Raw genomic sequence first — 144179 nt, 5'->3', positions numbered from 1 at the left:
CTGTTAAGTATGAAGTTATTTCAGTAGGTGAAGAACATTTTCTCCTTCAGCACCATAGAATTGTCCTCATTTGAAAGCATGGTGAGGTGAGAATTTTTCCTTTTCATGTTATCCAATACAATAAGTCACCGCCCCTAAAGCTTTGTGTATGACATGACACATCAAAATCAAACATCCAAATTAATTATTAATGGCTAAGTTAATTGCCGCTAGGATATGATTGAATGTAAATTGTGATTGTTATGATTAATTGATCTTGATTTATGAGTTGTAATTGTTGTTGAGTAATATAAATGCATATGTGTGAATTAAATTTGAGTACGAGGGTGTGGTTTTGCTTGTTATAATGAAAATTGATGTGGATATTGGGTTAGAGGCCGTGATGAGGTGAGAAATTTTTCACGTGGTAAGTTTTTTTTAAATTTGCTTAAATTTTAATATAATTTTTTATCTTATATGATTTTTTTAGAGATTAACTAAGATTGAATTTTAAATTTTTCGATTATAGAAGTTCTAATACCATATTATAATATTATTTTTTTTAAGTTTAAACTAATAAAAAAACGCATATAAATAATTATATCTCTAATGACAAATCACAAACACGTACTCACACTACGACAATTCCAGTAGATAGCGTCAAAAATTTTGCAGCGGTTTTGCAAATGACATATTGCGGCAGTTAGGGACAAGGCTGCAATCAAGATTGTATTTAGCGACGGTTTTCTTAAACCGCCGCCAAATGAGCGATTGGACTGCAATCAGGCCGGCATTTAGTGGCAGTTTTCTTTGAACCGCTGCTATATTTCAATCAGGTTTGTATTTCGCAGCGTCTTTTTGAAAACCGCCATTATATGTCCGCCGGGTGATTTATTGTTTTAAATTTTGCGGCGGTTTTGTTTAAACCGCCGCAAAATGGGTATTACCATATATTGCAATGTTTTCCTTAGTAATAAACCATCTGGGTATAATCTAGTTAAGTAAAGACTATTATGTTAAGCTACATATGTTTAAAGCATTGTTACTTATTTTAAAAGAAATTATATATTCAAATCAATAAATTATATATTATTGTCAGCCACTTTCTAATTTGGAATAAAAGATCCCCTACGGTTTCAATTTGGATTTTTTTATTATTAGTTGATTACCAGACTTCATACATTTGTTTATCATATACCACTTTTAAATATACTTTAACATATGATAAATAATATAACACTTATTTGATTCATCTCTATCATTATATATAATGTGTATTTCAAATAAGTTACTTGATAAAGATTTAATTCTACTATAAAAATAACAAAATATAAAGACCTTAATTTAATAGAAATATAGTAAAATTCTTGCCCACGAAATAAAAAATATAGCCGCTATTAGAAAAAATAATTACAAAAGACAAGAAACTCCAAATGTGTTGTCTTTCGTGTATTTCATTTCAACTTTAGACCGTTTTATCATCGTCTCCATATCTGTTTTGGTTGAAAATGATTACTGAATAAATATTGAGCGAAGAAAATATTTACAAGATTTTTATAATTTGCAAAAATTATTCTACCATATAATAATTAATAACATAATTTTATAATAAATAATACTATTAATATTACAATATTCTTATAATATAATAATGTTAAAGGTTATAAATTAATATAAGGATATTTTAATTTTAATATTGTATAGTTAATTATTATAATAAATTATAATTATTGTAATATTTATAATTTTAAAACTAACGACATTAATAGTTATAATATTTATAATAAACATTATAAAATAAATTAAGATTATTACAATATTATGTTTACTAATAAGGATATTAGTTATAAATATTTATAAGGATATTAATATCCTATAAATATTTATAACTATTATAAATTATAGCTATTATAAGCAATTATTATAATAATTTGATTAATAATTAGTATAATTTATTCAATATATAATTATTATATTTATAGATTTTATGATTTTCATATATTTATAAGTATTATAAATATATTAATAGCTATTTATAGCATAATAAATATCATTAATCTATAATTATTAATTATTTATAGGTATAACGTAATAGAGATTACTAATTACGTAGATTACTTATAAGGATATATTATTAATTTTATGAAATCTTAAAATTAATTTTTATCATTGATTTTAGCATAGTTGTAAGAACCGAACCGGTGATCGAACCAGTCAGGTTATTGGTTTACTGGTTTATTGGTTCAACCGATAAATCGCTGGTTGAACCGGTAAAACCGATTTCACGTAAATAAAAAATATAAAATACTAAAAATAGTCATAAACTTAATAAATTCAAAATACATATCTTTAGTTCTACACCAATATTTTAAAAACAACCAAGTTTTAAAGTTAAATATAACTAATACAAAGATAAACATGAAATTAGTTAGTACTAGTACATTAGTATCTTAATTAAACACAATAAGAATAAACATGGAATTGGTGTCTCACTGGCAGTGAGTCTTTATCTATTATTATATAATTTATTAAAAAAAGTCACAAAAAAATAATTTATTAAAAAAATGATATTAATAGATATCATATAATCATGAAAAAAATAAACTGTGAATAATAAAAAATTTTTATTTATCTTTTTAATTTAAATATATTTAATAAAATTTATAGTTAAATAAAATATAATTGATTTAAAATTAAGTGATTTTATAATTAAAATAAATTGAATATAAATAAAATAAAAGATTGCTATATGTATTATAATTTGTCCATAAATTTTCAAAAGACATTGCAGCTGGGTGGTGGAATCATTCTCTTTGCATTTTAAGCTCAAGGGTTCGAAACCTGTGGTGCGCCGATGCGTCATAAGTTTCCCTTCAACTGCCACCTACGCAGTTTGGTTCGGTCCGATTTTCACCGAATTTGACTGGTTTTCACCGGTTTATTCCGGTTTTGACCGGTTCGTACCGGTTCTTTGCCTTGAACGGTCCTAAACTTGGACCGGACCGATATGAAGTCCGGTTCACCGATTTTCCAGTCGAACCGGCCGGTCTGGTCCGGTTTTGACAACTATGGATTTTAGTTCATCCGGTTTGAAAAAATTTCTTAAAACGGCGCTCTTTTGATTTTTATTAAAAAAACAAAAAAACTCCTAAACCTAATGGACTACCCACAAGCCCCCCAACTCCTCCCAAGCCCCAACTCATCTCTCCTATTATCTGAAAATTGAAATAACAAAGAAACAAACTTTAGCAGTCACTGTCCTCTCTTATCCCCGTACCGTAACCACCGCCCACTGCAACCACTGCCACCTCCATAGTCCTGCAGCACCGCCTCATTTAATCATCTCCCAGCGCTCTCTTTGTATTCATCGGCGTCGTCTGGTCATTGGAGGCAGGGTTGAAGATTCGTCGCCGTCGCCATTGTGGAGCTATCTTTTCTCGTCGTCGTCGTTGAGTTCGCTCTTCTCCTCATCGTCACCGCCGAGCTCTCTCCTCTCCTCGCCCTCACCGGCGAGCTATCTCTTCTCCTCGCCGTCATCGCCGAGGTTTCACTTCTTCTCACCGTCGTCGTCGAGGTCTCACTTCTACTCGCTGTTGCGGTGGAGCTCTCTCTTTGTCGCCGTCAAGTTTGCTCTCTGTCTCTCTGTCCTTTCCTCTAGTTAGCTTTAACACTGCTTCTTGAGTTTGGTTTTTCTTGTTTTGTTGATCTGTTTTTAACAATTCTGAATTACTGATTGAGTTGCTGGGGGTGCTAGGGGTGGTTCACTGATATTGAGTTACTGGGGGTGGTTCACTGTTATTGAGTTGCCGAGATTTTGTTAATATCTGACTATTCTGAGTTGTTGAGATTGCCTTAATAATATTGTTGAGTGTTTTTCTTATGTCTCTCTGTCCCTTCCTCTGGTCATCTAGTCGGCATTAAGCATTTTTTGTTGATTTTGATTTTGATTTCTTACTTGTTTTGTTATGTTGATTTGTTGTTAATAATACTATTTGAGTTGCTGGGTTAAGGTACTGATTCTGAATTGTATCAGATTTTGTGAATTTGGTTAAATTTTATATGCTATTGCGAACATGTTTTTTAGTTGTATATTTATTTTGGTTAAAAATTTAATTTTTCAAAGGTCGTTTATTTTGATTTAGACTGAAATTAAAAAAAGTATAAAAAGAGGGTTCAAATAGTACATACATGAGACATAGACAAACAATGTGACTTACCTGGTTGAAGATCCATATAACTAGCTATTGGTGTGATAATTAAGGAGTTCAACAAACTGAAAAACAAAAATCGAGTTTCATTGTGAGAAATCAAAACAATTTAATGTGAAACAGTTCAAAGTAGCAAATAAAAAAATATTTAGAGAGAAACCCAAAAAGAGGAGAACCAGATAGGTGAGTGGAGCTTCAGAAATAATCTGTGCTGAACTTGTGTAAACTGATTTATTGCTTATCACTAAAAGTTTATTTAATTGAAGAACCACGTTTATATACCTTTGTGAATCATAGATTTTTATAACTGATTATTTCAACAAACATTAGAAATTAATAACAATATTCTCTATTTTTTTGTTAACCTAACAGTTTAAGTCCATTTAAATTATGGAGGTAGTTCAGTTTAAATTTTTAAAGAAGCAGTAGTTAACTTGCTTAAGTTAATCCCGTAACTTTGTAAATTTAGGGCGAGAATAAAGGAACAAGGGTACATTGCATAATACACATTTAATGTGATTTGGAAATACTAAAACAAAATATTTGAAATGATTAACGTTAAATCCATTGATCAAATATTGTTATGATCTAATCCTATTTCTAAGCATTTTTTGTTTTCTCCATACAGTCCAACATTTCTATAACTCTCAAACTCTCACATAAGTTGTACGCCATTCTCATCAGGTGAGAGACTTCTCCATCTCAAACCAATTGCGTGAAGTCAGTTCACTTTTTCTTCGAGAGCTTTTTTCGTTGCTGGTTAAATATAAGAGTGTCTTTCCAAAGTTAAGGTACTTTTTTGTTCTTCTTTTGTTTACCTTATTTTAATTTTCTTTTACATATCATTCAGCAGTAAGTACTGTATAGTATCCAAAATACTCTAAAATAGCTCCATGAACCTCTCTTGTTACATTTCTGAATTATTAAACATTTTTTTAAGATAAAAAATTTATTTTTTTAAAATCCTTAACTTGTAATATTCTCGTTCACTGCCTTTTGAGTATATTATTACTTGTAATATACTTATTTTTTTAATTCTTTGTGTTTCTATCTCCTCCAAGTTCCAACTTGCTTTTTCTCTTTATTTGTTTCATGTTCACACTTAATTATAATTAGATATAGATAAAATGTAAATTTAGCTACATCCAATCTACAGATTTTGTAAAATCAACTAACAAAATAGTGAATGAGTAATTATTAAAGAAAAATTTCTAAAAAAATACACGTTGACTGATTTTGATTGAAAAAAAAATTCTTAATTTTTTTCTATTTTTATTGTGTATAAAAAGGAGTGGACTCTTCTATATATATATATATATATATATATATATATATATATATATATATATATATATATATGGTTTACTATGGAATGAAAAGAGCATGTTGACAAAGATAGATATGACTGTATGTTAGTGATTTTTATTGGATCAATCCCCAAAATGTTCAATGAAAGATCACAGACGAGTTTATTAGATAAAATCTGTTAGGTATTATATTTTCAACATGTTACATAATAACATATAGCTTACAAAGGAAAAATGAAATGCACAGCTTCACCACCAAAGCTTTCCACAATCACCAAAAAGTAAATTAAGTAAAGTTTAAAATAAAAGCTAGATTTATTTTTATTCGTTAATTACATAACAGTTTCACTTTTTATATCCTTTCATTTTGAGTTAAATTTATCCGTTAGATGATATTTAGAAAAAAAATTAGACATTATGCAATTAAATTTGAAAATCATATAAAAAGTAAAATTAAATGTAGTGAGGCAGCTAGTTCAAGGAGATGGGACAATCATATATTCATAGTCATCAAATAAATCCTTTCATTAAAAACGTGTGTTAAGTAGATTTCTTATGTAGTTGTCCTTCTCTTCTTTCATTATTTTAGACTAATCATTATGTTCTGATTGCGTATTTTCGTTTCTATGCTTCTAGAAGTATGATAACTGATAAGTGTAACTCCCATTATTTTTTTATTTTGGTTCGAAAATTCTATTGAATCTCGTGCTACAACTTTAGATTAAAAAGGGAAGCATTGCAAATTTCCTGTATGTCACATGTGCTTGGGTTTATTGTCTAAACAAAAGTATTTATGTATCTTCTTTCTTTAAAATAAATGAAGGATCGAAACATCATTTTGGATACCAAAAGAAAAAAAAACAAGAGGCCTGGTTCGAAAACCCAACAGAGTTTCACTTATTCTCCCTCACCCGCCGCTGTTCTTCCCTTTCTACTGCCAGCCGTCGTGTGTTTTTCTTCCCTACGCTGTCCCTTCACAGGTTTGTATTCTTCCATTTTTTGTTCCTGTCTTTGTTATTTTATACTTTTCATTATTCTTTTCCCCCATTTCTCTGCTTTTATTTGCTTTTGTTCCATTGCTTCTGTATTTTTTCTTTGGTTGCTTCTATTAATTTTAGTCGCTTCACTATGAACTATTGCTTTCATCGTCCGTTCCTTCTAATGCTTTAATAAGTTTCCTTCTGTTGCTTATTTAGTTCTGTTATTTCATTAGTTGTTGCTGCTGCTATGCCATGGGTTGAGTTATGAAACACTTGATATGATATGTTAATTCTTGTTGAAGTTATGTTATCAGCTAATTATTTTGGTATGGTTGCTGCTGATACTGTCAAAATGATGTTATTACTGTGAGTTTGACATTGGTTGATGGTTTTGGATTTTTTGTGCATTCTTGATATATTTTCTTTTCTCTTTTTTTTTTATCGCCAAATAGAAGCAAATTAAGTAGGGAGTAGGGAAGAGTTTCAGTGCAGGATTCATTAGGAAACCCACCTCAATATAACAACTCATCTTTCTATTTGTTATAATATTATAATTATAATATACTACTATTATTTGTTTATATATTCCAATGATAAATATCTAATGTAGTATAACCGTTGCAGTTTGTCAACCTTGATTCTTGGCTTTTGATAATAAATAATCTCTCACTTATTGAAGTGTTTTTACTTACCAGGTCAAGAATTAATTTGATATACATGTGCTTTTATGACATATTCAAATTTATTTGTAGATAGTCATTAATCGTATTAAATAATAAGACTTCAACTAAAGTTAAAACTAATTAATGTTTTTATGTTAAACTAATTTAATTAGACTTAATTGATTAAAAAGTTAGATTATTTTAAAAAAAAGTAATTCTAGTATTCTATCCACCTATGACGTATCATGTAATGTGCTTTATAGTGTTCCATATAGATTTCATAATTTTTTAGTACCTAATTGCGAATATTGAGAGGCAGGATGGATTCTCTAAACACCTTTCACAAAATGACTCGCTAGCACAAGTTCTCGGAAAGGAGCACCCAGGACGAGTTCGTACCCTAGGTGCTAGACCATATCTCACCCAAATCTTTGGTAACGCTGTTGGACAATCGTCGGGCTCTGCAGAGTCCAATGCAGAGGACAAGAGGAGGATTGCAGAATTGACGACTAAGCTAGAAGAAGAGCGGGCGAAGAGACAGTCAATACAAAAGGTCTTGGGATATCTAGTCCAACAGTAAGGAGACAATTTGCCATCTGAGATTGTTGCAGAGCTGGCTTTTTTGAGCGGTACACAGGACTCGTCATGCGCAGGGCCATCTTCATCTGGCAATCACGACCCGCAATTAAAATTTTGAATTTCAATTAATGTTCTTAGATACTTTTACATTTAAGTTGGTTTAGTACTTTATGCTTATTTTATTCAACTTAAGCATTCTTACTTTATTTTGGATGATGTTATGACAATTTTGTTATATATGTTATGTTCTCATATCTTTAATTTGGTTTGTTATGTTAATTGAGCTGTTTTACTTGGTTTCAATTTTTTTAAATTAATTGAAAAGTAAAAAAATTAAAGTTTAATAAACATATTTTGTTAAAATAGGCAAAATAATAGAAAATCTAAAATTTTAATGGAATATTTGAATTTAGCGGCGGTTTCAAAACCGCCGCAAAACAATAATATGTTGTCTCCCTCATCGACATTTAGCGGCGGTTGCGGTGGTTACAAACCGCCGCAAATTGGAAAATAGCAATTTTCCTCCACATGCTGCGGTGTTTATCCGCCGCAAAATCTAAATTGCATTTTGCGGCGGTTATTTCAGCGGTTGAATAAAACTGCCGCTATCCGTTTTACCGCGCCCTATCTTCCAGCGTTTCATTATACCGCCGCGAAATGTTTTGCAGCGGTTCAAAACTGCCGCTAAACGGTTCCAGGAATTGCCGCTAAATGCCGCTTTTGTTGTAGTGTCATGAGCATAGTTGTCGCTCTATTAAATTGGGAACTCTTCTTTTTTGGATTTTTTTATTATTTTTGTTTTTGTTCTGTTATTTTAAAGAGAGAAAAGGGAAGTGAAAGAGAAGGAAAATATTTATGATGAGGATAAAATCTAATTTAATTTAGAAAGAAAAAAATATTTTATTAACAAAATCTAAATTTATTAACCAAATAATCGCTAATACTATAAAATTGATTATTATCTCATTAGAATTTTATGTCTCTTGATGAATCCCATTACAGTAATGTTTTCAAGACTAAACCACCTTACGATACTCATCACCATGGTGCTCATGGTCCACAGAGTATTGAAAAGTATAATAATTCTGCGTTCAACAACATTCATTTAATTGTTGCGACTTGCGACTCTTCTCTCTATTTCCCTAGTCTCCTAGAATATCTTCAAATTATGATATATACATAAATTTCGTTTAAATCTTGATTATCTAACATTTTTGTTGTTGTTTTTCTATAATAAATCTTATTTTTTCACTAATTAATTTTAGTTTACACAGTTAGTTCTCTGGTCGAACCAAACACAAAAAATAATTTTTACTATCCTAATTTTTTGAATTTTAAAATTAAAAATATAAAAAATTAATTTAAATTGAGTTATATTATAGTTGATTTTTTAAAATTTTTAATTAAAAAGCAAAATAGGTAGATCAGATTTCACTATTTCAGTCTATTCATATATTTCTAGAACTAGAATATAACAATTATATCCATTTTTGTAATTCTTATATATTCCCGTAAAATCATTTTCATATCCCATCTATTTTAGGAAAAATACATATAACGACTTGTCCTCCTTTCAACCAATAAAAACAAAATGGTTTTATAATTTGAACGAAACAAGCACTATCTATCCGGCAGCTATAGTGATGAATTGTTGGGTATATCATTTATATCACTAATCATACCATAGTCCCATCATCAACAAAATTATTCCACAATCATGGTAACTAACTACAATGTAGATCATGATAAAATCAAAACCACTAACTCCGGAAGCAAAAAAAAGTAAAAAATTAATGATATCATAATTCAATTCAAAACTGTTAGAAAAAATTTAGAGAATCGGTACTTTTATGAAAATCTGGCCAGCACTTAACCAATTAAAAAAAAGTGAGTAATCGCACACTATTAAATATAATCTCACATTATTAAAAATACTAATAATAACTAATTGATAGATATAAATCACAAAACCTACTAGCCCTTATGATTTCTCAAACTGTTATTTGACCAAGTTAACGTACACGGTTTGGCTGTTGACCGCGACAACCACCTATCATGACAGAAGTTGCTGGATCAACCACATCTTCTCCTCTTCCACAGACAGCACCATGGATTAGCCAAGTTACTTTTGTTTTTTCCTTCTTATTCTTCTTCTTATTCATCCCCATCATTAAACTAGTTGATGATGAAGTGTTGTTCTTGTTTGACTCTATAATAATATGACTATCAATTTGCCTTGAAATGCTTTGCACTTCATATGCATCAAGGAGTAGTGAGTTCTTCTTCTTTCTATGACCCTTATTATTGTTTGCTTCTTCTTCTTCTTTATGATGATTATCGTTGAGTTCCATTCTTTTCATTGCTTCTAGCTTGTACCTTGAAGGAGGCCTAGTCGATGTTCTTTGATGAGTAGTTCTTGTTGTTGTGGTGACATCAAACTCATTCATCAAACCCTTATTATTATTCCCTTCTGATCCTGAACCACGTTGGTACCATGCCCATGCAGCCGCCTTCACAAGATCCAAATCATAATCTTTTTTATTATTATTATTATTACCCTTCTTCTTGTTGTTCTTCTTTCTTCTCTCCAAGAAAGAGTTCAAGAACAAGATCTTTGAAGAAGCCATGATAATAATAATAAGAGATAGATAGAGCTTCTTCTTAATTAGCTTCTCCTTTGTTTGAGGTGAGTAATGTGTGGGGCAACTAAGTTCCACGCAATGCAATAAAGTATGTTTCTTTCTTTCGTTCATTAAGTGTTGTGTGAGTAGTTGAAATATTCATGTGTGTCAAGGAAGCAATGTGTGACTTTTTTTGTGTGTGTGTGGTTGGCTGTGTTCTTACAATTTAATTTGTGACATGGATTGGGTCCACGTGGACCTATTAACTTGTTGGCTAATATATGATACATGTATTTTTGTGACTTGTCTACACCATAAGATGATTATTCCCATCATGTAGAGCCAGTCATTTTCATATGAGTGTGTAGCAACTTTGTGATAGTCTCTTTTTTTTTTTTTTTTCATTTTGATGAAGGACATGGAAGGGTCATGTATGAACCTAGCTATCTATGCAATAAACCAGTTTTGTGTGAAGAGTATATTATTTCTATTTTTAAAAGACATGTGTTATTTGTGTATGTTTATTCAATTTTATAAATTAAATCAACACAAATTTATTTAATACAAGTATTTTTATCCGTAATAACATTACGAGAATATAAATCTTTTAAAATTACGTCAGTTTTGTTCCCACATTATAGATTATAGCACAAATATTTATAAAATTAAATTACTTTTACAAAAATATTATAGGAGACAAAAGTGTCCGTGGACTAAGAAGACTAGGATCTCCGTAAATTAAAAAAGTAAAAAAATAAAATTTTTAGTTATTATTTTTATGTGAAAGAGTTTCATTTTTTTACTAATAATTAATTTTAACATTCTTTATCTAAATTCAGAAAAAATTTAACGTGTATCCTCTTACATTTGATTAGGTGTTAAATCTGTTGTCCAAATAAAAATAATTAATTTTTATACTTTCTATATAAAAATAATTTTTTTCTCTCTATGTATATAAAAATATAATTAGATATTAGCATAAAAAATATATATTGACAGTTATAAGATTAACTCAATTTTTTTTAAAATAACTTAATCTTGATTCTAAATTTTAATCACCGTATTAGTATTGTTACAGTGGGTAACCGAATATTAATGGGTTGGACTTGTGAGGTTAGCCCAAACGTTAGGAAGAGGTGGTCTCTGACTTGGTTTACGCATGGGAGTCATCGTTCAACTTGTGTATATGATAGAATGGGGGTGGTACCTGCAAAGACACTCCGATGCCTAAGTCAGCAAAGGGTATTACAGATTTTTTAGAGTATTGGAATTTAGAGATACCTGAGAGATGTTAGTGTATTTATAGTGGTGAACCAATAACTACCGTTGAAGTAATTCCACCTTTTAAGGAGGATAACCGTTGATTTATCTTAGGGTAGTTAAGATATGACTCCTGGAAGTGGGTTGAGAGATTTTAGGCAGTTACTTATTTGAATAAGTGTTATCTGCCAGCAATCCTTCGATCCCGACTTCTTAGAGTGGAGTCTATATTCGATCCGACCTCTATATAAGGAGGTCGGTTGGTAGTGAAGGTCCACCCCAACTCCTGGGGTTTTATGAAGATTTATCAGCTTGTTAATCGAGAGTTAGATTTTTCGACTTCTTTAAAGATCTTTTTCTACCTTTCCATATGACCAAGCCCTTTAGTGGGCAAAATAATAAGCAACAGTGAATTTCTTTTCGGGTCATTCAAGGTCGGAAAGTTTTTTCTATCTTTGACGATTCTTTCCATGATTTTAAAAATTTTCTTTTTAAATCCAAGCTGTAGAGGTCACCGTCCCTTTTTTCTTGATGAGAACTCCAACCCCTGCTTTTCTCTCTATTGGTTAGAGGCCTCTCCTGTAGAAAAATATGGTCGGGAGGATTTGGATGAGATAGAAGATGCTGTTGTGGGGTTTTTCCGAGATGCTTGGGGGAGAGCCCCCAATTTGGATACCAAAAAATTTCTCTTGGGTTCTCCGAGTTTCGTGCGGACCCAGATAGGTTGTCTTTTGTTGAATTCTGTAGTTTTCTGACTTGTGGTGCTTTTTCCGACTTATAGACTAATTCTTTGTTTTTTTCTTTTCAGAGATGGTGAAGAGTGGTTCCAGCACCTCCTACCAGAAGGTTCAGGATGCCAAGAGAAGGTCTCGGTCTCGGGTTGATGCCGTGAGGGCTGCCGGCGCTCTTTTTCCTCCTCCTCCTCCTCCTCCTCCTCCTCCTTCTCGTGATCTGGGGACTTTCTCTCGTCCTATTATGGTAACTATTGCCTCTGCTTCTTCTCTTCCTTCTCCAGCCTGACCTTCCCCTGAACCTGAGAAGAAGAAGTGCAAGACCTCTGGGTCTAGGTCTTCTTCTGAAGATTCCAATTTTGATGGTCCCAAATTCGTTTGGAATCACATCTTTCCCTATACTCAAATTAGTATGGATGATGCTTCCTTTCGAAGAAAGTGAGAAAATCAATCAAAGAAGTTCATACTCCAGTGAATTGGAGAACTTTCCGTCCTCACACATGGAAGAAGAGGAAAATGCAAAAACAAAGGAGGAAGATGCACCAATAAAGGAGGTTGTAAGGGATGAAAACAATTATGGGAATCTACACTCCAATGAAGTAGAGACTGGCATGGATAGTGAGTTTATTGAACCACCAATTCAAGAAGTTCTTGATGAAGGGTACACTTTAACTATCACACAACACCCAAATCTTGAAATCAAAGAAGTGAAGGCAATCAAGGAAAGAACTGAAAAGGGGATTGTGACCAAAAAATAGAAGAAAATATCTATGAAAATAAAAAGGTCAGCAAGAAACAATCCAACCCCTACCCCAAAAAGTAAGGTGAATCAAGCTAATCACAATAAAAGAAAGCTTGTTCGGAGGAATTTATATCAGGGGCACTAATTTTCACCTCTCCCCCATTGAAGACATTTCTTTTAACCAACTGGAAGAAGAGGAAAAAAATTCAATAATCAACCGTCAAGCTAGTGACGCTAAAGTAGCGCTTGTCGGGAGGCAACCCGATAATTTTGTATCCTTAGTTATTTTCGTAGTAGTGGTTTTCTTATTTATTTGATTTTTATTGAGTTTCTACTATTTTCCTTTCATTTTTACGTGAGTTTTATCTGATCATGCAGCTATTTTAGAAGCAGGAACTGAACATTTCAAAAAAAAAGAGAAGAGACGAAGAAGGCCTAAAGTTGCGCGGGAGGGGAGCAGGAAGTGTGCTTTGTGCACAAATTGGCTCACGTGTACGCGTCCATGACACGTGCGTGTCATTTGTGATTTTGGTACTCCACGCGTACGCGTAAAGCACGTGCACGCGTGGATGAGAAAAATCGGCGTAAAAGGTATTTGGCCAAAAAGTTATGCTGGTGTGGGGCTGGAACTATGCAGGGCGCACAAGCCCCACCACGTGGACGCATCCCTGACGCGTTTGCGTCGTTTTCCCACCCTGGCCTTCCACGCGTACGCGTCGCTTGAAGTTCGTGCGATCCACGCATACGCGTGCCTCACGCGTACGCGTCGCATGCGACGCCCAATTAAACCACCTCAGCGCCTGATTTCAAATCGTCCACCTCCCAAATCCTAATTCTCTCTTGTTCTTTTATCATTTTATTCTTCTTTTATCATACTAATTAATTTTCTTTCCCTCTCTGTTTTCAGTTCTTCTTTACTTGAGGACAAGCAAACCTTTAAGTTTGGTGTTGATGCTTCGCTTATGGCTTTTCTGTTTAGCACCAAAGGGAGATGAATGTGCTTCATGAAGGAATGAGATGACCACTAGCATAATTGAGATGGTTGAGTTCCTTTCATTCTATTTCTCTTCCGTTCTTATTTTGTTGTCTTCTGTTTTCTGTTGCTTTGATTGCTTGCATGATCTTGAGTACTTTTAGCAAAAAAAAATTGTCTCATGTATTGCTCACTAAAGCTTGAATTCAAAAGAAAAAGAAGTGATGTATTGCATGAGAAATTGAGTTATATTTAAGAGTAGTCTTATTTACTTAAATGTGGTGGTATTATTTGTGATTTTGAATGCATGACATGAACAATGCATATTTGAATTTGAATCAAAGGATGTTGATGTATAAGGAACATGAATTTAGAGAATTATTATGACTTCTCTGAAATAAGTAAAAGTTTAATCCTTGAAGCAAAAGAAACAGCAAAAGAAAAAAAATATATAATAACAAAAGCAAGGTCCAAGGCTTTGAGTATCAATGACTAGGGAGGTCAGACTTAATTAAAAGCTCAAAGAGTTGTTTTCCTAGTCATATGCTTGTGGTGTGATTGTGTCAAGTAATCCTTGAGACAGAACACTTAGGGTCGAGACCAAATGCATTTAACAGAGTATGCCAAAGGCTTTGAGCACCACTGTCTGGGAGTAACTAAAAGAAAAATCAAAACTTAAAGGAAGTTCCCAAGTTAAGTGCTTGTGGTGTTTCTGTGTCAAGTAACCCTTGAGACAAAATATTTAAAGTCACGGCTAGGCTCAAGGTGCAAAGCACCAAAGAATAATAAATTAAAGAAAATTATGCTGTGTTCAAGGATTAAACTGAAGTTTAAAGATCAGAGAATTCATAATATGAACCGGATTCTAATTCCGAATGACACTGACATTCCTCTAATTCAAAGGAGAGTGAGATGCCAAAACTGTTCAAGATTACAATGAATAAACCCCATTTTAAGAATAGACTTGAGCTTAATCAAACTCTCATTCTCATGCAAATTCACATCCTTAGCCTGTATTATTTTGGTTGCTTGAGGACAAGCAACAATTCAAGTTTGGTGTTGTGATGCGTGAGCATTTTTCCTATCTTTTCCTAGGAAATTTGCATTTAAATTGTTAAGTTTAATCAAGAATTAATTGCTTTTTAGCCACTATGGATGCTACTTTGAGTTTTCTACAATTCTGTTTATTTTAGGTAGCATTTGGCTAGATTTGATGGAGTTTCTGCAGCACAAGAATTAAAGGAGATGACAGCGAGAAGCGACGCGCACGCGTACCTGACATGTGCGCGTGATTTGGAGCTTTCCATGGAGATGCGTGCGCGTGCCTGACGCATACGTGTACTTGACGCTTACGCGTCACATGCGAAGAAGACCAGCGACGCCTACGCGTGACATGCGCCACATGCAAAAAATGCAGAAAAATGCTGGAGGCAATTTCTGGGCTATTTTTGACCCAGTTTTCAGCCCAGGAAATACAGATTAGAGGCTACAGAATGGAGGACTCAAGGGAACACTTCCTGTTACTTCCCAAGTTAGGCGTGGGTTCTACAAAGCAAGTGGTCCCCATCCATCACTTGAAGACTTGCTGATTGCTATAAATTAATTCTAATTTAAATTTAAATAATATAGGAAAAGATATTAGTTTAGATATTAGATTTTAAATTAATGAGGATTAGATATAAAAGATAGAAGGATTCTATACCAATTAACATTCCGTACTTTAGAGTTTACCTGAATCCTAGTTTTCTTCTTTGAGTCATGAGCAACTAAACCTCCATTATTAAGGTTAGGAGCTCTGTCTATTGTATGGATTGACATCATTACTTCTATATTTTAATTCATGTTTTGATTTATATTTCAAGAATTATTTTCGTTCTTTATTCTATGAATTTGGGTGGAACGGAAGTATGACTCATGTTCTAATTGAGTTCTTGTATAACTTGGAAAAGCTCTTTACTTGAACAACAGTTTGAAAACATATTCTCCTGAATTTATAATTGTTTGTATTTAATGGGATAGTGACATGTAATCCCCTTATATATGGATAATTAAGATTCTTGTGGCATATAAACTGGAATTTGATCATCACCCTTTAATTGAAATTAATTGACCAAGGAATTGGCAGTTAATGAATTTTAGAGGAGACTAGGAAGGTCTAAGGAATTACAGTCTAGTCACATATAGTTTGCCATGAATTAAATCTTGCATGATTAAAATAGTTAGTAAGAAAAGTCAATCTAAAAAATAGATAACTCTGAAGCCTTAAATATTTTCTCCCATATTTTATTCCCAACTTATTCACCTGCTGTATTCAAACTCTTAATTTACTGTTTAATGCTCTTTGAACATCCAACACAATTTTCTGTTTGCCTAACTAAGTTGTTTAACCAACCATTGTTGCTTGATCCATCAATCCTCGTGGGATCGACCCTCACTCACCTGAGGTATTACTTGGTACGACCTGGTGCACTTGCCAGTTAGTTTGTGGGTTATAAATCCCGTACCAGAGGCCTGGAGGATTTTTAAGGAGCAGGTCGGAGTTATCGCTCCTAACCTGGACCTTTCCCCTCTTAATCCTGATAAGATTGTTGTGAATGGGGCTATTGTTTCTCCTCCCCGACCTGAGACGGATTCTGAGTTGAAGACTCGTGGTTAAAGACTTATAGAATCTCCTCCTCGTGAGGATCAACAAGAGGGATCTCAGCCGACATCTTCAGATGCTCTGACCCCTGCTGCTGTAGAGACTGCTCCGTCCTCCCCTGCTGATCTGACCTCCCTTCCTGCTGGTGATGCCAATCCTTCCTCTATATGATTTGAGCTATTTGAGGCCCGACTTGTGGGCCCCTTTTTTGAACAATTTTATTCTTTTTGTTGCTTGTGGTGGTTTCCGGACTCTTCTGGCCTTTTACGGCCGTTAACAAAAAATGCGCTTAATTTTTGCCACTTTTTGGATAAGGGCTTTGAGATATATTTGGTGCGTGCATGCTTTCTGCAATTTTTTCTTTTGTTAGGTTTTTTTTTATAGAAAACCCCTTTGATCTTTCTGTTTTGGAAAAAACCTTTTATTTTGGCAGGCTGTGTTTTGTCTAGGTTATTTGGATTTTTCAAAGACTCGAGACAGCTTCTGCCTTTATTTTTGATGGATTTCCTTTATCTCTTTTTCGTATTCCTCATAAATTCAAATTTTCTTATTTGAATTGTTCACAACTTAGGTTATTTTCACGATGCATTTCAATTCTTCTCGACTTTTTTCGACTTGTTGGTTGTAACATTTCCGAGTTATCATGATCTACTTTTATAACCTCTTTACACCGACTTGTACCTTGTCGTTTCATCCTGACGACCACTTAGGTCAGTCATGGAATTTTTACGTCTTGTCGAGCTTAAGTCGGCGCGTTTCATAGGAAAATGATAATAACTAATGGAATTTACAAAGAGATGTAGAAAAAGATCTTTATTTATTGATGAAGGTACTTTTTGCTACTAAGGGGTTAAAAATTATTGCCCCTTAGTCTCCACTTTGATGCCTCATTAAAACCCCCTTCAGGAAAACCCTTCTTTTTGGGAAAAAACCATGAAGTCAGAAAAAAAAGTACACCAGGGAGTGAAGTTCTCTTTTAACTATAGTACCTTTTCATATTACAAATATGCCACGACCTTGGTAGCTCGGTACCGTTCAAGTCAGTTACCTTATAGTACCCCTTTCCTAAGACTTCACCTATCTTATATGGTCCTTTCCAATTAGCCGTGAGCTTTCCTTCCTCTGACTTGTTGACTCCAATGTCGTTTCTAATTAAAACCAAGTCCTCTGGGACGAAGCTTCTTCGAATGACTTTCTTGTTGTACCTGTTTGTCATTCTTTGCTTTAACGTTGCTTCTCTTATCTGGGCTTGTTCTCGGACTTCAGGGAGTAGCTCGAGCTCTTCTTTGTGCCCCTATATAGTGCCAACTTTGTCGTAGAAGTTCACCCTTGGACTTTGCCCATTGATTTCTACTGGTATCATGGCTTCTATGCCATAAGCAAGTCGGAAGGGTGTTTCTCCTGTGGCAGACTGAGGTGTAGTCCGGTAAGCCCATAATACTTGAGGGAGTTCTTCCGACCATGCTCCCTTTGCATCTTGCAACCTTTTCTTCAACCCATCCAGTATGACTTTATTAGCTTCCTCAGCTTGCCCGTTTGCTTGCGGGTGCTCTACCGAGGTGAACTGATGCTTAATCTTCATACTGGCTACTAGGTTTTTGAAGGTGGAGTCGGTAAACTGAGTTTCATTATCAGTGGTAATGGAGTGGGGGACTCCATACCTTGTGATAATGTTCTTGTAGAGGAACTTCTGACTTCTCTGGGTGGTGATGGTGGCCAATGGTTCTGCTTCGATCCAATTTCGTGAAGTAGTCTACTCCCACTATTAGGTATTTTACTTGTCCAGGCGCTTGGGGAAAGGGTCCCAATAGGTCCAATCCCCATTTTGCAAAAGGCCATGGAGAAGTTATGCTAATGAGCTCCTCGGGGGGAGCGACGTGAAAGTTTGCATGCATCTGGCATGGCTGACACTTCTTCACAAACTCGATCGCATCTTTCTACAAGGTCGGCTAGTAGAACCCAGCTCAAATGACTTTCCTAGCCAATGACCTTGCTCCGAGATTATTTTCGCAAACACCATTGTGGACCTCCTCCAGTACTTCCGTCGTCCTTGGGGTCGGGACGCACCTCAACAGTGGTGTGGATATTCCTCTTTTATAGAGGATATTTTTTACCAGGGTGTAGTTCTGTGATTTCCTCCGAATTTTCTTGGCCTCTTTTTCGTCTTTGGGTAGGATGTCAATTTTCATGTATTTGACTAGTGGATTCATCCACCCGAGGTCTAATATAGATACTTCAAGAATGTCTTGTCTGCCCTCTGTTTTTGTAACTGAAGGTTCTTGGAGAGTTTTTTGGATCAGGCTTCTATTATTCCCTCTTGGCTTGGTACTTGCTAGTTTGGAGAGGGCGTCTGCTCTGCTGTTGAGATCTCGAGTTATGTGTTTGACCTCGGTCTCTGCAAAATGCCTAAGATACTTCAAGATTTTTAGCCTGATGCTCTCCATTTAGTTGGGAGGTCACCACCTGAAAGTTGGTGAACACTACTACTTTGGTCGCTTCGATTTCCTCGGCCAGTTTTAACCCTGCCATCAGGGTTTCATACTCTGCCTGATTATTAGAAGCTAGAATTTTAAATTTGAGGGAGACTTCTACTTGAGTTTCCTCTTGGTTGACTAATATTATGCCTGCACCACTTCTGACTTTGTTGGAGGATCTATCCATATATAGTTCCCATGCAATGGAGGCTTCCTCTTGATCTCATGCATATTCTGCCACGAAGTCGGTGAGGTATTAGGCTTTAATTGCTGTCCGAGTTTCGTACTTAAGGTCGAAATTGGATAGCTCTATGGCCCACTGAACCATTCTACCCACAATATCCGTTTTCTGAAGGATTTGCTTCATGGGCTGGTTCGTTCGAACTCTTATTGTGTGTGCTTGAAAATAAGGGCGTAACCTTCGAAAAGCTACGATTAATGCATACGCAAACTTCTCAAGTTTTTGGTACCTCAATTCAGGGCCTTGTAGAACTTTGCTAGTGAAGTATATAGAATGCTGCCCGACCTTGTTTTCCTGTATTAGAGCTTATGCTACAGCTTTGTCAGCTACAGACAAATACAGGACGAGTTCTTTCCCAACTTTAGGTCGGGTTAGAATGAGAGGTTGACTTAAAAACCTTTTGAATTCCTGGAATGCTTCTTCGCACTCAGGAGTCCATTCAAACTGGTATCCTTTTCTTAGCAGAGAAAAGAGTGGTAGGGATCTTAATGCCAATCCTGCCAAGAACCTGGAGAGAGCTACAAGTCGGTCATTCAACTGCTGTACCTCTCTTAAGCAAGTCAGGCTTTTCATTTCTAGGACTGCTTTGTACTTGTCGGGGTTAGCTTCAATTCCCCTTTGTGTTAGCATAAATCCCAAAAAATTTCCAGCCTCCACCGCGAAGGTGCACTTTGCGGGATTCAGTCTCATCCTATGCATCCTAATGGTGATGAAGACTTGCGAGAGGTCAGTCAAGAGATCGAGCTCATCCTTGGTTTTTACTAGCATGTCGTCTATATAGACTTCCATTAGACTCCCAAGGTGAGGTGCAAACACCTTATTCATCAACCTTTGATACGTGGCTTCCTGCATTTTTTAACCCAAAAGGCATGACCACATAGCAATAGTTTTCCCTTGGTGTGATGAAAGGTGTCTTTTCTTGATCCGGCTTGTACATCGGAATTTGATTATATCCCGAGTATGCGTCCATGAACGACAAGTGTTGATACCCCGAGCTGGAGTCTACTAAGGTATCAATGTTTGGAAGTGGATATGGGTCTTTGAGACACGCCTTGTTCAGGTTGGTGTAATCGACACACATTTGTTCCGTGGGTTACCTGAAACTGTAGGTCGATTTTGGACGAGATCTTCTGTGTTGGTCGGAGCCGACGTGTCCGGCAGGTGTACCGTGGCCGGAGATGGTGTGTCCGACTTGTTGGACTTGGTGGTGGTGCTGATCCTTCGTCCCCAGAGGGTGGGGGTACCTGCAAGGGACTCCGATGCTTAAGTTAGCAAGGGTATTAAGCAGGTATTGAGTAGAATCAGAGTATGAGTTATACCTGGGTGCTCCAGGGTATTTATAATAGTGAGAAGTGACCTTTCTAGATAAGATAAGTTAGTTATCTTATCTTATCTTATCTTTGGGTGAGGTCAGCTTATCTTCAACGGAACCGCCTTTATCTCTGTAGGCTGGGATTGCCTCTGGATTTGGGTCGTGTCCCTCTATTTGGGCCCTTTATTGGGCTTTCTTGTCGACTTGGCCGAGCTCTTTGAGAAGAGGTCGGGTTGTCCTGACCTGAAGAGGTTGGTCGCTTTGTCTTGTAGAACATCCCGGGTCGGACAGCTCGACCCAGGGTATGAACAGTGCCCCTGCTTGAGCTCGGTTCTTCCTTTGGAGGTCGAGTCTTTGACTTCGGTCCTTTAAGTGAAGTCGAACTCAAGAATTTTGTCGATTTCTTTTCTTTGTAGAGTCTTTTTTGAATGTAGAATATTTTCCTCTAAAAGCGCGCGCTCTTGTATAAGCGCTTTTTTGGGAACGCAAGCGGTTTTAACATCCGCATTTAATTGGCATTTAATTGCCCCATTCTCTCTTGGCTTTTATTTTGAATCTCTCAATCAAAAAACGGTTTCTCTTCTTCACTTCTTCTCCGTAACTCCTCCCTTTACTCTCTCATTTTTCTGTTTCTCTCATCTGCTCTCTGTCTTTCGCTTGCTCCTCTACTTTTCTTGTGTTTGTGGCGTGGCTTGGCGTTCTTCTGGGCAGCCTTTATCCCTTCGCTTCCACTCTTCCTCGAAGCTTCTTTCGTTTCCAGGTTAGTCTCATTTTGCATTTTGTTTTTGGCTTTTGCGATGAAGTTTTCCTTTTGATCTTCTTTTTGGAGAAAGTTTGGATTTTTCTGTTTTTATCGTGCTTGACTTTGTTGCATGCTCTGGAATTTTCTTTGTTTTTGGTGTGTACTTTTGCTGCTTGAATCTTTTTCTTTTGCATGTTGCCGCCGTTTCTGTTTGTGCCTTGGCTTGATGATTTTTGCTTGATTTTGAAAAGTTTGTGCCTTTGCTATTTTTCCATTGGCCTTTTTGGTGTTCTGATAAACTGTAGCAGTAGTGTTGGTAAACTGTAGGAGCAAATGCTTTTCCTGATAAACTGTAGAAGGGTGGATTTTTTGCGTTTTTTGCTCCCTTTGCTTTCTGTTCCGGACTTTATTCTGATGAGTGCCGAGATGTGGATTGTAGAAATGATTTTGAGGACCCTACTTGTTTACTGCCTCCAAGGGATGCTCCAAGACTTCTTCTCTTGAGTCTTGGGGTTTTTCCCTTTTTAGTTTATCCGTCTGTTTGAGACGTTTTTGACCCATGTCTGAGATGTTTTTAAGTAATCCACTCTTCTTTTCTTTTTGTAGGATTTAGTTAGCCTCATGTCTTCCCGAAATAACGTTGTAGAGATGCCTTCCCAGGTTCCTGCGGGTATGGCCGATTGGGTGGACTCCATGGTTCTCCTGTGTGTCTCGCTGGCTGATTCTGAGTTTTGTGCTCAGCTTAGGCAGTTTTATAGTGTCTGTAGCAATTCTGGTGATGAGAAGAACTATGAACTTGTCCCTCCTTCTTCTGATGAGAGAGTCTATTTTTCAACTCAGGTTGTTGATGGTCGCCCTTTCTTTTATGTTTATGACTTTTTCTTTGGTCCGCTGGGTATTACCCTTCCTTTTACGCAATTTGAAACCGACCTGTTATGGTCTTGTAATATTGCCCCCTCTCAACTTCACCCTAATTCCTGGGGTTTTATAAAGATTTTTCAATTGTTGTGCAATGGTTTAGGTATCCCTGCTTCCCAATCTCTCTTTTTCTATTTGTTTGTCTTGACTAAGCCCGGAGTGGTAAAAAAGAAGGCAGCTTGGGTCTCTTTTCACTCTACCCAAGGAAAGAAGGTATTTTCTATGTTTGACGAGTCTTTTCGTGATTTTAAAAACTACTTTTTCAAGGTCCGAGATGTTGAAGGAGCTCGGCCCTTTTTCCTGGACGAAAATGATGAGCCTGCCTTTCCCCTGGAATGGCAAAAAGATGTGAGAGTCTCCAGGTATTCTTGGGACATGTTGGATGAGGCTGAGCGGGCCTTTGTGACTATTTTGGAAGAGCGCTGGGGTCAGCCTCCCCATCTTGATACAAAGAAATTTCTAACCAATCCTTCTCTTCTTCAAACTGAACTGGGTATCTTGTATTTTCCTTGCTATCTGTTTATGTTTACTTGTAGCTGTATTTCCGACTTGTTCGATTTGTAGCTTGACTTCTGTTTTATTTGCAGAGGCAATGAAGAATAATGAATCCATGAAAGCTTTTAAGAGGGCGCAGAAGGCGACTGCTGCTAGGAATATTGCCGCCAAGGCGGCTGGGGAGGGGTCCTCCCAAGTGCGCGAGAAACCGTCAGTGCCGAGTTCCCCCTTAGTGAAGAAAGCGATTCCGACACCTCGGGTCTGCTTGGTAGATCCTCATCCTGCTTCTGCCGTTCCATCTGCTGCCCCTCCAAATAAGAAACAAAAGACGGTTGAGCCCTTCGACCTTAATGCCCCTGACTTCAATGCCATCGAGTTCATAGATCAACAAATTGGGCCCTATGGCACTCTTTCGATGGACGATGTGTCCATCCTCCGTCATTTGGAATTTATGGCCCGGAATCACGTGCAGATGGCGTTTATGGCGGCCACCATACACCGGACTGCTCAAAGTCTCCCTCTTCATGCTACCAAGGCATTTATGGAGGAGGAAAAGCAAGAGTTTGACCGGATGAAGGGGCTGAAGAAGGAGCTCGAATTAAAGGTGACCAAGTTAGAGAAGGATCTAGAGAATGAGAAGGCGAGTTCCCTTTCATTGGCAGCTTCTTTGAGGTTGGCCGAGGACACAACCCTGATGCATAAAGATAGTTATGTTACAACTTATCGGGAGTGATGCGTCTGAGGGGGGAGTTGGACAGTGCTCGGGAGGATTATTCTGAGCTCCAAGGTCATCTTGTCGGCAGCGTGACTGCTGCTTACGAGAACTTGAAGGAGCAAGTTCGTGTCATTGCTCCCGAGGCCGATCTCACCCTTTTCAGTTTAGACAATGTTGTCAGAGATGGCAAGATTGTTCCTGATGACGAGGGTGATGATGATGCTGATCCTCCTCTTGTGTCCTCTGCCAAAATGTTGACTACCTCTGCTCCTCCGGTTGCACCTGATTCGGATTGCCAAGTTCTGAACCGGGAGGATGGAACTATAGATGCCGTGCCTATTCAGACTCGTCCTCCTTCTCCCTGTCCTGATACTGCCGAGGATGTTCCTGATGCTTGCTGATCTTTTTCTGGATTCTTATGTTAGTTGGCCCGGCTTGTGGGCTCTTAAAACTTTTTATTTATTTGCTGACGTTTTCTGGTTGTTTTGTCTGGCAACCTTATTTTAAAAAACAAAAGTAGTTTGTTATCCTTTTTTGATGGCCTCCGAGGCTTTAAAACTTTGTAGATCATATCAAGGTTTTTGATATTTTCTTCTGTTTTCTGAGAATGTTGGACCTTGCAGTTTGACCTTTTTGGATTGCCTCGTGCTTATCGTTTGTAGCTTGGATCCTCATTAATTGTGTGGATCCGACTTGTTTTCTCGTTTTTGTAAGTATTTTTGGTTTTTTTCCAACTGATTTCTTTGCGTTGATTCCCTTTATTTCTGTAATCCTCTTTTCTGGACCTTCGTCAGGTCTCTTTCAGGGATTACTTTTATAACTTTTCAGTAGCAGGAGTCCGACTTCGTTATGTCGGTCTCCTTTAAGTTATAGCGTAATCCTCTTTCTTGGATCTTTATTTGATCTCTTTCAGGGAATACTTGTATAACTTTTCAATGGTAGGAGTTCGATTTCATTATGTCGGTCTCCTTTAAGTTATTTTTCGTAGTCCTCTTTCTTGGATCTTTTGTCAGATCTCTTTCAGGGACTACTTTGATAACTTTTCAGTGGTAGGAGTCCGACTTCGTTATGTCGGTCTCCTTTAAGTTATTTTTCGTAGTCCTCTTTCTTGGATCTTTTGTCAGATCTCTTTCAGGGACTACTTTGATAACTTTTTATTTTGGGCAAACTTTATTATGTCGGGCCCTTCTAAGTTAAAGTAATCCTCTTTAATAGGGTTGGCCAGACCTCTTTCCAGGGTTACTTATAACTTGGGTTGACTTGGTCCGACTTCCGCACGTCGGCCAGTCTTTAAGTTATTATTTTAGCTATCCGTAAGACCTCGTCAGGTTCTTTTTTTTTGGATTGCTTTCGATAACTTCTTACATTATTCTGTGTTCATCTTTGCCGATTTGTAGAAAATGGTTGGTATCTTTAGATCGTCCTTTGGGTGAATCGCGTTTTCACCTTTATCGGACGATTATCTTTATTGTGGTCGGGCAGTGAATTTGTTTTTCACTTTCTACCGACCTGTTGCTTTATAATCGGACGATGAATACTTCAGATTAATGCGTCTTGGACTCTTGTAGAATATCTAAAATATATTTTATTTGAAGGAAAATGCGAATATATACATGTGGGATTTTTCTGGTCTAGGTCTCGACCTGGTGCCTTATTAAAAAACCTTTTCAGGAAAAAGAGTGCATCCATTTAGTGAGACCTTTTACCTTTTCTAACTGTAGTACCTTCGTAGGTTGCAGGCATGCCATGATCAGGGAAGCTCTCGTCCATCAAGCTCGGACAGTCTGTAGTAGCCCTTCCCAAGTACTTCTATGACTCGATAGGGTCCTTTCTAGTTCGCTGCCAGCTTCCCTTCTCCGGGTCGAGTTGTTCCAATGTCATTTTGGATTAGGATGAGATCATTCTCTGCGAAACTTCTCGGCACTACCTTTTGATTATATCTGGAAGTCATTCGTCACTTTAGAGCTTCTTCCCTGATCCGAGTTCTTTCTTGGATTTCGGGTAACAAGTCGAGCTCTTCTCTCTGAAGTTGGGAGTTTGCTTGTTCATTGTAGTGGACTACTCGGGGAGATCCTTCTTTGATTTCTATTGGAATCATTGCCTCCGCTCCGTATGCTAGTCGGAATGGTGATTCGTTTGTAGTAGAATGGGGGGTTGTTCGATATGCCCATAGGACTTGTGGAAGTTCCTCGGCCCAGGCTCCTTTTGCTTTTTGTAGCCTCCGCTTTAGTCCGGCCAATATGACTTTGTTGGCTGCTTTGGCTTGTCCATTGGCTTGGGGATGTTTGACAGAGGTGAACTGGTGTTTTATGTTCAGGTCGGCCACCAGTTTTCTAAAGCCTGCATCTGTAAATTGGGTACCGTTGTCCGTGGTGATGGAGTATGGTATTTCGAACCTCGTAATAATGTTCCTATATAGGAATTTTCGACTTCTTTGAGCGGTGGCGTTGGCTAGGGGTTCTGCCTCGATCCATTTTGTGAAATAGTCTACTCCTACTATGAGGAATTTTACTTGTCCCGATCCCTGTGGGAAGGGTCCGAGAAGGTCGAGTCCCTATTTCGCAAATGGCCAGGGTGAGGTCACACTGATGAGCTTTTCTGGTGGGGCAATGTGAAAGTTGGCATGCTTCTGGCGTGGTGGGCATGTCCTCACAAATTCTATAGCCTCCTTTTGTAGAGTTGGCCAATAGAATCCCGCTCGGAGTATCTTTTTGGTGAGAGCTTGCTCTCCGAGATGATTACCACAAATGCCGCTATGTACTTCCTCCAAGACTTCCTTTGTGTTAGAAGTCGGTACGCATTTTAGTAAAGGTGTTGATATCCCTCTTTTGTATAGTGTGTTGTTTATGATAGTGTAGTACTGTGCTTCCCTTTTCAGCCTCTTTGCCTCTTTTTCATCTGTAGGGAGTGCTTCTGTTTTGAGGTAATTTATTATGGGGGTCATCCATCCTTGATCCCGACCTATTATGGCTAGGATTTTTTCTTCTTCTGCTATTGACGGGTTCTGTAGTATCTCCTGGATGAGGCTTCTGTTGTTGCCCCCTGGTTTGGTGCTGGCTAATTTTGAAAGGGCGTCAGCTCGGGCATTTTGCTCACGAGGTATGTGGTAAATTCTATATTCCTCGAGTTGTCCGAGCTGTTCTTTGGTTTTATCCAAATATTTTTTCATGGTCAGATCTTTGGCTTGGTAGCTTCCTATTATTTGTGAGGTTATGACTTGTGAGTCACTGTATATGTTGAGTTTTCGAGCTCCAACCTCCCTAGCAAGCTTCAAACCAGCTAATAGTGCTTCGTATTCTACCTGGTTGTTTGAGGCCGGGAATCCGAATTTAAGGGAGAGCTCAAGTTGAGTTCCTTGGTTGCTTTCGATTATCACACCCGCACCGCTTCCTGTTTTATTCGAGGATCCGTCTACGTATATATTCCACTCTATGGGGATTTTCGAGGTGTCTGTGAATTCTGCGATGAAGTCGGCCAGGTGTTGTGATTTGATGGCTGTCTGTGCCTCGTATTGGAGGTCGAACTCAGACAACTCGATTGCCCATTGTAGGATTCTTCCTGCTAGATCTATTTTCTGCAATATCCCTTTTATGGGTTGGTTGGTCCAAACTTTAATGGTATGCGCTTGGAAATATGGGTGAAGCCGCCGTGATGTGAGGATCAGAGCGTAGGCAAACTTTTCTATTTTCTGATAGTTCAGCTCAGATCCCTGTAGCGCTTTGCTAATGAAGTAGACGGGTTTTTGCCCATGTTCGTCTTCTCTAACTAGTGCTGAGGCTATTGCTCGGCTCTCTACTGCGAGATATAATATGAGCGGTTCTCCTTCTCGTAGCCGAGATAGGATAGGTGGCTGTCCTAAGAACTCTTTGAAGTCTCGGAAGGCTTGCTCACATTCCATCATCCATTCAAACTGTTTTCCCTTTCTTAAAGTAGCATAGAAGGGAAAAGATCTTATCGCGGCTCCTGCTAAGAATCGGGATAGAGCAGCCAGCCTTCCGTTGAGTTGTTGTACTTCTTTGACACAAGTTGGGCTCTTCATGTTGAGTATGGCTTGACACTTGTCTGGATTTACTTTAATCCCCCTTTGTGTGAGCATGAAGCCCAAGAATTTGCCTGCTTCTACTGCGAAGGTGCATTTTGCGGGATTGAGCCGCATGTCGTGTATCCTGATAGTGTAAAACACTTGAGCCAGGTCGGATAATAATGTATCTTCACTTTGTGTCTTTCTCAACATGTCGTCTACATAAACTTCCATGGTTTTCCCGATGTGACCTGAGAAAACTGTATTCATTAGCCTTTGATAAGTAGCTCCTGCGTTCTTGAGACCGAAAGGCATCATGATGTAACAGTAGTTTGCTTTTGGCGTTAGGAACGAGGTCTTTTCTTGATCTGGCGGATACATGGGGATTTGGTTGTACCCTGAATACGTGTCCATGAACAAGAGATATTTATATCCTGATGAAGCATCTACTAGAGCGTCGATGCTTTGGAGTGGGTAAGGGTCTTTTGGGCAGGCTTTGTTGAGGTCGGTGTAGTCGGTGCACATTCGCCACTTCCCATTTGACTTTTTCACCAAGACGAAGTTTGCTAGCCATAGTGGGTATTTGACTTCCCTTATGAATCCTGCCTCTAGTAGCGCCTGTACTTGTTCTTCCACAGCTTGAGCTCATTCTGGTCCGAGTTTTCTTCGTCTTTGTTGTACCGGCCAGGATCCCGGGTAGACTGCCAATTTGTGGCTCATTAGTTCGGGATCAATGCCTGGCATGTCGGCAGCTTTCCATGCAAAGAGATTAACATTATCTCGTAGGAATCATATTAGTGATTCCTTTGTGTCTCCTTTCAGGATCGTGCCAATATTGGTTGTTTTATCCGAAGTGTCTCCGATCTGGACTCTTTCTACTTCTCCTTCGGGTCGTGGTCGGAATTCTTCTCGCCTCTGAACTCCACCGAGCTCGATTGTGTGGAACTCTCCTCTTTCACCTCAGAGGTTTAGGCTTTTGTTATAACAGCGACGTGCCATCTTTTGATCTGCCTTTATTGTAGCTATCCCTTCCGCAGTTGGGAATTTCATACATAGATGTGGAGTTGAAACTATTGCCCCGAGTTGATTTAACGTTGTCCGACCTATTAAGGTATTGTAGGCTAAGCTTACGTAGACCACGATGTAGTCTATCTTGAGTGTTCTGGATTGGTTCCCTTTTCCAAAGGTTGTATGCAGCGATACGTATCCCAGCGGTTGAACTGGGGCATCTCCTAGTTCGAACAGACTGTTCGGGTACGCTCTTAGCTCTTTTTCTTCTAGACCGAGTTTGTCGAAGGCCGTTTTGAATAAAATGTTGGCAGAGCTTCCCTGGTCAATTAGTGTACGGTGAAGGTTGGCGTTTGCCAGTATGATCGTAATGACCATGGGGTCGTCATGTCCCGAGATGATTCCGGATGCGTCTTCCTTGGTAAATGTTATTGCTGGGATATCTGGGGCTTTCTTTTTTCCTTCGACGTGGTACACCTCTTTGAGGTGTCGCTTGTGAGATGATTTGGAGATTCCTCCTCCAGTAAATCCGCCGTGTATTACGTGAACGTGTCTTTCCGGTGTGCGGGGTGATCGTTCAGATCGTCCAACATCCTCATCCCTTCTTCTTTTTCTTGGTTCGTCATCCTGATTAGCCAAAAACTGATTTAGTTTTCCTTCTCTTACTAGTTTTTCTATGACGTTTTTCAAGTCAAAGCATTCATTGGTGGAATGCCCTCGAAGCCGGTGATATTCACAGTATTCATTCCGATTTCCTCCTCCTCTTTTGCCTTTAAGTGGCCGAGCTGGAGGGATTTTCTCTGTATGGCAGACTTCTTTGTAAACATCTACCAAGGATACCCTAAGAGGAGTATAGTTATGATATTTTTTGATTTTCTCTCCGGGGCGATCCTCTTTTTTCTTGGATTCTTTATCTCGGTAGGCAGAACCAAACCTTGAGGCTTCGCTAAGTCGAGAATTTTTCTCCATGTTGATGTATTTCCGTGCCCGTTCTTGTACTTTGTCTAAGGATGTCGGGTATCTCTTTGATATAGATTGGCTAAATGGTCCTTCTCGTAGGCCATTTATGAGGCCCATAATGGCAGCTTCTGTTGGAAGACTTTGTATGTCCATGCATGTTTTGTTGAATCTTTCCATGTAGTTGCGAAGGCTCTCCCGATCTCCTTGCTTGATCCCTAGTAGGCGAGGTGCGTGTTTGGCTTTGACCTTTTGTATGGAGAATCGGGCCAGGAACTTCTTGGCCAGGTCGTCGAAACTCGAGATGGATTTTGGAGGTAGGTTGTCGAACCATTTAATGGCTGTCTTGGTGAGAGTTGTTGGAAAGGCTTAGCAGCGAACTGCATCTAAGGCATCAGTGAGGTACATTCTACTTCTGAAGTTGTTGAGATGATGGTTGGGGTCCGATGTGCCGTCATATAGAGTCATATCTGGAAGCTTGAAATCTTTTGGAATTTTGGTCTTCATGATTTCTCTGGTGAATGGATCTTGATCTTTCTAGGAGCTATCCTCTGTGGATGGTCGAGTAGCTTTAGTTTTAAGATCAGCTTCGAGTTTTGTAAGCTTATCTTCTAATTCTCGGCGCCGCCTTATCTCCCGGCGTAGATCTTCTTCTTTTTCACGTCGATGTTGCGCTTCTTTCTCAAGCTGCTCCAATCGATTTTGAAGTGCTTCCATTACTCCTGGATTTGATGAATTTTTGTCTCCGTTGGTTTCTGGAGTTTCTTTGAGTATTGTGTCCGCGTTTTTATGCGGCGTTCTGTCTTCCAAACCTGAATCGTGGTTGTTGTCATGGTTATCCGCCATGTTAATGGGGTGACTTCCAGGTCCCCGACAACGGCGCCAATGTTCCGTGGGTTACCTGAAACTGTAGGTCGATCTCGGACGAGATCTTCTGTGTTGGTCAGAGCCGACGTGTCCGGCAGGTGTACCGCGGCCGGAGATGGTGTGTCCGACTTGTTGGACTTGGTGGTGGTGCTGATCCTTCGTCTCTGGAGGGTGGGGGGTACCTGCAAGGGACTCCGATGCTTAAGTTAGCAAGGGTATTAAGCAGGTATTGAGTAGAATCAGAGTATGAGTTATACATGGGTGCTCCAGGGTATTTATAATAGTGAGAAGTGACCTTTCTAGATAAGATAAGTTAGTTATCTTATCTTATCTTATCTTTGGGTGAGGTCAGCTTATCTTCAACGGAACCGCCTTTATCTCTGTAGGCTGGGATTGCCTCTGGATTTGGGTCGTGTCCCTCTATTTGGGCCCTTTATTGGGCTTTCTTGTCGACTTGGCCGAGCTCTTTGAGAAGAGGTCGGGTTGTCCTGACCTGAAGAGGTCGGTCGCTTTGTCTTGTAGAACATCCCGGGTCAGACAGCTTGACCCAGGGTATGAACAGGTATCAATGTTTGGAAGTGGATATGGGTCTTTGAGACACGCCTTGTTCAGGTTGGTGTAATCGACACACATCCTCCACTTGCCGTTTTGCTTTTTGACTAGTACCACATTTGCTAGCTGACGTGGCAGAAATTGACAGATTAAGAATTATTAAGAAAAATGGCGTTGCAAGTACAGCTCTTAACCAGCAAAAATTCACTTGTCAATTTAGAAAAGAGTTGTCACAAAATTAGAATTAAAATACTGGGAGTATGAGTCCCAGGTCGTCTCCCAACGAGTTGCAGAGAGATGTGCTATTTTATTAATCAGAGGTTTTCCAAAATGGTTTTGAGTTTGATAAACAGGAAATTAAATCAGAGAATTTATGTAATTTAAATAAAATTCTTGACCGGGAGAAGATTAATCGAAAGTTCTATCCTTGTTGGGATTTTCTCAAAATCAATTAATAATTAGTAGTTGTTTCTACTTAGTTAACCCTCAACAAATGAAAGAAAGTCAAGTTAAAAGTCAACTTCTATTCACAAATCCTAATCCTCTCCCTTGGGAAGGATTAGAGTTAGTGACTAACAAGCTAACCAACAACGAACCAATTATAATTGAACTCTTGAGTATTCCAACTCAAGGTTCTCCTTTTAATCAACTCCCAATCAAGTTGGAAAACTACTCCATTATCATAAATGTAGACTTCTCAAGGAATTGTAGGGAAGTATGATTTATTATTGGTTATGAAAAATAGTATTTTTGGGTTTTTAAAAGGTTTGAACAAGAGAAATAAATTGTAGGAAATAAATTAATAATGAGAAAACTCTTGGCAAGGTATGAAAACTGGAAGTCCTATCCTAGTTATCCTTATCAATGGTGATGAGAATTATATTTTTGCTCCCACTAAGTCAACCTCTAACTATGAAGGTAAGTCAAGTGGATAAATCAATTTAACACCTAAAGTCCTAGTCAACTCCTGATGAAAGACTAGAGTTATAGAAATCTAAATCAATCAGCAAGGATATCAATTATCAATCACGATGAGTTTGACAACTCAAGAGTTACCAATTAATCAACTAAATCCAAGAATGTAGAAAGCTAAATAAAAATCATATATCTGAAAATACCTCAAATTGCATTAGTTAAGAAAATCCTAACATGAAAAGTTCATAAGCCAATTTGACAATATAAATCAAATAAAAGCATTAGAGTATCTAAGAATGGAAGAGAAATACAAGTTAAAGGAACATTGAACCTGTAATTTGAAGAAATAAATCCTAAATCCTTTTAGAGGAATCCTAATCATAATCTTAAGAGAGAGGAGAGAGCCTCTCTCTCTAAAACTACATCTAAATTATGAAAAGTGAATTATGAGTCCTCCTTCATTGCAGATATGGCCGTTCTACTATGGTGCATCCTTACAGACCAGCCTCTAAACCTACCAAGACACATCCGAAATGCCATGGGACACGTACAAATTGCAGGCAACCTACCTTTTCCCGCCTTGGTCTCAGATCTTGTCTCAGCAACCGGAGTCTCCTACAGAGCTGGAGACACCAAAGCCATGCTTCCACGGAATGATCAGTACGTCTCTAATGGGAAATCTCTCAGGCCACCAACAGCCACTACCAGCCAGTCCGCAGAACAAGCTGCAGACATTCCTCCTTCTACACCACAAGCACCTTCAACAAGTTAGCTGCTCCATCAAATACTGAAGAGGTTGGACTGGCAAGAACAGAAGGCAAAGCTACGAGAGTGCCGCAACTAGCGCCGATTCAAATACCTCAAGGAACTACTCACAGGCAACCACAGACCTGACAAGGACCCAGACACTCTGGACTCCACTTCCTTTACCAGCACAGGGAGCCATGACGGTCCCAACTGTGGAGATACTGCTACCAGCCCACCTTTGTTCCTGACAGATGGCACCGAGGATGATGCAAAGCCTTAAGTGTGGGGAGGTCGGTCAGTACCTGACTTTCGGAGGTAATTTCTCTTCCCTAACACCAATTTCTTTTTTTTAGAATAGGATAGATTACATAGTAATAGGTTAATTGCATGCATGTTCTACTTGATTGAAAAGATAATAAGTTTCTTTTAAGACCCTATTTTTGAAAATTTTCACTAATTTAAAACAAAACCTTTTTGTTAAATTTGTTTGAAGTTGTAATTGGAACATGGTTTTTGAGCTAAAGAACACACAACCTGTGAGACTTTGAGCCTAAATACATGGTTACATTATTTAACCATAAATATTTTTTCTTGTGTGTTTTCTTCTCTATGATTGTAATCTGAATTTTGTTTTATCCTATATGTCCAATGTTAATGTGTTATATGCATGCATATGATTGAGGCCATTATTTGTTTAGCTCACTTATCCCAAATAAGCCTACCCTTTTAATTACCTTTGTTAGCCACTTTGAGCCGTTTTAATCCCATTTGTTCTACATTTTACCACATTACTAGCCTTAAGCAGAAAAATAATTAAATATCCCAATTGAATCTTTGGTTAGCTTAAGATAGAAATTGTGTGTTAATCGAGTTTGGGAAGATTGCGGGAACAACGGTTAATAAAGGAATGTGTCATAATGAAATAATGGGAATTTGGGTACCTACTCATGTGAAACTATAAAAGAAAATTAAAAATCTATATGCATTGATAAGCTAAAAAAACCGCACGCGACAGCGTCACCGATGCGTCTGCGTCATAGGTGCGTTGGGAAGAAAATAAAATGAACAGAGAGTCACGCGAAAGTGTTGTTGGAAGCGTGCCTCTGGCACAATTCGACCCACGCGACTGTGTGGATGACGCAATCACGTCATTAGTAACATGGCCTCCCCACGCGTCCGCGTCAACCACGCGAACGCGTGGCCCTGTAATTCGACGTAAAAAGGGTGTATGGCAGTAAGTTGAGCTGGAGTTGGGCTGGACTCGTGCTAGAAGCACAAGCCCTACCACGCAAACACGTGCTCTACGCGTCCGCGTCGGTTTCAAAGTCTGGCCCTTCACGCGATCGCGCAGCCTCGCGCTCGCACAACTCTCTGTGTGAAAACTCATTTTGCCAAATTTTAGGGTGACGCGTTCGCGTGGTGGACGCGATCACGTGAAGGGCCAGACTTTGAAACCGATGCGGACGCGTCGCGTCTGCGTCGTAGGGCTTGTGCTTCTAGCACAAGTCCAGCCCAACTCTAGCTCAACTTACTGCCATACAACCTGTTTACGTCGAATTGCAGGGCCACGCGTTCGCGTGGTTGACGTGGACGCATGGGGAGGCCATGTTATTAATGACGCGATTGCATCATCCACGCAGTTGTGTGGGTCAAATTGTGCCAGAGGCATGCCTCCAGCCACACTTTCGTGTGACTCTCTGTTCATTTTATTTTCTTCCCAACGCACCTATGACGCGGACGCGTCGGCGACGCTGTCGCGTGCGTTTTTTTTATAATTATGCAATATGCAAATGCAGATGCAAACTATAGGCACTAGTACTGAGAAGAGTTATTTAAAAAGGAAATTAAGGAGAGGGGAAGGAATGATCATACCATGGTGGGTTGTTTCCTACCCAGCACTTTGCTTTAACGTCCTTAAGTTGGACGCTCCACTAGCTCAGTCTTCTGCTGTGGGTGGATCTTCCAAGAGGAAGATCTCTAGCTCCTGGTTTTTCGCCATCTTTTTGCCATGAAATAACTTTAAGCGATATCCATTGACCTTTATAAGTTTAGAGCTTGAAGGATGGCTCAAGTGAAAGACCCCGTATGGCTCCACCCTCTCTACTCGAGAGGGACCGTCCCATCTGGACCTCAGCTTGCCTGGCATGAGCCGCATTCTGGAGTTGTAAAGGAGGACTAAGTCCCCAAGTTGGAGCTATCTTCTCTTGATGTTCTTATCATGCACATCTTTCACCTTCTCTTTATACAGTTTGGAGTTTTCATAAGCTTCTAGGCGAAGGTTCTCTAATTCTTGCAGTTGCAACTTCCGTTCAGCTCTGGCTTTCTCATAGTCCATGTTGCGTTCTTTTACCGCCCAGAAGGCTTTGTGTTCTAACTCAACTGGGAGATGACAGGCCTTTCCATAAACTAAGCAGAAAGGACTCATCCCAATTGGTGTCTTATATGCTGTCCGATATGCCTAGAGCACATCTTGGAGCCTGGTGCTCCAGTCCTTTCTATGAGGCTTGACTATCTTTTGCAGTATGCGCTTTATCTCTTTGTTAGACACCTCTGCTTGCCCATTAGTCTGGGGGTGATAGGCTGTTGATACTTTATGAATTATCCCATGCATCTTCAGTAATCCTGTTAGTCTTTTGTTATAAAAGTGAGTGCCTTGATCGCTCACGATTGCTCGTGGTGATTCAAAGCGACAAATAATATGGTTTCTAACAAAGGAAACAACAATGTTAGCATCATCAGTACGGGTCGAAATTGCTTCCACCCATTTAGAAATATAATCTACAGCTAACAGTATATAGAGGTGACCATTAGAATTTGGAAATGGACCCATGAAGTCAATGCCCCAAACATAAAAAATTTCACAGAAAAGCATAATTTGTTGAGGCATTTCGTCCATCTGGGATATATTACCAAATCTTTGCAGGGAGAACAAGATTTACAAAGGTTAGCAGCATCTTTAAAAAGAGTAGGCCACTAGAATCCACAATCTAAAACTTTTCTAGCTGTTTGTTGAGGGCTAAAATATCCTCCACTCTCAGATGAGTGGCAAGCCTCTAAAATGAACTAGAATTTTGATTGAGGTACACACCGTCTAATTACCTGGTCAGCACCACACCTCCATAGATATGGATCATCCCATACAAAGTATTTGGACTCGCTTTTCAGCTTGTCTCTCTGATGCTTAGTAAAATCAGGAGAAAAAGTGTGACTAACTAGATAATTAGCTAGAGGTGCATACCAGGGAACTACATCAGATACTGCCTGTAAGCTATCAAATAGAAAATTATCATTGATAGAAATTGAGTCATCTTTAATGTGCTCAAGGCGACTCAAGTGGTTTGCCACAAAATTTTGGTTACCACTCCTATATTTAATTTTCAAATCAAATTATTGCAGCAGTAGCATCCAACGTATTAGCCTTGGTTTAGACTTCTTTTTAGCTAATAAATATTTTAGAGCTGCATGGTCTGAGTACACTACTACCTTAGTACCAAGTAAATAGGCTCGGAATTTATCCAGAGCAAAAATAATAGCTAGAAGCTCTTTTTCAGTAGTAGTGTAATTAGATTGAGCAGCATCTAAAGTCTTAGATTCATAAGTAATTACAAAAGGATCGTTACCTTCATGCTGAGCTAGTGCTGCTCCTACTGTATGATTGGAGGCATCACACATGATTTCAAATGGTTGACCCCAGTCTAGTCCCCTCACAATCGGAGCTTGAGTCAGGGCGGTCTTCAGCTTATCAAATGCTTGTTTGCAATCTTCACTGAACTCGAACTCAATATCTTTCTGCAGTAGTCTGGATAAGGGTAGTGCTACCTTACTGAAGTCCTTAATGAACTCCTGTAAAAACCTGCATGGCCAAAGAACGAACGAACTTCCCTCACAGAGGAGGGGTAAGGTAAACTAGAAATAACATCCACCTTTGCTGGGTCTATAGAGATACTAGTATCAGAAACAACATGTCCTAGAATAATTCCTTATTTCACCATAAAATGACATTTTTCAAAATTTAAAACAAGGTTTGAACTAACACACCTATCCAATACTCTAGATAAACTATACAAAGGCTAAATGTATCATCATATATGCTAAAGTCATCCATAAAAACTTCCATACAGGTCTTAATGACATAAGAGAAAAGACTCATCATACACCTTTGGAAAGTAGCTGGTGCAAACACCTTATTCATCAGCCTTTGATACGTGACTCCTGCATTTTTTAACCCAAAAGGCATGACCACATAGCAATAGTTTGCCCTTGGCGTGATGAAAAGTGTCTTTTCTTGATCTGGCTTGTACATCGGAATTTGATTATATCCCGAGTATGCGTCCATGAACGACAAGTATTGATACCCCGAGCTGGAGTCTACTAAGGTATCAATGTTTGGAAGTGGATATGGGTCTTTGAGACACGCCTTGTTTAGGTCGGTGTAACCGACACACATCCTCCATTTGCCATTTTGCTTTTCGACCAATACCACATTTGCTAGCTGACGTGGCGGAAATTGATAGATTAAGAATTATTAAAAAAAATGGCGTTGCAAGTACAGCTCTTAACCAGCAAAAATTCACTTGTCAATTTAGAAAAGAGTTGTCACAAAATTAGAATTAAAATACTGGGAGTATGAGTCCCAGGTCGTCTCCCAACGAGTTACAGAGTGATGTGCTATTTTATTAATCAGAGGTTTTCCAAAATGGTTTTGAGTTTGATAAACAGGAAATTAAATCAGAGAATTTATGTAATTTAAATAAAATTCTTGATCGGGAGAAGATTAATCAGAAGTTCTATCCTTGTTGGAATTTTCTCAAAATCAATTAATAATTAGTAGTTGTTTCTACTTAGTTAACCCTCAACGAATGAAGGAAAGTCAAGTTAAAAGTTAACTTCTATTCACAAGTCCTAATCCTCTCCCTTGGGAAGGATTAGAGTTAGTGACTAACAAGCCAACCAACAACGAACCAATTACAATTGAACTCTTGAGTATTCCAACTCAAGGTTCTCCTTTTAATCAACTCCCAGTCAAGTTAGGAAACTACTCCATTATCATAAATGTAGACTTCATAAAATAAAGAGGAGACATAAAAAGAGACATGATAAACAATAATCAAAGAGATTAATTAAAAAATAAAAATAGTCTTTGTATTAATAAATTCTAAAAATAATCCAATTGTAACTCTGGACAAATTAAGGATATGAAAGAGTAAGTAAAAAGTAGGTAAACAAACTAGAATGACCAGTTCCGGAGGTAGACTCTTCTCAATAGCCAAAGCCAAAATCTTCAAATTCTAAATTATGAGTATAAAGAAAAACCTAGAGGAAGAGTAAAATCAGATCTAAAAAAACTAGAAATTATGCGGAATGAGAATTGTCTTTTGTCTCTGGATGTTCCCTGGCTCTAATCTGTGTTTCTGGGCCGAAAACTGGGTTAAAACGCGGCCCAGAATCTATGCCAGCGACTTCTGTAATTCTACAGATCGCGCACGTCACGCAACCGCGTCGTCAACGCGTTTGCGTCACTCAGCGTTTTCTGTGCCACGCGTGCGCATCGTCCACGCATTCACGTCACTCGTGCAGCTTCCAATCCACGCGTTCGCGTCAGGCACGCGTTCGCGTCGCTGTGATTTTTTTCATTTCGCGCGGACGCGTGAGTCATGCGCCCACATCACTTCTCACTGGTCATCTCAATTTCTTGTGTTCCTTCCATTTATGCAAACTTCCTTTCTATTCTCTAAGCCATTCCTGCCCTATGAAGCCTGAAACACTTAACACACAGATCACGGCATCGAATGGTATAAAGGAGAATAAGAATATACAATTAAAGGATCTTTAGGAAGCAAGTTTTCAATCATAGAACAATTTTAGGAAGGAATTGTAAATACATGCAAATCATATGAATAAGTGGGTGAAGACTTGATAAAATCACTCAATTAAACACAATATAAATCATAAAATAATAGTTTATCACTAGCCACGCCGGATATTTGATCTCTTTGATGAAGCAAGCTTCTAGGAGGGCTTGTACTTGCTCTTCCACCACTTGGGCCCGTTTAGGTCCGAGCTTCCGTCTTTTTTGTTGAACCGATCGCGATCCGGGATACACTGACAGTTTATGTGACATGAGTTCGGGATCTATCCCTGGCATGTCGGAGGCTTTCCAGGCAAAGAGGTCATTATTCTCTTGTAGGAGCCTCATAAGCTTCTGCTTCAGATCTTCTTTCAGGTTGGCTCCTATATTGGTATTTTTTCCTTCCTCTTCTCCGACCTGTACCTCTTCAGTTTTTCTGCCGGGTTCTGGTCGCAACTCTTCTTTAGCTCTGACTCCTCCGAGCACAATTGTGTGCACTTCCTTGACCTTTCCTCTCAGGTTTAGGCTTTCATTGTAACACTTTCTTGCCAATTTCTGGTCTCCTCTGATGGTTGTAATTCCCTCTGGTGTTGGGATTTCATGCAAAGGTGGGGGTGGACACCACTACTTTGATCCGATTTAGGGTTGTTCTGCCAATTAGAGCATTGTAGGCTGAAACCACATCAACGACTATGAAATTGATGCTTAGAGTTTTGGACTTTGCCCCTTTTCCATAAGTTGTGTGTAGGGGTATGAATCCTAGTTGCTTTATTGGTGTATCCCCCACCCCATATAGGGTATCGGGGTAAGCTCTTAACTCCTTTTCATCCAGTCCCAACTTATCAAACGCCGGCTTGAACAGGATATCGGCCGAGCTCCCCTGATCCACTAGAGTTCTGTGTAGATGGACATTGGCAAGGATCATGGTTATTACCACTGGATCGTCATGTCCAGGAATAATGCCTTGCCCATCTTCTTTAGTGAAAGAGATGGCTGGGAGGTCGGGAGCTTCGCCACCGACCTGATAGACTTCCTTCAGGTGCCTTTTGTGAGATGACTTTGTGAGACCACCTCCAGCAAACCCTCCTGAGATCATGTGTATATGTCTTTCCGAATTCTGTGGTGGCGGGTCTCTTCGGTCTTCGTCATCTCGCTTTCTCTTGCCATGATGGTCCGACCTTTCCATGAGAAATCTGTCAAGCCAACCTTCTCTGACTAGCTTTTCTATCACATTCTTTATGTCATAACAATCATTTGTTGAGAGACCATATAGCTTATGGTACTCACAGTAGTCGCTACGACTTCTCTCCTTTTTGTTTTTGATGGGCCTAGGGAAAGGTAGTATTTCGGTGTGACAAATTTCCCTATAGACATCAACTAGGGAAACGCGTAGAGGTGTATAGGAGTGATATCTCCTGGGCCTTTCAGGGCCAACTGTCTCTTTTTTTGGGCTCTTTCTCCTTCTCTTTTAATGAGTGAGAGTGCCCAGGTCACCAACTTGGCTCTCTCAGCCTGGCATTTTCTTCCATGTTGATGTACTTCTCGGCTCTCTCCTGTACATCTCTCAAAGAAGTCGGGTGCCTTTTTGAGATGGACTGGGAGAAGAGACCTTCTCGGAGTCCATTTACTAGGCCCATAATCACTGCTTCCGTGGGCAGGTCTTGAATCTCTAAGCACGCATTGTTGAACCTCTCCATGTAGTCTCTCAGAGGTTCTCCGATCTCCTGTTTTACTCCTAGGAGACTTGGTGCATGCTTTACCTTGTCCTTTTGGATAGAGAATCACACAAGGAACTTACACGAGAGGTCGTCGAAGCTAGTGACCGACCTTGGGGGAGGCTATCGAACTATTTCATTTCTGCTTTCGTCAGGGTTGTCGGAAAAGCCTTGCAGCGAGTGGCATCAGAAGCGTTGGCTAAATACATCCGAATTTTAAAATTGCTTAGATGATGCTTTGGGTCAGTAGTGCCATCCTAGAGATCCATGTCAGGGTTTTTGAAGTTCCTTGGAACTTTTGCCCTCATTATGTCCTTGCTGAACGGATCTTCTCCTCCCAATGGAGAGTCTTCTTGGTCACTGCGAGAGTTTCGACCTTTGAAAGCGAACTCTAGTCTTACAAGCTTTTCCTCAAACTCCTTTCATCGTTTGATCTCGTTCCTCAAATTTCTCTCTGCCTCTCGCTGTCATTTCAGGTCTTGTTCCAACTGCTCCAAGCACCCCTGGTGACCGTGGAATGTAAGACCCAAGACTTTTAAAAAGTTCTATTTTGAATCAGTCTCAAATTATATATTTATTTATGGTTTTAATTTCAGAAATTATTTTTATTGAAAATAATTAAAGGCAATTAATTAGACTTGAAATAAATTAAGGTTTTTATCCAAACTCTATACCTATAGATTATTTTCCTATTTATGATTTAAAGTTCTGGAAATTCAAAAAAAAAATAATGAGGTTTGGCTATTTAAATTATAAAATTGGTAGTTATGAAATAATAAGAATTTTATATGATTTGATTTTAGATAATTTAATTTATATCATTTAATACTTTAAGTTAAAGATAAAGAGAAATTAATTACATTATCATGAATTTTCAATTAGAGTAATTTATTGAAAATCAATTAGTATTTTTATATCACAAATAATATTTTTAAAATAATTTTAAAGATCAAATTAGATTTCAATTTAATATTCTATATCCTAATTTGATTAAATTAAACACAAAATCCTAATTCTCTTGTACCCAACCCTAGCCGCCACTAACATTTCTCCTTATCACAGACACACGGTAGAAAAAAAAGAAAAAAAAAGAAACAAAAGAAAGGGAAGAACGAAGTGGGGGCAGGGAAATCAGGGAAGAAAAAAGAAAGAAAGGGAAAGAATAGAAAGGGGGAAAACAGGGGAAGCTTGAAGAAAGAAAGACAGGGAAGGGAGAAAGAGGTATCGAGGAAGGAAGGAGAGGGGGAGAAGAGTGAGGCGGCGCGGTGGATGTCACTGCCACCGTCGCCGTTGCTACTGACAGAGGAGAGAGGAGATCTGAGAGAGGAGAGTGCCGCAAAGGAAGCCGCCGCGCCGTTCAAGACCGCCGTCGCGTCGTGTCGCTGTTTGCGCCAGCGCCGAGGAGACCGCGCGGGGAGGAGAGAGAGCGAGATCTGAGGTCGAGCTGAGGTCCAACCACCGCGTCGGAGACCTTTTCGTGTCACCAGCGTCGCAATCACCGTGAAATCCGTCGCCGCCGCTGCTGTACCCGCGTCGTCATCGTTCTCATCATGGAGTCGGTTGCCGTCACTTATGGCGGAGCCAGAGAGAGAGAGAGCGAGCTCGGGAGCCGAAGAGAGAAAGGAGAGACCCGCGCCAGCCACCACCACTTCTGCCGCTCGAAACCTTGCTGCCCCCGCTGGTGACCGCACTGTTGTCGTCCGCCGCCGCTGCTTGTTATTCTGAGCTACTGCACCGTTGTTACCGCCGTTCTGGTCACCGGGTGTGGCGTGGGTGATCACCGGAACCACCATCGGAGTTACCGTTATTTCAATTTAGCCGTTCGTCCTTGTTTGGGTAAGCGATGCATTCCAAAACCTTTAAATTAGCATTTCTGTTTTAAGTTGTTTGAGGATCTGAGGTCTTGGGTGTCATAGGATTGAGTTACGGGTCTTGATAGCTGAGTCTTATGGCTGTTGCATACAGCATCAAGGTGCTACGTCGTCACCGGAGCTGCTGTTGCCCCGTTTTCTCGATTATTCGTAAGCCCAGTAAGTCGTTCCTTGTTCCAAACTCTTTTAGTTACTTTTCTGTTATAGATTATTAAGTATTACGCGACATTAACGTTTTAGGATTGAGCTAAGGCTGTGTTTAGAGGTTGTGACTGCTGCGGGGACGGTCGGTATTGATGCTGTTGCTGTGGGATAAGAATAGAAATGCAGTTTGTTGCGTAGTTGAATCGCGAACGAGGTAGGGGTTTTTCTTAAATTCTATTTTATATTACAGAGTTGTTATAAATAGATATTGACGCAAGGAGATATACTTTTGTGATTATATTTGTCTTGTGAATGTGATGGTTTGTTAGACTGAATTATTGGTTGCTCGATTGCTTGAGTGAAGTACGGTTGTTGATAAGAAATGGGTTTGAAAAGTTATTTACTTAATTATTATGAAAAGTGGTTTTTCTTGGTTTGGAGTTAAAGCGGTTTGATTTTGAGTCGGTTTGATTTTATAAATGATTTAATACTTGAACTGGTTTGATTTTAAAAAGAGTTTTATTATTGGAATTGGTCTGATTTGAGAATAATTTGATATTGGAGCTGGTTCAACTATGGAAAATGTTTGGAATTTGGAAATGGTTGAGAAAATGTTTGAGAAATGTTTGGGTGGGACCCGAAAAGGGTGGCAGTGTCCAAGTTTTAGAGGAGATGCTGCCGAAATTTTATAAAATTGAAAGTCTTGCCCGAAGTGATGATTTAAAAAGATTTAGTTTTTGAACGTTATATGTTTTAAAGATTGATTTATTTAGAAAATAAAGAATTAAGTTTTGATTGAGATTGTTGATTAATGGAAAGAAGGATGATGAGGATTGATTTGAAATATGATTTTTGAATGAATTTGGAAATGGGATATGGATTGATGAATGATGATGATATTGAGAATGGCTTAAATGTTGATGAATGATGAATGAATTATTTATATGGCTTATGAATTTGAAATATCTGAGATACGAGGTTCCCTGGATTAAGTGCCGTGGCTTGCCACCACGTGTACCAGGTTGAAAACTCGATACTCTGTTGACCCTACGACGTAAGTGTGACCGGGCACTATATAAATTCCCGGGAATGATACCCCCATTGAGTAATATTGATTATTTGAGAAAAAGCTATGCATAGACTCTTGGGGATGCACGTCGGGGGACAGTCTAAGTACAATTCAGACTTGTCGGGTTGGCTGGATAACCGACAGATGAGCCTCATCAGCCATAGGACAGGCATGCATCATATGCATTTGTATGCTTTGTTTGGGTTTGAACTTATTTTGGTTTGCCTAATTGCTAAACTGTTCTTAACTGCTACTTGAACTATTTGCTGTAACTGCTACCTACTTGTGCTTTCCTTGCCTGTCTTGCTTGTGTTTGTTCTGGCGTGCTACATTTGAGATTGAACTTGGATGCTGAATTAATGATTGTGTTGTTTGATTGCGTGGTTGGTTTCTAATTGAGATTTGCTTATAAGAAAGGAAAGATTTTGGATTTCTGAAAATATTAAACATTGTTTATTTGAAAAGGTTTTGAACGATTAGCTATTGGATTTTAAAAAGGATTCATAAAGCAATGATAATCACTGAATTTGAAAACAGTTTCTTATTAAATATCTTCTTATAACAACTTTGAAACTCCGTGGTGAGACCGTGTGGTTAGGTTCTCACCCCCTACAGCTTTACCTTTTCAGGAACCGGATGAAGAATCATTAAGAAGAGATATACTGTGTTTGGTTTATAAGATGTTGTATTAATTAGATTATTTTCTTCCCTCGTCTTTGTTATTACGAGTTTGTAAGAGGGATAGGAATTGTATGTTTTATATGTAAATTATATTATGAGTTATTATGTAAGGAGTCTTGTATATGAATCTATGCCTGTTTGTATTTTTTTTCTTAAGATAAAGTGTTTAGTTTCGGTTTTTTTCTAAGAAAGCTGCGATACAGTGTTGAGTCACAGGCTCCTATTTTAGTATTTAGTATGTAAAGTAGTCGTAATACTTCTTGCTATCAGAATAGTGCAGCCGGAAGCGTGACTTCTGATAGTGAGGGTGTTACATGGAACAATCTCATGAAGTCAGCTGCATGGGGTTGTCCCTCCTTTCCTGATTCACGTCCTTCGGATGAGTTTTCCTTCGGGTCCTTCACCCCTTGATGAGAGACTATGGCTCTATCGTCGTTACCAACGTCTTGATTCTCTTGCTCAGAATCAGACGTTGTGTTTCCATCCTCATTCAAGTCGTCTGCCATCACTGGTTGATCTCTCGGCTCCCCGGTAACGGCGCCAATGTTACGGTGGGTAACCGAATATTAATGGGCTGGACTTGTGAGGTTAGCCCAAACGTCAGGAGGAGGTGGTCTCCGACTTGGTTTACGTATGGGAGCCGCCGTCCAACTTGTGTGTATGATAGAATGGGGGATGGTACTAGCAAAGACACTCCGATGCCTAAGTCAGCAAAGGGTTTTACAGGTTTTTTAGAGTATTAGAACTTAGAGATACTTGAGGGATGTTAGTGTATTTATAGTGATGAACCAATAACCACCGTTGGAGTAGTTCCATCTTTTAAGGAGGATAACCGTCTCTTTATCTTAGGGTAGTTGAGATATGGCTCCTGGAAGTGGGTTGAGAGATTTTAGGGGCAGTTACTTATTTGAATAAGTGTTATCTGCCAACTATCCTTCGATCCCGACTTCTTAGAGTGGAGTCTGTATTCGATCCGACTTCTTATAAGGAGGTCGGCTGGTAGCGAAGGCCAATTTTTGGATTGGACCTTTTTGGTTTATTTGGTCATGGGCCCTAGCGTTGGGTCAGGGTATTAACAAGTATTATCTCCAAATTATATATAATAAATATTTAAAAAAAGAAGTAAAAATATAGATTACAAAAATAAGCAGTAAAAATTTAAAACTAAAAAATATATGTATATAATAATAATATTTTTTATTTGAATTATATTATTTTATTAATTTTATTTTTTGTAAAACAAAAAGATAGCGAAAAATAGAAAATAAGAGAGAGAGAGAGAGAGAGAAAGATAAAGAAGAAGAATGAGAGAGAAAATTTGTTAATTTAAAAAAAATATTTTAATTGTAATAAAAAATATTTAATGATATATTTTGATTTATTAAATTATTAATATAAAATATAAAATATAAAATATATATAGAGTGAAAATAGTAAAAAAAATAAAAAAAAAAGAGGTAGATAAGAGAATGTAAGAAGAAAGTTTATTTATTAATTTTGAATAGAAATATCTTCTCTCAATTTTAATAAAAAATATATATGATATATTTTGATTATTAAATTAATTAGTAATAATATATAATATATAATATAAATATATTTTAATTTTAATTTTTTACTTTTAATTTTAATTTAATTTAAATATAATTAGAGAATATCATATTGTAGATTTTGATTATTAAATTTATAATTGATCATTATATATATATATATATATATATATATATATATATATATATATATATATATAAGAGATAGAGTGGATAAAGGAATGAAATAAATAAAGAAAAGGAGAAGGAAAACTAGAAAAATTTAAAAATAAAAAAAAAAGATTTAATTTTAATTATAATAAAAAAAATTAATATTGTGATATATTTTGATCGTAAAATTAGTAATAGATAATAGATAGATAATAGGCAATAGATTTGATAGATGAAAGCTCTTTTGCTTTTACGGTGAGATCAGGCTTGTTGTATGTTTGAATAGTTTGATCATCAAAAAGGGTGGCATTTACGTTGGTCTTTCCTAATGTTTGTCTAACACAGTTGTATTTTTTTTTTTTTTTTGCAAAAACACCCTTAGTCAATTATTATAACATCAGTACTATATCTCTTATTTATTACAAGAATAACCCAATATTAATCATTTACCATCATATCCCTATTTTTTATTGGGCCAATTAAAATTATATTAATGACTAATTTAACAAAACACCAGAAAATCTGAAATCTCTTAGGGTTCATATGGAGCACGCACCTGATAATGGAGGCAGCAATGGTGGTTTCGACAGTGGCACAAGAGAAGTGCGACCACGGTAAGTCCTCTCTATTGCATGAATATTGTATTTTATCACATAGTTTCTTCTTCCTTCCGTATTAATGGTTCCCTGTTCATTTTTTCATAAATTTAAATCCGTTTATTGTACATAGTTGTCGATATTTTCTGCTTGGACATTGATGTTTCTTTTTCCTTTTATTTTTTTTAATCGATATTGAGTTTGATAGCATAAGGAAAATTATTTTCTACATTTTCAACGCTTTCTTCTATTTTACTTGTTTTAGAATTTAATAAGTTAAAAAAAATATAGAATTAGAACAGTGCTATTATTTTCATGTTAGTGGTCTCTGCACTTTGATTTATTAGAATACAATTTTTTTATGTTTTTCCGGTTGCAATTAATTGCTAAGTAGAATCTTGAAGTGGATGATAAAAGAGTTAGATGATAGAAGAGTTAGATGATACAGAGGAATTTCAAGGAATGTATCAAGATGAAATTGAGCAGGAAGCTGTGAATTCTGAGGATTTAGGGGAGCATGAATTTCAAAAAATATTTTATGGGAACGATTTTTCACATGAGGTGGATGAATTATATCGAATAGAAGATATTGAAAATATTGCCATGGTTAATTTTCTGAACATAGGTGCTCATGAGATGGAATGCTTTCATTTTCCTAATCTTCAGATAGCATTTGATTTCTATAACCATTATGCGAAATCTGTTGGTTTTGGTGCTAGAAAAAGTAAGACTTGGAAAAATAGCAAAGGAGAATATGTGAAGCAATTGTTTGTGTGCTCTCGTGAGGGATTTAGACCAGAGAAATATTATAATATGGAAAACAGAAAAAGGGAGCCAAAATCTGAGACTCATTGTGGTTGTCTGGCTAGGTTTGTAGTTCGTTTTGTGGCTTACACTGGAAGATGGCATGTGGCTTTGTTTGTTGAATCGCACAATCATGATTGCCTTGATCCTAGGTTAGTTGGTTTCCTTCCTACACAAGAAAAATGGCAGAAGCTGATGCTAGTCAAATGAACAACATGAAGGATGCAGGCATTAGCACACTCCATATATATGCTATGTTAGCTAATCAAGCAGGTGGTTATGAAAATGTTAATTATACCTTAAGGAATATGTATAATGAGATTGCTAGGCGAAGGCGTCATGTCCTGGGTGATGCTAGAGCGGCATTGCGATACCTCAAAAACCAGAAAGCTGAAGATACAAGCCTCTATTATGAGCACATAGTTGATGCTAAAGGGGTATTGCGAGCTCTATTTTGGTGTGATGGAAGAAGCCAATTAGATTATGAAGTATTTGGAGATGTGCTTGCCTTTGATGCGACATACAAGAAGAACAAGTACTTGTGTCCGGTAGTAGTGTTTTTCGGTGTGAATCATCACAACCAAACAGTGGTATTTGGAAGTGCTCTAGTTACCGATGAGAGTAAGGAGGTCTACGTGTGGTTATTACAGCAACTATTGGCAGCCATGAAGGGAAAAGCACCTGTATCTGTGATTACAAATGGTGCTCCATCAATGAGATTTGCAATTGAGACGGTATTTCCAAATGCCCATCATAGATTATGTGCTTGGCACCTCATTCGGAACGCCACAAGTAATGTTGGAAACCCAAAATTTACATCTATGCTCAAGAAGTGCATGCTTGGAGATTATGAGATTAGTGTGTTTGAGCAGAAGTGGTTTGGAATGGTTGAGGAGTTTGGTGTAGCTGAAAAGAATTGGATTATTGACATGTACAAGAAAAGGCATATATGGGTCACTGCACATATTCGAGGCAAGTTTTTTGCAGGATTTAGGACAACTTCTCGATGCGAAGGTTTGCACTCTATTACTGCAAAATATGTTAAATCTCAATACAATTTGGTTGATTTCATAAAGCATTTTAAGCGGTGTCTTACCTACCTAAGATATAAGGAGGTTGAAGCTGACTATGTTTCCATATCTGGTCTTCCGGTACTTAAAACAGCATTAGAACCTCTGGAAAGGTCTGCATCAAATTTCTATACACGAGAGTTATTTTTTATATTTCGACCCATGCTTGTTAGGGCTGCAAGAATGAAGGTTGTGCAAGATGTGTCATTTGATTCATTTGTACTTTATACAATATCTAAATATGGAAGTCTAAATAGTTCATGGGAGGTGTCTGTGGATAATGAAAGGACGAAGTTTAATTGTTCATGCTTAAGGATGGATTCTTTTAGAATTCCGTGTGAGCATATAGTTTGTGTGCTGGTGTTTCTTAACATCCTTGAGCGCCAAAGTCTCTTGTGTTGACAAGATGGTCGAAGAATGCCAAGACAAGCACTTTCGATTCAAGTGGCGTTACTTGGGAGTCTATAATATTGAGTCAATATGGATGCTTGATGGATTGGTGTCGGCAGCTGTCCTATGTCGCTAGTCGAAGACAGGAGAGATTCCACCTTGTTCGAGATACTGTTATGAGCCTAATCGAAGATTTCAAGATTGAAGATGAACAAGAAAAGCAAGTTGGTGCGCAAGCTGATGATTCAGATGGTATTTTTCCTAAGAATCCACAAAGTTGTAGGTCTAAGTGTCGTCCAAGTGAGAAGATCAAACGAAAACCACAACGATGTAGTATTTGTCGCATGGAAGGGCACAATAAAAAATCTTGTCCATTGGCAAAGAACATTCAGCAGCAGACCAATGCAACTTTTTATGGCATAAATAGGAACCATGTTGAGAAAGATTTAGATGCAGATGCAGAAATGGTAATATTTGGTTTAATGATTTGCGTACCACAACATATTAATTATATAATTTTCATTAATAAGAGTGGAGATTGATCAATATTTTATTTGATATTGCAAAAATTTTGGGCATCTGATCTTGAAGAAGATTATAAAGAACAAGAGTTTTGGGCAGGAGATTCTGATGCAAGTGTCGACATGGAACTTAGTGAAGAGTTCTCGATTTAGTATTATATAAATTATTATTATGTGATATTTGAATAAAACTTGAGTAATTTATTATGTGATATTTGAATAAAACTTGAGTAATTGAATTTTGTGTATGAATTTTCATGATGAACTTGGTCTTATTTGCTTAATTGCTATGAAAAAGGTGAGATTTGAGACAAGATTGGTATATTTACAATAATGAGTACATTTTGAGTTATGGCTTACAAGAGACGGTTTTGTGATCTTGTAATTGTAAGATGCAGAACTCAGCAAGAAGAGTCTTATTATGATTAGTTAAAGCATAAAAGATTGTAAAAGAAGTGCAGTTGGGTTAATTGTGAAGAAGGCTCAATACGGACATCACTCTCTGTTCTTCTTAACTTTTGTATGAATTTTATTGAAGAATATGTGCATGAAAGGCATCCTTTCTATGGTATGATAGTGTGGTTATGTATTTGTTGAGACATGTGTCTGAACGCTGGAATAAAAAAAATCATGTGTGAATCTTTAACTAATTTTTTTCAATTTAGAATGGCAAAAAACACATGATGAATATAAGTGAGCATAACGTTACAACAAACTCACACACATGTAAATTCACACACATGTTCCAACAAACTCCTAAAATAAAAATAGTAAAATATTATTGATCTTTGTATTTATTACGAATATAATAATGTAACAAAGTTTTTAGACCAGACAAACTTTCTCTTTTAAAATAATAATCCAACAAATAAATTATAAATGTCACTAATCTCGTTCACAATTGAAGATTAAAGCAAATTTTGAAAATAATAACTAAATATGCAAAAATGTTGCTCTCCATGCTGTTCACGCTAAAGCGTAGCCCAGAACTCATTGCTCTTCTTCTGAAACTCATATTTGTGGTCATTGAACATCCCCAACAAAAGATCCACCACAACGGATGTACGGATATATTGCTCATTTAGCTGCAAATATGGATTAATTAGTTAAATAATATGCTCTGCATGCATATAATTAATCAATATGTCTTTGGCTAACTTACAATGCCCGACACTGTAGGATTAAACTTCTCTCTCATAGACAACCATTGAAGAACCCAGAGACCAGAGTCGCGACTAAAAGTTCAGTGGCAATATTAAATAGTTAGTGTCAATAAAAGATCGCTTTAATTAAAGATGAATATAAAAGATTCATTCCAATTATGTGTACCTTTGAGGATATTTGTGGCAGCGTTTTCCAAGGTAGGAGAAGAGCAACAGAAGACAGCAGAAGAAGCTCGAGAGAATCTGAAGAGGCTTGAGGTTGGACTTGAGGGAAAACGCTTCTTTGGAGGTGATAATATTGGCTTTGCAGACATAGCTATGGCTGGCTTCCATACTGGATTGGAATAGCTAAGGAAGTTGTGGCCATCAACTTTATTGATGCAGAGTCAATGCCTAACCTTAACTCATGGTTCCATGCTTTTATTGACATTCCAATTATCAAAGAACTCATGCCTCCTCGGCATAAATTGCTCCATCACACCAAGGCATCACATATATAGAAAATTCTTTACTTTAATCAGAAGTATAAATTCAACACAACACACTAAATTTATGAATATTGTAAATTTTTTTTTCTACTTTAATCTCAAGTATAAATTCAACTCATATATGTAAAAAATATTTTACTCTACTATAAAATATAAAACTACGTTAACACATTTATTCTAACAAGTTTGGCTAACTCATAAGTTTAATTTAATGGAACTGCCTCCGTGAACTCCTTTGAACTAAACTCATTAATAGTTTAAGAAATTGGATCCATATATTAGTAAGTGGAATTTGAATAAATACTGATTTAACCGGTTGGCTCATAACTTGACTTAATGTATATATACATGTGTATTACTTATTTGAGCTAATATATGCTATCTTCATCATATTTGAGCCATTTTGTAAGTTTAAACCAACTCTATATTTTTTTATAAGCTAAATTTAAAAACAATCAAGGATATTTCTAGGACTTTTTATGAAGACATGAATTAACTATTAAAATCAACCCAGTTACCATATAAGAAAACACCCTTCACTCATAAATAAGGAGATTTGATTCTTCTCATTAATAAACTCTTTAGAAAGAACTCTGACAGTTTTCTTATTATACAAGCACATGTTATATTTATCACAACTATCTCCAGAGGCATTCAAATTTTTAATACAAATTTTCTCACTCAATTCTAGTAAAACCAATTCTAGTAAAATCACTTTTTCTTTATTGTTGTCCTAACCATAGTGCTAACATTATTTTCTATGTGGTATGAACATATTTTGAGTTATAAATAGCCTTCCTAGGATTCTATTTGCTTTATTTTTTACATTAGTTTCACAATCATTTTCTTCGTAAGCATACAAACAAAATCTAATCTATGAGTGAATACAAGTTATTCGATGCATAAAATAGGACAATATATACCATACTTGAGATTAAGTTGTGTAAAAATTGACATCATACATATTTACCCTATTAAATAAGTTCAATTAATATCATGAAGTAACTCTTTTTAAAGAGATATGAGTATTTTCATGAATGTATTTTTAACACCAATTAGCTATTAAAAAAAAAATCATCAACAATCCTTCACTCACTCCCTCTAATTAACAAAGTTCAATTATGTCCTGCTCAACCATAAGTTTCAACAACATTAAGAAAAATGCAAGATTATTGACTGACCTTTTTTGTTCCATGGCTAGATTTATTCTATTAGCTTATAGTTGGTCTCATGCATGTCTTTTCATTGATTTTTTGTGTGGCACACCATCAATTTCAGATTTCTAAGCATCTTATAAACCCAAACAGCCACAGCTATAGATCTGTTGATGAAGAAGGTTAAAAAATTAAAGAAATTACGATAAAATATTTTATGTTATTCTAAAAAATATAAAAATAAAAACGTTGAAAGAAAAAAAGAAAAAAGAAAAAATGAAAACCTTATTTGGGGAAGTAAGGAACGATTCTGATGCTTGACAAATGGTTGGAAGTCATGGGTCTCCTTTGAGACCATTCTCTTCAGCAAACATTTTTTTCCCTTTTGTTTCATGTTTTTTCTTTTTTGATTTTCCTGTCTCAAGTGTGAAATGTGTGTCTTTGTGTATGTATGTGAGGCAGTTTCGATGAAAAATACCTCCTCCTCAGAAAATACCACACGACGTCGATGACTATACAGACGAGAAGAACATCACAAATTTTAGTGGCGGGGTGAGCAGGGGTGCAGAATAATCTCGATCCAGGATCTGACACTTGCATGCATTCATGGGTAGTCTCGATCCAGACCCTAGTAGTTGCTGTTAGTGTTGGGGTTCATTGCAGTAGTGAAGAAGGGATCATTGCAATGGTGAATAAGAAGAAGAAGAAGAAAACCAGAAGAGGAAAACAAATAATAAGAGGAAGACAAATCCAGATCCTGGTAGTTGCTGTTAGTGCCGGTGGGTTCATTGCAGTGGAGAAGAAGGGTTCATTGCAATGGTGAATAAGAAAAAGAAGAAGAAAATCAGAAGAAGAAGAAGAGACCCTTTTGTAAAAAAAATAATAAGAGAAAGATGAAAAGGTTTATTTGTAAAATGTTAAATATTAGGGGGTATTTAATAAAATTAAATATATAAATTTGTATTTAATTTACACCATTAGATATAATATTAAAATAATCTAATAGTTTAAATTAAAAATTAGACTACAAGACCAACGTTAGTCCCAAAGATAGTTGGGACCAACAAATCAGCCACCATCAAGAAGGTATGAACATGTTTTTTCGTTCATAAGTTTCAAATATACTTTTAACAATTTAAACAAATAAGTTTTTGATATTAATGCTTATAAAAAATTAAGCATTATGCTTTGGATGATTGTGATGGTTTATTTATAGCCGTCACAAAATCATACCTAGAAAAAATAAAAAAATATCTATTTTATAATATATAAATGTTAAAATATAAAACCCCCTCTTCAAAATAAGAAAATTACACAACATTTCTTATCAAAATATAATATGCAACAATTTTCATGTATAGAGTTAAATAGATCTTCGCGGGTTTTTTATGAATAGAAGATATGTAATAAACATTCACATTACATAATTTTATTTTTATTTTTACTTTTACTTAAAGTTTATAATTTTATATCATTATAAAAATAGATTTTTTAGAAATATAATGTAATACTCTATTATACAGAATTTTACGTTTAAGTCTTAAAGTAAAAGTGGTAAAGTATTACGACCTCTAAAAATAAAATACGTACATAAATATAGCTGAAAGAATTTATATCTAGGAGCCTTGAAAAATAAGCTAAATAAAAGCCCAAAAAAAACAAAAGAAAATCATGTCACACTCACATAGATACGAATAAGCCAGACAAACGAGATCGTAAGGATAGATAGCACATATATATAAAGATCGGAATTTCAAAGATACAGCTATCAAATTCCAAACTCAACATGTGAAATTAAGGCCGATCAGGAGTATGTAATTATATATATTTATACAACGCAAAATATAACTCAAACTATAGAATAAACACGTGTTTCTCTAAGTCAACTTCTAGAAGGGACAAAATACAAAATATACATGCGGAGATTCTATATACATATATACATAGCTTTAAAACAAAATATAACAACCAAAAGACAGTTCTTCGCTTGTAAAGAATTTCTCCAGACGCTCAATGATGTGCTTCTCGACCTGCATCTGAAAAATAACATAAATATGTATGAAATGAGAACCGGGGATTTTCAACATGGTAAAGCTGCCCGCATAGTAATATAAAAGGTCTCGAAAAAGTAAGAGGTATTCCTAGAATTTCGACACTTGAATTTCAACTTAATGATCCAACTAAACCAGAAATTAAGTTATCTAATAAGGTATTCAAGTTCTAAATCTAACTTTAACCTAATACTTCACTTTCTGTCTTTCCCAATCCTCCGAATTATCGGTGGAACAACCCCCTTCACACCTCCACCAAGAGGGGTCTCTCAGAAAACATACACATACAATTCAAGTAAGGAAAACACAAATAGAGGTGCAATTACAGCAAGTAGAATAAGTAGTAGATAAGTAGAGTTAAGCAATTAGGCAAACCAAAATAACACACACTCAAGTAAGACATACAAATGCACATGATGTATGCCTATCCTATAGCTAATGAGTCTCATATGTCAGTTATACAGCCAACCCGACATGTCCTAGTAACTAACCATTGGACAGTCTTTCTGTGTGCGCATCCCCAAGTTAAAAAATAATATCCATGGAGTCAAACTCCAAGCCCAATAATATAATATTCTATAGAGTCAAATTCCAAGCTTAATAATATAATTCCATGAAAAAATCCCAAGCTCAAATATATATATATATATATATATATATATATATATATATATATATATATATATACATGTCCATAGAGAAACCCGGAAAGTTAAAGTATTCGGTCACATCTTATGACAAATAGTCAACAATTACTCTCAAAATATACAAGGCACATAATAATCTCTTTTCTGAAATCCGGAAAGTTAAAGTATTTGGTCACATCTTACGACAAATAGTCAACAATTACTCTCAAAATATACAAGGCACATAATAATCTCTTTTCTTTTTAAAATAACACTTTAAATCAAATCTTCAATTTTTATACAAATTTCGCCAACATCTCCTCTAAAACTCAAACTTCTGCCACCCTTCAAGGGTCCCAACCACCAAACCAAACACTTCTAAGTCATTTAAATCATTTCCAATATCAAATTATTTCAAAATCAAACTAATTATAATATTAATTTTTTTTCCAAAATCACCCAACTCCAATAACAAATTGCTTACAAAATCAAACCACACATCTCTCAACCAAACCATTCAATTCAATTTCACAAACTCACCATCAATCCTTAATACATCAACAATCTTCATTATTTTTTTATACTTATCCAAGACATAATCCAACACATACAAATTCATTTGTCCTTTGTACACATATCATGTACCATATACACAATCCATCAATAATTCATTCAATTCATTCCTATATTAAGGTCTTCTAACCTAAATTTTCACGTGACATTAAACATTAACTACGAGAAACCAATTAAAATCATACCTTGGCCGATTCCTCCTTAAACTCGGAACACTTCAAAAACTTCTCTTTTCACAAGTTCTAAACTTCCCAACGCCAATTCCTCAGGTTTAATCACCCAAATTTCGTTCCAAAGCACCAAATTGAACTCCAAATCAACAAGAACACAATCTAATTCACACAATATCACTATAGTCATCATAGGGTTCACTAATTCGATGATTCATAAAGGTTCAACAGTTTCTTACCTTACCCACGGATCAACTGGACAAAATCCAGTGATTTTCCATTGCCAGAGTTCACCTAAATCATAAAAATTACTCAATTTTTTAATACCCAAACTCAAAAATATTGAAATTGAAGAGGGAAAGAACTGGATGAGAAATGCAATCTTGTTTACCCCTTTGTTCGAATAGAATTGAAAAGAACTCCGAACAAATACGTAACCATTGACGGCTCGTCAATCGGAGATCTAGATTAAAAATTATGGACGATTGAATTTTCAAAGACGTTAAGTTTAGATTTTTAACATTACTCTTCTTCCCTTCAGCGTAAAAATGAAAGAAAAGGGGACAAGAGGCTGAGCTCTTATGTTTGTTTGGTGGGACTTGGGTCCAGTTTGAATCCGGTTCGGTTTATTGGTCCAGTTTTGAGTTAAAATCTTTAAAATTAGTATCAAAATTCGTATTTTTACTCCTTTAAATAAAAAATTTAATTTTTTAATTTTTTTAATAATAATTAATTTATTAGCTAATTATTTATTTATTTCATGGAGTTTACATCCTACCCACCTAATTAAGAATTTTGTCCCCAAAATTCAGATCTAGTTACCTGAAAATAGGTAAGGATAGTCTTCTCTCATTTCTGACTTAAGTTCCTAGGTGTGTTCCTCGATTCCAGCTAGACTCTAAGCAATCTTTACTAACAAAACTCCTTTTCCGCATAGCTTAACACTAGTATTGTCAATTCTAACCGGAGTTATTTGACGCGCTAGATCCTCTCTCAGTTACACTGGTTCAGGTTTTAAAATGTAATTGGCATCAGAAGCATACTTTTGAAACTACGAGACGTAAAATACGTTGTATCGGTTTGAAAGATGTGGGGGTAGATTTACCCGATACGTCACCGACCTAATTCTCTTCAAAATCTGAAACGGTCCTTTTTTTTCCTGCTAACTCAGGTCCCATTACACTTCGGCTTCAATCTTGACTGCTCATCGGTTCTAGTTTGTTGAAGTAATCTTCACGAATATAGGACTTCCTTCTTAAAATTTGAAAGGTTTTCTCTTCAATTTCGCATAACTCTTTTGTCGACTTTTTGTAATGAGAATCTTAACTGGAATTTGCTTGATCTTTGTTCCGTTGTCTCAGCTATCATTTCGGGACCTAAGATACTTGATTCTCTGGGTTCACACTAACACAGAAGCGATTAACACCTTGTGCAACCTTACTATCTTCCTAACATACAGTCTTCAATGCTCTGTCTTCATCTTCTGACACGTCAGGCACTTGGTCGCAAGTGATGTTGCGCCACCTTCCACTCTATGCCACCAAAATATCTGCTTTAATTCGTGGTGCATCTTAGTAACTTTAGGATGAATTCGAAAATCAGCTTTTGAGAACTTCAGGCCACAGTTTACGCCTCCACTTACAACATTTGGCATGCAAATCATTTCATTGTACCTCCAACTCCTTCTTTGTCCCTCTCGATCTTCTTTTTTATTTTCTTGTTCAACAGACTTCAACATCCTTAGTAACTTCTTACTATCGTGATGCGTTCTCCAAACTTCAGCCTCATCATTTTTTATAATTGCCATTAATTCAGTCCAACTCCTCCTGCCTATATCTCAACACCAAATTTTTCAAACATAACTTGGACATAATTCATACTTTCTAATTTTCTAAATAATATTAAGGACAATTATATACAAATTAAAGAGATTAAATCTAAGTAAGTAAATTATTTTAAACCAATCACCTAACAATTGGGTAAAACTTTTTATTTACAAACCCCCAAAAAATCAATTAACAATTTTATGACATACACAACAAAGACTTTAACTAATAATACATCTCCATAATTCTTCTCATTCATGTACACCTTATCATGTATTTTGTTGAAGATGTAAATTTTAGTAGCCTAGTATATTATCGATAGATGTACCCAATAGAAAAATTAGTTTTATATAAACCCATTTACAATATGCGGTTCGATCAAATTTTTATACTAATCGTATCATTTAAATTTATTTAAAAAGTATGTGGGTTGTTTGAAGTAATATGTGTACAACAGGACATAAGCAGAAAACTCAGTTGTGGAGGAAAAATTAAATCTTTGTGTAATTAATAAGTTTAATAATTTTAATGATGTATGTAGTTTGCTCATTATATTATGATCTGTATTTTCGTATTTTAATTAAATTTTTACTAATTTATTGGTTTTAATAAAAAAAAAGCAGTTTCTCATTTCTTTATATGATTTTTTTAAGTTAGTTTACAATGAGTTATTAATTTTGTTATTGTTGTTGTTCTTAATACCGTTGTTATGATAATTATGATCTAATCTCTAATAATTATTATCAATTTTAATATTGTTATGACTACTAAACATAAAATGATGGTATAACAGAACAAATGAAAATAAAAGATTTTTCATCATGTTGTGCAAGTATAATATTTCGTTAAAAAAATGGCTATGATCTTTTTATTATTCATTTTATTGAAATATGCAATTTCTATTACGAGAAACATATAGTTTTATAAAGTGAATATTAGGTTTGGTTGGAGGCTATATCAGGACGTGTATGTTTCAACCAATACTTAGTAATGACAAATGAATCTACTATGCAAGTTTGTGTTGATATATACTAACAAATTTACTGCAATAATATTTATTAGGTTAACATTTAAATTTGCAGCAACTTTATGAGTGGAGATTAATGTAAAAAAAAAAGTGGGTATGTTTCTGTGACATGTATATCTAACTCTAAAAACATACTTGTTAAATTGAAAATAAAAAAATATTTAATATAAAAAAACTATCATAAAAAAAGTTTTAGACCATAAACTATATCCTTTATTAGGTAGACGTGCTTTACAAACAATTGAGTTAAATATTACATTACAAGAATAAATAAAGTTTATAGGATTATACATTATTGAGATATTTTCAGATAAATTTGTATAAACTCCTAATAAAAGAGATGGTATGTATGTTGCTATTGTCCGTGTTAGAATTGACATTTTCAGGCAGTTTGATTTCGATAAGGTTCTCAAAGAAGACAATAAAATTTTATGACCAACAAAATTACTCAATATATATTCTGGTTTAATTTAATATTATATATATATATAATATTTTTTAAATAATATTGGCTAATTTTAATATTATTAAACAATTCTTTAAAAGCAATAAATTTATAAATAATATAATAATTTTGTTATAAAATTATTAAATTAAATTTTGGTTTAGTATTTTTCGAGGTAGCTTGTAAAATTTAATTTTTAAAAGATAATCTTGTTTTTTAAAAGTTATAATATTTATGTTTATCAAATTAAATTAAAAATAATTTTTAATAAATACAAGTAACAATAATTAAGTTTGATAAATAAATTTTAAAATTTAAAAGTACTATAATAAACATAAATATAAAAATTAAATTTAAAAATTAATATATGATATCTATATTAGATATATTATATTTTTTAATTTTGATATATAAGCACAAATTAATTTAAAAAAATTTTCATATATGCTTTTAGAAATATCCATTTTTTTTTCTAATTGCAAACACTAAATACAAGAACATAATTTTTTTAATGTACTAAACATACAATGAATAATTTGTGTTTTTTAAAAACACAGATACTTCTTCAAAATATTTTACTAAATAAAGCCTAACTTGGCAAAAATATTTGAAAACGCAATTAGTAGCTTATAAAATATAAATTCTTGTCCTGTCACTAGGCTTGTGGTGTTCATTCTTGTCCTGTCACTAGAAGCCTATAATATATATGCTGTGTAGAAAGCCTATAATATATAAGCCAAGTCTCTGGTGGCTATGGCTATGGTAACTAGTAGTGGCTAAGGTTACACTTTTAATTTAAAAGTGTAACCTTTCATAAAGAAAAGCGTCACCTAATGGAAAAAAGTAAATTAGAAGATTTAAGAGAAGAAATAATTAAGTTATCAAAATTAATAGATAAAAAATTAATGATTTTAACTAATGTCAACTGTAATGACACCGAATTCTTAAAATCAATACAAAATGATTTTTCTCAAAATCTTTATTTTACTATAAGTTTTATTGAAGGACTTCAAAAACCTGAAAAAACTTATTTTTCACATGGAATTTCTAAAAAATGTTACCATGGAAATGATTCCCCACATCTATATCATACTTTTAACCCACAATTAAATTCTATAGTAGATATGCTTGAAGAAATATTAACATCCATAAAATTTCAAAAAAATAAGGAAAAAGAGAATCCCAAGGAAGAAAAATTCCAAAACATAATTAACATAACAGATTTAAAAGTAAAACCACCACTAAAATTATGAATATTGAAGAAAAATTAGAAGAAGTTACAATGCTTTTTAAACAATTAAAAATGGCTCAAGAAAATAATATTATGGAACATGGATTTCAAATAGAGGAAGAATTAGTAAATTCTGAAAATATAGAAAATGAAGAACACATTCTAGATTATTCAAGTGACGAAGAACCAGCTATTCCAATACAAGTAAAAAATGAAGCTGGAACATCTAAGGATAATCAATCTCAATTTAAATGGGAAACAGGTTTTGATAATTATGCTTTTAAAAAAGGGTTTATAAATAAAGATTCAAAATATGCAAAAATACCATCAAAATACGTTCCTAAAATCCAAGAAATGGAAGGAGAAAGAATGCTCGATTTAGACTGCAAAAAGAACGAAAAAGAAATTTTCGAAAACTGGTTGAATTCCTTCTTATTAGAAGCCTTTACTAATCCAAAACTTGGTGAATTGTCTGAAAGGGACATTTGGAATTACATAGGGTTTCACACTAAAGGAACTATAAGAGATTATATGACATCAATAGAAAACCAAATAACAGAAGAATTAGAAACAAAAACAACAGCTTATGATAAGATATTATATATAATGATGATTCTATATAAAGACTTTTTTGGAAAAAATATTATAGATCATAGACAAGAAGTCTATAATAAAGAATATCAAGAAGCAAAAAACCATTTAGCTAATATTCAGATATATGATTTATGTAATGTGGAGTCCTATATATGTGAATATAGAATACATTATTACAAACTAAAAGAAGAAGATAAAAATCATTATCTTAGTATGTACATAACAAAACTTCCATATCCTGCTAATGAATTTATAATGGAAAGATTTATAAGAGAAATAAATAGAGGAACAATTGAAAATAATTTTGGTGGAGCAACCTCTGCTATAAGAGAGGAAATAAAAGAACGTTGTATGCAAGAAGCAACTCAAAAAAGATTTACAAATATAATCAGAATTTGCTGTCAGGATAATGAGGAGATACCTCAAAAATATGGTCTTAATAAAAATCTTCAAAGAAAAAGAAAATATTAATTTAGAAGAAGAAAATACTATCCAAACTGGAGAAAAAAGAGATATTTTAGAAAAGAAAATAACAATAGAAACAAAAGACAAAGAAATAACTATTGCCCAAATAAAAAAGAAAATTGTAAATGTTGGTATTGCCAAGAAGAAGGACACTACGCAAATGAATGCCCGAAAAAGAAGGATAAAAAGGATCTTACTAAACAAATAGAAATTGCTAAATCTTGTTTCATGGAACCATTAGAAGAATCTGATGATAACTTAGACTATATTTTTGAATATGTCTCGGAAACAGACTCAGAGACTGAGTAATAATGCTACATTTATTACTATAAAAATAACAGAAAAGTTTATAAATGCTTTCATAGATTCTGGGGCAACACAATGCTTTGCTAGTTCAAGTATAAAACTTGATTGGAAAAAATTAAAGAAACCATTAAAAGTTAGAATAGCTGACAAATCAATACATAAAATTGACCAAAAAGCAGATATGGTTGAAATTTTTATTCAAAATTATAGGTTCATTGTTCCATCTATATATATGTTAGATTCTGGAATGGATTTTATCATAGGAAATAACTTTTTAAAGCTATATCATCCATTCATTCAAGAATTAACATATATAGTTTTAAAAGCTCCACACGATTCTTTAATAAATCAAAAATCAAAACGTATAAAAATACCAACTACTACTATAGATAAGATCTTAAAGTTTAAAATATTTTCTATATTAGAAACATGTTATTTAAATCTATACTTTCAGATAAATATTCCAAAAAAATAATCTTGAAATAAAGATAGAAGAACTCTTGGATGAAATTTGTGCTGAAAATCCTTTAGATATTAAAAATACAAATAACGAATTAGTAAGCATTAAATTAAAAGATCCCACAAAAGAGATAAATGTTCCAAATAAAATTCCTTATTCCGCGAGAGATAGAGAAGAGTTCTCATTAGAATGTAAAGATCTTTTGGAAAAAGGAATTATAAGATTAAGTAAAAGTCCTCATGCGGCTCCAGCTTTTTACGTTGAAAACAATAATGAAATTAAAAGGGGAAAACGAAGAATGGTAATAAACTATAAGAAAATGAATGAAGCAACTATTGGTGATGCTCATAAACTTCCAAGAAAAGATTCTATTTTAGAAAAAATCAAAGGAGCAACCTGGTTTTCATCTCTTGATGCAAAATCAGGATATTGGCAACTTCGTTTAGACGAAGAAACAAAGAAATTAACTGCTTTTACTTGCCCGACAAAGGAATCTACAAGTGTGTCGCTTTATGAATGGAATGTATTACCATTCGGATTAAAGCAAGCCCCAGGTATTTATCAAAGATTTATGGAAGAAAATCTAAAAGAGTTAAATGAATTTGTTCTAGTATACATTGATGATATACTAATTTTTACAAAACAGGATAAAGAAGATCATCTTCAAAAATTATTAATAGTTTTAGAAAGATGCAAGGAAAAAGGATTAGTTCTTAGTAAAAAGAAAGTAAGAATAGCAAAACAAGAAATAGAGTTCCTTGGATTAATTCTATCTATTCAAGGAAAGCTAAAACTTCAACCAAATGTTCTAGAAAAGGTAAATTTATTTCCTAATAAAATAGAAGATAGAAAACAATTACAAAGATTTTTAGGATGTATAAATTATATTTTTGATCAGGGATTTTTAAAGAATATAACAGAATACACTAAAAGCCTATTTCCAAAAATAAGTACTAAAAAAGTATGGAAATGGGATGAAAAAGATAGCATACAAATTCAAAGAATTAAAGAATTATGTGAAAAACTTCCAGAACTTTATATTCCAGAAGAAAATGACTACTTAATAGTAGAAACAGATGCTTCAGACATAACCTGGTCAGGATGTCTAAAAGCTAAGAAAGCTATAAAAAGTTTGGAACAAGAAAAAGAATCACTAGATTCTAAATATTCCCCAAAGGAATTACTTTGCAGGTATATTTCAGGGACTTTTACTCCAACAGAACAGAGATATACTACTCATGAAAGGGAAACTCTAGCAGCAATTAAATCTCTTAAGAAATGGAAAATTGATTTACTACCCAAAGAATTTACATTAAGGACAGATTCAAGTTATTTAACAGGTTTCATACGATATAATTTAAAAGTTGATTATAATCATGGACGATTGGTAAGATGGCAATTATTTTTATTACAATATCCAATAAAAATTGAATATATTAAGGGTGACAAAAATGTTATTGCAGATACATTAACAAGAGAATGGAGTTCGTCTACAACGCATTAAATCAAGAAATTCAAAAATACGAACAAGAACTCGAAAAATGCAAGCATTGTCAGCAAATAAGGACACAGATCCAATCCCTCAAGAAGGCCATCGAAGTAATGAAATCAACACAACAACCAAAACCATCAGAGTTCAGCCAGCTAAGCGTGGTGGACAAATCAGGTGAGGAAAAAATTTCAGAAAATAAAACAATTGCTGAAATTATCAAAAAATCCACCCAAGATAAAAAATATTATGTAATTTATAATGGCCCCATGAAAGGAGTATATGATGCCTGGGAAAAAGCAGCACCATTTACACAGCAATCAAGGATAATTCATAAAGGAGGGTTTTTAACACTGGAAGAGGCAAAGGAATCTTTTAGAGAATATGAAACTCTTCATCCAGAGCAAACCCTAAAAAGAGCAGATAAAGCTCCAATTCAAACCCAGAGAACAGGGATAATAAGAAACATTCCTACAAGGGCTGAAATCAAGGAAAAGAAAAGGGTTTGTAGATCAAATCTCAGAGAAACCCTTAACATAGTCTTGAATTGGACTGCAGAAAAAAGGGCGATCTTGGGATATTATCCTATTGCCAAAGAACAGCTAACAAAGCTGGTTATATTTCCAGAGGCTTCCCCATCTGACACCTATCAGTTTTTCCAGTATGGATTAATTGATACAATTTTAATTTTTAATGATTTGAAAATTATTAGTGAGTTTCCTGCAGGATTTATTGATGCAGTAAAAAGATTTAAAAATATGATTGACAACGTAAATCCAAGGGATATATCCCTAAAATTTACGAATAGTCAACCTATTTTTAATGAAGAAGAAGAATGCTTGGTTCCAGCACATCAAGTGATCTTCATGTCCGTCTTCCCAGGAAATTTTCAACCAATTGATCAAGTTCAAGATTTAACAATCTACAATCATGAAGGAAGACTAGCCAGCACACTAGCAAGGGTCTTCGAAAGAACTCAAAAGATAACAAGGGAATCTCACACAAGAATCAATTATAAAAGCAGAAATACTTTGCTTGTGTCCAGTAAAAGGAATGAAATTGAAGAAAGAGAGATGAGACTCTTAGTAGAATTTGAATCAGCATTCTACAACTTATCTGGACTCTTAGAAAAGCTCCCCGAAGGGATAAAGAGGAATCTCTGCTATTTGATAAAAGACAGAGAAGACCACAAGTGCCAGCTATGTGTCTCAGAGTTATCTGAAGAAAGCAATAATAAAACGGAATCAACCCACATGATAAAGGAAGAAGACAACACATCTGAAGGTCACATGATGAAAGAGGAGGACAGCACATCTGAAGCATCTCTCAACATTATTACATAGTGACGTAAGCGCTTAGGTCATAGAGCACCAACAATGTAGCTGGTGCAAGATAATAAACAATGACGTAAGCAATGACGTCATAAGAAGGGTAAGGACCATCAGACCCAACCATTATAAATAGGTTGCTTAGGCAATTGTAGAAGGCATCAAACAATAGAAAGCAGAAGGTTAAGAGTACTCATATGCTAGGAGAGCAAGGAGGAAGCGGCTGAGGCGATTCTATAGTTTGAAGAAGAATTCCCTTAGGAAAAACCAATTCTAAACTCCCATCTGGAGTTAGTATCTACAATCTCCCCTCTGGAGATAAATACATCTTATGTAAAATATTCTAAATAAAGGAAGTTTTTCTCCGGAAAGGTACGCCTTTATCTTAATCTCATAGTTATGAATTATTTAGAAAGTCTAGAATTAACAGAAGAATCTGATTATTATAGACTATCTGCCTTATTAGATAATGAAAAACAAGCTGTTCTAAAAACAGAATTAAATCTCAAATCAAATGAAAATTTTAATAAACAAAATCTTTTAAAAGAAGTTTTTAATAGAAAAAATATAATATACTATGGAAAAATTCAACTTGAAGCCCCTATAAAGATAAAATCTGCTAATGGAGAACTTGAAATAGCTCTGATAAATGATGAAGAATTGAGTAAACAGATTGAGAAAATTAAGGATCAACAAAAAAGATCTAAAATTGGATGGATTCATATTAGTACTATACAAGTCTTAATCAAATCCACATACATGAAAGGAATTAATTCACCAATAAGCTTAGCAATCTGTGACAAAAGAATTACTGATGACCCAATAGATCAAATAATTGGAATTGTTCATGGAAACTTGGCAAACGTAAATGTTAAATTCAATGCCCATCTTGGATATGCTATACCTTTATCAACTGAAAATCTTGGAAGATCTATAAGTTTGGCTTATAAATTTCACAGAAAGAATCTAATGGAACAAGACGATGAACCATTTTCAATTACATATGCAATAAATCATGCTTTAACAAATAGCCATCATAGTATAATATTTAAAAACAGAGAAAGAATTTATGTCGATGAATTATTTCAGAAAATTGTAAAAACAGAAATACCAAAATATAAAGCTATTGAAAACCCAGTTCTTTTACTAAAAGAACCATCAGGAAAATTAGTTTCATCGAATTTTCAAATAAGAGAATCCAAAATTAATAGCCCTTTAAGTTTATCTAAGTTAAAGATTAAAGAAGAAAATTCTGAAATAAAAGAATTAACAAAAAAGGTCGAAAAATTAAATGACACCCTAAACACTAAGTTATGACAATAAATAAAGAGAAAATATATGTAACCTATCAAGACAAGAAACAAGAGCTCTTTGAAAGAAAAAATCGGTTGAATTATTTACAGTTTTCTGAAATAAATCAAAGAGCATTTGAAACTCTAAAAATAATCTATGACAAATTAAAAGGAGAAGTTGAAGTGTTAGAAAAATTAATAGAATCTCTAGAAAATAATGATGAATCGATGATAGAATTTGCAGAAATTCTAAGATAACTAATGAAGTATACAAAGATTGAAAGACCAGAAAATAAAATAAAAAGAAAAAGGGCGAAAAAATTAAAAAATAAAATAAAGAAATATAAAAGAGAATTAAATAATCTTCAATTCGAAATTAATGACCTTATAATAAAAAGGATAGAAATAAGAACAAATATAAACAAGCTGGAGCTAAACTTAAAAAATTTATAAATGCCTGGAACACCATATTATGATTTAAAAGAATTAAAGCTGTTAAAAGAAAAAATGGAGAATGAAATTGAAAAATTAAACAGATATTTAGAAACAGGAGAAAGTGAAGAAATAAAAGAAGTTATTGAGGATTTGAGAAATTATATTAAAGAAAAAGACAAACAGATAAAAGATTTTATATACAATAATCCATGCAAAAAAGAATATTATAAACTAAAACAAGATTGAAAAATTATGGTCAATACTTTTTATAAAGCACCTATACAAATAGAAATTTCGAAAAAGAAATTAAAAGAAAAATTCAAATTAAAATTTTTGGTATCAGAGCCAAGTTAACGATTAAGGGTAACACTTTCTTTTTAAGCAATACTTTTAGTGATACGCTTTCAGTTACCAAATGTCCACAACTAATTGGTAAACTCATTTATAGTCACCATAGGTACAATAAGATGATAGGTACCATAGAAGGCACCTAATATATATGCTGTGTAGAAAGCAAATCAATATATAAACTTTCTCTTTTTCCATCTAAACAAAATATAGAAAAAGCTCATATGGTTGTAATTGTAAACATACGGAACCAAAATGCCAAATACATGAATCTCAATGCTTCCTAACAAATCATGTAGATTTAGTTTGGAAAATCATTTTAATATAAAACTATTTTACAGTAATAATATACTCATAACCTATATATGAAAATACCAATATCAAAGCAACCACATGGATGAGTGCTATACTTAGTATTAACAATGGAGTGCTATCTGACTCGTGTAACTTATTTAATGTATTTATATGTATGTGGCAATAGTTTCACCATCAAATTAATATGCAATTTGAAGGAATAAATAAATTATTTTAGTTATTATCAAGAGTAATATGATTTTCCCTTCTTTATTTATAGGGTTATAAGTTGTATTAAATAAAAATATAAAACATAATGATATTAAAATTTTATTAATATAATAATATTCAATTAATTATTTATATAATTAAAAAAAAGAAAAGATTTGACTCACTATGTCTACTAAAATATAACATCAAATAGGTTAGTTACAGCATGCAAATGATATTTAAGTTGTGGTTTATAAAAATATTCTAAGAAATTATATTATAAAAATGCTATGTTTGAAAATATTATATTCAATTATTATAAAGAATTTGTTTATTTAGTGTTATAATTAAGTGGATAAAAAGCATTTTTAATATTTTTAATAATAAATTAAAAAATTAAACAATAACTATAAATGTATTCTCACATAATTGCAATGATTATAAATATCTTATTTGTATACAATTTATTAGGTATATTTAATTTTAATTATTTATATTAATTTAATGACTATAAAATATAAATACACTCTTACATTTTCATATAAGAATCTCATTCTCATAAGTTAAATTATATATATATATATATATATATATATATATATAGGAAAAAAAGTCTTATTTAAATGAAAATGAAAAAAAAAAAGCATTAACGAAAATAAAGAAAGGTAAAGTTGTTCATATTTGTTGCCAGTGGTAGTTAAATTGTTTTTAGAAGTTTAATTTAGAAGTAATATACTGATTGGATATGGCCATTAATTTTTGTGTTTGAAGGCTGAGATTTTGTTTAGAAGTGATGAAAAAGAAAGAAAAGCGATGAATAAATTATACATGAAGTAGCTTATGGATTTAAGCAACAAGAATTGGAAGATTCTGTGTTATCTTTTGTCTTTTGAAAACTATATCAATATTCAATAATGTGAAGATGTCAAATGAAACAAGTCTATATCTGAATTTATTTTTCCTGAATAAGTTTATATCTTAATTTATTTTTCCTTTCTTTTATTGTTCATACTTCACAAGATTTTGCTTGTCAGCTTTTTTCCCTGTAGAAAGGGTTTGAAAATTTTCTTCAATTTTTAATAAAAAAAGAAATTAATTTTAGATTTCTGTTATTATGAGTCAAATAATAAGAATCAACCAATAAAAAGTTCAAGCATAATTTGTTTTCAAAAAACCAAATATATAAAAAAAGAGTGATGTTAAATAACTAATTTTTTAACCAATATTAGTCAATTTTTTAAAAATTATTTTATTTATTTTAATTTTTAGACTATAAATAATAAATTTTTAATTATAAATTTTAAATTATACATTTTTAAAAAAATAAGAATTTTAAAATTTTAAAAAATTAATTAATATTAACTAACTAAAAAAATTAATTTCTTAATATAATTTTTTATAAATATTGGAACAACTGATTACTGCTGGACACGTCTTAGTAGAACACACTAATATTATTTAACATAATTAATGTGAGTTGTTTGAGTAACATATATAGAGTGGATAATTTTTTTTGTGCAAGTGTTATAATTAGAGACTTTTTTGGAGGAGATTACGAGTTATAAGTTTTACAAGTTCGATCTGAAAAGGGTTGGTACTTCCGAAAATAAAATTTTTTGGTTGGTTTATTCTGGTCGGTAGGGTGACTATTAAAAAAAGGTTGAGTAGATTAGGCGTTATTCACCAGAGTGATAATATTTGTGTGCTGTGTAAAAGGGAGATAGAATTTATTCATTATTTGTTTCTATTATGTGAGTTTTCGCAAGTGTGGTGCGCCTGGTTGAGGTGTTTTTTAAGAGATTCGATTGTCCTAGGAATCACTAAAGAACTGTTTGAGAGTTGGACTAGCATGCCGAATAGAAAAGAGGAGAAGAAGAAGTGGTTGACTAGGTTCTTTGCAACGATTTGGAATATCTGGTTGGAACGCAATGACAGGATTTTCAATAATAAAGAGACAAGTGTTTAGGTCATACAAAACAAGACGTTTTTGAGCTACAAAGAGTGGACTAGTACGGTAGTACTAATCTTATTGGTTGTTGATAGTAATGCCGAAAATGACAGGAGTTGATAACCTTCGTTTTTTGATTTGTTTTTGTGTATGTTTGGTTTGCTCCATTTTATTGTGTTAAGGTTTTTTTTGTTTCAAAAAAATTTAATAAAAATTAAAAATTAATATTTAATTTAAAAAATATAAAATAAATAACTTTTAAATATTTAAAATTTATTATAAAAATAAATTAAATACTAAATAATAAATACTATAAAATTCATCATATATAAATGTAATTTCAATCGTAAAACCGGGGGAAGGATAATGCTAGTCCTTGTGGGATTAGTGAATAGAAATTCCACATACGCAAGCTATATATAGCTATCACTTTAATTAGCACTGTGCTTTTATAGTAAGCCACACAAACATCCCATTTCCTCGAAATTTCATAAAATGTTTGGATGTATAGCTTTCAATTTAGTAGGGATGGAAAAGTTATATTGGCTTAGTCAAAATTTAGATTACATACAATTTAACTATGTCTCGGTTTAATTATTTGATCAATTAAATATACTTAATAATTAACCCCTATATGTTTAATAAGCTTTTTATGTCTCTAGAATGTTTTTGTGTTTGTCTTCTTCCTAACTACCACCATTATCTTGTTAGTGTTTTTTTCTCATTTCTAGCATTCAAATTCTTTAGTTAACCAACTGATGAATTAAGCATTCTTGAAAGAAGAAAACATACGACTTTTGACGATATAAGTCACCTTCATAAAGGTAAGTAACAATTCCACAAGGGAATAAAAGTGTTGTTGAAGTTTCATCTTTATAAAAATAAATATTAGATAATAATGATAAGAGAAAATTTTGGACATCAACAAATTTTAATATTTTTTGTTATTATTTAACTAATATAAATATTAAATTATTTTTAATAATTAAATATTATTAATTTATATATGTGAATTTTAAAAAATATAAATATAAATAAATTGTATTAATTTATATATGTAAATTTTAAAAAATATGGATATTAATAAATTATATTAATTTATGTGTATAAATTCTGATAAATATACATATAAATTACATATATTTTGTGTGTAAAATTTCTATGAATATCAACAATAACAACAACAAAGTCTTGTCCCATTAGGTGAGGTCGGCTACATGAATTAAACGACGTCATTGTGCTTTGTCATGTATCATGTTTACAGAGAGACTGTTTACATGTAGATCTCATTTAAACACCTCATGGATGGTCTTTTTAGGTCTTTCTATACCTTTCACCCCTTGTCCATCTTCCATCTCATCTACCCTCCTGACTGGGTGTTCTGTCGGTCTTCTTCTTACATGTCCGAACCACTTGAGATGCGATTCAACCATCTTTTTCACAATGGGTGCTACTCCAACTCTCTCCCTTATATCTTCATTCTTTATTTTATCAAATTGCGTATGACCACTCATCCATCTCACCATCTTCATCTCTGTCACACTCAATTTATGTTCGTGCTCCCCTTTAGCCGCCCAATATTCCGTACCATAAAGCATAGCCGGTCTTATAGCAATGCGATAGAATTTACCTTTACATTTTACAGGCACCTTTTTGTCGCATATAAAACCAGATGCACTTCGCCATTTTGACCAACCTGCTTGGATCCTATGATTTACATCTTGTTCAATCTCTCCATTATCCTGTATGATGCACCTAAGATATTTAAAACTTTTAACCTTTCGTAGGATGTTTTCTCCAATCTTCACCTCTATATTAGGGTTTTTCCTTCTCAAACTGAACTTACATTCCATATATTCCGTCTTACTACGGCTTATGCGCAGACCATACACTTCTAGAGCTTCTCTCCATAAGTCCAACTTCTTATTTAGGTCTTTCCTTGACTCTTCTATAAGAACGATATCATCGGCAAAAAGCATGCACCATGGCACAAGTTCTTGGATGTGCTCTATGAATACTTCCAAGATTAATGTGAAAAGATATAGACTTAATTAAGGATAATCCCTAGTGTAATTCTATACCAATAGAAAATTCCTCTATCACACCACCTTGAGTCTTCACACTAGTTGTGGCTCATCATACATGTCTTTAATTGCACGAATATATGCGATCCTTACTCTCGTCTTTCTAAAACCTTCCATAAGACCTCCCTTTTGGCACCCTATCGCACGCTTTTTTCAAATCAATAAACATTATATATAGATCTCTTTTATTACTAGGATACCTCCCAATTATCCTTTTTAACAGGTATATCGCTTTGGTGGTGGATTTGTCTGGCATAAATCCAAATTGGTTCTCTGTTACTTGTGTCTCTTTTCTCAACCTCCGTTCTATCATCATTTCCTATAACTTCATAGTATGACTCATGATGAGCTTGATTCCTCTATAGTTTCTGTAACTTTATATATCTTCCTTATTCTTGTCGATATATATCAAGGTGCTTTTTCTCCACTCATCAGACATCTTCTTTTACTTTAAAATCTCATTAAAAAACTTAGCTAACCAATTGATATTTTTTTTTAAAGATTTTTCTAAACTTCAAGAGATATTTATATTTCTATGAATATAAATATAAATTATTATTAAATAAATATAATAATATTTATTAACTATGTAGCGTTCTCCTTATTTAGATTTTAAAATAAAGCCTGAAATATCCTTTCTTTATATTGAGATGATATACTATATTTATCATTAGAGCAATGTTATATTATACAATGTAAATATGTAACTTTGCGCCTCCGTTACATATATAGGCATTTAGAAAAAGTAAAAGCTCTTGTGCACAGCTAATAGTATACCAAATTTGACAATTTTGTCAGCTTTCAAATTTGATGATAAATTAAATTCAACAAAATTAAACAAAGAAGTTTTATATATATATATATATATATATATATATAGCAATGCTAGGGGGCCAACAACATTTGTGATTGGTAGTCATCAACTAGCCATCAATGATAATTTGATAATGTGAGATTGGTGTGAGATTTCATCTAATGGCTCACCTTTCTCTGCTGGTTACATGCTGGCCAAAAGCCAAAATGTAATAAAATTACTGCCCGTAGATTTTTCCATATATATATATATATCAAAATTTTTTTGTAAGAAGAATACAAAAGCGTTTGAATTTTATTGCACTGGAAATACTCTATCGATTATTGAAAGGATAGTTAATGGTATATTGCTGAAATGAGAAGGAAAAAATTAATCATATATATATATATATATATATATATATATATATATATATAAATCAGTCGTCAAACAATTATTATTATGTATAAAAATATATCTTTAATACTTTATAAAAAAAACATATATTATTATAAACAAATTTAATTATTTTATTATATATATGATATATTTAATTATTTTAAAAAGTAATTATTTAATTAAAAATAATATGAATCAATATATATATTATTTGGTGACTGATTTTTTCGTATAGATATAACATTATTTGGAAAAAAAAAAAGGTCTACGTTGATTACATTGTTGTGGATAATGATGGTAACAATGCCAACTCTGCAGAGTTAAGTTTGTTTGTATCCATAGGGCAATTCTATCTAGCATGCATGCATTATATAATTGATAGAATTTTTTATTAATATTTTCTTTCCTTATATGATTTGTTCAATTAGACGATAACTTCTATAGATTTAAGTTTAATTATGAATCTTATATTAAAATAATTTATTTTATACTTTAAAATTTAGGTTTTTAGACCTTATGATATATCAACTATCAAGTGTGTATAAAATTGGCAAGAAAAAAAAGGTTACATTTTTCTTTTAATTTTTATTTTATTTTGTTGTCTTAAAAACGGTGAGAAATCAAGATGTATTTTGTAAAGAGGAATGTTAGGAGCCAGTAATTTTAGTGTTTTGTAATCATTAATTAGTTATCAATAGTGTTTTTAATGGTGTAAAATTACATCTAATGGTGAGAAATCACTCACTTTTGTTTTGATGATTAAGTGCTGGCCAGAAAATACAAAAATTGCTGCCCCTAGACTTTTCCTTTAGTAAATATTGAATCCTTTGTTTATTAATTCATTTGAAGGTACTCTTTTGGAATTTTGGATTCAGAAGGTCATGCCGGGCAATGAGGCAATTGTAGAGGCGGGTCTTTGGTGGATGTGGAGGCATCGTTGCAATTTTAATTTTAACAATGGAGATCAGTGGTCAAACTACAAGATTGTTGTTATGGCTCGAATTACTGTTAATGATTTAAGAAAGTCTGCCAATACCAGTTGTATAACTTTCAAGGATCGAAGTAGATGGAAACTTTTAACAGGTGACACTTTTAAAGTTAACTGTGATGTAAGTCTGTTTTCTTATTAGAACCTAGTAGGAATTGGTTGTGTTATTAGAGATTCTAATGGGCGTTGGATTTCGGGTTATTCTAGTAGCTATCTCCCAAGGTTTGAATTTTGGGTTGTTCTAGTAGCTATCCTCCGAGGTTTATCGTCAAATGTAAATTTTTTGGTGTATGGAGGGGTTTAATTTTAGTTTAGAATTATGACTTGAGAGATATTGTGTGCAAAATAGATTGTCATGACATTTTGCACATTTTAAATAATTTGGCAAATGGACTAAATTGTGACGTGGTTGATATTCTTTAGAAGATACAAGAGCTTCTGTCAAGATCTTGAGTTGTGAATTTTAAATGGATTAACTGTGATATTAACGCCGTAGCAGATTGGCTAGCGAGATATGCTGTTAAGACCAATCCAACTCATGTTATTTGATCAGAACCTTGCAATGAGTTTTAACATCTTATGCTTGTTGATTTAGAATAATCACCTTTTTTTTTTCTTTGTTTATTTAGTCAAAAAAAAAAATTGGGAACCAATTGCAACTAATTAACGCTACATGCGATGTGATTGGCTTATCCTTGTAATTCTTATTATTGTCGGTCGGCCAACATTTCCTGATTTATTCATCATCCAATTGAATTTGTAAAGAAGTCTTCTTTCTTTTAATTATTTTATTATTTTTGGGTAATGTCTTTACTTATTTATATATATACTGTTTGTTGTTTTGTTGTTTGCTCATTTGCTGTATGCTGTCGTCCAATATTCTTTTCTTTTTATGGTAAAAATGCATTTGAGCTTTGCTTCTCCACGATCCACAATATTTCTCTTTTTTTTTCCTCCTAATTTTCGTCTTGTATGTCCTTAAAAAGGATTATTTATTTTCAGTACTTTTTTTATCGTGATTATTAAATGTTTGAATATATTTTAGTAAAATATTTTGTGTATTAAATATGCTATATTAATAATTGTCAATAAAAGTAAAAAAAATTACGAACTATAAACAAATTATATTTAACAACCAGTTTTACGGTTAACACAATTATTGTCATCGAAATAATCTCTCCCTTATTGTAATTAATAATTTTTTATTTCGACAAAAAAATTTAGCAAAATGTACATGAGACAATAAAAAATTAATTTAAAATAGTCTAAAATTATTTTATTTTATATTAAATTTTTATTTGTATTTTTTTAGTTATTGTTAAAATAATTAAGTAATTTTATATGTAGTTAATAAATGTGTAATTATAAATGTTATACGAATAAAATCATGAATTTTAAGTTTAAATAAAATTTCTAGTGTTACTACAAACTTAATTTGCTAGTGATTTTTTCAGTTAAAGAAAACAACTACTCTTAAGGATAGGGTTCACAAAAAGATACATATATAATTATTTATATATTTTTTTTATTTGTTTAAAGTTTTAAGAGATATACTTTTATGAGATAATATCATATTCTTATGATTGAAAGATTTAGAATTCAATTTTTGATAAATTCAAAAAGAAAAAATTTACGTGAGAAAATATATTAAAATATGATTATTTATATTTTTTTATTAGATTAACCTTTTAAAAAAAATAATTTTATAACAGATCCAAAATAGTGAAAACACATTACATTACCACCGTTATATTGGTCTATGATTATGAATAACAAAAAGCATGGGAAAACAGCACACCGTACCATGAATTAAACGTAAAAGCACTTTATTTTTATTCCTTAGTTAGTTACGCTGGAATTGAGCAGCCATGCATTATTGCAGAATATTACTCCAAATTACAATCATGAATCATCATAATAAGCAGCCTCCTTTATCTACTTATCTTCAAATAGTAGCCGCTATTTCATTATTTTCATTCTTCCACTGGCTAAGCTAAGATAGAAACTAGAACAATTTTCTACACATATCTCATTGCTATATATTGTTAAAAGCACCACATATATATATATATATATATATATATATATATATATATATATACAAAAATACTATTTATACACTAAAATCAATTACTAAAATCAGTCACCAATATTTTTGTGTATAAATATATGTGTAATTTAATTTATTTTCAATGAGATATTTGTATTCTAACATGTATTTTATACTGGTAGCTGATTTTAGTGTACACGTAACATAGTCCATATAAACAAAAATATTTGGTAACTAAAATAAATCAACAAAAAATAGTTAAAATTTATTTTATTTATTATTTATTAATTATTACAACAATTAATAAATATTAAATAAAGTAAGTTTAATATATATAAAATGGTAAGAGAAATAATAAAAGATTATTAAAAATTATTATTATTTAGTCATTAATTCAATTTTTTTAATTTAATCATTTAATAATATATTTTATCTTATACTTTTAAATATTAATGACTAATTAATAAATAAAAATAATAAATTCTGATAATCATCTACCATCCTTCTAATGGTAATTATTCTAACCATTTTATTAATAATTACCACATATATCAATAAACAATTAAAATATATATATGGCCCCCCAATGCAAACGAACATATATACACACATACACAAAAGGTTAAATCTGAAAATAAATGTTTTTAATTTTTTCCCTTAACTATTATTATAAAGTGTGATATTTACTATATATCTTTTAAGTAAAAAAATATGTGAAAGAAAATGTTAAATGATTAAAAATCACATTTGAGAAAATAAATTAAAAAAATTGAAAAAAATTATTCTTGTTAAATCTAATATCAAATTAAACTACAGTATATTATCTCATATATAAAATATATAATTCTATTTATAATACTATATTTAGAATTTTAATTAGCTAAAAAAACTAACTAATCCTACAATAATTTTCATGATACTAGAAAACATCATCAATATCGTTCCCTAAACCCAAACTTGAGTCCTCTATGCTAAAGATAATGGAATATGAAAAAGATAATATTTTTGTGGTGTATAAATCCTACTATAATTCAAAAGGTAATTGAATATTTTTTTTTTCATTTTAATTGGCATCCTCAATTTAGAAGAACTTTATCTGAACTACTTTTAAATATATATATTTTTTTGTTACCTGTGCCAAAGAACTTTGCTAAAAGAAAGCTTTTGGTGAGAAATAATATTAAACAAACACATATCAAATTTGTTAAGTATACGCAAATAGTGAAAAAAGAAAAACTGGTAACCCAAAATTATTATTCTTTTCAACAAAAAAAAAAAAAAGAATTTTTTCTGTGTTTAGCTAGCAGGTTAGGACGCCACATACATATATAGCCCGGTGAGTTGTAATCCATGGCACTAACGATCAATCAATAATCTGCTTGCTAATACCTCTTGTTTTGGTTGAAAGTGCATCTTCTCCTCTTTCAATTCAAGAAAAGAATACAAATGGTGGGTTTAGTTTCCCAAGAAAATCACCTTGTCGCTTTGGTTTCACGAACAGGCAGGGCCTTGCAACGCTACAGGAAAGGTCGTCGCCAAGTTGTCGGGTACGATAATTTAGTCAAATCTATTAAATTATTTAACTGACTCTAAACTATTAACTTTACGTAAAATTGACTGCATCTTAGTTTTCACTTTAGCTTGTTAAGATTGCTTAATACTACTAAAACCATATTGAATAACGGTGCAGATGCATACCATACAGATACAAAGCTGCTTCAGTGGATTCGGAGGCAGCATCATCATCAGAAGAAGATGAGATAGAAGTTCTTGTTATTACGTCTAAGAAAGGCAAAGGCATGTTATTCCCAAAGGTAAGAAAAGAATAATTAATAATAATAATTTGATTGATTTATGTGAATGAAGAAAGCAATGAAATAATAAAAAGAACAGGGAGGTTGGGAAATAGACGAATCGAAGAAGGAGGCAGCGTTGAGAGAGAGCATAGAGGAAGCAGGAGTGAGAGGCATTGTGGAGGGTAAATTGGGAAGGTGGAGTTTCAAGAGCAAAAGCCAAGATACTTGCCATGAAGGTTACATGTTCCCTCTTCTTGTTCAACACCAATTCGACTTCTGGCCTGAGCACAATCATCGTCAAAGAACTTGGGTACCTACCTCCTATCAACTCTATTGCAATTCTTTTTATTCCACAATGATAACTAACCATTGTTAAATAACAATTGAGCAAGTATGGAAACTAATGGAGTATCTATACAATGTGTACAATAGGAGTATAAGGATGTTCAATTCAGTAGATATCGGATGTTTATTATTTTTGATATCCGGATAGTTATTGTGGATAGTACGGATATATTGTGTTTGAGAAATTAGTAGTATTTTATTCTCATGTTCATTTTTTAACTCATATTGGGTCAAATAAATAGTTCATTGTATACATTGTACAAATATTCCATTAACTCTCTACCAGAATTTATAACAATTTTATCAATATGTTAAATTTTTTGACAAATTTTAACTATCATATTTTCATAAAGATTTAACTTATAATGTTGGATATTTTTTTTAAGTGCGTTAAATTTCATGAATCCCTAACTGTTAAATCATGACATAATATCTCAATAAAGCTTAACAAATTTATAAGAAATTTAGACAGTAATAGAGGTGAATCCCAATAGTTGTATTTATTTTTATTTTTAACACTGTAATATATATAAAATTGGATAATTCTAAATAATTATATTATGTGTATAGGAAAATTAATTATTAAAATAAATTATTAATATAAAATATATGTTAAAATATAAAATATATATTAAAAATAAACTAAATTATACATGTATTTTAGTGACTATTTTCATCGCATATAATAAATTATTCAGCGATGTAAATCAACCAAATTTAATACCTAATAATATAAACGAATTCTTCTATATATAGCTTCTTGTATTGTTAACTGAATTAATATCTTGTATTAAATTGTAAATGATGCATGAGTATATAATTAAGGGTGTGTATGTGGTTGACTACATAGATGAGCATATCGGAGGCAAGGGAAGTGATTTGTCAACACTGGTGGATGAAGGAAGCTCTAGAGAGGCTAGTAAATCGCCTTACGGCTCGTAATAATAATAAACCTGCTCCTACCTTATCATGATTGCAAATTCTGACTTGTAATCGGTAATTATTAATTAGCTACCTGCTTTTATTGCAACAACAATGGATTATGTATGTATGGACTTGGTATAAAATGTTGCAATTACAATAAATAATTAATATATATCACATATTGTTGAAGTTGACAATTCCCATTATTCTTTGCATTCAATTAAAAATTTTGAAATTCACTGCATGTGTACCATATAAGACTTGCGGAAATCTATTATTATATATTTAATTATAACAAACGAATAAAAGAATGGTTTGGATTTATTTACATTAATTAAAGCAATAGAATTGGTCATCAATTTTTGCATTGCATGGGCAATGACATGTCTTTGAGACAATCAAATGGTGCATACTGCATCTATCATTGGAGGTTTCAAGAAGTTAAGTGTTTTAATACGATTAGGTTTAAGATTTAATATCTCCTATAGGTACCAACCAAAGAAATGCATTAAAAAGAACGAAAGTAAAAAATAAAACATAAGTATCAAAAGGAAACAAGTCAAAGAAGATAATATCGGTTCAAATTATACCATCAAGTATTTTTCTTAGATTTTACTGAATTCTAAAGTAAGACAAACGTTTATGGAATTTAAAAGTGTTAAGGATTTAATTTGTTTATTTTTGCAGAAATTAAGAAAATTATAGAATTAACTTAGGCAAAGATTTGAATATTGAAAGAAATTTGAATATAAAAATAGAACTAAAATGTTGATAACAACAAAAACTTACCTGTAGCAGATAATAACTTATAAACTGTTTATGTATCTAAGTCGAATAAGTTTGTAAGTATATATATTATGTGAGTAAAGTTTTAACCATTTTGCAATTTACTTAGGGAAACTCTCTAATCTATATCTACATTTCTAATTGCGTTAATTGCTTAGTGTGTCAACTGATGAGTCCCTCAATAATTTTGAATCTCTTTTATGTGGAATCCATCTTCTCGCATCGCCATTTTACAATTTCTTCAAAGTATATATTTCTCCAACTCATATTCTTCACAATTTTGTTATTGGTGTTCTTGGACTTATTTCTTCACAATTTTAGTTTTTTACAGCATTTTGATTGCGGATCTAAACTTCATTTATAAATTGTCACTAGTCAATAGATTATTACATATATAAAGCGAGATTCAAAATCCCAACACTTACTAAAATATTTTCTCTACTCGTGTTGAAAATTACCCTACAAATAATAACAATATTTTCTAGCTAAAAATTAGATACAATTATATTATTTTAGAATAAAGTGACAATTAGGTAGTTGAACATTTTGACTTTAGACTAATTAGTTAAGGAAAAAAAGTATCAATTTAATCTTTTACGATAATAAACAATAGACACATTATGTTATTCTATCAAATTCATCACGTCAAACTTAACAATAATGCTTATATATATAGTTAATTACTATGACATATCTATTTATGAAAAATCGCCGCGTAAATAACTTTTGAGCAAACCTTTACGTACCTGTTTTGATAGAATTCGTGGTAAATAAAGAGTAGTTGATAAAACTACATTGTTCACACAGTCAAGTGGCAGCAACAGAATATGCGGTATTGTAGAAAATGAAATACATAGACAATTTTATTTCGTTTCGCACTATTTATTAATGGAAAGACGTATATGTCCACCATTTGCTATCATAAAAACTTAAGAAAATGCTATTTGTATACCAAAATTGGCCACTAAAATCAGCCATCAATATATTTGTGTGTAAATATATGTGTAGTTTAATTTTATTTTCAATGTGTTTTTGTATTCCAACATGTATTTACTATTTAATACGATACTGGTGGCTGATTTTGGTGTACACGTAGCATAATCCAAAAATTTATTAATACTATTTTTTCAAGAACTAATTGATCTAAATTCAAAACTTTGTTTTTTTGACAAAAAATTCTTGAAGATTTAATTCTCATTTAACTTTATATTTTATGTTATACATTATTGCGTACAAAATAAAATGAGATATTTTTCAAGAAAAAAATATGTTATTTGAACAAGAGGAGACGGCCCATATGACAAAAAGAAAAGGAAGTATAGCCCAAGCCAGTTATGCAAGAGAGGATCATCTAAAAAACTAATAAATGGCCCGTCTAAAAGAAAATCAATTGTTGCGTCCTTGTGGGCTTGGAAATCTAACGATAATCGGAGTTCATTTTCATTGACAAAAGAAAGAACATACTTTATGACCAAAAACGAGAATATACTTCAATACCAAAACCAAAAGAATATGCATTTTTCTAATAATTTAATTTTAATGCATTGCCTATTACCAAAGAAAAAAATTTAATGCATAGACAGTGCAATCGGTATAAAACGGTACACAAGCATACAATTACATATTCTCATATTACAAAAATAATTATTTTTTATACAAAATACAAAAAATAAAAATCATTGGATGACTGTTAAAATATTTATAATATCATTACATTAAAAATATTGATAATGGTTAACATAAACCTAATTAAAATTTTTTATTTATTACAAGGAATGAATTACAAATTTTAGATTAAAAAAATTAGTTAAAATTTAGTTAAATTATAGACATTATCAAAAATAGGAATAAATGACATTATCAAAAATAAATGTCGCATCATTATTTTTCTAATAATTAAACCTGATTGAATTTCACAAAAAGCTATTTATTTCTTATTTTCTGAATAATAAATAGGCTCAATTTGGGTAAATAACTTAAATAAATTCTTTTGGAAAATGAGCTTAAAATATAAGGACTTTTATTAAAAGCAGCTTATAAATAAGTTATTTTGTGCATAGTTGTCAGAACCGAACCGGTAATCGAACCGGTCAAATCACTGGGTCACTGGGTCACTGGTTCAACCGGTGGGTCACTGGTTGAACCGATTGACTCGGTACTATATAAATAAAAAATAAAAATAGTCAAAAACTTAAAATTAAATTTTGAAAAATACGTATTTTTACTAATATTTTAAGAACAATTAAGTTGAATTCTATAAATAATTAATACAAAAATAGACATATAATTAGTTCATACTACTATATCGTATCTTAATTAGACACAATAAGAATAACAATCTATGAATTATATCCAAAGAATAATTTTAAAGTCTAAATATTTTTGTATAATTGAATAATTATATAAATTAATTTTTTTCTCAGAATAAATACTTTTTATTTTATTTTTATATTCATTATTATTTTTTATTTTAAAATTAATTAATTTGTACTTCAATTAAAAAATAATTAATTTAAAAAATATTGAGTTAAGTATTTTCATGTATATATATATATATATATATATATATATATATATATATATATATATATATATATATATATATATATATATATATATATATATATATATATATATATATATATATATATATATATATATGTATTAGTTATAAAAAAATGAAATATATATTATAAAAAGCATCAGCAATGCTAAATAAACAGGTAGCGCAGTGGTTGTCAACTTGGTCTTTAATTCAGAAGACCCAAGTTCGACTCCTCCCTGCAAATGTATTTTTCCAAATTTAACAACCGCATGCTGACGTCAGCGTGACGTCATCAGCACGCAAGTTAGCCGTTGACCGGACCGGTTCGGTTCTGGTCCGTGTCGGTTCGTACCGGTTTTGACCGGTTCATTTCCTTAAGCGGTCAATATACCAAACCGGACCGGTATATGGTCCGGTTCACCGGTTTTCCGGTCGAACCGGCCGGTCCGGTCCGGTTTTTACAACTATGATTTTGTGTTTGGATTTTTAATTATAAAAGTATTTATTTTAAAGTTGTAGTGTTTGGATAAATAACTCAAAAAATAATTTTTTTTATAAAAGAGAATGAATATTAAAATAACCATGATAACAAATACTTTCCAATATTGAATGTTGATTTTACATAACCTAATCACTAATATTGTGTATGATATGATAGGTGAAAATAAAAAATAAATATAAAATGCGTGTCGATGTATATTTTATTGCTGTTTTTTATTTTTTATTTTTACTCCTATTAGAACTCTCTTCTCCTTTATTGAGGTCAAGAACTTGTTATAATTAACTATGAAAATAATAATAAGCTATAAAATTACATATGAAAAAAATAAAATTAAAACTGAAATTTCATACCACACTTGAATACAAATTTAATAATAAAAAATAGTGATAAAATGATATAAAAAAATTTAGAAGGAATATATGCAGTAAGTTGTTCAGATGTAATATTGTTTGAAAATGTGGAGTATCAATACTTCCATCAGATGTTACGTAAAAATGGTGAGACTTAGAACATTGCGTGAGAATGATGGTGGAAGGTCAGTGCTTCTAGCAGATCTTGTGTGAAAATGGTGATGAAGGGTCAGTATTTTTCATAGAGTCAAGAAGGAAAGTAGATTTTTTTGTTTTAAAATTAATTTTTTTTAAGTAAGTGGTAGAATGACTTCTCGAAAAGTAAGAAGTCATATATTTCTACTTTTTCAAAAAACTGCAAATTAATTTTTTGGAAAGTTAAAAGCTTTTTTTAAAATAGTGCCAAACACATAGATTTTGACTTTTCATAATCCAAAAATAAAAAAAAAGTAGCTTCTGCTACTTCCCAAACGGGCTCGTAATTACTTTAATCAATTATATTGGGTTTCAAAATTTTATATATTCTTCCAAAATATTGGTGTATAGTGGTAGTGAATGTAACATCATCAAGATATGATTGATGAAACTAGCGTATTAGAGAACAGATAGAGTATAGTATTTAATTTAAAAGGGTTAAGTATGATTTTAGTTCTTAAGGTATAAGTTGAATTTTTTTTTGTTTTTAACTTGTTTTGCATATAAAATTGTTTTTAAAATTTAAAACCAAATTTTAAAATTATTTTTTACTTAATTTTTAAAATTTTGAACTAAATTATTTATAATAAAAAAATATTATAAAATAAAAAAATAAGAAAAAGAGAATATTTCTACTCCTCTCAAGAGGAAAGGAAAGAAGAAAAAAAGAGAAGGGAAGAAGGAGAAATTTTCCACAATCCATTTTTGTCTCTGCTTCTGCCGTCATCTCGGTAAGATTTTGGTCCCTAAGATAAAGACGATCTTAAAATCAAATTAAACTTTAGAGAAGATTTTGTATGCAAAATAAGGTTAAAAACGAAAAAATTTTTGATTTATACCTTAAAGGACCAAAATCGTACTTAACCTTTAAAAGAATTATGCCATAGTTTTCTTTAATTTGTTACTCCTAAGTAAAGTAAGAATTTAGTTACAAATTTAGTTATACTAACTAGATGGATTTTAAAATATGCAACTAGAAAATTTTTAATATATATTTGTTAAAAATGCTATTTGTATACTAAAATTAGCCATTAAAATTAACTACCAATATATTTGTGTATAAATATATGTGTAATTTAATTTATTTTTAATATATATTTATATTTTTAACATATATTTTATATTGGTGGCTAATTTTAGTGGCTAATTTTAGTGTACATATACCACACTCGGATATTTTTAGAGATATTTGTAGAATGCTATAATATTAATGGAGCCGTGATTACTATTACAAGTTTCATATTTATCAAGGATACAGTATCAAAAAAAATTATACATGTGAAATATCTCTCAATTGAATTAGACTCATTTGTAATATTTACACTCCAAATGATTATTCTCGAGCATAAAAAATGTATTAGAAGTTTAATTCCATATCTCTAGAGACTACCTACAATCTTTATGGTTACAGTAATTTTCCACCTTAATAAGTGAAGTAAGTGTTGTATTCAAATTATTGGATATACAATAGACTTCAAATACTAATAATTTAATTATATCAAAATGGTTTTTGAACCAAATCTTTAACATTATTGTGCACATTGATACCCCATGCATTGTGAATAAGGATAATATATATGAATAATCCAAAAGTTCATGGGTGCATATACCGATGATAAACAAAGCAAAAGTGTGAATTATATGTAGCTTTACAGAATCAAAAGAATAACATGATTGATTTTCTTTGTAAGCATATGAGACAGCACATACAACTTTGTGAAGTGGAAAGAAAAGTAGAATAGAGTTAGAATCTCAGCCTGCTTTTGTTCCTCTTTCATTTCACATTCAAATAAAGGAGCCCAATTCAACATTCCTTTTTCAAGTGGTATCATCCTCAAGGTTCAAAGTCCTCTTTTGGATTCAATTTAAAATTGTGCATAGTAAAGGTAGTGACAAATAAAGAAATTATTAGAAGGAAAAAAATGAAAGAAATTAAAGCAAAGAAGTAGGCTCAAAAAGCAAATGGATGATGGAGATTGGAGACCGAGAATTGGCCTATGCCACGAGCGCTGAATGAAAATTGATTATGACAAATTCAATAATTTACTTCATTTTCCTGCATGGAAAATTAAAGACACAAGCAAAAATGAAAAGGAATTATGTTAATATATTGCTAAATGAATTCGTGTAAAAAAAAGTGCTTTTATGGATTATAATTTGGTGGAAACTCAAGTGCAGTCGACTTCATGTAAAGTTGATAGTTGAGAGCCGTTAGATGAAAATTTAGTCAAATCAGTCAACTTCATTTAACAACTCTCAATTATCAACTTCACGTGAAGTCGACTGCACATGAGTTTTTACCTTATAATTTACCTTGCCGTCCACAAATTTTGCTCAAGAAAGCAAGGAAAATAATGAGTATTGCTACTCCAGCTAATATTCCAATAACCATAGCAAATGTTCTTTCGCCTCCTTTACCGGATTTTCCTGCAACACAACCATTGGGAAGAAAAAAAGTAAGGTGATATAAAAAAAAAAAGAATATATATGATTATTGAATTTCCTCCTAACATTTTTTTTTTGGGTTATACAATTTAAATTACCAAATGAATCTAGAAGCTAAGCCTAGGCCAAAGTCTGCATATATATATATATCAAAAGAATATATAAATTGATATCTCTCTCTTAACTACTAGCATTATTTAAAAAAAAAAACAAAACAAAACAAAACTGGCATAACTTCAATACACAACAGAAGTTAGGGCAGAAGAGGGGTAAGAATTTAGACATAAGATAAGAATAACATTTATTATATCAACATATGTATATGAGTTATGAGAAAAGGAAAATAAAACCCTAAAGAAAAAGTTTTCATTATTTCTTCAAAAGACCAATGACGCAATATGTTAAGCACTTCCTGAAACTAAACTTTACAATTTTTCTTTTAAAAAAAAGGTTCAATCAACAAATTTACAAACCTTGACATGTAAACTAGTTCAAATTATTAAGGCACAACAAAAGTTCTTTATCAATTCTTTTTCTTTTGACCCTCTCTTAAAAGTAGCCCTTCATCTGAGAGACTTCAAAGCGAAGAAACAAGAATTAGAAGCGCCACAATAAGAAGCACATGGCCACGGGCCTTACCATGGGCCTTGGAGGCCTGATGGGCTCCACCAATAGAATACCTCGCATAACACTTCCCCAAGAACATGTCTCCGTAGTCCGCCGTCCCACAGTCGCTCTTCAGCTTTGCTATAGCTTCGGAGAGACAATCCTGACACTCTCCGTAGCTAAGGTCCCCCATGCATTGAGCTACACCGCGGACTACTCCGGACCCTCCCTCACGAAAGGGCCCACCAGAGCCCGCGAGTCCACCCAGCACGGCGTCCCTACTACCCATCCCTTCTGGGTTATAGCCCACGGAGGGCCCACACTGCTTCAACACTACCACTTTATCCTCCACGCCCAAAAACGTGGCGTTGTCATACTTCACATAACATCCATCCAGTTGCACTGCACCGCCACAAGAGCCGCGACACATGTCCCCAGCTTTTGTGACAGCGCGTGCAACACAGGTGGCGCAGTCTGGCATGGACAAGTCGCCACGGCACTGGTATAGGCCATAGATGACGTCCTGCTGACTGCCGCCTACCATGGTGAAGTTGTTGTATGACAAGTAGGTGGCCGAGTTGACCAGCGAGGTGAGCATCGAGTTGAGATTCGACTCGTAGGGCGAGTTTGGAGTGTACTTTTGTTGGGTGCACCCGCCATAGAGGTATCTGTCTGTGATGGAGGAGGCTGTGATGGAGGGAAAGAAAAATAGAGTGAGACTTAGAAAGATGGTGAAAGAAAGGGGTGTTTTGGACATTTTTGTGCAAGTGATGACTATGTTTATATGTCTTTATTTTTTGTATGATTTGTTGTGTGTGTGAGTGTTGGTGATAAGAGGGAAACTAGGGTTGGGTGAGATGTTGACGTACAAAAATGTTTGCATGTATGTGTGTGTGAGATATGATTGATATGGTATATACTTGAAGGAACTTTGAATGGTGGAGAAAGACCTGTGAGCATGGACATTGAGTTGGTTTAAATATGCAAGTTTATATCCGTGATTTAACTTAGCCATGTCATTTGTGTGGGGTCCATGTTAACTTTTTCCTTCTCTAATTTGTTCTTCTTTATGTGATCTTCATGCTTCATTAGTTTGCTTTATTTGCTCCAAATAATTCAAACAAATTATTAACTTAGGTAATATTAAGAGACAATTTTTTTTTTAAAATTTGTTTTATTTAATATTTATTTTATTAACTGTTGTAATAATTATTAAATGTTAAATAAAAAATTTTTTGACTAATTTTAGTTAAAAAAATTTTTGAACAGTTCATCACTTCCTGAAAGCATTCTAGTAGTAGAAAGTGGATAATTCATACAGTTGACAATGATTTCGGGCGGTGGTTTTCAGCAAAATTAAAGCAGTAGTCCACTTTAAGGAAATACTACGTGGGACTTTAATAGCTTTAGGGTAAAGGAGTTTTATATTATTATCTCATTAAATATGTTTATGTTTGTCAAGTTTTTTAGATTAGTATTTAAGCGATTGAGTTCTAATATTTTTTTATGTTAAAATTACAAATTATAATTAAAGAACATTGTTATATGATCAATCGAATTTATTATTTTTAATTAATACTTAATCAACAAAAAATACTTTATATTAAATTCTAAATTTTAAATTAAAATTCTAAATTTTAATAGTATAAAAATATAATATTAATTCAAAATATCGACTAATATAAATAAAAAATATTAATTTTTGATATTTTTTATAATTAAATACCACCTGTGTAAAATAATGGAGTGCTAGAATAATTAATAAAATAGAGTGCTAAAATAATAGCACTCCTATAGATTCCATTATATATGTTTATTATTTGTGGAATTGTTTTGATAAAATAGCAACTTTTTTTGGGGTCAATAAAATAGCATCTTAATTATTAGCTACATTGTTCATGGTATATACAAGTTACTGCTTTATGTCTCTCATATGGATAATGAAATTACTAAATAATTGAAGGGGGGGGGGGGGGGTTTGTTTACTTTGTGTTTTTGGGACTAGAAAAAGAGACTGCCAAATAAGGCAGTTTTTAGTATGTACGTGCACATACATATAGTACTCACAATTAATAATATTCATTCATATAACAACTCATCAAATTCACCTAAAGTATGAGTTTTATTTAAGCTCTATCAACTTTAGGGGAAAAAAAATTAAAGCAGCACATAGTCTATCCCCCAAGCATTTTGTAATTATCTAATTTATAGTATATTGTCCTACTCTAATTAGGGTTTTTCTTTTTCTTTTTTTCGTTTTTTGCTAACATTATAATCTAAGGTTCTTTTATTGGAAATTAAAGATAAGATTACTAAATTCTAATAATATATATATGTTGGACCAAAAACTTTTTCTCTTTTACACTTTTGTCCTTCGTCTTTTACCTCGAAAACTAATTTGATGGAATCAATCTTAGCATTTGACTTCCAGATGGATGCCACATATACAAACCTTAGACGTTAAGGAACCAAGTATCATGCGCAAATACTACTGTTCATGATACAATAAAGCTAGCTCTGCACTCTGCACAAACCTAAAATATTGTCAATTATTTCATATCGGGAAAACAATACATTGCAAAAAAGCAGCAACCCAAAAAAGCAAATGCTTACTTAATATATGCTACAATAAGAGGAGTTAAAGGTAATGAGACAGTTACGTTGTCTCTAGAAAAATTTAAAAAAAATCAATAATCCTATAGTATAATCCATTATTGTTGAAACAATAATATGATATCAACAGTTTTTATTACAAATTAACGATAAAAATGACAAAAAATTAAGATCGTGTTGTCCTATAGGCATGAAGCATGATCGATAACTAAAATGGACTTTCTTTTTTATATAAAAAATTGCGTTTGAATTGGTGGCTGATTCACATATATAAAGGAAAAAAGAACTCTAGATACAAAAGTGAACAATTTTAAAAAGTGTTGCAAGATGTGATTATTATTAGGTTGTTAATTGTAGATATATTTAATTTGCGAAAAAATATTAAATTAATTCTAATATTTTTTATATTAAAAAAATGTAACTATAAAATTAAAAATAATGTAAAAACTCAATTGAAACGAAAAAAATATAAAGACTTAATTAAAAATTTAATAAAATTATAAATATCAACCGAATAATTGAACATTATTATTATTATTGTTATTATTATTATTATTATTAGACAGCAAGGGCAATTTAGTCAAGCCAACCAAAATTCCAAAATGAGCAACAATAAGCCAGTAAGTCACTGAAATTATTATGGACGATTATTGTTTTTCCAGTAGATCAAAGGAAAGCGAAAACATGATAGACAAACACAATACATATTGTTCCATTATGTAGTAGTAGCTGGATGCCTGGATCCTTATTACGATGAATCAACAAGAAAGGAAAGATGAACTTGCTTGGTTGGTGTATGATGAAGACCGCAATGTTTTTATATTTGGGCGAGAATGGGAAAGTTGGGAACTATGTCAACAGGGACCTCAACTGTCTCCAAGTTTTTTAGAGCAACTTTGAGTGGCTCCGTAATCACACCGTACTTGTCGAGAAGCGAAGCCGCAGCCTGTTTATCACCTTTGGCTTGTATGGTGAGTATCTCCCTGCTCAGGCTTTCAACTGCATTTTCAATCTTTGAAAACTCAACAGAAACGGTTTCATCCGAGTGCACCACAAACCCTCCTTTCTCGTGAATCCAGTTGAACTGCAATGCCTGTCCTTTCCCGTGAGCCTCTTCTAATCCAAAACGCACTGACCGGAAGCATCCAGCCAGAAAAGAAACATACATAGTCTTCACTAGACTTTCAGAGAGCAACGCCTGCTCATTTGCCACATCGATTCAGTTGAATTATGCTGCATTGTCACACACAAATCACAATGATAACTAACCTTGGAGATCAAGAACCTCAATGCCCATAGGCCTACTATATCAGCTTTTGCTTCTTCTATTGCTGAGTAGAATTCTTGCAATTCCTGCATTAACAAGTCCGCACTTATCATGTAATTATACTAGATGCCTTTTTGGAGTTTCAAATCTGACATATACATGAAATGAAATGGTTCCAAATTTCACTTTGTATTGAATATTGATAGAGATATAACCATTAATGTGGTCTTCTCCTATCGGTTTAAATTTTTAGGATGAGTGATTGTATGACATGGTATCAAAGCGTTTTTGTTCAAGGGAGAGTATTAGAAGAGATATAACTATTAATGTTATCTTTTCTTATCAATTTAAACTTTTGGAATGAATAATTTCATGACATGATTAATAATTCAGTGTAACTAAGTATCCTTTAAATATTGTCCTTTGTTTAGCCTTCACAGATAAAATAAAAAACAAATAACTCTCCTGATTTTTTCAACAACTGACACGTAAAAGTGAGTATTTAAATTAATTAAATAATAATAAATCTTTAAAAAAACTAACTAAAGGTTGAAAGTTAAAGGATAACTAGCATTTCTATTAATTCAAACCAGATCCACAATTTTATTTTATTAAAAAACCATTGAAACCAAATATTTAAATGATAAATCTCATATTTAGTTTTAAATTACTATATGATCCCACAAATACTGATATATCGTTATATCATTCCGTAGAATCTAAAATAAAATTGAAGTGAAACTGAGCATGGAGATAATCTTAGTCTCAAAGTTCATCAAATATAAATGTCATAACTGACCAATCTCACAGTAGACTTCTGACCATTTGGAAGTGTTATGGTATGAGGTCCAATCCCATGCACACATTCATGGCAGATAGTATGCGTGAAAAATGATTCAAAATCTACAAGCTCTTGTTGTTCCTTAGCAACACAGAGTTCAGCTATTGGCATAAGAATGCGCTCAAACCTATTCAGATTTTAGAATTGGAATTGATATCAGAGACTGGATTCATACATGAACAAACTAGAAATTAAGCTGAAAGAGAAATTCTACTTAGCCTCTTGAACATTCTTAAGCATAACCATAGATGTTCCGCGTTCTTTTACAATACGCTCATCATTCGGTAGATTGAAAGCAACAATTTGCGGTCCCTTGACATCCTGATCAAAAGAAATGATTGCATTACAAGTAACTAATAATCCCTTGTAAAAATTTCAGAAATAACATGGTGAAAATTTTACATATTTGTCTCACCCCTGCATTATATATAAGCTGGATAACACGGATCGGTGCTGCACTCACATCTTCTGATTTGTAAGCATTGTCCATCGGGAGATTTTGTTCCAGAAGCTTTATTTAGTTGCAGAGGAATTATTATTTGATATTTTAGTCACATGAGATTTATAATTTTTGTTTACATAATTTATACACATTGGAATTATTTAATTAAGAATATGTAGTACCTGCATACTATCACCAAAGAGTTTCAGTTGAGCAGTTGCTTTATCGTCTCTTATTCCAATAAACGCTTCGAATGTAGCCTAAAAAATAAGTCATTATTATTCTTTTCAATCAATTTATGTCACCTACACTAAAGTGACTTTGTTATAGTTATAGACACCAATTAATAATTCAGAATTATTACCTTATATCCAAAAAGTTTATCCTCATAAGTTTCATATGGCCCAATTGTGACATCCAACTTAGAGTCCTGCACAGAAAACATAATTAGAAGATCCTGAAATTTCTTATAAATCACATACACACAACATAAGCATGCTACAAGAGTAAGTAATTACCAGGTCCATCCAAGCAATATCCGATTCATAATAATCATTTGAAAGGAAAGCATCAGCCTTAGCATGCAGCAGCCTCTTCAAACTGCACTTGGAAAATATTTGAATCAGTGGACAACCACAATATATAAATATATATACCATGAATACCTTAGTGAAGTGGTAATGTCCCCAGCTTTATGTAATAAATCCGCAGCTTTTGCAAGAAGAGACTTATACTCTTGAGAGTAAGGAACCACATGTAAATCATTATCATCATCACTGTTACTGTGCCTTTTAATAACGCTGAAAAAGCCCGTTGCCTCTTTCTGTTGATCCTTATCCAGATTCCCCTTCCACGTTTCAAACTCCTGCAATTTCATCATATTTTTCAATGTATGCTTATCAAAATTAAATATAGTTATGGTATACCTTTTTGTCCATGTCTTGGGGGTAGAAATTAGCACAAAGTGGTTTTTGCACGGGAAATGCAGCTCTGTATTCCAGACCCTTCCATGCTGTAACTGTCTTAGTAGTTGCATTAGGAAGAACTTTTATTGCCGAATCTGCACTTGTCAAAAATGCTTCATCCTTGTCAAGGCTAGACCTGCCAAAAACAATGGTGAATAAAACATCTCACTTTTTTGAGACATCAGCCCATGGTTGCCACGTGTCAGTCACACATCAGCATCTCTATTAACCATGTTAACGCTTAATAGTAAAATTGATGATGAAAACTCAGGTGCAGTCAACTTCACGTAAAGTAGGATAGTATACCAGGGGCTCTTGTTAATCTTATAATAGGACCACTTCAGCTTATTTAACTCTGATTCATCAGCATGCTCCTTCAACCATTCTCTCAGATCTGGATTACTGTACCAAGACTGATACGCCGGAATTCAAAAAATATACAAACTTGTATTAGTACGTAATAATGCAGTGCCAATCAAATTTTACAGATGTTCACTGAAATTTAGGTATAAACTAATCAAGGTACAAAATGAAAATAATTGCATGCAAATTAACTACCTGCACATAAAAAATTTCATCGATTACTGCTGCTGCTTTCACAATTAAAGCAAGAGCATCTTTATCTGAATCCGAAAGCCCTGTCAACTGTGTGAAGTTCTAAGTTATTTCTAACATCAAATAACGGGTACCACAGCATCTTGCCTGAACTAATTAAAACAAGGATACAAACCTCTGCATTGAGGGAAATAGGAGCATAACGATTCAGTTGCTTTTGTAGTGCTAAAGTGCGGGCAACAGTGTTCTCTTGTACCTCTTTGTTATTATTTCAAAGAGCTGAGCGTATTGTCCATGAACATCATAAGGAACATAATGTGGATCATTTTTGGCCAGTAAACTTTCATACTCTTGGTAAGAGACATATTTAACAGAAGAAACATTTTCCCTCTGCCAAGGATGTTAAAAGTTTCCGTCAGGTTTCTGTTTTTAGAGAACACACACAATCACACATTATGCATAATGCATGCTCACCTGCAGAGTAAAGGCCTCTAGAGGTATTGGATCAATAGTTGTTACCAAATACACATCATTATTAATCTCTTTTCCTCCATTATTCCTGCCACTGCCACTGCACCATCGATCAGATTCATAGAACTTTATTAATCCACCATACAGGACAGGACAGACTAATATTTACCTTTCTTGTTGGAGGAAGGAAAATATAAATTCGAATGCATCTTCGGCAAGTGTTAAGCCTAACTCTTGCTGGAGCTTCCTTCTGAAAATTCAATCATACATATGCACAAAACAATAATAGTAATATTTTTATATACTATAATAAAAATCATTTTTAGTAACAGTTTTAATAGTAATACACTATATGTCTTATTTAACTCATGTTTTTGCAATAATTAAATGTTTGCTTTTTCTACTTTATGTTATAACAACAATTATATATTTTTTGCTGTTGTTAAAACGGTTTTCACCCATAATTATATAATTGTCATTAAAATTTTTTAACGATAAAGTATAAAACAGATAATGTCTGATAAAAATATTAATAACTATTTTTATTACCACTAAAATCAAAATAAATTATCACTAAAAGTAATTTCTAGTAATGATATCTCTAATACACGTCCCACACAAGAGACATTGGGATTAACAAAAATCGAACTCTACACATTTAGGTCATAAAAATCTGTCTTATAACAATTTCTCCTTGGGGTTTAAGTTAGTAGTCAAAGACACGCAAATTATTATATATGTAATAAATATATAAAAATGAATGAATTAGGTACCTGGCAGTTGTAAGAGGTGAATGAGGAGATATTATTATTGCAGCAGTGGAGGCGTCCCACAGGCCCTGGAAGTGATGATGGCGTTGGACTAGGAGCAACTGTTGCGTCTTCTCAGCAAAAATCCACACATGAACACCACCACGCCCTTCAACATCATCATGCCCATAATCCCCACTACCCCCTCTGCATAATAAATAAATAGTATGATAATCAACTTGCATTGCTATATATATATATATATTCACAAGAGGAGAGGGGCTGCTTACCTGTGTAGCTGCCTCTTCTTCTCCGCTCCACACACCATCATCGTGTCGCTTTATCACCTGATAATAACTAACTATATATATGTGCATGTATATATCAAAACTCACATACTCTCTAGTTAACATGTAAGTAACTAATATAACTTGAGAAAGGCTAGCAGCAACTTTTTTTTCTTAAATTAGAGAAATATTAGGATAGTAAGAATTTATTATTTTTTATTATTATTTAATTATTAATTTAATTTTTTTCATTTAATAATTTAACAACATATTTTATCTCATATTTTTAAAGATTAATAATTAATTAATAACTAAAAACTATAAATTTTGATAATTTTTATCATTTTTTTAATCAACATTAGTGAAAATTTTATCTTTTATTATTAAAAATGTTAGACAACTAGCTAGTATTTTTTCTTATTTTTTCTTTTTTATTTATAATTAGCTTGTAAGTAATTTAATATTAGTCAAATTTCTATTTTTTTCACTAATTACGAATTATGAATTAATTAATTTTTTCGGCAACCAACAAAAATTAAAAATAATCTTCATCAACAAAAAATTAGCACATAAAAGTTGGAAAATTATATACCTATCTAAGATTTTTATTGGCTAATTTTTATTATTTATCATATTTATCTTTCAAATAAATAATTATGATTAAAAAATATATTTTATATAGACAGATGTAAAAAATGAAGGTGTTCAAATTTTTTTTTTTCAGTATAGTAATAAAAAGTTGCTCACTAAATTATTTATTAATAACTAGAAACGAACATTGCTCAATATTAAGAGACTGATTAGAGTAGGACTTATGATCAATATTATTCAAAGTAAAATATTCGATATAAAATGATTTAAATTTCTTTCAAGAATATTCTTAATTGTTAATAAATAAAGATAATAATCATTTCTCCTAATGTGTATGCATGTATTTTTTCATTAGATCACTAATAATAAAAATATATCTATTTAAGATGACATAATAATTAAAGAAACACTTAATTAAAATCTGTCTTGCTTTTCCCTTGTATAATTATAGATCTTTAATATAAAAGAGCATGTAATTGAGCTTAAAAAGGAATTTAATTAATAGAATGAAATGGATAGAGGCAACCGGTTAACATATTACCAAAAGACATACACAGTGATTATATATATAAAAATATTTTTATATAAAAATCGTAGCTAATATATAAATATTTATTATATTGAATATTTTAATCAAATATATTAAATTATTTAATTATTTTTTATTATTTTCATATAAAATTATTCATATGAATAATTATCATATTGGATATACTGAAGCTACAGCAACCTTTTTACTTGGAACTGAGTCCAGATTAAGGTCTCAAACCTATGCAAATAACGATAGTAATAATTTAAATTTTCAAAGATAGAAACAATCCCTATATATCTACCCTAAACAAAGGGTTATGGGGAGGGGAAATGCAATACATACATAGATTTGCTTCCTCTCCCTTGGCAGTTGGCAACTTCTGATCACACTCACAGTATCATGAACTATATATCTCGATCTAACGACAATTCTTGGCATTTTAGGCAATGAAACCTCATAAGAATAAATAGGAGTGTTTATGGATACGGAATTACGGATAACTCAAATGACTATTTAAGGTTGGGTTTAGTAAAATTTTTTGAAGAGGTGCTTATATTTTTTAAAAACACAAGTACTTCATTTTGTGTTTGGTAAATTAAAAAGTCTAAGTGTTTGTGTTTGCGGCTTTTAAAAGTTAAGGGTGCTTTTGAAAGCATCTAAAAGAGGGCTTTTTAAAATTGGTTTCCACTTATCAAAATTAAAAAAAATCTAATATAATAAATATTTAAAATTATATTAATTATTAACACCAGAATTCATTTATTTTTCCACACATATTTTTCGCCATTATATTGCCAATTTGCCATTGAAATACTCATATATTTCTAATTTCTCAACCTAACCTTTACAAATTCTAACACAATCTTCTTATATTTTTTAAAAAGTATAGGGTACCAACATATTATTTGCTAATTTATTGTCAACAATAATTAATTATTATATTTTAAACACATATATAAAGAAATACATCCAAAAAATATATCTATAAAGACACTTCTATTAAACACAGTTATAAAAAATATATTTTTATTAGACACATACACAAAGACACTTCCATTAAATACATTTATAAATAAGAGTTGGCAGATGTTGTCAGAAATGTTGTTGGTAACGTAGCGGGATTGTATATTTTTTTATTTTTCAACATAATATTCACAATTTCAACACAAATACATCTCTATCACGTATTAGGTATGAACTTCTATCTATTTACATTATTTTTTGTGCGTTGTTTTTGTATTTTTTAGTAGATATTTGTTTTTCTCTGTTCTTTAAAATGTAAAGAAGGAGACCTGATTTATGGAAACCAATCATAACATTTTTGTACACCAACTTCATGAACATTAGTCAAAATTATAATAACAACGCATATATACATATGTAAATATAGATATATAATTTTACTTGAGATATGTGTTCCATTTTCTATGATTTGTAAAAGTGGGTCAATATAATATAGATGGACATATCGGTACTAACATTGGATTACATACAAATTTTATTATTTACTAATGATAATTCTATTTATATTAATATAGAGTAAATCAAATAGATATTTAAATTATTGGTCTCTAAATTTTGAAAAAAAATATTCTTATTATAAATATATTTATTATAATTTTTTTAATTTTTAAAAGCTATTTTACCAAACACAATTATAGTGTTTATGTTTATTAAAAATTATTTTTAATATGATTTTACCAGATGCAAGTGCTGTTGCTTTTAAAAAAATAAAAATTTTACCAAATCAAGCAAAATTGACCCAATCTACTTACCCGTCGGATAATCAAATACAATTGGATCAACCTCAATCAAATTCGGCCTTAATTGGTTCAGGTATTAATTATTGAAATTATAAAATCTGAACCAACTCGATTAGTCAATTAGTTTAATATTAATTAAAAATAAATAATTAAAATCTAATAATATATACAAATTTATCTCTTAACCCTAAAATGTTTTAAATTATAATAGTTATTTAAGTTGGAATCAATCACGTATTATTTTTTTATTATTAATTATTACATATTTATAGTATTTAGATGATTTTTTATTTTTTATTTTAATTTTAATTTTTTTTTCTAAATTTTAATTTTAGTCAGGTACAATTACTCGGATTAACTTATGTCTACCTACTAAAAATCATAAATTTAAACCAATTAAAATTTAATTGATTTTATTTTTATTTTCTTTTAAACCCTAACCAACTGGTCCACGAATATCTCTAATAATAAATATACAAAGCTGTCATAAATTATTTTTAATATGGAAAGAGAATTGGTGTTTTGGTTGAATATTGACATTTGAAGTGTATTACAATATTGTGAAAATTATTCAACACGTCCTCGCGTGTTGATTAAGATGCTGCCACGTGTTTAACATGTCTCTACGTGTTGGCTAAGATGCTATCACATGTTCAACACGCTCCCACATGTTGGCCAAAATACTGTCACGTGTTACACCACGCTCCCACGTGTTGCACTACACCCCTACGTATTGACTTCCCACAAAAAAAATTCACCCATCAAAAATTACACTAAATACTCTATTTTTAACAAAAACACTAATATTTTTTTCATACAAAAAAAAATTAGCCAAAAGCTGTATACCAAAATAAATAAATAAATATACAAAGCTAGTGATGGGGCAGTGATACCATACCCAATAACCCAAATATCTAAGTGTGTTCCAACTGATAAGGCTCATCGATTAGTGTGTGTATGTGGGCCTAAGTTGATGCTTGTCCCTGCACAGCGTATGTGGGAGCACGCTACACGCACCCTGCATTATTTTTTATTTAAAAAAATAGATAAATAAATTCTGACATTTTATTTTAAAAATAAATAAATTATTGACTAATTAAAAATATAAAAAATATTTTTATTTTTTAAAATATGAAGCATTTAAATTTTTTTATATAATAAAAAAATTTAAATATTTCACATTTTAAAAAATAAAAAATATGTTTATATTTTTAATTAATTAAATCTTCGAATTATAAACTCAAAAATTTATTTATTTATTTCGTTATGGCACCGCGATCGATCTTGAACTTTTATCTTTTTATTTACCGTGTAGATAAGTAGTTTCATTCGTATAAATAGATAGTTTTATTCCTCTAAAAGAACCAAATTATAAATATTTTCGGAGCCTCTTCCATCCACATTTGATTTGAATTGATAATAGTTATTTGAACTAATTCATTAACTACTTTATTTTCGTTTCTTCTAAGATAAGAGAACATAACAGATCTTAGAGATGATGCTAACTTAATGCATTCAAATAAAAAAGAAACCAAAATAATTACTATGATTTCTCCTATGTTTCAAATTCCGGATGACTTTTACATTATCACTCTCGAGAATAATATCAAAAAGGATAATGCTAGAAAGATAAAAAAAACAACTAAAATTTATTTTATTTAATATTTATTAATTATTAAAATAATTAATAAATATTAAATATGATAGGTTCTAATTGTTTTTGACTAATTTATTTTAGTTACTAAATATTTTTGTATAAAAAAATTAATATTTATGGACTTTTTGGTGGCCCAGCAGACAGGCTTCAGGTTCTGCTTCATGAGCTTGTAAAGGATAAACTTCTTTCCTTGTGGTTGCCATGAGGATCCTTTTTTATGAGCCTCGAATTATGAAATAATAATAAGTTTATCAGAACATTCTCTTTTAAAAATGCAATTTAATTAAGTGATTATTGTTCATTATTGTGACCCATTACCTTTTGAAATTTCGTTAGCAATTATAAGAACAAAGCATATTAGAGTATGAGTCACCTCTCACCACCAATATTATAAACTTTAATTTGTTTGTGAAAAATTCTGGATGATCCATTAACCACTACAAAGATTTATATATTTCAGCAAATAAAATGTAGATAATAATTGTCCCCACTTGAATCCATGAGTATGGTCTATGTACACCAAATTAGAGCTAGAGGGTTCCATCATATTCATCAACTTGAAATTCAAGTGGTCCTGCAATGCATCATAATATAGGCTATATCTTAAGGAGTAAATGAATGATTTAATTTTTATCTGTATTTTCTGGTATTGAGCAATGATGCTAAATTGCAACTATTACCTTATAGCATGAGAGGAAAAGCCTGCACATCTTCTCAAATATATATATATTATTCTCTATACTTAAGTTTAATTGATGCATGCAAAGTTTAAGTATATGATTCAAATATCAAAAATTAAAAAAACAATAGGCATGCACAAATATAACCCATCATAAGTGTAACTGACTCATCAGTTTCGAACAAAGAAGGAAGTGGTCCCTTGAACCCTGGCAAATGAAATGAGGATCGATCAGCTGAACAAGTTGACATTGTTAATTAGTTTCCTCTCTTTTTTGTTTGAGCATGCATGTGCATAAATGTTTCAAGTTGATTGTTGTATGAACCGTGAAGTGTTTCGTATTTGCTTAGTTGGGAGTTTGGGACGTATCATGATCATCAACTAGAACAAGACACACCCGCGTGATGCGCGAGAACTTATAAATTGATTTATAATAATAAAAATTACTATTTTTACACCAGCAACTCAAATCAGCTATAAATATATTTATATATAATATATATTTAATTTTTTTATATTAAAGATAGAAAATCTCGAATCCATAATTTTTTAGATGAGTATGAAAAAATTATATCGTTTGAGTTATAACTCATTAGCATAATATATTTGTAATTTAATTTATTTTTAATTTATATTTATATTCTAACATGTATGTTATTCTGGTGACTAATTTTGATGTATACCTAACATAGTCAAATAATAATATATTGCCATGTCTTCGTCGTGTTACTATTTTTCTTTTACAGCTAGTATACTATTTTAAGTTTATCTAAACAATTCCTTTGCATCTTCATTCAGAAAATAGCATTTTTATTACTTCGATAATTCATGTTTAACTATGCATATGCATGCATTAAATTTAAAATCATATTTATTAGGTTTCTTAAGACAAAACAATATACATAATCTATCTAGATTTAGACTTGCATAGTACACAGAAAGCTAATGATATATGTATATATTTTTTGAGGATTAAAATAATAAAAAAATTGTTTTATAGTAACTTCTAAAATAATCTATATAACTCTTAAAACAAAATTATTTATTGTAATAAATGTTATAGTATATATTCCTGTGTGAAAGTGGATTCCAAAATATATCTCATTCTGATGATGTTTGAACTGGTTTTTTGGGAGTAAAAAGAGTGAAATATCGTCTTTTGGGGAGGCGGTGTTGAGTACCTGAAAAGAAATTCTAACACTCAAGTAAATATAAGTGTAAGAGAGTTTAGAATAGGAGTAGAATGAGTAGCGTACCTCTCTGTTTATTAGTCACTGTTATATAATTTTAAATTATTGTTGTGTAATTTGTTATTCGTATCATGTTTGTTATTGATATCTTCGTTGTTAGTTTGACAGAGTCTGCCTTGGTTGTTCTCCAAACTTATTGGAGTAGTGATCGTTTGAGTGAAACCGTTGTTAGGAAAGTTATCTCTGCCAGTTATAGTAGGTTCCGAAATTATTACTATTATGAGCCGGAATTTGAGTAACGGATCAGTATATATAATGAAAACTAATTTTATCAATCTATATATTATATAAATATATATTAAATTATTTTTTTAAGTAATTTTTTATAAAATATATAAAAATCAATTTTTTTTCTATTTAATTTTGATATATAAATAGAAATGAGTTAGATTTTAAAAAATTGATAAATAAATACAACAAAAATAATATATTTATTGATATATCTGTCGATAATTCATTATATTATATAAAAATATATATAAAAAAATTCTATTATAATAAGGGCATTTGAAAATATCCGTGACATAATATTTGAAAAACAAACCAACTTCACAATATTTTTATCATATTTATCTACAACAATGTAAAGACAAAATCTATGATATAGATGGCATGAAACATCCCACACATGGATTTTAGGTGTCGTGTGTACCGTTGACGACACTTATTCGATGGCAAAGTATTGCAGGTCAAGCAGTTGTAATTGGTACATTTACAGGAGAAGAATTTAAACTTTTGGTAGTCTCCCATAATAATAGTACAGTGTTAGCGTTAATAATAGAGATATTCTTATTGATGAATTTACACACAAAAAATTTATTGGGGACTTCACATCAAAGATTCATACTCACAAATTAAATAAAATTTTACAAGATTCGTGATAATAGATGATCTCATTGACGAATCCACACTAAAAAATTCTATTAGCAAATTCACGCTAAAAATTTGCACCCACAAATTAAATAAAATTTCACCAAAGTAAGGTGGACATCGTTTGGGTCACCAATCTTAACGAGGTTAACAATTCTACTATGATAAAAGTAACCATAAACTCACCTTAATTGGCCAAGCCAAAGATGCACCTCTTACTCTCAAAGAGTTTAGAAGAAAATAAGTACACAGCTTATTTCATATTCAAAAATAAACTTCAACTCTATTTCATAAATAAAAGGTACATGAGTGATTTATACTAGTAGGAGAAGGAAAAGTCTTTATAACTTAGACGATGTGGGATTAATATATAACACAAAGTTCACTATCCTAAACAATATGGGACTTGTATTCCCTTATTACAATTAATTAATATAATTAACATACTAATTCTACTTGCTCCTGCGTTATATTCTCTATATCCAAATAATTTTGATATCTAAGTTCATTCAAACAATTTTAGGTCATGTGTTTTTTTCGTTTTCTTCTTTTCTCACACTTCTTCTCTTCTTTTTCTTCACGTTCCTCCTCTTCATTCTCCTCCTTCTTTTTCACGTTTCTTCTTCTTCACGTGTTTTTTCCTTATTGTCATTCTCTTGTTGTTGTTGCTGCTGTATTTTTTTGTCTTTTCCTCCTTCTCTCCCTGGTGAAAAGCAGTAGGAGGTGAGGAGGAAGAATTTCGCAAAACAGAAATGAACCGAACATGTTATTATGGTGAAATAATTGTATAGTACTAAATGAATAGAACATTATATCCATAATATAAATTCAAATTCGAACAGCTTTTTGCATAATGAACCGAACACGTACTCATGGTGAAATAATTGTATAGTATTGAATAAACGAAACATAATCCATTATATAAAATCAAATTCAAACAGCTTTCTGCATAATGAACCGAACATGTATTCATGGTGAAACAATTGTATAGTACTGAATGAACAAAACATAATCCATTATATAAAATCAATTTCAAACAGCTTTTTGCATAATGAACCAAACACGTACTCATGGTAAAACAATTGGATAGTACTGAATAAACGAAACATAATCCATTATATAAAATCAAATTCGAAACACCTCTATCTACAATTTAGAGATCATCAATTCAATTAAATTCAATTCAGATTCAGAACACTTGCATCCATTCAATTCAGTTCAATTCAATTTAGCAATTGCATTCCATTCAATTCGGTTGAAAAAATAATCCATTAACAAAATGTTGGTGTTGTTGGTGATGACGATAATGAAAGAGGAGAAGAAGAAGAAGAAGAAGAAGAGAAGGAAGAGGAGGAGGAGGAGAAGCTAAAGAAGAATCTGCGTGCGTGAAGGAGGTATACGTGAATTTCAAAGAAGAAGAAGAAGATGTAGTAATGCGTGTATTTGAAAGAAGAAGAAGAAGAAGTAGAAGAAAGGAGAAGAAGATAAAAGTGCGTGTAATGACGCTCTTTTAATGAAAGTGATTTTTGTTGGTATTGGACCTATTTAAATAAAACTTAGATAAGAAAAACTTAAATGTGTAGCATAACTCCTAATAATAATATTAATTGTTATAAAATTATTATATTATTAACGGTTAATAATATTAACTGTTATAATATTATTATATTAATTATTGCAACAAGTTAACTATTTTAATAATATTATTGTAAAAAAATTAATAATATATTAATTCCTAATTATTTCAGTTAATTAATAATATTATCTATTTAATAATATTTTTAGTTATTGCAAAAAATTAACCATTTTAATAATATTATTTTAAAAGAGTTTAAAATAAACAAATAACAAATTTCATGGACATGTACGTATGAGTTACGGTGTTAACTTAATCACATAATCACATAAATGAAGGTCTAGGGTTCTCCATAATCCTTCCCTTCCTTATTAATGGAAGTAAAAAATTCCATTTTTTTCAGAAAAAATTCGTTTATTAGTGAACCTCCATTTCATTGGTTTTAGATATTGGGTTGCCAAAAATAATACACTTTGTTTAAAGTCCATCATGCACGACCCAAGACAGCACGTAAAATTAATTGGTCCAAAAAACCCAACTCCACAGTAATGTTTAACCAAATTGTTCCGTTAACAACTACTTAAGCCTTTTACCGAAAAAAAAAAACAACTACTTAAGCCACGTAATCGATTTGGGTTGGTCGAGTGGTCAGTTTACTAATTCACTTAAATAAGTATCGGGAATTCGAATCCCACTTTATGCTTCCAGCAATCTATTAGCCAGCAACAGACTCTTAAATGAAATTCAGATTCACAATAGATTAATTTTTGACATGTCGAATGGAAAGATATTGTAGACAACCAAAAAAACTACTTAAGCCACATTAATCTATCTCACCGTGACAAGATCAATTCTAAAATGCACTTCTCAACCCTAACATGACAATTTCAGCATGGTGGCTGCAAATGCTCAACTCCCAAGGCATCCAATATAACACGTGTTGAATAATGCATACGGACACTTTTTGTCCATACGTATGGATGTTTTTCCTCATTCATACCAAAGACTTGCCCTGATGTAAAACAATTGTATAACTAAAACACAGACAAAATAGATAATTTTGGAAGGTACACATGCTATAGTATTATAGTACATAATATTCAAATGAAATGTAAATTGAATTGTTATCTTGAGAAATACACTTGGCTAATAGATTATTTAAGATGTAAAAGTTCAGTCTAAAAAGAGAATGATCATAAAGTGAATAAAAATTGCTCTTTGATATCATTTTTTATTTCAATCCAACCACCTTTGTAGTTTGATCTTGTTTGACTTATTCCTAAAAAGATCTCTTTGAGATCCATCTATTTGCCAATGTTATAAGCATGAGGAGTGCGTAAAATTAAATGTAAATCGAAGAGAATAAAAAAAAGTGAAAAGTTTATAAAATGAGAAACTCATTAATTCATCATCTTAAAATTTCGAGTTAAATATAGTATTTTCTCATCTTATATGTATTCTTTCACTTGGTGATCGTTCCTCCTCAAACTTTTTTTAGTAGTCGAGAACTTTCCAAAGTGCAACACTACTATACATGTGCAAGAGAGATCTAGGTCTTGCCTTGACAGTTGCAAATGTCATTGTATTGGAGTATATCTTTGTGTATCTGCTTAAGAGAAAAAAATATAAAAATAAATAATAAAGAGTAAACAGCAATTTCTAACTATAAAAATTTGACTACTGACAAAACTAACTATGAAAAAATTAAATTGATGTTGTACCTATGAAAGATTAGTATCGTTTGACAATAATATCCAATCATTAAATTTAAAATCGACTCCAATAAAAGTTTCATAAAGTTTCCGATTTTTATCACCTTCTCCAACCCTTAGCCCCTCACTTCACCTTCCTCATTCTTCCTGACTCACCACTCAGCCGCTAAATCCCTCAACTGCCACTCTTGTTGACTTAGCCTCACTTACTTAATCACAGCGGTGACTTCACTCACCTTAATTACCTCTCTCATCCTTCTTTGTATGCCACTCTCAGCTGGCTTAACCATTTTTAGAATCAACCAACTCTTTGTGTTCAGAACAGGTCAACTGGACTACTCGATTGCGCGTGAGCCACGCGTTAACGTTGGAACGCCGCCGTGGGAGGATATGGTTTCAAGCAACAATGTAGTTGGTCTGCTCGAAGTCGCTGACAGTGCAAACGATGTTAGCCTCGACCTCCTCCTCTGTGAGGGAGTCGATGAGCGAAACTGAAGGAGATGGCGATGAGAGCCACGACGTTGCAGTCTTTGGCAACATTGTTATGGCAATTTCTGGCAGTGATGGAGGTGGCGCCATTGATCTCAGTAAAGAGCTTCCAGTCACCTCCATCGGCCTGAAGTTGTCGCTGCTAGCATTTTTGTTAAAGCATAACCAGAAAGAAGAAAAAGAAAGATGAAGATAATGGATTCAAAAAGTGATAACAGAAAAGAGTTTTCTAGCAACGACGACGCATCTTCGAGATGTGTAATGGAAGCTCCTGTTTCTGAAATAGAATCCAACTCCACCATCAGTAGCAGCAACTCCAATCCTTCTCCCTGGAAAAGCTTCCGCTTTCGCCACCACCAGCGGTGGCAGTGGCGGTGCTGAGAAAAATAAATTCAAAGAAGAGCAACTTACAGCAGTGGAATATGATGTTTGACGTGTTCAAGTTCAAGAACCTTAAGAAGTTAACGATGATTCTTTGCTCTTTACGGGGACTCACCAAGAAGGGTTTTGCTAAGAAACTCGCTTGGATTCGAAGCGCTGTTGATAGCATCGATATAATGGATAAGGGTGAGGGACTGGATTATTAAGGTGGATTTTGGTTTTTGTTCTGAAAAGTGGTTGAAGAGTAGTAAAGACAAAGAAGGTGATGAAAAGGGTATTTTGAAAATTTTATAACATTTTTAACGGAGTCAATTTTAAATTTAACGATTGGATATTTTTATCAAACGATACTATACAACGTCAATTTAATTTTTTCGTGGTTAGTTCAGTGTAACACCCTACTACACAGAACCTTACGCTTAAGTCGTAAAGTAAAGGTGGCGAGGTATTATGACATCTAAAAGTAAAATATGTACATAAATATAGTTGAAATAATTTATAACTAGGAGCCTTAAAGAAAATGTTAAGCAAAAGCAAAAACAGAAAAAAAATCACATCACACTCGCAAGGATACACGCAAAATGAATAAACAAGATCGAAAAGAAGGCTAAAGCATATATATACATATCAGAGTTTCAAAAATACAGATATCAAGCTCTAGGCTCGACTTGCGAAGCTAAGGTTGGCTGGAATATACATATATACATATATATACAACCCAAAGTTATCCCAAAAATATAAGCAAAGCATCTGTTTCTCCAAAAGTAACATCTAAGAGGGCAAAATACAAAATATACATGCGGAGAATCTATATACACATATATACATAGCCTAGAACAAAATATGATAGCCCAAAAGATAGTTCTTCACCTGTAAGGAGGGGCTCTAGACGTTCAGCGAGGTGCCTTTCAACCTACATCTAAAAAAAAATAGCAGAAATATATATGAAATGAGAACCGGGGTTCTCACTTCTCAGCATGGTAAATGTGCCCGCATAGGTAATATATAAGGTCCTGAAAAAGCCAGAGGTATTCCTATAATTTCGACACTCAGATTTAAACTTAAAGAAGTATACTAAACCAACAATTCGGGAATCTATTTGTGGATTCTAGTTCTAATCTAACTTTAACTTAACATTTCACTTTCTGTCTCCTTTATCCATCCGAATCACCGGTGGAACAATCTCCCTTCACACCTCTGCTAAGAGGGGTCTCTCAGAAAACATACACATACAATTCAAGCAAGAAAAACACAGATAGAATACAAATACAACAAATAGGCAATTAGCAGGTAAGCATAATTAAACAATTAGGCAAACCAATATAATGCACACTCAAGCAAATCATATAAACATAGTTATTAGACCCGGCTCGACCTGGCCGGTTCGACCAAAAATTCGGTCACTTGACCGGGTCGAGCCACTCGTTGAACCGAATGTGCAATGGACCCGGTCGAACCCGATTTGACCAGACGGGTTTTTATGAAACCCGGTGACCTGGCCGGTTAATTTGACCCGGTCCGGGTTTTTTTTCTTTTAACCTTAAATGGCGTCATTCAGAACACCCCCCCCTCTTCTCTTTTCCCTTTCAATGAAACCCTAATGCCCAAATGTAAAATCTAAGACTCTGAATGTGAGTGGAAGTGTGGAACGGTGGAACCCCCCTCACCCAGCCAAGCTTCAACCTCGTCTCTGTGGTCTGTGCTCTCTCCATCTCACTCGCTGGCTCATGGCCTCACCTTGACCTCATCGCTCTCTCGTCTCTCCCCTTACCCCACTCTCAGTCTCTCACAGCCTCAGTTCGGCGCTCTCTCAGTCTCTCATCTTGTCCCCTCACCTCGGTCACCGTTACCGTCCCGTGCCCCTGCGTTCGATTCGTCGGCGGCAGAAGCAGACAGAACCAGTCAAGCAACAGCTGCTCCCTCGGGTGGTGGTAGTCGTCATCTTGTGTCGGGCAGTCGCGGTGTTGGAACCCATCAATCAGGTAAGCTCCCTTCAAGTTTTCTACTCTGTTCTTTCACTAGAATTGATGTTGAATCTGGTGGTTATTACTGTTGTATTTGGTTTTAGAGTTATTGAACTGGAGAGAATTAGAAACTTAGAATTGTTATTGAGTCTGGTTAATGTTGCTGTTATATTTGGTTTGAGTTGTTGAAATTGAAAAAATTTGAGTTAGAAACTTAGAATTGTTATTGAATCTAGTTAATGTTGCTATTGTATTTGGTTTTAGAGTTGTTGAATTTGAGAAAATTTGAGTTAGAAACTTAGAATTGTTATTGAATCTGGTTAATATTGCTGTTGTATTTGGTTTTAGAGTTGGTGAACTTGAGAAAATTCGAGTTAGAAACTTAGAATTGTTATTGAATCTGGTTAATATTGTTGTTGTATTTGGTTTTAGAGTTGTTGAATTTGAGAATATTTGAGTTAGAAACTTAGAATTAGAGTTGGTGAACTTGAGAAAATTTGAGTTAGAAACATAAAATTGTTATTGAATCTGGTTAATGTTGCTGTTGTATTTGGTTTTAGAGTTGGTGAACTTGAGAAAATTTGAATACTTGCTGGATAACAGAGTTACTTGTTGGATAATGTTCTAGTTGAATACTTGAATTTTGTTGCTGGATGATAATGTTTGAAACTTTGAATTGAATACTTTGGTGGTTATTGCTGTGTTGCTTAAAAACTCATTTAGGTAAATTTTTGGTTGTTGAAAATCTTTTATTTCTTTTGCTAGAATTTTAAAAATGTCTTCATCTCAAACACCATCAGAAACACCACCATCTCAAGAACAAGCATCATCAGCAACTCCTTGGACTTGATTTACCGATTGTGTTCTTCGTTCGTCCTTGTTGATTTAAATTGAGAACATATTTTGTACTAGAAACCACTTTATTAAATTTTTTAGATCATTAGTTATGTTTAAACATTGATATTAGATTATTAATGTTTGTAAAGACTTGTATTTTAAGTTTTAAGATATTATTTTAATTTTATTTATATAATTTTATATTTTTTTTTAATTATGACCAGGTTAACCGGGTGAATCAGTGACCCACCAGTTAAACCAGTGACCCGGTAACCCGGTCAAATGACCGGGTTGATTACCGGTTCGGTTCTGATAACTATGCATATAAATGTATATGATGTATGCTTGTCCTGTGACTGATGAGTCTCATCTGTTGGTTATATATCCAATCCGATATGTCCTGGTAGCTAACCATGGGCAAACCCTCTGTGTGCACATCCCCAAACTCAAAAATTATCCATGAAAAAAATCCCAAGTTCAAATCAATATATATATAGTTAACAGAGTATCGGGTCTCAACTTGGAGCAAGTGTCCAGGAAAACTCGTGTCTCACATAATTTAATCACAATTCATCATTGTCAATGTCATTCTCGATCATGTCTCATTCGATCTCAAATTCATCATTATTGTCTCCATCATTATCAATTACTTCTCTTCCAGCATTTTCAACACCCCATTACGTAGTTAATCATTTCACAGATCTCCTTCAATATCTACTTAACCTATTCAACATGCTCACCCTAAGTCTATAGCTTAACAACTCACTATGGGACCTAACCTAAACAGGTGTTAAAGAGGTTTGAAAGCTAGAGAATAGGTTTTAAACTCAAAAAGTTTAACTTTTACCCAAAAATACCAAAACACAAGTTTTTCCAAAATTTTTAATTCAAAGCCCATCATATCACAACCCAAAACAGCCCTCATGTCACAAACCATATTCACATGCTTTCCAAATCACTTTACAACATACCAACACTCAAAACCACACAATCTATTCAACAAATTCATTCATACAATCTCACCAAATCCAATGCTAACCATTAACACTTCATATCAAATACATATATCATATTTACTCCCAATCTCCAACCACAATGTGTAACACCCTACCACACTGAGCTTTACGCTTGAGTCGTAAAACAGAGGTGGAGTGGTATTACGACCTCTAAAATAAAATGTGTATATATAATAGCAGAAGGATTATAATATACTAGGTGCCTTGAAGAATAGAGGAAATAAAAATCGTGAAATAAAAGCGCAATGCTCAAGAAACGTGTTATCTTGCATACTAAAAAAGCTATAGCTATTAAGTATAAAGTAACCAAAACCAGGAACAGAGGGTCAAAAATATAAAGTAACAAGCTCCTAACTCAGCCCGCGAAGTCAAGACTGACCGGAGAATACACACGCGCGCGCACACACACACACACACACACACACACACATATTCATATCCAAAACCCAAATGTACATAAAGAAAATCCTATCTCCCAATAATCCTCTAAGAGGATAAACAAGAATAAGTTATGTGGAGAGAAAGTTAAGTACATATATATACATCATTGTACAACAAAATAACCCAGTAACCACTTCGCTTTAGGAGTCCAGACGCCTAACGAGATGCCTCTCAACCTACATATGAAAAAAAACAACATAGTATGGGATGAGAACCAGAGGTTCTAAGTATGGTAAAGGTGGCACACACATAATATATAAGGTCCTGGAAATACCAGAGGCAATCCTAGAATGTCGACACACAGATTATAGAGCTTAAAGTATTAAACAGAAGTCATAAAAGGTGGTTTTCTAAGAGTATCTAAGCCTAACTTAACTTAATCTTAAATCTAAGCCCCATACTGCCATTCCTCCATACCTCCATCTCCGTTAGCATTTCACAGGCAAATAAATAGATAAAGGCAAGCACAAGAAGGTTACAAGTACTACAGGTAGCAAATATACACTTAACATCGTAAATGCACTTAAGCGAACCCAGTTAGAGCACAAATAAGTAATTCAAGTAATATGCATATGATGCATGACTATCCTATGGCTAATGAGCTCATCTGTCGGTTACACAGCCAACCCAACAAGTCCGGTTTGCTAAACCATTGGACTATCCCTCGACGTGTATCTCCATCAGTCTATGCATAGCTTTTACTCATATATATATATATATATATATATATATATATATATATATCAAATCGATCAATGGGGGTACCATTCTCGGGAATTTATAAGTGCCCGATCACCCTTACATCGTAGGGTCAACAGAGTATCGAGTTTTCAACCTGGTACACGTGGTGGCAAGCCATGGTACTTTATCCAGGGAATTTCGTATCTTAGATCATTTAATCATTTAAGCCAAGTATCATACATGATCATCCATAATATTTCATAATCAATTCATCACATTTCAGCTTTACTTCACCTCCAAGTTATCTCCATTTCCTAGCTTCATCTGATTATCGGGTTCAATACTACTATTTATGACTAAAGGAATGAAAATAAAGGTTTAGAAGTTTGAAATATGATTTAAAACTAAAAAATTATGTTTGCTGGAACAGAGGCCACGCGTACGCGTGGGAATACAAAAATGCAGCTCGCGCTCGCGTCCTTTTGTCATGCGTATGTGTGGACATGCTTGTTAGCTCCTTACGCGTATGCATAGGACCAGACGCGTACGCATTGCCAAAATTCCATGCCACGCGTACGCGTGGATGCACGTTCTTTAAAAAAAAAAACAGATTCAGTAGCAAGCTATAGATTTATAAAAGATACAGTTTTCAGGTATAATCTTCCAACACCCATAACTCTTTCGATTTAAAACATTTTCACCCGTTCTTCAAATGACATAAACTTTATAAACCCAATTTTCATTTTAAAATAAGTTGGAAGCAAATTGAGGGTCCAGAAGCCAAGTTATGCCTCGCCAAATTTCAGCTAAAAACCAAGATTTTATAAACTTTCAAAACCTCTTCTTCATTCCAACCAAAACCCATGAGATCAACACAACAACCTACACTTACTACACAAAGTGTCCTCTATTCTCAATGCAATAACCACATAAAGGTCATACTTTAACCCAACAATAATTACATACACACATACCAAATCCTGCAACTAAAACCATAGCTCACAAGATACATAATGATATCCTCAATTCAATAATTACAATTTGTCAAACCATCAACTAATCGACAGCTCCATACCAATCCACATATAACAACAAGATGCTAAACAACAACACACACATATATTCCAACCTATTCTATTTAGGGAGAAAGACCATCAACGATGTCGGAGCAATAATCAGCACAAAGCTACTAGTGATGAAGTTTGTCATGGACAACGGATCTGTGGGGTCCATAAAAGGAGAGTTGGAAACGGCGGTCGCTTGCGACAATGCCAGCCTCTCCTTGAGGAAAAAGTCCAAAGAAGCGTCGGGGGTGTTCCTCGCCGACCTGGATGCCCGGGTAGATGACAACCCCAGACCAGAACCAGAGGGGGATCTAGAAAAATTCAGGGTCAGGAACACGGAGGAAAACTTCATGTTCGTGAATAGAAATCTCCCGCACGAATTGAAAGAACCTTTGGTAGAAATGATCAGGGCCAATGGCGACTTGTTCGCCTAGACGCCAGCCGATATGCCGGGCATAGATCCTCATCTGATGTCACACCACCTAGCCGTCAAGCCTGAAGCCCGACCAGTGGCTCAGAGGAGAAGAAAGATGTCACAAGAAAGAGCAGAGGAGGTGGCCAAGCAAACGGCCAGCCTCCTAGAAGCAGGTTTTATTCGAGAACTAGACTACTCGACCTGGTTATCGAATGTAGTTCTGGTAAAAAAGCACAATGGGAGATGGAGAATGTGTGTAGACTACTCCGATCTTAACAAAGCATGCCCCAAGTACTGCTACCCCCTTCCCAACATTGACGCGCTTGTTGATGCAGCGGCAGGATACCGGTACCTTAGCTTTATAGACGCCTACTCCGGCTACAATCAGATACCGATGCACCGGCCTGATGAGAACAAGACATCATTTATAACACTGAAAGGAATCTACTGCTACAAGGTGATGCCCTTTGGCTTGAAAAACCCGCGGGGCCACATACCAGAGACTGATGAACAAGATATTCAGCGATCTCAGAGGCACGACGGTGGAAGTCTATGTAGACGACATCCTCGCGAAGACCACCCGACCAGACGATCTCCTGGGCAACTTGAGGAACGTGTTTGCGTCCCTCCGACAAAACGGCATAAGGCTCAACCCGCTCAAATGTGCCTTTGTCATGGAGGCCAGAAAATTCCTGGGATTCATGATCACTCAAAGGGGGGGTAGAGGCCAATCCCGAAAAATGCCAAGCAATACTACAAATAAAGAGCCCAGGCTGTATCAAAGACGTCCAGAGGTTGGCAGGAAGACTCACCGCACTATCCCGTTTCCTCGGAGCGTCGGCAGAAAAAGCCCGTCCCTTTTTCAATATAATGAGGAAAGGAATAGCGATCGAATGGACCCCTGAGTGCGAAGAAGCATTCAAATACTTCAAAGAGATCCTGGCAGCACCCCCCGTACTCGGGAGGCCCAAAGGTGGGGAACCAGTTTACCTATACCTGGCCATAATGGAAGGAGCGCTCGCGGCAGTCTTGGTGCGGGAAGAAGGAAAGGCCCAACAGCCAATCTACTTCGTGAGTAGAGCGCTACAAGGAGCAGAAACGAGGTATAGAAAACTGGAAAAATTGGCACTGGCGCTCTTGACCTCTTCCCGCAGACTAAAGCAATACTTCCAAGGCCACCAGATCGTTGTGAGAATAGACCAAGGAATTCGCCAGGTACTCCAAAAACTCGACCTAGCGGGAAGAATGATGACTTGGGCCATTGAACTCTCCCAATACGACCTGCGGTATGAGCCCCGGCATGCAATCAAGGCACAGGCAATGACCGACTTTCTGGTAGAAGTAACAAGGGACCCCACCGAGGAAACGGGCACGTGGTGGAGACTCCACGTGGACGGAGCCTCCAACCAAAAGTTCGGAGGAGCCGGGGTGATCTTAGAAAGTCCTGCCAGGGTCGTATACGAGCAACCGATCAAATTTGAGTTCCCAGTATCAAACAACCAAGCGGAATATGAGACCCTCTTAGAGGGCTTGGCCTTAGCTCGTGAAGTCGGAGTAACAAGGCTGGAGGTGTGCAGCGACTTGCAGGTCGTCACCTCGCAAGTAAACGGGAGCTATCAGGCCAGAGACTCGTTGCTATAAAAATACCTGGAAAAGGTTAAAGAATTGAGCAGCCAGTTCGAGGAGGTCACGACCCAACACGTCTCGAGGGAAAGAAACACACGAGCGGATCTCCTATCCAAGTTAGTAAACACAAAACTAGGAGTAGGCAACCGATCTCTCATCCAAGGCATGCTAAAGGAACCGGCAGTTACCCTCCACCTGAAAAAGGCAAACCCCTCCTGGCTAGACCTAATCGTCGATTTCCTCGAAAGCGGCAGACTCCCTGATGACGAGAAAGCAGCCAAAGCGTTGAGAAGGGAGGCAGCCAAGTACACAACCATACAGGGACAACTTTTCAAAAAGAGACTCAGCCAGCCCCTGTTGAAGTGCCTACATCCCGAGCAAACGGACTACGTGCTCAGGGAGGTCCATGAAAGATGCTGTGGCCACCATATCGAAGGCAAAGCCCTAGCAAGAAAGCTCATCTGAGCCGGATACTACTGGCCATCAATGATGGAAGACTCCAAGGAATTTGTGAAAAAATGCACCAAGTGTCAAGAGAACGCCAATTTTCACAGAGCACCAGCTTCCGAACTAAGCCTACTCACGATCTCCCGACCCTTCGCTCAATGGGGAGTCGACCTCCTTGGACCTTTCCCGGTTGGCCCAGGGCAAGTCAAATACCTCATACTCACCATCGACTACTACACCAAGTGGATAGAGGCCGAGGCACTAGCCAACATATCCTCATCCAACTGTAGGAAGTTCATGTGGAGGCAGGTGATACCTCGGTTCGGCATCCCAGAAGTTGTCGTCTCAGACAACGGGACACAATTCACTGACAAGAAGTTCATAGAATTCCTCAACGGCCTGGGTATAAAGCAGAATTTCTCTTCAGTAGAACACCCCTAAACAAACGAGCAGGTCGAATTCGCAAATAAAGTGATCTTACAAGGCCTCAGAAAACGGTTGGGTGACAAGAAAGGTGCATAGGCCGACGAACTCGCTTCAGTCCTTTGGTCTTACCGTACAACCGAGCAATCCACCACGGGAGAAACCCTCTTTCGCCTGACATACGGAGTAGACGCAATGATACCCGTAGAAATCGGCGAGCCGAGCCCGCGACTACTTCTGAAAGGGGTAGAAGAAGCAGTGGAGAAAGACCTAGTAGATGAGGCAAGGGAGATGGCCCATTTGACAGAAGTAGCGCTAAAGCAAAGGATAGCCCTACGTTATAACAACAAAGTACTCAAGAGGGAATTCGAAAAGGATGACCTGGTCCTGCGACGCAATGACATAGGACTTACGACCCAAGGGGAAGGAAAGCTCGCGGCAAATTGGGAAGGACCCTACAGGGTCAAAGAGGTGCTCGGCAAAGGCGCATACAAGTTGGAGAAGCTCGACGGCAGGGAGATACCGAGAACTTGGAACATAGGTAACTTGAGAAGATTTTATTCCTAGCTCGAGCACGCCGGCTAGGCGGTTCGGCGAGTTTAGTGATTCACTGTCATTTAAACACTTACCACAACTATATCTCTGCTTAACTGCCGATTAATGTTTACTTAACAAATTTGTTCTTCCATTTTTGCTCAACTATGCACCTTACAACAAATATGTCCCTCGTAAACGAATGATAAACGGGACAACAACACAGTACCCTGGGACTGATCATCCTGGAAGCCAACCGAGTTAAAAAGCCATAATAAACGGCCATGATAATAATAAAGGCACAACGTGATCCCGCCAAAGAGACCAACATAACGGTAAACGAATAAACGAGCAACGGGCATAGGGAAACAACATACTACTGGATAAACTAAAAAATGTATCCATAAACCGACCAAACGGCTAATAAAGTACGACAAAAGATTTCAAAAAGTTCTACAACAGAGCCACCAAAAACACAAGGTACTAGAGATCACTTCCTAGGCATATCGACAATCTTGCCATCCTTAATTGTCTTGAAAACGCCGATTGCCGATGTGTCGAAGTCCGGAACAACGATCTTCACCTAAGCCTTAAGAGCCTCTTCGGTCATGAAGATTGCACTCTTTCCTTACTCTCTAACCTCCTTATGCTTCTTCCTGAGTCCCTTAGCCTCGTCCCGAGCAGTCTTAGCAGCAGTAACGGCCGTATCCCGTTCTTTTTCCAAGGCGACTACTCGACTTTGCGCGGCACTCAGCTGGCTCTCCAGAGTCATCTCCCGCTCAGTCAAACAAGATACAGAGGCATCGGTAGTCTTCAACTTTTCTTCAGCGGACGCGGCCTTCTCCTCGGCAGTCTTAAGTTTCTCCTTTACCTCAGTCAGCTGCCCCTGGAGTGTTTCAACTTGAGCCTTGAGTTTATTGTTGGCCGTGGCGGCAGTCTCGAGCTTCCGATGCAACGACGCCATACCTGACAACTCGAACTCCGCCTTCCGAGCTATGGATGCACCACGAAAAAAGGTGTAATACATCCATTGCGCCTGCCCCGAAAGATCGGTACCATGGAAGTGTTCCTCCGTGCCAGGAAGTAATTGGAAATCTATAAACGTCTCGGCATCGAAGTTACTTTCCATCACGGTAAGGACCCCTTCAGGACTAGAATGCAACCTTTGCGTCTTGGGGGTAGGCATGATCCTCAAGTCGTCATCCCAAGCCTGTTGAACGGAAGACGAATGCCCGATGCTAGTCGCCTCCTCGTGAACAGGGAAAACACGCGCCGCATTGACAGCTTTATCCGACTGAACGACGTCGCGAGATGAGGGTGCTGCCTGATCTCCCTCATCCCCAGGAGGAACTACCGATTGCTCGTCGGCCTTCTCCCCCTTCTCCCCATCACTTTCCTCTAAGAAAGTTTTGTACAAACTTTCAAGGCCGGTCACTTCAGCAGACATTCCCACTACAACAGAAACAAACAAGTTAGTCAATAATCAGCATGACAAACCAAAGAAACGACCACGCAAAAAGGCACGACAAAAGTAACTCACGAATATAATCCCTGGCGACCTCACGGCTACCCATAAGGAGGTGGGGGTTTACATGGTTTCTCCCAAAAATGGCCCACAACACGTCGGCAATTTTTCGGTCCACAGCCGACATTCCCTTGTAAGTCACCTTTATAAAAGCGTTGGAACCCGCCCCAAAACTCCAATACGTCGGGATGAGGCGTTCCCCTTCCAACGACAACCAAAAGGGGTGGCGACCCTTAACTGGCCGTACCTTAAAATACTTGTCTTTGAACCCGTGATAAGAGTCATCAAACAAACCGAATATCCTCCGTCCTTGGGCAGAACGGAAGGACATGAATCCTTTCCTCGCTTTCCCCTCCTTGGAAGAGTTCGTAAGGTTAAAAAAGAAAAGGAAGACATCGACGGATACCGGCAGCTCCAAGTACTCGCATACCACCTCGAAACAGCAAATTGAAGCCCAACTGTTCAGATGCAGCTGCGACGGCGCCACAAAGATCCGACTAAGGAGCCCCATTTGGAAAGCAGAGAAGGGGATACGAACCCCCACTTGAGTGAACATGGCTTTGTAAAACTAAATCCAGTCGGCAACCCAGGGTGCATGGAAGTTGAGCTTATACAATCGCTCATGAGGGGCAGGAACAAAAACATTGTAGTTGGCCTCATCGTCAGTACCCCTGCACAGGTACTCGGCCTGATGAAACTCTGTAAGCTCCTCCTCACCCATCTGATTCGGGGAGTCCCTGAGGTCGGAGACCACCCAAGCATAAGGGTCATAACCCCCAGAGGAGGTAGAAGCTCGAGAGACGACACGAGGCATACCTACAGTGGGGTACCACTCAATTAGTCTATGAGGCCGGGAGCTCGAAAAAACCCAAAAACTACACTTAACCTATTCTGCAACCCAAACTAAGCATGCATAAAGCTAAACCTTTACAAAAGCCTACCCTAAGATGGTAACCCCCCTAATACACCTACTCGACACCAAACAAGATCAATCAAACAGCATGCATGTGACAAAAAGCAATGGCAAAAGCAAAACAAACGCAGAGTCGAAAACAAAGATACAAGTGTTTACCTGCATTAGTTCTGAAGTACTAAGAAAGGAAGAAGAGAAGCAGATGCACAGGATAGCAAGAACAACCCTCTGGGAGATTTGAAAATGAAGGGGATGAAGATGATCGAACATCAGAAATAAGAACGAATACAGAACGGTTTTAAAACCGCTACTCAAAGAAGTGCAAAAAGACTAGGGACAAATCGGTCTTTATGCGCGGGATTTCTCAACCCATTATGAGAATTTAATGCTCTATGTGAGGAACGAGGCAACGAATGATCGTCCCAGCAACGAACGGACACGCACACGAAAGGCATGTCCCCTCCACGGACGGCCGACCTGGCAACAACGCATAAGAGAAGATGTAACACGCCACCAATAGCCCACGCGACTATTGATGGCGCGTTGGGGGCACTGTTACAGCCTGTCCCAGGCCATTTGTGGGTCAACCCGACCCATTGATGACCCGACCCGAGCGGTCGGGCACGTACAGCTCACTCAGCGACCCGGACACGCATCCTTGACAGCTCTCCACTGCAGCTGTGGGAGGAAGCTTCGAGGAAACTGGGCCTGTCCTTGAAGGGCCCACCCCTGACACGGTATAAAATGGGAAGGACCTGCCCCTCCCCCAAGGTACGTACATACACCCTTCTACCTCTTTCTCGCCTGCACATTCTATTGACTTGGGCGTCGGAGTGTCTTTGCAGGTGACACCCTCCCTCCACATCGAGAGCTCGGGACGTCGGTCCACCAACTTCTCCTTCATTACTTGACCTCAGGGTACACCCCACCGGATCAATCGAGAACCACTCTCGAACCATCTGGTACCCGAGATACCGAACAGAATATTTGTTAGAATATTATAATTAGAGTAACAAATCACAGGATATCAGAGATAATTAAGGAAAATCAATTATATTTATTTAGAATACTTTCTGTATTTAGTTTCCTAGAATTCTATATTAAGAGAGTGATTGTAAACAAAGGATATAGAAGAAAATACATTGAAAACCTTTCCCTGCTTCCCTCTCTGTTACCTTTGCTTGTGTCTAACCTTTCCTAACCCTCGATACCATCTCAAGATGGTATCAAAGCGGTGTTAGATCCTGGGAACCCAGAAACCAACATCATTGTTCCAATACCCTAAACACCAAAAAAACCCAAAAAAATGTCATTTTCAGGGGATGAAATTAGCAACAACATGAACCAAAACCAAAACCAGAGTAACTCCTCAATCATTACTGATGAGCTAACTTTTCAAATTACAAATATGCTTCGTAATGGCCTAGGAATTCAGCAAACATAAGCCAATCCTAACAATTTGTCAATTGGTTTTAAATTAAATAGAGACAATTATCCATTGTGGGCAACACTTATGAAGAAAGCTGTCGGTGGCAGAGGAAAGAAAAGCCATCTGACAGCTGTCTTTACCTGGATAATTCAAAATATTGAGACGAGTTTGATGAACAATGTCTCCCAATTCCCAACCGCAAAGGCTTTATGGGAGGGATTGGCTACAACCTATGGGAGCGGCACAGACCCAATACAAATCTATGATTTACACCGAAAAGCAAACACACAAAAACAGGGACAGGATACCCTAGAGGAATTCTGGAATAAATTACAGGCTATATGGATGGCTATTGACAGAAAACAACCGAATCCTATGAAGTGCTCAGATGATATTGCAATTTTCAACAAAATTAAACAAGAACAGAGACTATATCAATTCCTAACAGGGATAGATGAAAAATTTGAAGCCATTAGAAGAGATCTTTTGATGCAGGAGAAGACCCCTTCAGTGGAGTCCGCCTATGCTGCCGTCAGAAGAGAGGCGGCCCGACTCCAGATTTTGAAGCCTACCACCAGCAGCAGAGGGGACACATCATTAGGGGAGGTTGGAATCGGCCTAATTGCAAGAAACAAACCACAGGGACAGGGATGGAATCGCTCAGAAGAAGACAAAAGCCACCTCCATTGTACTCATTGCGGAATGAAAAAACACACCAAGGAGACTTGCTTCAAAATCGTGGGTTATCCCGAATGGTGGGAAGATCCCAAATAAAAAAATCGCAAGGCCGCCACCATAGTGGGCACTCCGCAGACCGCCAGCAGCAGTGGTGGTGACGCAGGAAGAGAGGAAGAAACAAAATCAGCAGTTGTTCATGGAAAAGCCGCGGCCGCTCATGGAGGTAAAGAAGAGAGGAGGCGGCGCATAAGGGAGAAGGAAATGGAAGTTTAGAAGAGAATGGGAACCCTAATGGGTCTCCTGAGCAAAATGGCCCACTAAAAAAGGAAGCCCAAATTCCTTCTCCATATGACCCAGCCGAAAGCCCAAAATCCTTTAAAATATCCCAATCAGAAAAATATACCAGCCCAGAAAAATCTGATCAGTGGATTTTTTATTGTGGGGCCACTGAAACCATAACCCATGATCCTCATGATTTTGACAGCCTTTCCACACCTGTTAAGACTCATATTGAAACAGCCAATGGAGAATTAATTGCGGTTCAAGGAGAAGGCTCCATTGTTTTTTGAAAAAAATTAAAATTAAAAAATTGTCTCTATGTCCCTGCACTGTCATCAAAGTTACTTTCTGTAAGCCATGTTACAAAGGAACTAAATTGTGTGGTTCTCATGTTCTCTACTTTTTGTCTTTTACAGGACATTCTTTCGAAGGAGATCATTGGGCGTGGTACTGAACGTGGAGGTCTTTATTACGTTAATGAGGTTGTTCACAAGGGACATGCCATGCTTGCTCACAGAACGGTTACAAGGCAACTCTGGTTATGGCACAGACGCTTGGGACATCCTTCCTTTGGGTACCTTAAGATTTTATTCCCTAACTTATTTACTGGTAACACTGAGCCCATCAAATGTGAAACTTGCATTCAAGCAAAGAATCATAGAGTTACTGTTTTCCCTAGCAACACTAGAGTCAATTCTGTTTTTTCATTAGTGCACTCTGATGTGTGGGGTCCAGCTCCTAATTCTCATAATAATCAATTTCAGTATTTTGTGTTATTTGTGGATGATTTTTCTCGCATGACGTGGGTATATTTTCTAAAACACAAATCTGAAGTACCCGACAAGTTCTATGCATTCTATCAAATGATTCTCACTCAGTTTGATAAAAAATTCAAGAACTTAGATCAGATAATGGTGGTGAATTTGTGAACAAATCGATGCAAGAGTTTTTTAGAGAAAAAGGCTTAATTCATCAAACTTCCTGTCCAAACACACCCCAATAGAATGGTGTGGCATAACGGAAAAATCGTAAGTTACTGGAGATGACTCGGGCCATGATTTTTTTATGCAAAGGTTCCGACACGTTTGTGGCATGAAGCTGTCTACCTCAGCCTATCTTCTGAACAGGCTACCCTCTCAGACCTTCAACCACAAAACACCCCTACAGATCCTAGCTACTCAATCTGACATCCCTCCTGTCCAAATGTTACCACCATGAGTTTTTGGGTGCTCTGTGTTCGTCCATATACCCAGAGCTAACCGAACCAAATTTGATCCATGTGCTGAGAAATGTGTCTTTGTTGGGTATGCTATGCATCAAAAGGGGTATCGATGTTATAACTCAATCACTCATCGTGTACATGTAACTATGGATTGTGATTTTTTTGAATCAGAATATTTCTTTAGCAGCCAACTTGATGTTCAGCGGGAGAAAACTAGTAGTGAACCACCAAGTTGGTTGGTTAACCTGAGTTGCCAAGAAACTGTTCCAAAAGAGCAAGTAAATAGAGCCAACGAGCATGCCTCTGTTAACGAAAAAGAGACCAACACAACCAATGAGCATCCTTCTGAGAATGTCCAACAAGAGGTAAGTGACCTTCACTTTGCTTAGTCTTCTCCTGTTATGAATGAAGTCACTAACAATGATAAGTTATAATCAGAACCATAACCTTTCACACTTCCGCCGCGAAGAAACAGAGGGGTACCACCTGTCCGATATTTCCCAGAACATGTTCCTCGAAATTTAAAGTATCCTATAAAGACAACCAGAGAAGGAGTGGTAGACATTGCAAGAGCTTTCCTTACCTCCCTTCTAGCTGAAGACATTCCCAGAACAATTCAGGAAGCCAATAAGAAGGGTGAATGGCGAAAAGCTATGAAAATAGAGATGGAGGCTCTTGTAAAAAATGGAACTTGAGAGAGGTGCATCTTACCAGCATGGAATAAACCAGTCGGGTGTCGATGGGTCTTAACCATTAAACACAAAGCAGATGGCACCATTGAGCGATATAAGGCAAGGTTGGTGGCAAAAGGCTATACACAAACATATGGCATTGACTACTCAGAAACTTTCTCACCAGTTGCAAAGATTGACACCATCAGAGTACTATTTTCAATAGCAGCAAATGAAAACTGGCCACTCCATCAGTTTGATGTCAAAAATACTTTTTTACATGGGGATCTGAAAGAAGAAGTATACATGGAAGCTCCTCCAGGGTTCTTTGAAGATTTCCAAAGAAATGAAGTTTGCAGATTGAAGAAAGCACTTTATGGGCTTAAGCAGTCTCCACGTATATGGTTCGAAAGGTTTACAGTGGCCATGAAAAGGTATGGGTACAAACAAAGAAACTCTGACCATACTTTATTCTTGAAAAGAAAAGCAGATATAATCACGTGCCTAATAATATATGTGGATGACATGATCATAACTGGAAGTGATTTGAAAGAAATTGCAAAACTGAGGAATAACTTGTTCAGAGAATTTGAGATGAAGGATTTAGGAGGACTAAAGTACTTCTTGGGAATAGAGGTTCTTCGCTCCAACAAAGGGATCTTTATTTCTCAGAGAAAGTACATCATGGATTTACTTGCAGAAATAGGGATGGTCGATTGTAAGCCAGCAGATACTCCTATGCAAGTTAACCACGGTTTAAAGTTTGAGGAAGGGGCTAATCTAGCAGATAAAGAGAGGTACCAACGATTAGTTGGGAAATTGATTTATCTGTCACACACTCGACCAGACATAGCATATGCAGTGGGGGTGATAAGTCAGTTTATGCACCAACCTCAAGAGGATCATATGGAAGCTGTCATGAGAATTGTTCGGTACTTGAAGGGGACACCAGAAAATGGGATCATGTTCCAAAAGAATGGGCACTTAAACATTGAGGCTTACACGGATGCTGATTGGGCTGGTAATCCAAATGACAGGAGATCTACATCGGGCTATTTTTCTCTTGTGGGAGGTAACCTGGTGACATGGAAGAGTAAGAAGCAGAAAGTGGTTGCTCTTTCCAGTGCTAAAGTTGAATTTCGGGGAATTGCCAAAGGTATAACTGAAGTTTTATGGATCAAAAAACTGATGACCGAGATTGGTTTTCCACCACAACTACCAAGTCAATTAAAGTGTGATAATAAGGCAGCAATCAGTATCTCAGAGAATCCTATGCAACATAACAAAACTAAGCACGTTGAAGTTGATAAACACTTCATTAAGGAGAAGATTGAGGATGGCAGTGTTGAGCTTCCATTTGTAAGGTTAGAAGACCAGTTGGCAGACATCCTCACCAAAGCCGTTGCAGGCAGAGCATTTACCCGTGTCCTTAGCAAGCTAAACATTGGTGATCCCACTGCTCACCTTAAGGGGGAGTGTTAGAATATTTGTTAGAATATTATAATTAGAGTAACAAATCACAGGATTTCAGAGATAATCAAGGAAAATCAATTATATTTATTTAGAATACTTTCTGTATTTAGTTTCCTAGAATTCTATATTTAGAGAGTGATTGTAAACAAAGGATATAGAAGAAAATATATTGAAAACCTTTCCCTGCTTCCCTCTCTGTTACCTTTGCTTGTGTTTAACCTTTCCTAACCCTCGATACCATCTCAAGACCCTGTAGCAGTCAATTCATGATTTCATTACCTGAATAACATCATCTATTGCAACACAAGAAGGGATATGGAAATTGTGAATAGCCTCTGCATTACTGTGTTCACCGGATTGAGAATGACCAGGCTTGTGTGCCGCTGCATTTCTTCCTTGCTCCTGACTGTAAGTCCCGTTCCTGATAAACGCAAATTTTAAGCCTATAAAATCTAATGCAAGAAACTAAATAAAATAAAATCCCAGCAGGAAAGCTTCAAGAATCAGATCCTGATATGCACTATATTGGGAGGCAAGGGCTTGAGAACAAATTCCTACAGTGTGAACCAAACTACCATGACTGTATAGTTAGTCATGTTCTCCAAGTGACCAATGCACAACATCAAATAGTTCACAGCAGAGTCAACTACATATTTTCTAACCAAAGCAAAAGAGAACGAGATTGGAAAAGAAGCCAGCAGAAAAAATTACAATTGAGGTGATTTACATACCTCCTTGCCATGTTTAGCAATACATCTATTATGGCCCAAAGTTACCACAGCCCTTTTGCAATACTAGCTAGAAATTCTACAGTAACAACTGGATCGGCATTATGCTCATCCCTAAATGGATGTAATGTATCAAAAGAGTGAAAAAAGACTGGAGAATACATATAAAAATTATGACAATTAATAGCATGAAAAATGGTTTATTTATTCATTTGGGGTTCAGGAACCTCCTATATGCCGCAGGGTACAATCCAAATCCAAATCCAAATGACAGTCACCTCACCTTAGAAGTTCCGTTGCTTCATCTTGATTAGCAAAACAGAGGTCTATATTGCTAGACTCCAATAACTTCATAAGTGGTGGCTTAAATTTTCTCACCATCTTGTCAAAGAAAAGAAGTATTAGAAAACAGTTAGCTTCATTAATTTTTTCATGGAAGAGAATAATAAAAGAAGAAGAAAAACAAATTGTGGTGGTTAGTACCTCAAAACTGGCCAAATCCAAAGAAACAAGAAGACCTTCCTATTTGGCCAAAGAGATTGCTGCTTGAATAACTTCCAAATTGAGAATTGCATACCTCAAAACCAGCCACAAGTGCTACAAAAAAGAAATAAATGTGATTGCTTCTTTACAATACAGAGACATTTTAGAAAGCCTATGTAGAGAATCAGTGAAAACTTACTCTTGAGAAATTTCGATGCATTTGGAAATGTCTTCAATAGCTGAGAAGTTTCAGAAATAAATATATGAAAATGATTGATCACATTTAATAAAAAATCATGCTTTGTAAGAAGACACTGATGTAATAAATAATTTTTAGTAGAAGAACCTCGGGTATCTTCTTTTCTTCTACAAAAGCAATTGAGATCTCTACATGGCATATAATAAACTCGACTGCTCTAGCACCTGAGCATACACATACATATGAATGCTAATAAAAGTCAAACTTTGAAAAATAAAGATTAAAATACTAATACAGAAGATATTTTTGGTATGAAAAGAAGCTAGGAACAAAAGTTATAAACACTAAGGCTTCTGATATAGTATATCTATTATCAACAAGATTCTGTGTTCTTTAAACTTGGGACAATGAATTCAAACTTAAAAGGATCTTTTTTAAATGATTAGTCATGCTAAAGAAGTTAAGGACTCACCTAATTTATGTTGCACTTAGTCAACAAGAAACATTGAGAGGATGACGAAACAAAATGTGAAAGCGAATAAATGAAAATGAACCTCCATGCTTATTATCCACCCAGCGCAATTGGCACCATAGATACCGCATTTCTTTTCCTAAAAATTGGCATCATATTGATTAATCTCAGACTGCAAGAGATGATTCTTCCCTAAGAAAAATAAAATAACTAAATAATCATTTCTAAGCTCTTCATGAAAAGATAGCAGCAGCATCAAAGAAGTACCATACAAGAGCATTGATCAAAACAAGTGGAAAAAAGGTTTCCTTTTGTGGTAAATAGGCATAGGTGACTTACTTGCCTGTAACCACAACTGCGGATAGAGCTTCCAACTTTCTGTATCACCTCGTACACTTCTTTGTAAGTTTGCCACTTGTACTTGCCAGTCTATAAATAGTGACACAAAATTCACAACACAATGGCATTAGAAATGATCAGTAAACTTTTTATATAACTCACATGTCCTTTATGCAGAAGCTTAAAGTGTCTCTAATGTCCCTAGTAAAAAGCGTTGCAAGACACTGAAGCTCTTTACAGATTTCTTCAGCATAAAACGAGGTTACATATAGTTGATCTGCACATTGAATCTAACTTAATAAAAAATTAGAGAACTAATACCGTAAATAGAGAATAATCCTATAAATCCATGACAGTCATGAAGAAAGAATACAAAATTTGCAGGAAAACACAGAAAAATGAACAAAAGTAGTGATAACACCTGCAATGTCTTTCTTCCTTCATCAATCTTTGAATTGAAGACCTATATCATTAAGAAAAGTAGTGAATCATCTACAAATGCTGAGCAATTTTTTTATTGATGAAAAGAAATCAATTGAAGAACGAAAGAGAGAGAGTAACTGATTTTGATTGAGCACGGTCAATTGAAGGCAGCAGCAACAACGGCATAGAGAGACAAAGCAATTGATGAAATGTGATGAATTGATTATGCTAATTAGGTTTCAGTAATATTGATGATTGTTATTAAAAAACGCAAATTCAGAATTTCATTATGAAAATAGTAGATACAACAACTGCAAAAATAAGTATAATAATCAGAGAGACTGAGAGGAACTTACATGAACAGGATGGCGCGGCGGCGGGCTCGGCGGAGGAGGAGAAGAAGAAGAAGTAGCTCGGCTCTCCGACGGAGGACAGCGGTTTTCTCAGTCGTCGAAGAAGAAAAAGCTCTACTGATCTGCTCTTTGCCTCTCTCCATGACAGTGACTCCGTTCCTGGTCTCTACTCTCAAGCGTTAGAGAAGAAGAAGAAGCAGCAGCTTCACTCTGAACTTTGATTCTCTGGAGGTTTGGGGTTAATGTCTGGGAAATTGATAGAAATGAAGGACGCGGGTAATAAAGGCGGGCATAATTTTTTGTTGATAAAAATTGACGGTTGATTCATCGATTTTAGTTAAAACAAAATATCAACATATTAACCGTCTATTTTATATAATAAATTTACACCGTCCATCCTACTTTAAAAGATCTCCATCGTTTAAATTTATCGACAGCAAAAATTATCGATATTATAATTATTAAAATAGACAACTGATCCGTCGATTTTAAAGAAAAACAATTATCGCCCCCTCCCATCTCGTCGGCAATGTGACAATAAGAGGAAAGTGTTAAAAGTTGCTAAAATAATAGACAGCATTGTCGTCGATTTTAATATTTTATTTTTAATAATTTATTTTTTCATTTTATCGACGAAAATTTTGGCCGTCAATTTTTATCATTGATAATTACATTATTTTTTGTAGTGATAACTGTCTTTTAATTAGTTAAAAAATTATCATTTTATCTTGATATAACGATATTTTCTAATCATTATTTTAAACGTTTAAAAAATGTCATTTTAACTATAAAAATTGTAGCAATTTTTAAAAAATCGTCGTAATTATCATAATTTTTAAAATGGCACTTCAGATTACGGTATTTTTTTGGATATAATGATAATTAAAACAGCTGTAATTATTCAAAAAAAACTGCCGTAATAACTATTTTTTTTTTTTGTAGTGTTCCACCACTAAAGTTTTCAGTTCGCCAAAATCTGTTATTCTTGCAAGGCACATAAACACAGGATATCATGCTCATTGTTATCCATTCAATTATTAATTTATGATAATATGCGGGAATTTGGAGTAGAAAATATACGTCATCACATATACAAACTTAATAATTGAGTAAATAACAATGAGAAGAATTGAGAAGAATATATACATTACTTATGGTTGAGAAGAATTGAGATCTTACTTATCTTGTTGGTTACTTGTCGTATATTTGTGCATGTTTTATTATTTTTATACTTTACAGTTTCGTATTTGTCTAATATCCACTCTCAGCTCAATGTATATTTTTAGGAGTAATGTTATATGATTAGTAAATATTATTATTTTTATTTAGTGTTTAATTAATAATAATTTATATTTATATTTATATATATTTTATATACAAAAATTATATAATTTATATTTATATTTATTAAAATTTTGCACACATAAATTAATACAGTTTATTTTTATATTTTTTAAAATGTGTATACATAAATTCATAAAATTTATTTATTAAAAATAATTTAATATTTATATATGTCAAAATATATTAAAAATTGCTAACCCAAAATTTTTTCATATTTTTAGTGTAATATTAATAATAATAACATTAGAGAGATAGTACGTTATTATCTGTTGTAGTTGCTGATGAGGTACTACTTGTACCCCCGATTTAGACATAATACTCTTCTAGTCTATTGGGACATTATTAATTGGGAGGAAATAGTTAAATTTATTTTTGAAAAATTATTTATTTTTTAAATTGATCTTTAAAAAATATTTTTAATCAAATTCATCCTCAATAAAATTTTAGTTACATTCATTCTTTTATCATTTATTTATGATACGTTAAGTTAAGTAACACCACAATATACACTTGACAATTCTAATTGACTGCTAATATAATAAGTTTATGAAATTAAATTAATTAATTTTAAATTGAAGAATTTTAATACTTCAAAGTCTTCTTTAATTTGATATTAATTTAATTTAATTGTATAATTTATTATATTAATAGCTAATAACTAGAGCAGTTAAGTATGTGTTGTAGTTAGTGTGGTGTCACTTAATATGTCACATCAGTAAATTCTAATGCGATTAGTAACGAAAGCGATGAAAGAATTAATGTAACTAATTTAAAATCTTTAAAAAATAAATTTAATTTAAAAAAGATATTTTAGAGATTAATTTTTAAAAAAAATTAAAGATGAATTTGATCATTTTTCTATTAATTGGTGGTAAATCACAGAATTAGTATGGTGATTATTACGGATTAGAACGTGCATTTATAAGAGAAGGCCATGGACTAATAGTAGTATCCTAATCATTAATAAGATATGTTTTTGATTAAATAATATGAATCAAGTATAACATATTCTAAAGTGTTTACTAATTTCTTGATAATCAAGAATGGAATGTTGGGACTTTTGGCAAATTTATTTATTTCTACATGACCTATGTATTTTTGGGCCCTTTTTTTCCCCTGAAAAGAACGAAAAGATTAAGAAAAGATTATTTTATTTAAGAGTAAAGTATCGTTTTTGTCCTCAACGTTTGGGATAAGTTTCAAAGTTGTCTCTAACGTTTTAATCGTCCTATTTAAATCTCTAACGTTTTAAAATTGACTCAATATTGTCCTTCCGTTAGAAATCCATTAACAGAATTGATAGCGAGATAAAATTGAGACGATTTTGAAACATTAAGGACTTAAATAGGACGAAAATGTTGGGGACAAAAACGACACATAGAAATAAATTTTAATTTTATTCTTCAATAATATCAATTTTTTACTATACATAGTATTCAATTATTTTTTAATCACATTTAAGTAAATTACACTTAATCATATTACTTTTATTCTAAATAAATTATTTTTTTATAATTTTACTCTTAAAGATTTTTAGTTATCATAAAATGTTTGTAGAATGACAGCATATAAACTTGTGAAAAAGAAAAAAAATATATATATATACTATAAAATATAAATTATACCTTTTTGTCTCTAATGTATCAAAATTCTTTAAAATTATAAAAAAATTAATTTATTTAAAATGAAAGTAATGTGATTAAATATAATTTACTTAGATGTAATTAAAAAATAATTGAATACTATGTACAGTAAAATTTGATATTATTGAAAGATAAAATTAAATTAAAATTTATTTTTATATATCGTTTTTCCCCAACATTTTCGTTCTATTTAAGTCTTTAACGTTTCGAAATCGTCTCAATTTTATCCTACCATCAATTGTATTAACAGATCTCTAACGATAGGACAACATTGAGTCAATTTTGAAACGTCAGAGATTTAAATAGGACGATTGAAACGTTAGGGACAACTTTAAAATTTATCCCAAGTGTTGGAGACGAAAACGATACTTTACTCTTTATTTAAAGATACAGTTCGGACACACTCTTATGTTTTTGTCGTGAGACCAAGAGACAATAAAATATAATTTATTAAATTAAAATGTTAAAACAGAGAATATATATATATATATATATATATATATATATATATATATATATATAAACACAATAAATACAAAACTATATTAATAATTCAGTAAAAAATGTATAAAGAATATAATCTAATTAAAGAGATTACGTTCAATTTTATTTAAAAAAATTCGCTTGATGGTATATATATATGTTTTGTTACTCAATTTATTTTGTGGAAGAGGAACAACCACTTTATAAAGTTACGGATGAAATTACTATAAAAATAAAAAGTAAAATCCCAAGCAGACACTAAAGACGTAACATGGGGTCTTATTCAAACAAATTAAAGAGGACCATAGTTTTTTTTATTGCAGATAGCGATTTATGGCGGTGAGTAAAAAATTTACCATAAAATAATAGCAGATAATATTACGAAAAATAATGAAAATGACAGATTACTTTAAAAGTATATATATATGTACAAGAAAATATGTAAAAAAATTACAAATATAATAAATTATAAAATTTAATCTATATAATTATTTTTCTAGTTATAAGATGTCTCGTTAATAAAACAAATATAATAGAAAATTTAGCAAATAAACATAAGACATAAAACATAAAAACTAAAAACTTAAAAGAAAGACTAAAGTCATTGTCTCATCATATCTTTAAAGTTTAAACTAAAGAATGATGAAATAAACCATCATATCCCTGTTTGGAGTTTCCTTTTTCTATTTTGTTGTCTTCTCCTAGTATTTTTAATAGACTCATTTCCCCATTGTTTCAATTCTACTAGAACGGACAGCAACGGCAGGATGAGCAGGAGCAGTGCCAGCAGTATGACCAGCAGAAGCAGAGGCAGGGACAGGGGTATTAGAATCAGGGGCTGGTCTAGAAGTTGACATTGATCGGAAAAAAATTGAAAGAAGAGAGGTTTACGAGGGAAGAGAAGGAGACGATGAACTGAACGAACAACGAAGAAAAAAAAGGGAATGTATGTAACTACGAACCAGAAAGAGAGGGAACTATGGTGATGAACGGCGGTAACCACCAGCGGCGACGGGTGGCGACCACCAGCGACGATGGGTGGCGACGGGCAGCGGCGAAGATCGGCGCCGACGACAGGCATAGAGAAGAGAGAATAGAGACGGAGAACCATTTTTTCCGTGAATAAGAGAGGAAGAGAAGTTTTTGAATAACAGAGACTAATTAAGGTTACAGGTATCACTTAGGGTTTCCTAAATTACCCAATTACCCCCATTTTTTTTTCAAAAAATCCGAAAATTCTGCCATTTCCGCCATTTCAATTGCGGCCGCCTTTTCACCTGCCGTGAAAACCACGTTGTGGTGGCCTCTGTATGGCGGCGAGACCAAATTCCGCCACGCCATACCGCCATAACGCCATAACCGATATTTTAAAACACTGAAGAGGACCTTATTATTACATTTAGGAGTATGAATATATATAATTTAAAATAGTACTGTTATCCAAATAATTCAAAAAGCATGGTATTATGTCAACTATATTCTAGATTGTGAAAAAGGGTATGATATGAATAAAAAAAGTAAATTTGGTCATCGAATTGATCATAAAACAAAACATATATACAAAGGATCAAGTGATTTATGTCTATATATTCACATTTTTTATCCTATATTAACTATTTTTGTTTCCCACCAAAACAAATAAGTACTTTTTCTTCTAACTAATGTGATGTCATGTTTGAAAGGATAATGACAGCAATGACTTAGAACACTAGCAACTACACTAAAGAAGAGAATTATGCAGCAGAAAAACAGAAGTGATGAGTATTTTGCAGAAAAACAAAAACTGAATTGCTATTATTAGAAAAATCATACTGAGTAATACTTGGCTAATGCCTTATATACACTTCCTCTACCTCAAGAATCTAACCCGAAACTAACATAACAGATTGTACTTCTTTATTAATCTTGTTCTTGAGCATCTTGATATTAACAAAAAAGTTACTCTCCTTTACAATTCTCAAGATCGCTAGTTTTTCATGTGTCACATGATTATAGTACTGTTAGTTTCAGTAATATATAAGGTTGGCAATATATACTCTATCCGCATGTATCTAATCTGGACCAACCTATTCAGATAGGGTTGTTTACTCGACCCGCTGCGAGTAGGGTAGAGTGCGGTGCGAGTTTGCTTGCGGGTAGGATAGGGTACGGGTTCAGAGTATACCCTACCCTATCCTACCCGCACTCCTAATATATTTTATAATATATATGTAAAAATTATGTATGTAGTGAAAAAGTGAGTGTTGAATTCACAATCCTCCTTTTATAAAAAGTGAAATAACCACTAAACTAGTTGATGATCTTATTATTTGTAATTTTATGTTAAATTTTTTTAAGATTTTATTATTTTTAATTTTAATTTGAACTTAGTTTTTTATTTTCTATTTTATTAATATGTATGAAATTTGAAATGGTTGAATTTTATATTTGCTGAAAATTTTTTATTTTTCTGCTGGTAGAGTAGGGTTTAGTACTTTAGGATACGAATAGGATTAGGGTTGAGAGATTCTCAACCCATGAGTAAAATAGGGTAGAATTTAAAAAAGATTTTCAACTCACGGGTAAAGTTAGAGTAGAGTCCAAACCCTACCCTACCTTACCCTACCCATTACTAGCCCTAATAATACAAGATGGAAGTACTTGTAAGGCATGCATAATGTAATTTTTAGAGAAAATTAAAGAATGCTAGTTAGGAATTTCGAATAATTGCGGAATATATATATATATATGAAAAAAAATAAAAAATTTTGGCAAAAGAGGTGACAACAACTTTAATGTTTCTAGAAAGAAACATCTTACAAACATTCTTGATAGCCTTTTTGTTCAACAATGTATTAAGCAACTTAATTAAAGAAACACTACCACTTTGTTTAGAATGATAGAACTTGTGAGGAAAGAAAAGGGAGAAGATGAAAACCAATGAAAAACTTATTTTTTCCCTATTTGGATTAGCAAGGAACTTGAATGGAAAATAAAAAAGCCTATGTAGGGCCCACTTAAAAATTTTCTGCCCAAACTTGTGAAGAAAACTGGGATGAAAGTGTAAAAATGTGTAAAAGTACATATATACCCTTTTATTAATAACAAATCAAAATCCCTAATCTGAAAAAGAAAACACGTATCTCCATCTCCATCTTCCCTGTTTTTGCATCATCTTCAACAGCGACGCCATAGCTTCCTAACGCCGTCAGCATTGCTGCAGCAGCTTCATCATTTTCGGGACAGCTCCACCGCATCTTCATTCCTACATTCTCAAGCCGGATGTGCGTTCTTTTTCTGTTGTAATCGTAGTTTTTTTCCAAAAATAAAATGCAAAAATCATCACAGCACATATGGGTGTGAATATGGGTCTGAAGTATGTCATTTAACTTTGTGTGTGCTGTTTCTTTGTGAGAAGTGGATTGCATGGTGTATTATGACAAGGGCCATGATATGAGGCATGTATAAGAGTGGAAACTGAGGAGGCGTGTGTGTGTGTACTACTAAGTGAAGACTCGATGTTGTACACAAGGATCTTCTTGAGGGTTGTATAGAATTAGCTTTCTATTTGAACTCTCCTTATCAAAAAGTTAAGAGGTCTGAGTTCTGAGCATGTGAATGGACATTATTATGTGTGTCTTTGTTACATATGCATAACTAGTTCACTCATATTTCCGATAAACACTTTTAAATGACAAATGATTGCATTGTTGCTTGTATAAATCCATTCCTTATTTGTTAGGTTTCATTAACGTTCATGTGGAGTCTGTTCCACTTCACCTTAATTGTTTCCAAAAATTTTTTTTGGCTATTCATAATCTTCAATTAGTTGCTTCTTCTAATTTATTTGTCAACTGTTTATGTCATAGGAAGAACTTTTGTCAGTATCATTTATACATGTTTGTTTTCTAAATTTTCTTTTTGTTTGTTTCCTTTTATGTATTGATTTGATTTCTTAATTATATACTTAAATTGCAACCAAGTGTAGTGATCAACTGAATTAACATGAAGACTACAGTTAAATCAAAAACTAAGTGTAGTGGTAAAAAGCTAATCATTTATTGGTCAAAATGTAATTGCTACATTATTATACCTGAGAGTGCAACTACATTAGTAGTTGATGAGCGGATAATTTATACGCTTTTTGGCATTGTTTTTATATAGTTTTTAGTAAGTTTGAGCTACTTTTAGGGATGTTTTCACTAGTTTTTATGTTAAATTCACATTTCTGGACTTTACTATGAGTTTGTGTGTTTTTCTGTGATTTCAGGTAAATTCTGACTGAAATTGAGGGATTTGAGCAAAACTCTGAAGAAGGCTGACAAAAGGACTGCTGATGCTGTTGGAATCTGACCTCCCTGCACTCGAAATGGATTTTCTGGAGCTACAGAACTCCAATTGGCGCGCTCTCAACGGCGTTGGAAAGTAGACATCCAGGGCTTTCCAGCAATATATAATAGTCCATACTTTATTCGAAGAATGACGACGTAACTTGGCATTGAACGCCAAGTACACGCTGCTGTCTGGAGTTAAACGCCAAAAAAACGTCATTATCCGGAGTTGAACGCCCAAAACACGTCATAACTCAGAGTTCAACTCCAAGAGATGCCTCAGCTCGTGAATTAATCAAGCTCAGCCCAAGCATACACCAAGTGGGCCCCGGAAGTGGATTTATGCATCAATTACTTACTCATGTAAACCCTAGTAGCTAGTCTAGTATATATAGGACATTTATCTATTGTATTAGACATCTTTGGTCTCAGTTTTGTTTTATTCTTCATCTTAGGAGATCATTGATCACGTTAGGGGGGCTGGCCATTCGGCCATGCCTGAACCTTTTGCTTATGTGTTTTCAACAGTGGAGTTTCTGCACACCATAGATTAAGGGTGTGGAGCTCTGCTGTACCTCAAGTATTAATGAAATTCTATTATCTTTTATTCAAATCTCTCTTATTCTTATTCCAAGATATTCATTCGTACCCAAGAACATGATGAATGTAATGAGTCAGATTACCCTCATTATCATTCTCACTTATGAACGCGCGTGATTGACAACCACTTCCGTTCTACATGCAACAGAGCTTGAATGCGTATCTCTTAGATTCCCCAACAGAATCTTCGTGGTATAAGCTAGATAGATGGCGGCATTTATGAGGATCCGGAAAGTCTCACCTTGTCTGTGGTATTCCGAGTAGGATCCTGGGAATCCGGAAAGTCTAACCTTGTCTGTGGTATTCCGAGTAGGATTCCGGTAATGAATGACTGTGACGTGCTTCAAACTTGTAACCTGCTGGACGTTAGTGACAGACGCAAAAGAATCAAGGGATTCTATTCCAGTAGGAGCGGGAACCAACCGGTGATTAGCCGTACTGTGACAGAGTGCGTGAGCATTAGTTTTCACTGCGAGGATGGGATGTAGCCATCAGCCATGGGTGATGCCTCCAGACGATTAGCCGTGTGACTGACAACCGCATAGGATCATTTTCCCGAGAGGATGAAAGTAGCCACAGTTGATGGTGAACCCCTATACAAAGCTTGCCATGGAAAGGAGTAAGAAGGATTGAGTAGAAGCAGTAGGAGAGCAGGCGTCCTTGGGCTCTACAGCATCTCCATCCGCTTATCTGAAATTCCCACCAATGAATTTGCATAAGTATTCTATCCCTTTTATTATTCCTTTTTATTATTTATTCCAATAATCACAATTACCCTTTAATCTGCCTGACTGAGATTTGCAAGGTGACCATAGCTTGCTTCATACCAACAATTTCTGTGGGATCGACCCTTACTCACGTAAGGTTTATTACTTGGATGACCCAGTACACTTGCTGGTTAGTTGAACGGAGTTGTGAATTCAACCAGTGCCATAATAAAGCTTTCATCTCAAAATAGTTAGAACATGGATCACAATTTCGTCCACCAGTAGTATTGAGTCCCTTAGCAGCAAAGAGTGCTTGAAGTTGATCCAATGTCATTGAAGGACTTGGAAGGTTTTGTGTTAAGATTATATTTGCTGTTAAACTTTTTCCTCCCTTATTGAACTTCCCCACTAGTACCTTGAGCCTTTAATAAACACATATATACATATTTGTATTATATCCACGCATGTGATTATCATGTTTATGTAGTATATGTACTTATTAATTTTGATCCGTTTAATAAATTTCTTATGACATAATTAATATAAATATATTTGCGTATACAAATTTGTACGAAAAAATATAAATTTAATAATAAGCAAATAGAGTTTTTTTAGTTTAGGACAAAAATAACATGATTTCTTATCGGTCGGTTAAATTAGTTTATGACTATATTATTAAACACTTTTAGTTGCCAAGTTCACTAAATTTTGGTGTTTATCCAATGCATTGATTAATATTTCATGTGATTTACAATTTTTGATATGTTCACTCTAAACATTATATTCTCATAGATGGATAGCGAGAATATCAAAGATGCGATAGTAGGAGACAAAACAAACATCATACCTGACTCAGGATTTCAAGTTAATCAATTCTCTTCTGCTGATCTGTATCATCCTGAACAGATACAAATCTTACCTCCTATTAGGGAAGACTTAGAAAAGAGACAACAGATTTGTGTCACATCTCTTTCATGTGTTACGGTGCATACGTTGTATTCTTTGGAATTCTTATCACAATATAAGCCTAGGCAAATTAATAACAAAAATTTGAAAAGAGAAAATAGGCGTACACAGTTAATGACATAGTTACTGACGTCTGAAAAATGTCGAGATGTCATACGTATGGGTCCTGAAGCATTTAGGCAGTTATGTCAAAAGTTAAGAGGAACTGGTAAAGTAAAGGATTCAATTCGCTCTACCGTTGAAGAACAAGTCGCTAAATTCCTACATATTATAGGTCATAATGTGAAAACTAGAACCATGTCTTTCTTCTTCCACCGCTCAGGGGAGACAATTAGTCGTCACTTTCACAATGTCCTACATGCTATTCTATCGTTAGAGGGAGAGTTCTTCAAGCAACCATCTGGTGAGGATGTTCCTTATAAAATACATAATAATAGTCGATTCTATCCATTTTTTAAGGTACTAACTCTTTCAATTTAGTTAGTGGCATTTATGAAATAGTGTATGAAATAATTACAAAATTGTTATGTTAATATGTCAATATACTTTTCAAACAAGGACTACATTGGAGCTATAGATGGAACTCATAGCCGTGTGAAGGTATCAAGGATGGAAGCCCCTCGTTTTCGGGGAAGAAAAGATCACCCCACACAAAATGTTTTTGCTGCCTGTGGGTTTGATATGAAATTTACTTATGTTTTGTCTGGTTGGGAAGGAACTGCCTCTGACTCAAGAATTTTGAAAGATGCTTTAAGTAGGGAACATCCACTTCGAATATCCGAAGGTCTATGCTAGTGTTATTTACGAAATTGTCTATATAAACTTAAATTCATAGTCAAAGTATGCAATTCTTTAATTTTTGTGTGTAACTGGTGTAGGAAAATACTATTTAGGTGATGCTGAATTTATGCTAAAGCCTGGGATACTGACACCATCGGTATCACTTGAAAGAGTATTCAGTACGTGAGCTACAAAATCCCAAAGAACTATTCAACCACCGATATTCTTCATTAAGAAATGTCATCGAAAGATGTTTTGGAGTTTTAAAGAAAAGATTCCCAATTATAGCCGGTGGCATAGAACCTTATTATTCATTTGAAACTATGCGAGACATTTTTTGGCATGTTGCATACTGCATAACTTTTTAATGGATGTCGATGTTGATCAGTCTATAATTGATGCGGTTGATCGAGAATTGCTACAAGAACAAAGCATAGATAGATCACAATCAAATCAACCATGTGATGAGAAATATAGGCATGCATCGTTGTTAAGAGATAACATTGCATTCGAAATGTGGAATGTGTATCAAAAGGTAATAGGCATGATGGCTCGTGGACAACTGAAGCATATGCCAATGTTGTGAAGACTTTGAGCATAGCAATAGGCCCTCACATAACAAAGAATCACATAAAGAATAGAATGAAGACATTGAAAGATCATTTTGCTGAGGCATATGACTTATTTCATCACTTAAGTAGGTTTGCATGGAATCCTGTAACTAGAAAGTTTGAATCTGAAGAGGAAGTGTGGCAAGACTTTATTAAGGTATCTTAAACTTTGCTTTTATTACTTATACTATTGATGAAGTTAGTTAACGAATAATTTCAACACTTGTTTATGTAGGAGAAACCACAAGCAGAAAAATGGAAAAAAAATGCAAATTAAGCATTATGATACTTTGAAGGAGTTGTTCGGAGCTGATAGAGCTACTGGTAAAGGGGCTGCTACGTGACGAGAAAGGATTCAAGAAATTGATAGAGATCACATTGATTTGAATGACTCATTTGAAAATATTGAATTTTCTGACATAGATGTTAATAGGGGACATGATACCCCAACGTTTTCTGCTAATTTAGATTCACCAAGTGCTCCTCATAGTCAACCAAATCAATTATGTGGGACTTCGACGTCAAGAGGAACAAAGCGTAAGTCTCCTATGAATGATTTTTTGGAGGCACAATATGAGAAAGTTGCTTTGGAAATTACTACCATGGCCGATGCTGTCAAAGAGGTACTTATCTATCTAGTAAGCTACATGACGTAGCTCAGAGGCAGGTTGAATCAGCTGAGAGACAAGCTTCTATGGCTGAAAAGCAAGTTTCGGTTGCCGAAAAGCAAGTCTCGTTAATTGAAAGGCAAGTTGCAATTGCTGAAAAAGGGTTGGCTATTATGCAACAAAGTAGGCATCGCCTTTATAGCGAATCAGATGTATGGAATATGTTGACTGACTTGGGTCTGATAGGTTCAACTCGGATGCAGTGTTATCAGTTTTTATGTGAAAATGAGCAGAAAAAGCGCCAGATTTTTGGGATCCCACCTGAAATGCGATTGGATGCTCTTTTTCATTTCATGACAGCTGCTGGTGTTCACTTGGGAGATATGGTACTTTCTTAAAACATTAACCATTACAGGTAAAACTTTTATACGCACCTAAATTTCTGATTAATTTGAGGTTATTGCTTTCATTAATTGATTATGGGTTTCTGAGTGTCATATACTATGGGTATATCTTCATGTATTTAAAGAACTCTATCATTTTCTGTTTTATTAATGTTAACCATTGTTGGAAATATTGATCTTTATGTATATATACTTTGAGATTGACTGGTTGTTTAAATAGAAAGACATCGATAAAATAGATTATCATGATCAACTCTGATCTTTGAATTAATTTGTCTTTATTGTATATGCTCGTGCAGGAATCATAACTTGAAGATGTTTGGGAACAACAAGTACACTGCTTAGTACCAGTAAAAATCGATCCTGTGTTAATAATTTTGACTCGGAGAAACTTTATTTTTTTGAAATAGATGGGTACAGATGGCTCAAGCTATGTAGAATTGATTTTTTGGAAGTAGGCGATGTTGCTGACCATCAAAATTACCCTTTTGAAAAGTGTTGTCTGATGATATAATAGTACTTTTTAGGAGTTCTTTTGGTTATTACTTTTTTGGCATTTTATTATATGTTTATAAAAATTGTATATAATTTTTTGTCGTACGTACTTGGAAAGAAATGCTACCAATTTTTGATAATATTTTATTTTGCAAATACAATTTAGTGAAACTTTTTTTAAATATACTTAAGGAGATTAATGATGTAAAGTATGAGTAGTTTTTATTATTCTTTTACGGGATCATTTATTTATATATTTTTAAAAAGAATAATATATATTTTTATTTATGACATAATAAAAAAGAATAAATTCATAAAAATAAATTCAAAAAAATAATTTTTTTAATGAAGAAAATACGTTAAAATTTTGAAATATAATTTGGATAATTTTTTTTATTAAAAAAATAATTTAAATATATTGGTATATTATAATTTATATATAATATAAAGAATGGTATTAATGTAATTTCACTTAGTTATGATTTTCTCTCTTCTTACTTTTCTTTTCATCCAAACACAAGAAAAATTTCTATCTATTTTTTTTCATTCATTTTCTCTTTATCCAAACAACATAAAAAAATCAACTTTTCCTTTCATTTTCTTTCCTTTCATTTTCTTTCCTCTCATTTTCTATCTTCCATCCAAACAAATTGGACAAGAAACTTTTGGATAGAGACTGATTTTAACGAACAATTTGATCGATTGATTTTTTCCACGACCAAAAACAGTTAGTCTCTGAATTGATCGCTAATGACCAATTTGATTTGGCATTGGTTTGACGGCCTTATTTTAAAATTGGTCACTATTCAATAATTTCTTATATTGGAATGAGCTTTCAGAAAAGATCATTCTTATGTACCAAAAGACTTATTGGGATAACAAAATCATATATCTTACAAGAGAAGACGAGTGGCACAGAAGCAAGTGCCATTATGAAAATAAAGATCCATTTGGGGAAGAAAGAGAAGATTAAAATACCAGCACAAAGAGCAGTGAAAGTAATGGTGATTATAGAAAGAAAAAGAAACAAACACCCAATTGCAATCTTCCGATGACGAGCATTGACCTGGTCAAACATTTTCTGCTTGCGTGGGCTGTGTATAACTGAAGTGAAGAAGAGCATTGAAAAAACAAGGAGGGTTGTTATAACAACGATTGATAGAAGGAATATGATGTACCATGTGGTCTCTTTAAGGATAGGAGTTGGTCCTTGAACAGGGTTGGTCCGAATAGTTAGAGCAGCAGTTATAGCCAATGTGGTAACAAGAGTTACAATAATCATAAAATTGTTTGCTGTTTCATTCTGTTCTGACATAGCTCTTTCATGAAGCTCTTTGTGTTTCTTATAAAATATTTCCTCTGGAGTTCGTCCTTTCACATTTTTCATGCTTTTAAATGCACCTGGAACTATGCTTGCCACTTCCTATGTATAATTCAGATCAAAACGAGTTGGTTTAGATTGAATCATTCTTAGTTCCTCTCTCAATCAACCAATTTATATTCTTATGACTTGTTATTCAACTAATAAATTAGTGCAACAATTATAATTTGGATAAAACTCACGTGCAGTTGTCTTTATACGAAGTTATTAGTAAAAAAATGTTAGATGATTTGACATATTTGATTAAGTTATTGTTTAACGATTCTCAATTAGTAACTTCACATAAAAATAATTGCAGGTGAGTTTTCACCTTATAATTTACACTTAGAATACCTAAAAAGATTTTATTTAGAATTAATTTAGTTAGAGTTTTCAAAAGAAAAACATTTTTTAATTAACAATTAGTTAATATTTTTATATATGTTTTCCTACAATAACAATTCAAATTTTTTGCTCTTACTCAATTAGAAATGTTAGTATATAAGAAGTCTTGAGAGTTAATATTATACAAAAATATTGCAGTTAATATTTAATATATAATAAACCTTTTTAAAATAAAAATATTCATAAGGTTTAATTGTTTTGTTGATTCTTATAGTTTTTCAAAATTTTTAGTTAGGTCTTTATACTTTTTTTTTCTTTTAATTGCGTTCCTGCACCAAATTTTTTTTTTAATTAGGTCATTTTTAATAGTAATTGGCTTAATTGTACAGGGACTCAACTAAAAAAAATTGGTGTAGGGATCCAAATAAAAGAAAAAAAAAAGTATAGGGACTCAATTGAAAAAAAAAATTTGGTGCAGGGACCTAATTAAAAGGAAAAAAAATATAGGAACCTAATTGAAAATTTCGCAAAATTATAGATAGAGTAATTAAACCTATTCAAAATGCAATTAGAAGAATCATCTAAAAATGTAGTAACGTGTATGAATGATAAGTTTACTAAAATGAAAGATGTTAAGAATAATTAATGTGTAAATTGACCTGAAACCATCGTTCCTCACTGAGAAGTAGAGAATGACAAGGTGTTCCAAATCTTTCTGGAGCTACAAGCTTTCCAGCATAGTGAAGAATATTGTTTCCCTTAAAATCAAGGAATTGCAGAATAGCATTGGTGTATGCACCCTTGCTCAATATTAATTGGTATGTAGTTACTCGTCGATTTAGAATGGCTATGTGAAGTAAGCTTTGCCCCTTTGAATTCACTTCCATCAACAAATTTGCATTGTATCCAAACATAAATTCCAAAATCATGTCGTTTCCTAATTTTGCTGCATCAAACATTGCTTCTGAAATTCTTGCACACTCAAACTCCTCCCCTTCCATATGCTCAAATACCATACGCACAATGTCTCTATATCCAGCTCCATCACCCTCCGAGGCTAATACTAAAACAACTAATAAATAAAATAAAATAAAATAAAAATTTAAGATTTGAGATTTGAGAAAACTCACGCAATTTGGCAATGACTTCCAATGTAGTTAGTCCATCATTGTTTTCAGCCCTGGCAAGTTCGGAATACATATCCAACAACGAAGATGCGACACCTATAATGTCACAGGATTGCCACTTTTGTGTTTACATAAATATATATCATAAAAAAAAGAAAGAAAGAAAGAAGGAGAGTTTGACTTACTATAATTGCTGGTGTTAAGTGCCAAGAAAAACACCCTAACAATGTCTTCTTCAATGGATAAGTGACGGTTCAAATAATCCAGTCGAGTATTTTCAAACAAATAATTCACCATAAGAGGCTGATTAGCCCAACATGCCAATTCAATTGGAAGCATGTTTTTGTGTCCTTTAATCCAAACCAATCCTGGATTCTTGTGAAGTAGTAATTTAGCAATTTGCAGGTTCCCTGAAATGGCAGCCATAGAAAAGGCAGTGTTGCCATCTACCTTGCGAATTTGCATGTCTTCCAGACTCATATGATCTATTAAGTTTTCTACAAAGCTGGTTTGTTCCATGCTCACTGCAATGTGAAGAGCTGTGTCTCCTTGCTTAGTCAAAGCAGAACAGAGCCGACTAGGATCAGTTATATTATATCTTAAAGCTTTACTCCAATCCCCTGCAATCGCTGCCTTATATATCTGCCTTTTATACGCACCTGTGCAAATTTCAAAACACATATATAAGAGTTTTCATAAGGTAGAAACTCAGGTGCAGTCGACTTCATGTGAAGTTAATATCTGAGAGTGGTTAGATGATTTGACTGATTTGACTAAATTTTCATCTAACGACTCTCAAATATCAAATTTACGTGAAGTCGACTTCACCTGAGTTTTCATCTTTTTATAAATATTTGAAAACTGCAAAAAAATGTGGTGTATAAAAATACTTTCTTGCATTACAAGAAGCGATTGATTGAATATTTTTCCGTGATTTAAAATAGAGAAACTCACTAGTATAAATACTAAATTGTTTTTTAACAAATAAATTTTACTCATTTATGTGTGCAAATTCTAAAAAATATGGATATAAACTGTATTGATTCATGTGTACCAAATTTTAGTAAATATAAGTGTAAAGTACAAATTATATACTTTCTGTATGCAAAATGTCTATAAATGAATACAAATTATTACTTACTAAAAACAATAATATTTACTGATGATATAACATTGCTCTTTAAAATATTAGTTAAAAAAAATGAAGTTATCTTTTGGAATGAAAACAGCCCAGGCGGTTGATAATCGTTCAATAGTTATATAAGGAGTGTAGTTGTTGATATTAGTGATATTTTTCAGGGATAATATGGGAACAGCAATCTCTTTGTATACTCCACCTTAATGTGTTGATCTCTTTTCTTCAAAAACAATTATGAACTGAAAACTTACTATGTGGTCCCCAAAAAATGCGTTCTCTTACATGCTCCACTTCTTCCCCCACTACAATACCCAGTTCGTCGCAATCTGTTATTCTTGCAGGGTACATAAACACAGGTTATCATGTTCATTGTTATTCATTCAATTATTAAACTTTGAAATTGCATATTAATACGTTGGAACTTAATTGGGACACATTATATACATTACATATGTAAACTTATATGGTTGTGCGGTCTTAAATTATTCACTACTTCATATTTGACTCTTATCCACTATCAGTTTATTCCCAATATCTTTAATTTAGTGTAATAATAATAATTAAAAGAGATCGTATGCATGTTACCTGTTATTGCTGATGAGGTACTACTTGCACCACCGGATATAGACATAACACTTTTATGGGACGTTACTAATGATGATTTAGGCTTTTTTTTTTTCTCTTTTAATTGGCGTTTACCATAGAATTAGTATGGTCATTACTACGGATTAGAACATCTATTTATAAGAGAAGGCCATGGACTAATAGCTGTATCCTAATAATTAAGGGTATAATGGCTTGATTAAATGCCAAACATCAAGTAGTATAGCATATTCTAAAGTGTTTACTAATTTCTTGATAATCAAGAATGGAATGTTCGAATTTTTGGCAAATTTATTTATTTCTACATGCAACATATATATGACATATGCAACACTTTTATTGATTCCATTAAAAATTTCATAAAATTTTAAAATACTTTTTTTTTATCACCTTCTTCAACTCTTAACCTCTTATTTCACCTTTCTCAGTTTCTCATTCTTTCCAACTTACCACTCGCAGCTAGCTCTCAACTAGGGTGTTTGCGGTGCGATTTTGATCGATTTTGAGTCAAAAACTCATCTAATCTGAACACTAATTTTACTT

The 144179-nt window shown here is 34.0% G+C and overlaps 7 protein-coding genes and 1 pseudogene across 59 annotated transcripts; 2 read left to right on the top strand and 6 right to left on the bottom strand.

Annotated features, from left to right (window-relative positions):
- Positions 1-39093: 39093 nt before the first annotated feature.
- LOC112701167 (uncharacterized) lies at positions 39094-40192 on the bottom strand. The gene is made up of 2 exons (XM_025751964.1): positions 39994-40192; positions 39094-39872 (listed from the first exon to the last, which is right to left on the bottom strand). Exons 1-2 carry the CDS (start codon positions 40190-40192, stop codon positions 39094-39096), a joined length of 978 nt encoding a protein of 325 aa, XP_025607749.1.
- A 5736-nt stretch (positions 40193-45928) lies between these two features.
- On the top strand, positions 45929-49246 carry LOC112701166 (protein FAR1-RELATED SEQUENCE 5-like). 2 transcript variants are annotated; one of them, XM_029287907.2, is made up of 2 exons: positions 45929-46289; positions 46991-49246. In XM_029287907.2, exon 2 carries the CDS (start codon positions 47258-47260, stop codon positions 48545-48547), a length of 1290 nt encoding a protein of 429 aa, XP_029143740.1. In that variant the 5' UTR covers positions 45929-46289; positions 46991-47257; the 3' UTR covers positions 48548-49246. The 2 variants fall into 2 exon arrangements, with proteins under 2 accessions (XP_029143740.1, XP_072055283.1); XM_072199182.1 differs by having other exon boundaries at positions 46666-49246.
- Positions 49247-49894: 648 nt separating this feature from the next.
- Positions 49895-51023, bottom strand: LOC112703984 (uncharacterized). Its single transcript, XM_072198622.1, has 3 exons — positions 50386-51023; positions 50219-50291; positions 49895-50141 (listed from the first exon to the last, which is right to left on the bottom strand). The coding sequence occupies exons 1-3, from the start codon at positions 50550-50552 to the stop codon at positions 50028-50030; spliced, it is 354 nt and encodes a 117-aa protein (XP_072054723.1). The 5' UTR covers positions 50553-51023; the 3' UTR covers positions 49895-50027.
- A 25369-nt stretch (positions 51024-76392) lies between these two features.
- LOC112702553 (nudix hydrolase 18, mitochondrial-like) lies at positions 76393-78547 on the top strand. 2 transcript variants are annotated; one of them, XM_025753644.3, is made up of 4 exons: positions 76393-76840; positions 76984-77107; positions 77187-77399; positions 78285-78547. In XM_025753644.3, exons 1-4 carry the CDS (start codon positions 76740-76742, stop codon positions 78405-78407), a joined length of 561 nt encoding a protein of 186 aa, XP_025609429.1. In that variant the 5' UTR covers positions 76393-76739; the 3' UTR covers positions 78408-78547. The 2 variants fall into 2 exon arrangements, with proteins under 2 accessions (XP_025609429.1, XP_025609430.1); XM_025753645.3 differs by having other exon boundaries at positions 76439-76840; positions 76999-77107.
- Positions 78548-84475: 5928 nt separating this feature from the next.
- On the bottom strand, positions 84476-86748 carry LOC112702552 (plasmodesmata-located protein 7). Of its 2 annotated transcripts, XM_025753642.3 has the most exons (3): positions 85821-86748; positions 85050-85163; positions 84476-84792 (listed from the first exon to the last, which is right to left on the bottom strand). In XM_025753642.3, exons 1-3 carry the CDS (start codon positions 86542-86544, stop codon positions 84785-84787), a joined length of 846 nt encoding a protein of 281 aa, XP_025609427.1. In that variant the 5' UTR covers positions 86545-86748; the 3' UTR covers positions 84476-84784. The 2 variants fall into 2 exon arrangements, with proteins under 2 accessions (XP_025609427.1, XP_025609428.1); XM_025753643.3 differs by lacking the exon at positions 85050-85163 and having other exon boundaries at positions 85821-86747.
- Positions 86749-88995: 2247 nt separating this feature from the next.
- Positions 88996-94120, bottom strand: LOC112702551 (nudix hydrolase 3-like; annotated as a pseudogene).
- A 15420-nt stretch (positions 94121-109540) lies between these two features.
- LOC140174459 (long chain acyl-CoA synthetase 5-like) lies at positions 109541-126456 on the bottom strand. Of its 50 annotated transcripts, none has more exons than XR_011863735.1 (12): positions 126116-126456; positions 125758-125896; positions 125337-125426; positions 124998-125136; positions 124673-124749; positions 124526-124565; positions 124327-124440; positions 124127-124224; positions 123847-123957; positions 123460-123536; positions 123318-123365; positions 109541-109911 (listed from the first exon to the last, which is right to left on the bottom strand). XR_011863735.1 is itself a non-coding variant. In XM_072199176.1 (10 exons), the coding sequence occupies exons 8-10, from the start codon at positions 124222-124224 to the stop codon at positions 109876-109878; spliced, it is 276 nt and encodes a 91-aa protein (XP_072055277.1). In that variant the 5' UTR covers positions 124327-124440; positions 124526-124565; positions 124673-124749; positions 124998-125189; positions 125337-125426; positions 125758-125896; positions 126116-126456; the 3' UTR covers positions 109541-109875. The 50 variants fall into 50 exon arrangements, 16 of the variants coding, with proteins under 16 accessions (XP_072055277.1, XP_072055274.1, XP_072055276.1 ...); XR_011863733.1 differs by having other exon boundaries at positions 125758-125799; XR_011863724.1 differs by having other exon boundaries at positions 109616-109911; positions 125080-125136; positions 125758-125799.
- A 13442-nt stretch (positions 126457-139898) lies between these two features.
- Positions 139899-143726, bottom strand: LOC112701165 (uncharacterized). The gene is made up of 6 exons (XM_072198706.1): positions 143619-143726; positions 143285-143359; positions 142081-142554; positions 141899-141991; positions 141428-141831; positions 139899-140486 (listed from the first exon to the last, which is right to left on the bottom strand). Exons 1-6 carry the CDS (start codon positions 143662-143664, stop codon positions 139899-139901), a joined length of 1680 nt encoding a protein of 559 aa, XP_072054807.1. The 5' UTR covers positions 143665-143726.
- Between the last annotated feature and the right edge of the window lie 453 nt (positions 143727-144179).

The sequence above is a fragment of the Arachis hypogaea genome, chromosome 7 (assembly GCF_003086295.3).
Source record: "Arachis hypogaea cultivar Tifrunner chromosome 7, arahy.Tifrunner.gnm2.J5K5, whole genome shotgun sequence".
In the NCBI taxonomy this organism is placed as follows: domain Eukaryota; kingdom Viridiplantae; phylum Streptophyta; class Magnoliopsida; order Fabales; family Fabaceae; genus Arachis; species Arachis hypogaea.
Note: the sequence above shows the minus strand (reverse complement) of the source record. Positions and strands in the feature narration are given on the sequence as shown.

Excerpts from the sequence above, each read along its gene's own strand:
- LOC112701167 (XM_025751964.1), bottom strand. The coding sequence starts at position 40,192 with ATGGAGAGGTTCAACAATGCGTGCTTAGAGATTCAAGACCTGCCCACG. Across the intron at positions 39,873-39,993 it reads TGCCAGGCTGAGAGAGCCAA|TTGATGTCTATAGGGAAATT; the intron begins GTTGGTGACCTG and ends GCGTTTCCCTAG.
- LOC112701166 (XM_029287907.2), top strand. The coding sequence starts at position 47,258 with ATGGCAGAAGCTGATGCTAGTCAAATGAACAACATGAAGGATGCAGGC.
- LOC112703984 (XM_072198622.1), bottom strand. The coding sequence starts at position 50,552 with ATGGAAGCCAGCCATAGCTATGTCTGCAAAGCCAATATTATCACCTCC. Across the intron at positions 50,292-50,385 it reads TGCCACAAATATCCTCAAAG|TCGCGACTCTGGTCTCTGGG; the intron begins GTACACATAATT and ends CTGAACTTTTAG. Across the intron at positions 50,142-50,218 it reads ATCCTACAGTGTCGGGCATT|CTAAATGAGCAATATATCCG; the intron begins GTAAGTTAGCCA and ends CCATATTTGCAG.
- LOC112702553 (XM_025753644.3), top strand. The coding sequence starts at position 76,740 with ATGGTGGGTTTAGTTTCCCAAGAAAATCACCTTGTCGCTTTGGTTTCA. Across the intron at positions 76,841-76,983 it reads GGTCGTCGCCAAGTTGTCGG|ATGCATACCATACAGATACA; the intron begins GTACGATAATTT and ends ATAACGGTGCAG. Across the intron at positions 77,400-78,284 it reads ATCATCGTCAAAGAACTTGG|ATGAGCATATCGGAGGCAAG; the intron begins GTACCTACCTCC and ends TTGACTACATAG.
- LOC112702552 (XM_025753642.3), bottom strand. The coding sequence starts at position 86,544 with ATGTCCAAAACACCCCTTTCTTTCACCATCTTTCTAAGTCTCACTCTA. Across the intron at positions 85,164-85,820 it reads TCAGGCCTCCAAGGCCCATG|GAAAATCCGGTAAAGGAGGC; the intron begins GTAAGGCCCGTG and ends GTTGTGTTGCAG.
- LOC140174459 (XM_072199171.1), bottom strand. The coding sequence starts at position 125,128 with ATGCGGTATCTATGGTGCCAATTGCGCTGGGTGGATAATAAGCATGGA. Across the intron at positions 124,566-124,672 it reads AAGAAAAGAAGATACCCGAG|CTATTGAAGACATTTCCAAA; the intron begins GTTCTTCTACTA and ends GAAACTTCTCAG. Across the intron at positions 124,441-124,525 it reads TGCATCGAAATTTCTCAAGA|CACTTGTGGCTGGTTTTGAG; the intron begins GTAAGTTTTCAC and ends TCTTTTTTGTAG.
- LOC112701165 (XM_072198706.1), bottom strand. The coding sequence starts at position 143,664 with ATGTCTATATCCGGTGGTGCAAGTAGTACCTCATCAGCAATAACAG. Across the intron at positions 141,992-142,080 it reads ACTTAACACCAGCAATTATA|GTGTCGCATCTTCGTTGTTG; the intron begins GTAAGTCAAACT and ends GTGACATTATAG. Across the intron at positions 141,832-141,898 it reads GGAAGTCATTGCCAAATTGC|TATTAGCCTCGGAGGGTGAT; the intron begins GTGAGTTTTCTC and ends TAGTTGTTTTAG.